The sequence below is a fragment of the Schistocerca nitens genome, chromosome 6 (genome assembly GCF_023898315.1).
Source record: "Schistocerca nitens isolate TAMUIC-IGC-003100 chromosome 6, iqSchNite1.1, whole genome shotgun sequence".
NCBI lineage: Eukaryota > Metazoa > Arthropoda > Insecta > Orthoptera > Acrididae > Schistocerca > Schistocerca nitens.
This window is the reverse complement of record NC_064619.1, coordinates 608,079,959-608,224,137: the sequence shown is the minus strand read 5'-3', so window position 1 is coordinate 608,224,137 and position 144,179 is coordinate 608,079,959.

Here is a 144,179-nt window from a genome sequence, read left to right as displayed (position 1 = left end):
AATTACTTTAACAAGACAGGAGAACTGTGTACTTGAATTATTAATGCAGTATGTGTCATATGATCTTGCATCCTATGAAAATAAAACTGTTTTGCTGTTTTTAAGTTACGTCAACGTCTATGTCTCCAAAAGTTCAAAATCCTATTATCCAATGTAGGCTTTCTCAGTTTTAATTTTTATAATGACAAGTGACTAAATATGGCACAAATATATATATATCACGCTATGTTAGTTTTATTTGGATTTCTCGCATCCGTCGGCAGTCATAATTTAATTTATTATTTACTACAGAAATTGATTGGTAATGGTGGTTGTTGATGAATTACATGGTGGGCCTTAATCAAAATGATATGTAATTCAATTCTGATTTACAATTAAAGGCTTTTGTGAAGTTATCTTTTTTAACAATATTAATAAGAATATTAAAGCTACGTGTTTACTGCAACATCAGGCAGCTGTGGAGAAAAATGTATATTATGTTTTTCTCTTCCACTAATTTTTAGAAGCTAATATCACCCCATAATGGTGTCATTGGCTGCGTTGGCTGCTGCGATTGTTGCACTGTAAATTACTCGAATGCAGGTTAATTTAAGGAAGGCAGACATGAAATAGGGATCACCTCTTACAAATTAAAAGTGAACAATAACATTAAATCAATATATTATCTGCTTAATTAGTACAAATATGCTTACATTTACCAGCAATCACAAGATGACGATCTACATGCAACCAAGACAAGAGACGAAGTCGAAGTGAAGATGACTTAAAACTTAACAAAAGAGCATATCTTGTCATCTCTTTAGATCATTTTGTTATATTTCTTTGCCCTTGAAACTTACAGAGAGAAGTTATTATAATACGGATACATGAGAAAAATGTGTGTTCGCCTCAGTGGCTGGTGTCCACTTATTATTCAATTTTTAAATGTCACTTCTTTATAAATACTGTTTTTTAAGTCTTTTCTTATTGTTTCACTGTGGACAGTATAGCTTCCACATTCATTGGTTGTGCCAACTTGTAACCAAATTGTCACTTTTCAACCTAATCTTGACCTTAAGCAATACTATGTATTAGCCCTACTACCATTACCAAATAAGTATTCAATCTTCTTATGCCAATGTTCATTTAGACAGATAATATTGTTGGTAACAAAACTTGAAAGTTCATTGGTTTTTGAAACTGTAAGGAAATTACTTTTGGAATCCATTGTTACAGAAGAATGTTGAATATTATATGGGTAGATCAGATAATTGACGGGGTGGCGGTGGGGGAACAGGGTAAAAATTGTAGAGGGAATTAAGCCTTGAATATAGTAAGCAGACTCAAATGGATGCAGATTGCAGTTGTTATGTAGAGATGGTGAGGCTTGCACGGAATAGAATAGCATGGAGAGTATTTGGAATGAAGAAGAAAGTAACATCATTTGGAAATCCTGTAGTTGTTTTCTCTGTGTGATTTGCAGACACATCTTTACTCCAATTATACATTTTACTTTCAGTTGGCACTTTTGGTTCTTTGCTCCAGTTAATTTGTAATTCATTTTATTGCTTTATGAATGTCCACAAGCAGTTTAAGACTCATCAAGCCTGCCCTATTTAGATGCAAACAACGAAAACAATCAGTTACTGACAATATAATGTAAATGGATTGATAAAGAAATCTACTCACCATGCAGCACAGGGAAACAAACATACAAAAGGGTTTAACTTTTACAAGATTTCAGAGCCAGTTGCTCCTTCTTCTGGCAGAAGAGTTGAAGGGGAAGGGAGAGGGGTGAAATAAAAGGATTGGAGAGCTGGAAAAGGATTGCAGAGGTGTAGGGATAAGGGTAGAGTTCATAAAAGTTGATTGTTGGGGACTGCAATGGACAAGATTTGAAAACCTGAGACCTTAAAGGTGGAAGACAGGGTAATACACATGACACAGATTACTACTAAAACACCGTGCAAGAATTAATAAGAGTGAAAACCTAAGTGCATTGTATCTAACAGAGGTGGGAGAGGGGACAGCAAAAAATAGACAGGTCAGAGAATGAAAGATGTACAAAACTAAAAGGGAGTGAAGAAAGAAGTAGTTATTGTGGAGAAATGCTGAGATGTAAGGAATTAACATATATTAAGGCCAGGTGGGTGGAAAGAGCCAAGGATATGTTGTAGTACTAGTTTCCAGTACTGTCTTGTTGTACATCATGCTCTGCAACAAAAAATTGTGTGCTGTCTGTATACATCCTCTGCCTATGCTCATTCATTCTGACTCATAACTGGGTGGTAGTCACGTTGATGTAAAAGGCCAAACAGTGTTTACCTAGTTGGTGGAATATGAGATGTGTCATTTCACAGGTGGCTCTCCCACTGACAGTATATGTTTTGCCAGTTACAGAACTGCAATAGTTGGTGGTAGGTGCATAGGGCAAGTCCTGCAGTGCGGATGGTCATGGGAGTAGAACCCATAGTATAGGGAGATGGTTGCAGAACGAACATAGGGTCTTACAAGGATACTGTCAAGGTTGGAAGGGCGTCAAAAAGCTATTGTAGGTGTGATGAGCAAAATCTCAGACAGAATGGATATAATTTCAGGGCATGAGTTTAGGAAGTCATGGTCTTGTTGAGGTAGCTCATTAATACATTCAAGACCAGGATAATACTGGGTGACAAGTGGATTGCTCCAAATTTGATTTTGGCCTGGCAGTAACAGGATTTATGTGATGGCTCACAAAATTTGATTTTGAATTAGGCTGTTGGGATAGTTACATCCAGTGAAGGCTGATGTGAGAGTGGTGGTGTACTACTGTAAAGAGTCTGCACCTGAATAAATATGTTTGCTTCTCTTCTATCGAGTTGTCACCCACTCATTGCCTCTTGTTAACCATTGTCTGTTCTCATGATTTTCGTGCAAATTTTTCTGATTAATGTGAATTTTTTTCTTGCTTTTCTTCCATTTTTCTGTCCTTTTCCTCCCTCTGATTCTTGTTTTAGCCACTCCCACCATTTCTAACTCTACAAACCGTCCTCTCTTGCCATGATCTATCCCATCACATATTACATCCATTATTTTTGAAAACAAACTTGAGCACTATCAAAATTAAGGTACTATATTCTGTTTCTTGAAACCTGCTTGTCCCTTGGAGTTACTCCCAAAGTCCTACCACTGAAAGCCCCTGTTTCTGGATGTAATTCACTCTACACCAGCCTCTTTCACTGTTTCAAATACAGCAATGTCTCACACTTACCTGACTAACCTAAGACCAATACTGTCTGCCTGTTATCACTCCACCAGACTTCTCTCCTTTTACAAAATCCTGCAGTTATCTGCCCCTCATGTTTCCTTGGATGGTATCATCTGCCAAGCCAACTTCAGACTGCAACATACCAGACTTCACCTGAAAAAGCTATCCTACCTTCTCCTGAACTACCTCAACAGTGGCATTTCCTTTCCTGTCCTTCTGCAGCTCCCCAAACAGCCACACCATCAAACACCACTCCTCTCCTACAAACTAACCTTTTCCAACCTCCTTAAGATACCTTCACCGCTACCTACCAGGCCAGTAACAACTCATAATCACTAGAAGCAGTCTCAACCTCTTGTCAAAGCCACTCTCACCTGCTGGATTATCTGTATTTTCTAAGATTCTCTCTTTCATCCCGAAACCTTCATTGACCCATGCTGCTTTTGGTGAAGTACATACTTGCCTTTACATGTAAGGTCAACTGGCAGTATCACTTTGCACCCCAATCCCAAACCCTTTCCAACAGCAAACCTGACCCTGAACACTGCCTTTAACAGTTATGACCATGATCCCAACTTGACCCACTATCACAACCACAGAATGATCCCTTACAAGCCTTCGAGGAATTCCTCACGTCCAGCATTGCTTCACAACCTTTCCTCATGTCCCTACAACATGACCCTAACCTGCCCTCTGCAGAACTCCAGGCTCTATATTTCCTGAAAACTGGTGACTCCATCATTATCCTCCCACGAGATAAAGGATCTACCCTGTGATACTTGACCAATGGGAGTATGTTGGTGAAGGTTGACAACAACTGTCTGACACTTCTACAGACAACATCTGCCATCAAGATCCAATCCCTGTGATTCAAACTGACCTGCAGTTCCTCCTAAAAACCTCAGGCCACTTACAAGGACTTATACTTCAATTCACTGAACTTCTTACACCACCCAAACCATACACCCTCATCTTTTATCTTCTTCCTAAGATCCATAAACCCAGTCACCCTGGCCATGCTATAGCTGCTGGCTTCAAAGCACCAACTAAATGTGTGTCTGCCTTAGTTGATCAACACCAGCAATACATAATAAGACGACTTCTCTCCTATATTAAATATACAAACTATTCCCTGGATTGTCTGAAAGCCATACTCTTCCCACTCCCACCACACACCTTGCTTGTCACCAGTGATGCTGTCTCCCTCTACACCAATATCCACCATGTACATGGTCTGTCTGCTCCTGAACACTTCCTCTGTCAATGCCCACATGATTTCACACTTATGGCATCCTTCTTGCTCAGCTTAATCCACTTTATACTTACCAATAATTACTTCACTATTGAGGGGCAGACATACAGACAGATTGGGGTATGGGCATTGGAACCAAGATGGCTCCTTCCTATGCCAACCTTTTCATGGGTCACTTGGAGGGGGCTTTCCTCGGGTCCATAAACCTTCAGCTCCTGGTTTGGTTAGATACGTTGATGACATCTTTGCTGTATGGCCTGATGGTGAGGCTGATCTGTTAAAATTCCAGGAATCTGTAAATAACTTCTCCCAGTTAAATTTCACATGGGGCTATTCTGAATCCCATGCCAGTTTCCTTGAAGTTGATCTCATCATCACTGAAGGCCAGCTACACACTTCTGTCCACATGAAACCTACTAAAAATAACAGTACTTACATTTTGAGAGATGCCATCATTTCCATGTCAAACATTCCCTCCCATAAAGTCTTGGTATTTGAGGCAAACATATTTGTTCAGATTCAGAATATTTACAGCAATACAATAATATCACTCTCACTTAAGCCTTTACTGGATGTAATTATCCCAACAGCCTAATTCAAATCAGATGTCGTGAGCCATCACATCCAATGCTAGTACTGCCGATCCCTCCAAAATCAGCTTTGGAGCACACCGCTTGTCACCCAGTACTATCCTAGTCTTGAATGCATTAATCAGATACCTCAACAAGGCCATAACTTCCTAAAATTATGCCTTGAAATAAGGTCCATTATGTGTGAGATTTTGCTCATCACATCTAGAATAGCTTTTTGTCACCTTTCTGACCTCCACAATATCCTTGTTAGACCCTTTGCTCCTTCTACATCCATCTCCCTGTCCAATGCTCTTACCCCTCTGACCACTCCCACTGCAGGACTTGCCCTATACACCTACATTTTTACATCAGCATGACTGCCACCCAGTTATGAGTCAGGATGAATGGGCATAGGCAGAGGATGTATACAGGCAGCACACAATATTGTGTTGCAGAGCATGATGTACAACAAGACACTACTGGAAACTAGCACTACAACATATCCTTGGCTCTTTCCACCCATTATATATGTTAATTCCTTCCATCTCAGCATTTCTTCACAGTAACTACTCCTTTCTTCACTCCCTTTTAGTTTTGTACATCTTTCATTTTCTGACCTGTCCATTTTTCACTGTCCCCTCTCCCACCTTTGTTACATACCATGAACTTAGCCTTTCACTCTTATTAACTCATGCATGATATTTTAGCAGTAATTTCTGAATTGCATATTACCCTGTCTTCCACATTTAAGCTCTCAGGTCTTCGAATCTCGTCCGGTGCAGTCCCCAGCAATCAGTCTTTCCTTCTCATCTTGTCCTGTAAGTCTCCCCTGACCAGGGGTTCTGGGTGAGTTTTCTGAACTCTTCACATTTCCCTAAACCTCTCCAGTGCTTTTCTTCCACCCCTCTTCCTTCCCCTTCATCTCTTCTGCCAGAAAAATGAGCCACTGGCTCCAAAAGCTTGTAAAAGTTGAACCCTTTTGTGTGTGTATTCACACGGCAGCTACTTGGGGAGTAGATTTTTTTATCTTTCTACTTTGATGTAAGCTATTCTTTCCACAATACCACTCAAAACACTCAAAAATGAGTTACGACCAGAGGATACTGCAGCCTAGTCTCTTAAAATGCATGTAATGCCAAAGTTTATGTACTGTACTTAAGTGAAACACTTTTTTGTTTGAATATACAGGTTTATCTCTTCCAGGGATTGCATCTTCCACGTTACTACTCATATAGCAGTGTGCTTTATAATAAAATGTACAAAGTTTTCTGATTTTAACTACAGCTGTTGCTTGTATGTGTGACACCCTCAGGGCTGTCTGTGTCAATAATTGTCAGTGTTGGTTCTAATGGTTATCAAATATATTTCTGGATCTTTATTATTTTCAGTTATCTACTCTCAGTTACAGTATGTACTATCAACAAACATTTTATATAATGGCTGTGTGTACATAGAGCCATTTATAATATGGTTCCAGCACATTCAAGAAAACATGAATTTCAATTTGCGCTCTGACCAAAAGAAACTAGGATGAATCTGTCTTCTACTGCTTTGTTTGTGGATTTTGTAACCTGCAGACCTCAGCATTCTTACACTAAACATTATATAGAAAAAATTATAGTCATTGTGGGTTGCTACTATTTACGTTTAATAGCAGAGTTATGTGTCTGAAATATATTTTACAATGTTGCAAAGTAACTGGTAAGGGAGCAAGAAGTACAGGTCAGTCTCTTGTGGCAAAATTGGCACCCTCTAGCAGTACTCCCAGTGTCAGTGATGTCACAGAGGCATGTTCCTATACTCTGGTCTCCTACAAATCTAGTTAAATCTGAAGAATTACACAAGGAAAAGAGCAGGGAATGCTTTAATGTTTAAAAAATTCCAGTTCAACATTTTGCTGTTTTCTACTTAGTGCACTTCTTGCCACAGCTGAGTAATAAATATGCAAAAACACAGTTGTAAAAATTGCAGTACAGTGTGTAGATCTACTGAAGACTAACAAAACTCTGCAACTGTAAAAATTGCAGTACAATGTGCATTGATTTATTTATCTACAAATTCCATAGATCCTGTTATGCGTATGATGCTAGGATGTAAAATGACTTGAGTAACATATGTTCACAGACCATGGCATCAATTAGTTTACAAGAGCAGAACTAGACATAAATTACATAAGACTTGCAAAAATAATAATGAACTAAAATAAAGTCATAGGAATAATACATTATGCAAAGTTTATCACATTGCAAAAGCCTATTTGTCACAGTAAGTATATGGTTACAAATAGGAACAAAAAGAACATAAACACACAACAGTAAATATAAATACAAACAAAGACTACTTTTCTCTGTGAAGTATTCATCAAGTGAGTAAAACGTTTTCTCGATTAAATATGTCTTTAGATTGTTTTTGAATGATGCACTGTTACTACGTAGACTTTTTATATAGCTCGGTAATAAGTTAAATAGTTTGACACTGGAGTAATGCACTCCTTTCTGTACCCAAGTTAAACTTTTTAGTTCAAAGTGGAGGTCAGCCTTCTTTCTTGTATTGTGATAATGGAAGCTTTCACAGGTTTCATAGTGGGCAGGATTGTCAACCAAGAAACCCATTAGGGAAAAAATATACTGGCAGGTTGTGGAAAGTATTCCAAGTTTTTTAAAGAGCATACGGCAGGAGGTTCTCGGGGGTACTCTGCACATTATACGGACTACTTTTTTCTGCATGAGGAAGATTTTTTTAGATGAGGGTGAATTGTCCCAGAAGATGATGCCATAACACATAATGGAGTGGAAGTATGCAAAGTATGTGCACTTCATGACATTTATGTCTCCAAATTGTGAGATTGTCCTAATGGCAAAAATTGCTGAGGACAGCCTTTTTACAGTCTCGAGGACATGGTGGTCCCAACAAGTTATCTTAGAAGAAAGATTAAGGAAAGGCAAACCTACATTTCTAGCATTTGTATACTTAGAGAAAGCTTTTGACAATGTTGACTGGAATACTCTCTTTCAAATTCTAAAGGTGGCGGGGATAAAATACCGGGAGCGAAAGGCTATTTACAATTTGTACAGAAACCAGATGGCAGTTATAAGAGTCGAGGGACATGAAAGGGAAGCATTGGTTGGGAAGGGAGTGAGACAGAGTTGTAGCCTCTCCCTGATGCTATTCTATCTGTATATTGAGCAAGCTGTAAAGGAAACAAAAGAAAAGTTCGGAGTAGGTATTAAAATCCATGGAGAAGAAATAAAAACTTTGAGGTTAGCCGATGACATTGTAATTCTGTCAGAGACAGCAAAGGACTTGGAAGAGCAGTTGAACGTAATGGACAGAGTCTTGAAAGGAGGGTATAAGATGAACGTCAACAAAAGCAAAACGAGGATAATGGAATGTAGTCAAATTAAATCAGGTGATGCTGAGGGAATTAGATTAGGAAATGAGACACTTAAAGTAGTAAAAGAGTTTTGCTATTTGGGGAGCAAAATAACATTATTGTAAAAACATTTTTTCTCTGATAATAGTCTCATGTTCTCATTTTAGTCATGGTACTTATTGGTGTTATATGTTAACAAAAATCCACTGCAAAATTTTGATGATGAACAAACACTGCATACTGTAACATCAGTATTAATAACAAAATAATTTTCAGTAACCTTTTCAATAACTGTAAAGTAAGAAAGATATGTTGAACTGTATAGCGAGTTACAGTGTTCCTTTTATAGAAAGCCAGATACAGAATAATAAGAACATAATATATTTTGTTTTGTTGAAAATTAATGATCCAAAGAAAGTCACAGCACAGTATCCCTAAAAAGTATTTCAGGGCTCTTTTCGTAGCAACATATTTTATCTCATCCATTTATCAATATATTAGTTGTTATGCGAGCAATAACAAAGAGAGTGAAAAACCTTTGGTCAATATAGCTACTCAAACTACCTCCACTAATGTGCCTTGATTTTGAGGGAATATCATTCCAAGGACATTAATTTATGTTCAGCTGATACCCTTTTTGCAATTCCACAACAACAACAGGGAGCAGAAGAACAACAGTAACATTCCCCCCTTAAATTCAATGGCTGTAGGGGGTACTAAACAGACAGGTATGGACTCTGACACTCGAATGCTCACAAACATGTCCAACAATGCCCTACTGATGTAGACTTCTAACAGCTTTATCCAAAATTTTTGAGAAAGTAATGTATTCAAGAGTAGCTTCACATATCTGTTAAAATGAGGTACTAACAAAATGTCAGTTTGGTTTTCAGAAAGGTTTTTCAACAGAAAATGCCATATATGCTTTCACCAATCAAATTTTGAATGATCTGAATAACCGAACTCCATCCATTGGGATTTTTTGTGATCTCTCAAAGGATTTTGATTGTGTAAATCATGAAATTCTGCTAGACAAGCTCAAGTATTGTGGCATGAGTGGGACAGTGCACAAATTGTTTAATTCGTACCTAACTGGAAGAGTGCAGAAACTTGAAATAAGCAGTTCTCATAATATGCAAAGATCAGCATATTCCTCAAACTGGGGAACTATCAAGAATGGGGTTCCACAAGGGTTGGTCTTGGGTCCTTTGTTGTTCTTAATATATATTAATGACTTGCCATTCTATATTCATGAAGAGGCAAAGTTAGTTCTCTTTGCTGATGACACAAGTATAGTAATCACACCTGACAAACAGGAATTAACTGATGAAATTGTCAATAATGTCTTTCAGAAAATTACTAAGTGGTTCCTTGTAAACGGACTCTCACTGAATTTTGATAAGACACAGTACATACAGTTCCGTGCAGTAAATGGTATCATGCCATTAAGTATTGAAGAAGAAATTAAAGAATTTCTGAATGACAACTCCTTCTACTCCATAGAGGAATTTTTAGATACAAATTAAGAAAAAAAACGACAAACAAAAAAATTATATATAAAAAAAAGATGTTATATTAACTTAATTATGTTGTTAAATTAACTTAATTATGTCATGTATTGGAAAATTTGACTCGTTCCACATCATTACAAAATATTGTATTCATGATCCATGGGACTAGTATTAATCTAATCTAATCTGCTGACGAGCAGCCAGCTGGAGAGACCATGGTCACAGTGGATAGCAACACTCCATGTCTTGATGAGATGGCGTGGCACATGTGGTGTTTGTTCCATGCTTGTTTTGATTACAAACATGTAACTGCTCACAACCTTGTGACTTTCTGAAATTTCAGAAGTGGCCCAAAATAGGACTCTGAATCACAACAAGCAGTATAATCAATTAATGATTGGAAGCAGCAACCAAATCAGTTTGACTGAGCCTGCAGGAGTGGATATAAAGGTTCATGTTCAGGACTACATCTCCAACATACCCTTCCTAATTGACACTGGCTCCATGGTGAGCACAATACTTGCTTGTTTATTTAATTCATCACTTGAAATTTCAGGCACACAACTACCCATCGCCAATGACATCTCTGTCAAATATTTCAGAAAAGTGAAACAGACAATAGACATAGCCCTATACGTGCTTGGCAGTTTGTTATAACCGATGAGTGTGACCCAATACTGGGAACAGACTTCCTTAAAAAATCCCACCTTACCCTCAACTTGGGTGCTTGGTTTCTTTACCAGACTATTACTGGAGGAATCTCTGCCAGGAAACATTGAATTCCCAGCAACAGACAAACAATTACTACCCTTCTCGTCATACAATGAGCTCTGGAACATGGCCTTCAGGATATGAGAAAGAGGCTCAAGGAAACTGAAAGAGAAAGAGTTTCCATGCTCATTCAAAACTCTGCCTTGAGAGAAAAATTGCTTCCATTAGGAACCAACCTCACGAACAAACAAGCTCAACTTGCACATTAACAACACCAGAGGTTACATCATCATCAGCAGCAGCACAAGGTCCACACCAGGAGAATCATCAGCTATTCAGGAATCCACAGGGAGCTCTACACATTTGCAACAAAAGCAACAACAGCAGCAGCAGCAGCAGCACCTAGTGCTAACTTTCCACAAACAGAAATGGAAAAAAGTGACACACACATCACTAGATGCACAGGTCAGTATGGTGTACAACAGTCCCAGTGTGTATGCTATCCCCCCAAGTGACACCCCTGGCACTCACAAAGAGTGCATGCAAATTAAACAGCATGGAGTAAATCATGACACTGTTCATTGTATCAGTACCACGTCAGGACCATCAGCCCATTACAAAGTGCAGCACTTGGTATCTGGTAGACTAGGTGCTGCTTAAAACATTACAGACAAAACGCTGTGTGCCAAGATTGACATATCACCTGAAAGATCATGGGTCCCACTGATCCATTTAGTACCAAAGAAAGATGATTCTTATGGAGTTTGTGGTGACTATTGGTTGCTGAATGTATGTATGATACCGTATCAGTAATCCATACTTAACATACAGGACTTTTCACATGCCTTGGCTGGTGCTATTGCCCTTAGCATCACAGACTGCAAAAGAATGTATTTACAGACTCCCATGGCAAGTGAAGATGTACCCAAAGTTGACATACTAACACTGCTCAGATTACACAAATTTCTATTCATGCATTATGGTTTAAAAATTGCTGCCTCAACTTGGCAACATTTTATTGACAAAGTAGTCTTGATTATTGACAACATTTTGGTTTTCTCGCCATCAAGTTGAGAACCCAAATAACCTCAGCTGTATTTTCAACACACGAGAAAAACACAGTGTTGTGATCAATAATGAGAAGTGTTAGTTCAAACAAAAAGAAGTTACATAACTTGGTCACTCAGACATTCATAGAGGAATTCCAGCAGAAAGGATCAAACTATTATGCTCATTGCTGCATCAAAGCAACTATCATGAATTAAGGAGGTTTCTTTGCACTATTAACTTTTACAGAAGACATCTACCACAACCTATGGCATACAAGTTCCACTTACTAACTTACTAGCATAAAAAAACAAGCATGGGAAGAAAGGTCTTATATGGATGAAGGAGATGCAAAGAACATTTGTCAGTATCAAACTCTTTCTCCCGTAGGCTCTCATCATGTCACACCCTGTCGAGAACAACCCCTTGCCAATCACAGTTCAAGCTGTGTGTCACCCAAATGTGGCCAATGGGGAGCTGACAGAGAACCATAGACTCCTTGTGAGAGGCCTGCATGGAGGACTGCCACACATTCATAGTCTCCTTAATGGCACACAGTTTTTTGTGCGTGCTGAGGTTATGCCATTTTGCTTCCAAAGCCACAAAACCTTGCAGCATAGTACTGCATGCAGGTCATTTGCAGAGAAGCCAATCTCTATAAGCGATTTCCGCATAGCCATTTGGCCAGCATGTCGGCAAGTTCATTGCCTGGGATTCTGATATGACATGGGGTCCAAACAAACATCACTGAACGACTGGATCATTCCAGGTCATAGACAGACTCCTGGATGGTCACTACCAAAGGATGACGAGAGTAGCACTGGTTGATAGCTTGTAGGCTGCTCAAGGAGACAGTACACAGAAGAAACAACTCCCCAGGGCATGAACGGATGTGCTCAACAGCACGAGATAGCCAATAGCTCGGCAGTGAAAAAATTGCAGTAATTGAGCAAGAAATGCTGTTCAGTATGCCTCAATGGACATACATGAAGCTGACATGACCATCAGCCATCTAGCCTTCAGTGTGAACCACTTCATGGCCTCGGTACACATCAAGAATCAAGATTAAGTGGCAGCGGAGAGCCACAGGTTAACTAAGCCCTTAGGGCCATGTGAAAAGTCTAGGCAAAGCCGTGGCCTTCATGTACACCATGGAGGTGGACATGAATGAAACTCAAGTATAGATGGTAAAGGCAAGGATTCCAGTTCGGAAAGAAGGGATCAGACGTGAACTGCAATTGGAAGCCCTGACCTGGGCTACCAATGTGGGAGATTAACCGCCATGGCTGGGAAAAGGTGATGGTGATTTGGATGTGCAGGAGAACTATGAATATGTGCTATGTAACTAGCCAGCAGTTGTGCAAGCCTAACCTGCAATGGAGGGACTCCAGCCTCCACAAGGATACTGGTCACCGGACTCATCCCAAAAGCTCCTGTCTCTAGGTGAACGCCACAGTGGTGGACTGGGCACTGGGTCATGTACACGCAATGCTGGGGGCACCGCTGAACCACAAACCAGACTCCCATAGTCAAGTTGGGATTGAACAAGGGCTCTATAGGGCTGCAGCAGCATAGAGCAATCTGCACCCCAGTTGGTGTTTCTCAGGCAGCTGAGGGCATTGATGTGCCGCCAGCACTTACGCTTAAGCTGACGAAGGTTAGAAAGCCAAGTCTGTCGGGTGTCGGAAACCAGTCCTAAGCATCGATATGTCTCTACTACAGTGAGTGGATCGTCATTAAGGAAAGTTCTGGTTCTGGATGAATGGTACGATGCCGACAGAAGCACATAACACACGACTTTGCGGCCGAAAACTGGAAACCATGGGCTAGAGCCCGTGATTGCACCTTGTGGATGGCTCCCTGTAGGTGCTGCTCAGCAACACCAGTACTGACAGAGAATTACGAAATTCAGAAGTCGTCTGCATGCAAGGAAGGTGAGATGGACGACCCTACAGCTGCTGCTAGACCATTAATGGTCACTAAAATAGAGATACACTCAATACAGACTCCTGTGGGACCCCATTCTCCTGAATATGGGAAGAACTATGGGAGGCACCAACTTGGACACACAAAGTATGAAAGGACAGGAAATTTTGGATAAAAATCAGGAGCGGGTCTCGGAGACACCACTCGTATAATTGGCAAGGATATGATGTCACCAGGTCGTGTCATACACTTTTCATAAATAAAAAAAGACGGTAACCAGGTGTTCGTGTCTGGAAAAGGTTGTTCAGATGGCAGACTCCAGGGACACAAGATTATCAGTGGTAGAGCGACCCCAGCGGAAGCCACCCTGACATGGGGCCAGTAGGCCACGTGACTCCATGACCCAAACCAACCGCTGACACACCATACGTTCCAGCAGCTTATAAAGAGCGTTGGTGTGGCTGATGGGCCGATATCTATCCACATCAAGCGGGGTTTTACTGGGTTTGCGCACTGGAATGATGGTGCTCTCCCACCATTATCATGGAAAGACGCAATCGCACCAGATCTGGTTGAAGATGACGAGGAGAGGTCGCTTGTAGTCAGATGAGAGATGTTTAATCATCTGACTGTTGATCCGATCTGGCCCAGGAGCTGTGTCCAGGCATTGTGCAAGGGCACTGAGGAGCTCCCACGCTGTAAATGGGGCTTTATAGGATTCGTTGAGTTGTGTAGTGAACGAGAGGTCTTTCCCTTCCAGCCACCATTTGACAGTGTGAAAGGCTGGGGGGTAATTCTCCAACACAGAAGCTCGAGCATAGAGCTCGGCAATTGCATTTGCATTGGTAGATAACATGCCACTTATGTTAACACCAGGAACACCTGTTGGGGTCTGGCACCAAAAAATACGTTTGATCTTTGTCCAGATTTGGGAAGATGTCGGATGGCACTCAGGCACTCAATGGTCGACACATATCTCTCTCAACCGTCCTGCTTCTGTGCTTTGTTAAGTTGGCAAACGCATGCATGGAGCTGTTTAATGGCTATGAGGTGCTCCAGGGAAGGGTGCCGCTTATGCCACTGTAGAGTTCGCTGACACTCCTTAATTGCTTCTGCATCTTCCGACGACCACCAAGGGACTGCCTTTCGCTGGGGGCACCCTAAACAGCGAGAGATCGTGTTTTCTGCCACAGAAACGATTGTTGTAGTCACCTGATCAACCATCACATCGATGTTACAGTGTGGGGGAGATGTGAAAGCTTCGAAGTCCGCCTTGTTTAAAGCCCATATGGGCAGGGTTGCATGGGGCTGGCTCCAGGGCAGTGACAGGAAGACGGGGAAGTGGTCACTACCACACGGGTCTTCGTGTGCTCTGAACTGAATAGATGGGAGAAGTCCTGGGCTGCAAATTGATAAATCAATGGTCGAGTAACTACCATGAGCCACACTAAAACGTGTGGCGGCCCCAATATTTAATAGCCAAAGGTCGAACTGAGACAGTAAAGATGCAATGTGTCTGCCTCGGCCAGTATGCACAGTGCCACCCCACAAGGGGTTATGGGCGTTAAAATCTCCCAAAAGTAGGAAAGGTTTAGGGAGTTGGTCAATCAGTGCATTTTATACATTCAGGGATACTGCATCATCTGGAGGAAGATGTACATTGCAGACAGTTATTTCCTGAATCGCCCTTATTCTGACAGCCACAGCTTCAAGAGGGGTTTGAAGGGGCACAGGTTCACTACAGACTGAGTTTAGGACATAAATGCAAACTCCACCTGACACTCGATTGTAGTAACTACTGTTCCTGTAGTATCCCTTATAGCTGCAGAGGGCAATGCAGAAAGCAGGTGTAAAGCTTAGCAGTTGCCGTAGTTCAGCCAGGCAGTAGAGGATGATGTCATTGTGGACTGGAAAGGCACGGAACATTCAGTGAGGCAGTATATGCCTCAGGGCACCTGCTGCCACCGACTTCTTGCCTGAGCAGTCTATATCCATTGTGTCTGAGGGTCTGGCGAGATCTAGGTCGTCAGCGGACGCCAGAATCTCCACATGTGCAGACGCAGAGCTTGTAGGTAGAGGTGTTGTGGATACCACTGCAATTCCCTTGGTCTTGGGGACCTTCTTTTTGGATTTCTCTCGCTGATCCTTGGGTTTCCCTGGCTGGGAGGACTTCACTGATGCAGTCTCCAGGACTGAGGATGAGCGTGAAGCCATACAACCAGCTGCTTTTGGGCTCTTCAGCCACTGGCGGGTATCTTCTTCGCAACTAGCAGAAACTTGGGAAGAGAGTGATCCGAGGGACTTGCTCGAAGCGAGAGGAGCTGAAGAAGACTTACGCTTCTCTGGCTCAGAAGTGGGGACTGATATCCCTGATGGCTTGGGGGGGGGGGGTCGGTGTTGTTCCCAAAGTAGGTGGTGTGGGAGGAACAGGGAGTGAAGTGCCCCCCACTCTCAAGGGGGCAGGTGTATTCTTTTGGCTCTGAGAGGCGACAGGAATGTGAAGAACTGATGGGGTGACAACTGTTCTCGTAGTGGTAGTCTGGCAAGAAAGGTGAATGATGCTCTCCACAGTTGACATAGATGGGAGACGCATCACATGGAGTATTGGGATGTGATGGACGTCCACAATCTCGACATGTGATGCCGTATGTACAGCAGGAAGACATATGGCTGATGGCCGAACTTCCAGCACTTAAAGCACTGCATCAAGGGAGGGATATATGGCTTGACGTCACAGCGGTAGATCATCGCCTTGACCTTCTCGGGCAACGTGTCACCCTCGAAGGCCAAGATAAGGCACCGGTGGCAACCGGATTATCCCTCAGACCCCGATGGATGCTTCAGATGAAATGAACACCTCGCCACTCTAAATTGGTGCACAGCTTGTCGTCAGTTTGCAAAAGAAGGTCCCTGTGGAATATAAAACCCTGGACCATATTTAAGCTCTTTTGGGGCGTATGGTAACAGAAACATCCCCCAAATTGTCAGAAGTGAGTAATGCCCATGACTGGGCAGATCATGCTGTTTTTATCAAGACTGACCCAGAGTGCATTTTGGACAAGCCCTCCACATCCCAAAACTCGTCCTCCAAATGCTCCACAAAAAACTGAGCCTCTATGGACATGAAAGTTCCCCATTAACTCTCATACGTAAGAGATACCGGGGCAAATAAGCTTTACTGCCATCCTTAGCCTGGCGTTCTTCTTATGTTGTGGACAGGGAGGGGAATGGTTTGGGGTCATATTTCTTAGCATTGTAGTTAGACTTTGCCCACTTAGAGACTGCTGGTGGCAGACCACCAGCAAGAGATGATGTACTAAGATTCATGGCATGTCATCCTCTCTGATGCCAACTACTCTGACTAGGGGCCCTCCCCGCGGGTGCCACACAGCCTCAGCAAGGGCCACCTAGCAGGATGGTCATTGCCAGGAGTCTCGAAGCCCCAGGGAGATAGGCATCTAATACATGGCCTATGTGGGGAGTTAATGGCGCAGGCATCAACAGAGCGATCCCTGTGTTGTCAGGGAGCTACAACCAAGAGGGTACATGGTGGCCCCACTACAATGGACTGGCTACCATGCTGGATATGAGGTGCTAAGAAGTCCATGGTCATTGTTGGCACAGAAAGCTACACTGAATAGTGCATGGTGGAAAATGCACCCAGGAAGGTGTCCTTGCTCAAGAGAAGGAGAATGAGCTGAGACTGTAATGTGACGACAACACAGTGGGCTCACTTTTCATGAAAATTTAGACAGATGAAGGTCAAACCCGACAGGGGACCATCACATAAAGGCTGAAATGTGTGAGGCTCCTTTTAGTCACCTATTACAGCAGGCAGGAATACCTCAGGCCTATTCTAACCTCCCTACTGCAGGAGGGAGAAAAGGTCTTGGTGCAAATTTGGATGTCACGTTTCAGTTGTTTGGCCACAATAAATGTGTACTATGGCTGCCAGTTTGAGTTGGGTCTGTTCTGAGAAATGTGCAGACTATGTGGAGTCAAATGCTACTACACAAATGCCTACCACCTCAGACCAATGGGTTGGTGGAGCAGTGGCACTGCCCTTTAAAGTTGACATAATGTGCCACAGGGCGAGTGGTTGGAATCACCACCTTGGCTACTGCTGGGGGTACATTCAGGTTTTAAGGATGACATGCAGGCAGAGATTTTGTACAGAGAGCCTCAGAAACTAAGAGCTGAGTTCCTCAAGCCTACAGAACTTCCAAACAGTGATCAGTTGCCAGCCATAAAGAAACATGTAAACAGCACATCTTATGAATTCTCCTCAACCCAACAGAACACTCAAGATCTTCATTCGCAAGGCCCTCACAGCCTAATGTGATTGTAATGATGTGTGATGAAACAGTGTGGGTGGCTATGTATGCTGACAACACAAAATCTGTTCTGTGCATCCAAATGATTACTACAGGGACATTTCTACTCTATGGTCCACCTGTTCAGCTGAGACAAATCAATGTTGGAATAATAGATGGAGTTAACTTCTTGTACTAAATTGGATCCTCCTAGCCACAAACCTTTGATAAAGTAGCTGAGTTTGTTCTCATAAAACTTTATTCAAGTAATGCTGCAAAGATACAAATTACATTTGATTGCTTTTGAAAGCCTTCAATCAAGTAATGTTGCAGAGATATATATATCTGATTGCTATTTTGCAGCTTCCATCAAACAAATGTTTGATATTTCATATAGAATTAAGGCCAATTCACACTAGTCACCAAGGCACTGTAAAATTACAGCATCGTCACATCAAGGAGTATTCACACTGTCTGTCACAGCACGTCATGTCAATTCAGATCACATGATCTCAACTTGCATGGCTGCCCTCGACTTGTTTTGCATGGGAATTGTGATCTTTGCAAGATGATTTTCAACTATTTGTATGTATAAATTGCACATGCACAATTTAATGCTGGAGTCTACTTTTGGATGAAAATAAAATTTATTGCACTCAAATGATTTGCAGCTTACAGGGATAGCTTGTATATAAAAGAAGAAAGACAGAAGACCAAAACAACTCAAAAAAGAGTGTGGGCCCTAAAAATGTCATTACATGGTGTAGAAGTCAAATTGTAACCCAAATTACTAAAAGGAACACAGTGTTATGAGCTGCCTATCACATCCCATGAAAAACTGGTTTGTTTAAGGTTAAGTTTAGTTACCAGTCTAGTGCAAATTTTTTTGCAGCAGTCTATCTCCACCAGTATCTTTCCATTCAAGATTCATAGGTTTCCTTTACAACTTTAATTTGGCAATTATAATAGCTCAAGTGTCTTATTTGTACTGAGGTTAGCTAGTGAAACTATATAAATAATGACCACTGATGCTTACACAACTGTTTCACAGACAATCCAAAGAGCTACTTAACAATAAATAAGCCTGCCATAAATGCTTATTTTAACAAACAACTCTAGTACTTTACTTTATTTATAGTTCACAAATGATGCATTTTTCCACTGTTGCAGTGTCTGAAGTTTTCAGTCCACTTCTTTATGAGACATCATAAATGCCTGACAACATACAAATAAATTTCACTGACTAATCTGCCTGATTCTACCCACAGTACTTTTTTCACTTCAAGTTGCAGCCACATTGCAATTCATTTCATTGTTAAATGTTAAATATGCTACCAGTATGTGTGAAAATCCACTTTATTAATATAGTAGAGGGCCATCTAATTTAGTATGATAATGTCATACATTTCCAACTGCTGCCTCACTGCTTCTATTAATCTTTCATAATTTATTATAAATTTTAACAAGAGAATAATGAATGAAACACTTTATAAGAAATGGTGAACAAAGAAACAACTAATATCAAGAATGATGAAATGAAATATGGAGATCTGTGCATGGCTGTGTTCTGGGAGGTCATGTGATCAATAATGGATGGATGACATCAGCTGTCAAATCTCTCTTCAAGAGAAACCTTGACAGTGTCGTGACATGACATGTCGGTACAGCCTGCGCAGATGCCACCATTTGAAATGCATTGCATTTGACATGATGTGACATGACTTTTTGGGAAGTCTTAAGGATTATTGTTTTAAAGAGGCTATGGCACAATTCTTAGCTATTCACTAGGGCAATGGACATTTGGCATTGAACCATAGACCTTACCTTTGGTGGGGAGGCTTGCATTCGTCGGCAATACAGATAGCCCTGATGTAGATTCAACTACAATGGAGGGCTATCTGTTTGGAGGCCAGACAAACGAATGGTTCCTGGAGAGGAGCAGAACCCTTTTCAGTTGTTACAGGGGCAGCAGTCTGGATGATTGTTTCCCACCTGAAGGACGAGACAGTGCCCTGAACCTCTGTCCACTCCTCCACCCTCCATATGAGTCCTAATTTCTTGTATCCTTGTATCCTTGTGGTCCTTATGTGCAATATGTGCAATATATGTTGGCGGCAGTAGAATCGTTTGGCAGTCAGCTTCATATGCTGGTTCTCTAAATTTTATTAATGGTGTTCCCTGCAAGGATTCCCATATGAATTTCCAAAGCATCTCTATAACACTTAGGTGTTGTTCAAATCTACCAGGAACAAATCTAGCAACCAGACTCTGAATTGCTTTGATGACTTCCTTCTGTCCAACCTGGTACAGATCACAAACACTCGCACAGTACTCAAGAATAGGTCTCATCAAGTGAACAACACGTTTTACCTAAAATTCTCCCACTAAACCAAAGTCAACCATTCAACTTCCCTTCCACAGTTCTTACATACTTATTCCTCCTCATATCACTTTGCAATGTTACACCCAGGTATTTAAATGACTTGACTGTGTCAAGCAGGATACTAGTAACACTGTATCTGAACATTACATGTTTGATGTTTCTACTCATCTGCATTAGCTTATATTATTCCACATTCAGGACTGGCAGCCATTTGGAAATTTTGTCAAGGTGTATCTGCCTACGGTCACTCAATTTCGGCACCTTAGTGTACACCACAGCATCATTAGCAAACAACTGCAGATTGCTTCCCACCCTGTCTGCCAAATCATTTATGTATATATAGATCAACAGCAGTCCTATCACACTTCCCCGGGGCCCTCCTGATGGTACTCTTGCCTCTGATGAACAGTAGCCCCATTGAGGACATCCTACTGGGTGCTATTATTTAAAAAGTGTTCGAGCCCCTCATGTATCTGTGAATTATTCCGTATTATGCTCGTACCTTCATTAACAGCCTGCAATGGTGCACTGTGTCATATGCTTTCCAGAAACCTAGACATATGGAATCTGTCTGTTGCCCTTCATCTATACTTCTCAGTATATCATGTGAGAAAAGGGCAAGCTGAGTTTCGCATGAGTGATGCTTTCATCCCATCGGTCCTGTCCTGAATCTCTTTCGAAGCTTTCGTTAGTCAGTTCATCTTAAAGGTTGCTATCACAGTCTAATATAACAGTCACGACATGTTGCCTACAGCATCAGCAGCCCACCAAGTGGCCATTAGTAAAACAGTTGAGTTTGATGTGGTCGTGAATGTGGAAGTGAATAATAGTTGTTTATTTTGGTTTGTATAATGGGTTTTACAAATGGGAGCGTCTGTAGCACAATAAATTGCAGCAACAACAAGGCAAAGACACCACATCATTATTTTTTTAGGTTTCCTAATGACCCTGAGAAGTATATACCGTCATGTTGGACGGACTGATTTTGAGGAGCCACTGGTTACACCATATGGCAAAAAGGTCAAGTTGATTCTGGAGAAGGTGTTGGGACTGTTGAAGGGTAGGAGCAGGGGCAAGGAAGGTGGTGTCATCAGCATACTGCAGAAGGTGGCTTAGAGGGGGGTGTTTGGGCATATCTGCTGTGTACAGGAGGTAGAGGAGAGGGGAGGGAATAGAGCACTGGGGCACACCCGTGGAGGGGTAGAAGGTGTGGGAATCAGCGTTATGGATGGTAACGTAGGAGGGGTGGTGGGAGAGGAAGGAGACAATCAGACAGACATAGTTGATAGGAAGGGTGTAGGTCTGGAGTTTAAACAGGAGACCGGGATGCCGTACGCAGTCATAGGTTTTTGAGATCTGGGGAGACAAAAACAGCAGAGCAATGGGAGTTAAGCTGGAGGAAAAGGAGATGTGTGAGGCGTAGGAGTTGGTTACTGGCAGAGAAGGAAGGTTGAAAGCCAAATCGGGTGTTGGGGAGGAGGTGGTGTCGGTGGTGATGGATGTGCTGGATAAGGATGGATTCCAAGAGCTTACTGAACACGGAGGTGAGACATGTAGGGTGATAGGAAGAGGCATCAGATGGAGGCTTGTGGTTTGGGGAACATCAGGATACAGGAAGTCTTCCACAGGTCAAGGTAGAAGCTGGTGGCAAGAATTACATTGTAGAGGGCAGCAAGGATTGCAAGGAAGGAGGGAGGGCAGTGTTTGAGATGGCAGTAGGTAACATGGCCATGGCCGGGGGCTTCTTATGTGTGAATCTGTGCATTTATATTCTTTTGATATAAACATGGTAAGATACAGTTCCATCCAAGTCACAAGTGATCCTTCACGAATGTGTTGTATCATGCCACTGGATGCACGATTTTTATCCCTACTTGCGCTCATTTTAGAATATTTTTAGAAACCTCTGTGTTTTTTGATATTGCACAAAATCTTGGAGGCAAAAGAGTAATTCAAATATTTCATAAATCACGTAGGAAAGGCATGAAAAACAAACATTATACTTACGATGCATCTGACATTCTCCTTTCTCGCCGCATGGAGCGCTAATGTCACTCCGACAAACAGTAACAGCTTTTACAGCAATGAGTGTCATGACTAGTGATGGGCTAAACTGTGATTTTACAATATCAGTGATTTCTATGAATGCTACTTTTCAGTGTCTGTTATTGTTAACAGTGATTTGTCCCAGTTAAGAATCATAGTTAACAAATCCAGGTCTTGTATCCCTCTGCATTCTACCACTGCTATTTCTGCAACTCCTGCTACCTCTGTGATTTCTGAGATTCTTGTGGCTTCCGTGAGTTCTGTGACTCTTGCAATTTCTGTGGTTTATCACCATATAAAAAAATTACACTTGTCCACAGAGGAAATTGCATCTCAACAAAACTGTCATTAGTATGTTTTACATTTGTTCTTCCATTAGCTTTAATTTGTGTTAAGAAACAATTGTGAAAATATTAATAGTGTAATTAATATGTAAGTAGCCATACAGTACCATAATAGTTCATGTTTAGAAAACGAATTCTAATGTATTGTTATGTTCACAGGTACTTGGACTAAATTTCAGTCACTCAATATAGTGATAATTCAAAATATCATTGTCAAGAGATCTGGATAAATTGCCACTGCATCTCTATACTGTCTTTGTCAGATGAGTGGTTAGTTTCTAAGTATTTCAATGAACTTAATTACTTCTTGCAAATGCGAAACATCCCCCATTGAGTGGTTTTCATTACAGGAAATAATAGCAATACTACTCTGTCAAATACATTGCTTGTAATTAGTGACAGCAAAAATGTTTAATAATACTTGTGATTTTGCAGATGCAGTTCTGACTCTGATTACTGGTTGCTGTACATATCTATCCACTTCAAGGCTCTTGAGAGAGAATCATGAAGATTCAAGACAACTCTTAGAGGATATGCATTTTAAAAGTGCCATAATTATGAAATAAGTGTGCAGAATGAGTGATTGAACTGTGTTTAATTTATTATGCAATTTTAAAGGAATGATAAATAGATGTTAAATACAGTGAGTGAATAAAGAAAATCTCATTTCCCCATGTCAAGCTGCCCTATATGCATAAATTTTCCGCCATTTAATTATTGGTAAAGATTTGTTGGAGAGTGACAATCCCCCCCTCCCCCCTTTTCCCACAATCTTGGTATGATGATGCTGACCTGTGACATAGCCTAAGGTCTAGAGTATGCATTTTGAGGCTGTTGATTTGAAAGTGGGAAGAATGGATTTTCCAGTTAAATCAGGAATAGTTTAAGTGCAGTACCTGAAGGTAATACAGGAAAAGCTTACATGTGTAGGTGGTTGTAGTGTCGGCAAAAAGTTCATGTGTGTGCAGTTGCCAAGTAGAACATCAGGTGTAAAATTTTTCTCCAGAGAGTCTTGAACTGTGTCGGAACAAAAGTGAGGCATTCATATGACTCAATAATATTGTTTTCATTTCATTACAATTATACAGATGTCTGAGTTCTGTGGTGTTAACATTGCAAAGTCCTGTAGGCATGCAGACTATTAATGACCACTGCCATATTGGAAGCAGAATCAAACACATTTTTTAGGTTACTTGTCTCTAAATGATATTTTCATGAGAAAATGGCAACGTAGCTTCTTTTGATGTTATACATTCAGAGTCACGGCTGTGTTTGACCAACCATAACTGGTGCTCAATGTCTATGTTGTCTTATAATATGCACACAAAGTACATCAATCTCGTGAGGCACAAGGTTCTTATAACAAAGTACGAACATCAGTCAACAGCTGGCATTAGGCATTTTTAGGCTTTTTTAGTTGCTACTTGCGACTTCTAGCTGTGACTTGTCACTGAAATTGCAGCTAATTCCATAGCATGAAACCAGGATTACAGAAAGCAGTATGAAATTTGGCCAACAGATGACACACGGTGTTGAATGTGAAATGCTACTTGCAACCACTAATTGTGACTGAAATTGCAATTAGAACCAGTACAGTTGTTATTGCGATATCTATGACTTCTCAATCACTGTGATTTCTAACAGATAAACAATTTCCTACCCGCCACTAGTCGTGACTGAGTGTGGTGACAAATCCTGCCAGTTAGATGGGGCCACTCCAAAAAATGGCGTCCAAAACTTCACAGAGGTAGTTTCATAGGAATGTTTTTTCTCATGTATCATCTATGATTGGCACATTTGATGTTACCATTCAGTTAAATTTATTTTATCCTAATTAGGATGTGATAAGTGCTTTGTTAACCATGTGTGGCAGCCGGGACACGTGAATTACGGGAGATTTTTAGGTGCGTGTGGTAGGTGTTCAACTATGTGATGGCTAATCACTCTCTTTTGTCTCTGAGAGATTGCAGTGTACCACACAAATTTGGTCAAATGATAGTAACCAGACAATAACGCAAATGATTGAAGAGCAAAGCTATTAATTTTAATGTCAACTGCCATTGAGGTAATGATCATACAAGATGTTAGTTGAGCATGGAGTACTCAAATTTGCAGGAACGCCTAGTATTAATGTGCCTTTATTCAAACATATGTTCTTACTTTGAATGCCACAGCACCTTTAATCAAAATTAACATGTGTTTGTTGTGTATGTTGTGGTCTTCAGTCCTGAGACTGGTTTGATGCAGCTCTCCATGCTACTCTATCCTGTGCAAGCTTCTTCATCTCCCAGCACCTACTGCAACCTACATCCTTCTGAATCTGCTTAGTGTATCCATCTCTTGGTCTCCCTCTACGATTTTTACCCTCCACACTGCCCTCCAATGCTAAATTTGTGATCCCTTGATGCCTCAAAACATGTCCTACCAACCGATCCCTTCTTCTAGTCAAGTTGTGCCACAAACTTCTCTTCTCCCCAATCCTATTCCATACCTCCTCATTAGTTACGTTATCTACCCACATTTATCTTCAGCATTCTTCTGTAGCACCACATTTCGAAAGCTTCTATTCTCTTCTCGTCCATACTAGTTATCGTCCATCTTTCACTTCCATACATGGCTACACTCCATACAAATACTTTCAGAAACGACTTCCTGATACTTAAATCTATACTCGATGTTAACAAATTTCTCTTCTTCAGAAACGAATTCCTTGCCATTGCCAGTCTACATTTAATATCCTCTCTACTTCTACCATCATCAGTTATTTTACTCCCTAAATAGCAAAACTCCTGTACTACTTTAAGTGTCTCATTTCCTAATCTAATTCCCTCAGCATCACCCGATTTAATTTGACTACATTCCATTATCCTTGTTTTGCTTTTGTTGATGTTCATCATATATCCTCCTTTCAAGACACTGTCCATTACGTTCAACTGCTCTTCCAAGTCCGTTGCAGTCTCTGACAGAATTACAATGCCATCGGCAAACCTCAAAGTTTTTATTTCTTCTCCATGGATTTTAATACCTACTCCGAATTTTTCCTTTGTTTCCTTCACTGCTTGCTCAATATACAGATTGAATAACATCGGGGAGAGGCTACAACCCTGTCTCACTCACTTCCCAACCACTGCTTCCCTTTCATGCCCCTCGACTCTTATAACTGCCATCTGGTTTCTGTACAAATTGTAAATAGCCTTTCGCTCCCGGTATTTTATCCCTGCCACCTTTAGAATGTGAAATAGAGTATTCCAGTCAACATTGTCAAAAGCTTTCTCTAAGTCTACAAATGCTAGAAACGTAGGTTTGCCTTTTCTTAATCTTTCTTCTAAGATAAGTCGTAAGGTTAGTATTGCCTCACGTGTTCCAACATTTCTACAGAATCCAAATTGATCTTCCTCGAGGTCGGCTTCTACCAGTTATTCCATTCGTCTATAAAGAATTCACGTTAGTATTTTGCAGCTGTGACTTATTAAACTGATAGTTTGGTAATTTTCACATTTGTCAACACCTGCTTTCTTTGGGATTGGAATTATTATATTCTTCTTGAAGTCTGAGGGTATTTCACCTGTCTCACACATCTTGCTCACCAGATGGTAGAGTTTTGTCAGGACTGGCTCTCCCAAGGCTGTCAGTAGTTCTAATGGAATGTTGTCTACTCCCGGGGCCTTGTTTCGACTCAGGTCTTTCAGTGCTCTGTCAAACTCTTCACGCAGTATCGTATCTCCCATTTCATCTTCATCTACATGTTCTTCCATTTCCATAATATTGTCCTCAAGTACATCGCCCTTGTATAAACCCTCTATATACTCCTTCCACCTTTCTGCCTTCCCTTCTTTGCTTAGAACTGGGTTGCCATCTGAGCTCTTGATATTCATACAAGTGGTTCTCTTCTCTCCAAAGGTCTCTTTAATTTTTCTGTAGGCAGTATCTATCTTACCCCTAGTGAGACAAGCCTCTACATCCTTACATTTGTCCTCTAGCCATCCCTGCTTAGCCATTTTGCACTTCCTGTCGATCTCATTTCTGAGACGTTTGTATTCCTTTTTGCCTGCTTCATTTACTGCATTTTTATATTTTCTCCTTTCATCAATTAAATTCAATATTTCTTCTGTTACCCAAGGATTTCTATTGGCCCTCGTCTTTTTACCTACTTGAGCGTCTGCTGCTTTCACTACCTCATCCCTCAGAGCTACCCATTATTCTTCTACTGTATTTCTTTCCCCAATTCCTGTCAATTGTTCCCTTATGCTCTCCCTGAAACTCTCTACAACCTCTCGTTCTTTCAGTTTATCCAGGTCCCATCTCCTTAAATTCCCACTTTTTTGCAGTTTCTTCAGTTTCAATCTGCAGTTCATAACCAAGAGATTGTGGTCAGAATACATATCTGCCCCTGGAAATGTCTTACAATTTAAAACCTGGTTCCTAAATCTCTGTCTTACCATTATATAATCTATCTGATATCTTTTAGTATCTCCAGGATTCTTCCAGGTATACAACCTTCTTTTATGATTCTTGAACCAAGTGTTAGCTATGATTAAGTTATGCTCTGTGCAAAATTCTACAAGGCGGCTTCCTCTTTCATTTCTTCCCCCCAATCCATATTCACCTACTATGTTTCCTTCCCTCCCTTTTCCTACTGACGAATTCCAGTCACCCATGACTATTAAATTTTTGTCTCCCTTCACTACCTGAATAATTTCTTTTATCTCGTCATACATTTCATCAATTTCTTCATCATCTGCAGAGCTAGTTGGCATATAAACTTGTACTACTGTAGTAGGCATGGGCTTTGTGTCTATCTTGGCCACAATAATGCGTTCACTATGCTGTTTGTAGTAGCTAACCCGCACTCGTATTTTTTTATTCATTATTAAACCTACTCCTGCATTACCTCTATTTGATTTTGTATTTATAACCCTGTAATCACCTGACCAAAAGTCTTGCTCCTCCTGCCACCGAACTTCACTAATTCCTACTATATCTAACTTTAACCTATCCATTTGCCTTTTTAAATTTTCTAACCGACCTGCCCGATTAAGGGATCTGACATTCCACGCTCTGATCCGTAGAACGCCAGTTTTCTTTCTCCTGAAAACGACATCCTCTTGAGTGGTCCCGCCCGGAGATCCGAATAGGGGACTATTTTACCACTGGAATATTTTACCCAAGAGGACGCCATCATCATTTAATCATACAGTAAAGCTGCATGTCCCCGGGAAAAATTACGGCTGTAGTTTGCCCTTGCTTTCAGCCGTTTGCAGTACCAGCACAGCAAGGCCGTTTTGGTTAATGTTACAAGGCCAGATCAGTCAATCATCCAGACTGTTGCCCCTGCAACTACTGAAAAGGCTGCTGCCCCTCTTCAGGAACCACATGTTTTTCTGGCCTCTCAACAGATACCCCTCCGTTGTGGATGCACCTACGGTACGGCCATCTGTATCGCTGAGGCACTCAAGCCTCCCCACCAACGGCAAGGTCCATGCTTCATGGGGGTTACATAATAAACTTTTAATTAGTAACCTGATCAACATTGAAGATACTTATCTACTATAGTGGTAAAATATTTAACACTGACATTATTAAAAAAAATTCAGGCAAGTTATGAAAAAGTTTAAGTCCTATAGCAATATGTAATCAGAAATTACATAATGGGTACTAATTACTACCTATATGTGACTTTGATTAACACAAGCTCATGTTGCATCATTTGCCACTGCTATCTATTTGCAAAGTACACAAGCTGCCACAGTGCTCTGAAGAAAAGAATTGGAAGATTGACTTTACATTGTATATCTTCCTCTCAATGTAACAGTGACACAGAGCATCTATTGCAAAATTTGGCTGGTTTACAATTTATACATCACATCTCAGTGTAAACAGTTTTGTATTCAAATACATACCAGCTTTGATCACTGTAAAAATTGTTGGTTTAAAACACTGAAACTATAAGGATGTTAATTTCTAAATACATAAATAAAGACACAAGATAACCATTTGCTTCATAAATGACCAGTATATTACTATTCAGCTTGCAGCTACAGTCATGTCATGGATTGTTACCATGGCTTCCATACTTGAAGTCCACTTTACATAGTAGCACAGACAAAATTAAGATTGTTACATGTTGTAGCACAGACGAAATAAAACTGCTGCATTTCACATGATGATGAGCTATGCCCAAGCCTCTTTAATAAATGCTACTGAAATGAAGTTGCAGCCTACTAATTGTGGCTCTAAGTGCAACAGGATCTTCTGTTGTACATATAGCCATCACTATGCCTCTTGCAGCTCACAGAGCCCCATGATCCACAACGCAACTGGCTTTTTACTCCATGATAAGTCAGAGCAAACCTCTTCTTCTGTAACACACAGTTTAACTTTTTATAAAATAGTAGCACCATTCATCAGTCATTCGAGGCTAATCTTATTATGTTTTCACCATGCAGACACCATACACATGCACAGTGCTCACACTACTTCTGACTACTTAGACAATCTTACTGATTACTTAGACAATTTTTGTTTGATAGCTATTGTTCTCAAAAGGGGTGGGATACCACACCTCAGATTCATACACAGAAATTCCCTTATCAGTCATTACTTATTTCTAAAGTCATGACTGTTTCTAATACACAAAACATCTAATCATTTAGTACTCTAAGCTTTCTAACAAAATAACAGAACATAACATGTTTAATTATTTTTAATATAGTATAGTAATTGTGTAACTTAGGTTGTTTGCCATTTCCACTATGAGGTGGCAGCATGTTACAGTGATATGTAACCTCCCCTTGGCTGGGAAATGCCCGCCGACTATATAATAACTCCCAATTGCTTCGACAAGCCTTACAACACAATAATTGGAAGTAGGGAGCAGTGGGAGAAAACAGTTCGACACCGTACAGGGGACATCATTTGGTTCACCGATGGGTCAAAAAGAGATCAAAGCGTTTGGGCAGGGTTGTACAGGGTTCAGCCAAGACTGGAGAGCAGCATCTCTCTACGGAAGCTGGCCTCTGTATTCCAAGCTGAAATTACTGCAATCAGGGCATTTGTGGAGGAGAATATGAGTATGTGCTACAATGACTGTAGCATCTACATATATTCAGACAGCCAGGCAGCCCTGAAATCATTGGCAGCTCCTGCAACAAGATCTAAGATTGTTGCAGATTGCCACAGGACTATGGTGGAGATAGGGGGAAGCAATAGGGTGTACCTAGTGTGGGTCCGTGGCCACTCAGGGATCTGTGGCAATGAACAAGTCGATAGATTGGCTAGGATGGGGGCAACAACTCCATTTGTTGGACCAGAACCTGTCTTGATGATCATCAAGGTTATGATCAAATTAGAACTATGGAACTGGCTTAGGAAACAGCACAAAGGATATTGGAGCAAGGTCGATAATCAAAAACATGCTAAGGTAATGATGCCCAAGCCATGTTTTAAAAGAAGCTCTGTAATCCTGGGATTGAACAGGAAAGAGATCAAACTCATGACTGGACTGATAACCAGCCATGGGAACTTCAAAAAACACATACACACAATGGGTATAATGGAAGAGGATCCTAAGTGTAGGATCTGTGATGAGGGTGAAGAAACTGCATCACACCTAATTTTTGAATGCATGGCATTGGAGAGTAAAAAGATACAGAATCTTCAGGACAAGTAGACCTGAAGAAATTGTGTCTAACAAAAAACTGGTAGAGGGACTCCTTGCACTATTTAAGAGCACTGGTTGGCTTTACTAGATATACAGGGAGTGATACCGCACAATAAACCTAGTTTCGGTGCGGGCAGTGGCGGGTCAGACCTAAGCTGTTTTAGCTCTCCTGTTAAAATCAGTCAATCAATCAATCAACCTCCACTTTTTTACAGCCATATTGTGTCATTGCAAATACTAGATGGCATGAGTGTCTACGTTAGATGTGTCTCATACAGCCCCTCTTTCAATGCCAGTGGACTACTGCTTCAGCAGTGTCTATTGTTACTTCTCAATTTTATGATGTATAAAGATGAACAATATATCTAATCAAACTTTAGTAATTCTGTTAATAAAGATATTGTTTAGTGTTTTAATTATACATGTAATGTCACACACTTCATCTGTTACTAATCATTTCCATGGTAACTGTCATGGTAAACAGTATTTACAGACAGTCTAATGTTTGCCTATCACTCTGATGTGTAACAATTCTACCGCCTACTCTTCCTCCACAGGAAATGATCTTGGAAAAACTACCCTCACTCCATCCCTTGTGTGGTGGTATAGATCATCTGTATCCTCACAGGAGCACACTTTGCCACCGATCGTCAGGTCTCACAGCCTGCCGTTTGGACGCCATGGGGAACTGCATGTAAGTGGTGCCAGGTACAACGGGCATCATCCAGCACTCTCATTCCCTGCCTTCCTTGCACTTGGCTGGGTCGGAGGTGCACAGCTCAGGTTTTCTAGTCCCACCTGTCACGCACCTGGATTGCCACGGGTTCTGGCCCGAGAATCACGTCACTTTCAGTCATCGTCCCACGTGTTGCTTTCCTTGCATTCATGTAGTGGCCCTGACCCTTGTGAGCTCCAAGGTTTGTTGATGCAGATGTCGGTCTAATGCCTCATAAGATATTGCTGAGGCGAGGGAGTCAAGAGTGTGCCAGTGAGCTCAGCTCTGCAGCACCACTCTGACATCCCTGTTTGGGGACAGTCTACACTCCCGTGTATCATCACGCAGTCTGCGGTCTCACAGAGCATGTTCCAGGGTTTCATCTCCTCAGCAGCCACACTCTGCATTTTCTCTCTTGCCTCACCTATCTAGGTGGGCAGTGTAAGGCTCATGTCCCACTAAAAAATTGCACCAGACCACCTGAGGACTTCAGGAACTGCAGCACCCTCATGCTGGGGAATTGGCAGTGCATGCACTGGCTGGTGTGGAGCCCATCCTGCTTCTCCTTCCACTCATCAAGGGGCCAATTCCGGACCTCAGCTACGCTTTTGGTCAGTCGGCCTAAGATGTTGGTTATTCCTTGTGGATTGCCCTTCTGGAGCCAGTACAGTGTGCTCCCTTTCTCTGACCAGAAGGTCGACTTGAGGGTTGCTGTTAGAGCATTGTCGGAAAACGCACTGTACCCACTGATGAGGCATATTGGCACAGGGATGATGCCTCAGATGTCGACATAAGAACTTGTATGTTGTCTTCTCTGCAGACAATTGCAGCTGGACTTTCTGCCACCACTGCTGCAGTGCGAAATTGCGGCTAACTTCTAGAACAACTCATGAATCACCTTCTCTCATTAGAAATATGTTGTCTGCATATGCCACTACACCACACACTTGGAGCAGTTCGCTGTTTCTTTCAGCACTGGCTCAAGGGCGGCGTCCTAGAATATGGGGCTGCAGACTGAACCCTGTGGCCAACTTCCAGAAGAATGCCACCTGTCACTGTCAGTGAAACTCCTTAAAGAGGTTCATTAGGTAAGTGTAGATCTCCATGCAGGTAGCTTGGAGAGCTTTGGCAGTGATTCCATCACGGCCCATTGCCTTTTTGTGGTGCTATTCTAGGATAGCAGTGGTAATGTAATGCTCTGTGAAAGTGGTAACAGACATCTTTTCAGTGTACACTTCGCCAAGCTGTTGCTTCAGAACGTCCAGTTCCTCAGTCTCGTCTTTGCTACTGTCATCAGGTAATAAGGTGCTCTTGAGTGGCTCAGCTGACTCTCAAGAGTCCCTAGTGTGGTTGCCATCAGTCTCCATTAGAGCTGACGGAATTGCCAGTGTCAGTATCTTCAAAACAGAAATCTTGTATGGAGTGCTCCCGGGGTCTGTGTAAAGACTGTCACTAACAAAGGCTTGCCAGTTCACAATTCATACTGCGTTCAGCTTCTGCTTAAATACTGCCTTGGCCTGCTTGTACCAGGATGGCTTCACACCTACGACTGCTGAGACTGTGCTGGTGGTCCCACTGTGATCTTCTGCATTCGTGTAAGGGATGCTGCATCTCGAGGGCCACGGTGTTTTAGACATGTTTCCCATACTGATGAACAGAACAGTGCCCACTACTGCCATCTGTATTGCCACAGGTAGATCTGCTGCTTTGTCCACATCAGCTTCGACCATCAGCCAGTCTGGTACCACAATATTTCCTCTTAGTCAGTCCCAATCACCCTTACGCCGGTTGTACTTGATGATGCGCTTCACGTGGTCTGCAGGGTGCTCCCCATCGTAGGCAACAGTGACTATGATCAGACTGTGATCACTGAGTGTCGTTCCACATCAAATCTTCCAGATCTCAACTCTAAGAAGCTTGTGTCCACTTTCGGCCACTTCTCGGCAGTCTTCGTATGTGGGAGGAAAGTTTGGAAGCTTTAGCACCTCCTGAGTTGCTTCAGTAAGATGCTCACTTTGCCGGACAGCATAGCATGCCCTGCCCAGCTCCATGATACTGTGCCATTGCGATGACATAACAGTGGCATTACCCTCAGGGTGTTCGCTGCTCATTGGCAGGTTTGTGCTTGGCTATCATGGGGCCCCAGCCTTCGCAGCGTGTTTTCCTTTCCACGCTGCATGTCTGTCCTCTTGTTGTTCTTTTCCCCCTTCTTTGGGGAACTTGTCTGGGCTGTTTTCGGGGGTGTATTCTGCATTTCTGGTAGTCAGTATCAGTATCGAAGCACATCGAATGCTGAATTCTTCCCGTGGTGTTATTTACACTACGCTACTTGATTTTCTGACCGAGGCAGAAATCCTAACGTACCTCTCTGATCAGGGTGTCATCGCAATCCATCGGGTGATGAAATAAGTAGATACTTCCTTACTACCCACATGTACTCTCTTTATCACTTTTGATAGCATGGTTCTTCCATAAGAGTTCAAAGCAGGTTATAAAGTTATCACAGTTAGGCCATGTATTCCAATGCTGATGTGCTGCTACCAATGTCACCATTACAACCACACATGAGAGTCCTTTCGACACCCAGCCAAATGAGTAAATTGTGGGAAGGATGCCCATGAAGGCGATTGTCTGATTCCTTCTCCCCACTGTATCAACTGCAACGGCGACCATGACGCCTCCTCCTGCAACTGTCTTTTGTATCTCGATGAGTGGGCTGTCCAGGAGATCCAGGTGAAGGAAAGATTGCTTTACCCAGTCGCTCGCAAGTTGTTTACTAGTCGGAAACCCTGTGTTCTAGCACCTGGCACCTACAGTACTGCTCTTGGCACATCGCGCTACACAAAGGACATGGCCACGCAGACTTGACGTGAAAAATGAGAAATATTCAAGTTGTCATGGAACGAGCTGTACTACAAACTTGAACAAAATAAGACCATAGTTAAATCCTGTTATAGCAACATGCCGTAAAAAATGTCCACTGAGCATGCTGAAACATACATAATGTTATACTTGGTAATTGAAGTGCACAAAAGTCCGCTGGAGATCATAGGCTCTACGCCCTATGTGCCACGATCACTTGGGCAGACGCTGGTCAGTATCAAGCAGCCACTGGCAAATGGCACTGAAATTGGTCTTACTGTGGTGTCACCGCCAGACACCACACTTGCTAGGTGGTAGCCTTTAAATCGGCCGCGGTCCGTTAGTATACGTCGGACCCGCGTGTCGCCACTATCAGTGATTGCAGATCGAGCGCCGCCACATGGCAGGTCTAGTCTAGAGAGACTCCCTATCACTCGCCCCAGTTGTACAGCCGACTTTGTTAGCGATGGTTCACTGTCTACATACGCTCTCATTTGCAGAGACGACAGTTTAGCATAGCCTTCAGCTACGTCATTTGCTACGACCTAGCAAGGCGCCATAATCAGTTACTATAATTACTTTCTTCTAGAATGTATTCTGATCAGATAATATTGTGAATCATGTACCGCCAAGAGCGACGTTCATCATTAATGGATTAAAGTTAAGTATCAAACTAATTATGTCCGCTTTCTGAATTCTCATTCCTTATCATGTTCCAGACCTCACGTCATTATAATTCATCCCTCCTCACGCCCGCCTGCGTGAGCTAAAACGCGTGCATTTCGGCCTCAACTCGTAACACAGTGTTGGCTCTTCTGCTAACACAAAATTTACCATGACAATTATCCATGAGCCCTTTCCACAAACATGTTTCCGCAAGGTTTTTCTATTACTGGCTGACTAGAAAATGAACGGAACAGTCTCTGCTGTTCTATCAGACTCATGCTAGTAGCAGAGAGACAGAATACGGTTTAAAAAGGAAAGCAAAGTATGGGTTTGATATCACGGCTTTGCGGTCACAGTGCATGACCTTGATTACTGGACCGCGAATAGGTCATTTCCAACAACAGCTGAAGTGGAAGTCAACACGTCTCGTACCATGTGGTGCGTACTCCATAATCACGAAAACACGATGCTAATACGTGTGAAATTCGATGGTTGTTTGTATTGAGGCTAGCTTTTAATGGCTAAGGTGGAGGTTCGATTCTCGCTTGGGGTACCACCTCCAGCAACACCAAGTAAAGAAAGCAGGACTGTGCGGTGGTTCCAAATCAACATTAAACGTAACCATTCGCTACTGACTGGAACAGAGTTGGATTAGTTTTGGCGGTCAGAAGCGGAAATTGCTGCCTACAGAAACTCTGTCTCTAGTAAGCTTTCTTTCACCAGTAATTTCATTTTAGTTCACGAACCAGTCGTCATGGAAAGTTGTAGGACCTTCATTTCTGATTTTAAGTGGCCTTGACATTTTGAAAACATTGGTACTGGACTGGTATTCTAGCACCAAATCCAAATTTTCTCTAGATTTGAACCCTTCGAGATGATACTGTCTCATCATTTCGTTGTTTCTTCACGATGCCAAGTTCCTCCAAGTCTCTACAAACGGCGCGATCCTAACTACTAGTGAAAGAGTATTTGATAGTTAACGCCTCCTCGTGTGGGGTCAACAACGACAATATGCACGGGGCTGGAGTCTCAGGCAGCACGGAACAAGTCACTGCATTACCTCTAGCTGAACAAGTGCACGTCTCGCAGCTGGAGAAGAAACAATAAATATTTCATGTCAATTCATAGCTGTAAGACAATAGCGAAAGTTGCTGTGTTCGAATCCCTGCTAAACGTATCGTTATTATTTCCAGGTTAGGACATTCGGCCTTGTAAACTGCTACTGGTGAACATTTTGTACTTTACGTCTCTTTATGCCTGGTTCAATCTCGACCAGACACGCAAGCTTTGTTTGGTTAACAGTGAGTTCAAATTCGGATCACGAAAGACAAGTCATCTTGTCATTAAATGAGTGTGATAAGACTTCTGCAGTGCTAGTTATTTGGTTAACAGTCGGCTCAAATTCGGATCGCGAATAAAAACTCATCACGTCATGTAAAGAGTATGGTATGACTTCTGCAGTGTCACTTATTATAATGAAGATTAATTTACAAGCATTAAGGACTATCTCATCTCTAACAAGTTTTCTTAAAATATTTGTTGTATGGCGGTATTAAGTATAGATCTGGACTGACTGGAATAAAGAGCTGTGTTTTCTAGTGCGTCAGACGACTCTACCCCACAGGGTTTTGGCGTATAGAGGACCTGCGACACAGCTACGTTATGTTGGTTGCAATCATCACTGGCTCACTTTCTTTGGTGTCAAGTGTGCATGTATGCGGTACATGCTGTGAAAAAGAAACATGTGACAACCACACTAATTCCAGGCGGACAATGTAGGCTAGGCAGATGTTAAGGGCAAAGTGATTTCATCAAAAGGGTAACATTGAGTTGAGGACATAGCACAGTCAGTACGAAATTTCACGGATGGTATTACCAAGGATTTGCGAAAATGTAGCCATGCAAACAGTGCACGTCGCCATACACTCACAGTTTTATAGGATGTGTCACTAAAGATGAGGTGTATCTCGCAACTATATAAGCTGTGTTATGCTGTCCAGTGGTATTAATGTGGTCACCTGTCGAGAGCCTGAATAACTGCCTTTTGCGGCACAGATCGCGGTGAAACGTGTAGTAATACACGCGCCTTCAAATGGAAACTGAAGAGTTCACTCGTGGGTCGCTTCTTCTATTCTGTTGAGCAGTTGCTTGAAAAATTAAACTTTTTTACGTTATATTAATGATTGCGTTTACTTAAACTTATGGCTTGACTTCTTTTGGGTTTATTAACATTTTATTTTTATCTGTTATTACTTTTATGTTGTAATTTTATGTTCTGGCACGTTGTATGACCTTGGAGATTAGGTCCTCGATTTGGTCCTACGGAACTAGATGTGTAAATAAATAAATGAAATAAAGAAGAGAGGAGTCAGTCAGATTCTGGAGTGCATCGACGTGGATGTGTAGCCGTGCCGACTGCACTGTCGTAGCCAGGTGCGTTAGTTTTCTCGCTTGAGGATCCGTGGCGTGTACAGCCTGATCAGTGTGGCCCCACAGATTCCCGATTGGGTTTAAATCCGGGGACTTTGGTGGCTAGGCGAGCACAGTTAACCGCTGACGCTCTACAAGCAGTGCACACACACTGCAAGCCGTGTGGCGCGTTGCACTGTGCTGCTGGTAGAGGCCGTCGTGCCGAGGAGAACAAAGCGCATGTGGGGCTGGACAGAGGCATACCTGTGTTGACCCATTGTGAGTTGCACAATGGCGAGATCACACAGACGGTGCCACGAAAACATTCCCCAGACCGTAACTGTCCCTCCTCGGACCTGGACCCTTTTAACGATTGTTGCAGTGTGTTCACTTTCGGATGTTTCACTCCGAGCACGCCACCGCCCATCTGACTCGTGGAGCATAACACATGGTTGATCTGAAAAGGCCGCCAATCGCCATTACAGTCTGGTCTCGCATGTCTGGGCGGCGTCCGTGCAGAGGCACGTCCGAGTACCGACCGTCAGTCGTAGGACGGAGTCTTCCGTTAAACTAAATGTAGGCGTCTGACACGAGCGGGCCGTGCCCGAGGAAAGAGAGCGTGCCAGCGCTATTTGTTCTGTTTAATTTTTCACGTGAAGGACGACGAGACGGTAGAATTATTTTGTTGGCTGTGCAACTCTGCAAGACTGTTTTGCATACAAAACAATAGGCGTGGAAAGACTTATCGAAGAAGTTCGTAAGTCTCCTGTGCTTTACTACCAGACAAGTGAAAAATACCAGCATGCCGAGTACACCGACAGAGTCTCGAAGAAAATAACAACAAATTTGTAAGCCAAAGGTTAGATAAAAATTTTACACATCGCAACAGCAGAAAGATATTTATATACTTTTTACTTTGCAAACACATGGGTTTTGCTTTATGTCGTCGCCATATCACCAAGGCGAAGTGTTCTTCGCATCCCACATTCCCTAGCGGATAATTTAGAAAGTTTTTTTACTTGGTCTCGTACAGCAAATGCGGCATCTGCGCATCTCCCACTAATTCGAGGTGGGTTTCGAAGATTTGATGATCTTTCAAATCTTTCAACAGTTTCTTTTCATCTATTCTCTGTTCGCACACCCTATAACTTCCCATTTTTCGAATAAAGTTGCACAATACACACGCCGCCGTCGCAATTTTCTTTGTTTCCCTTCTGTTTACACCTTTTTTGAACCTACCTTAAAAAAAAGAACAAAGCGTTCTTCGTTTGTAATTTATTTTCTAAACTTTGGTTCTAGTCTGTCTGAAAGTCGACAGACGCTGTGCTGTGTCATCTTAAAATATTCATACTACTTTGTCTTATCGTCCATGATATGAGGTAATAATGTGCGAATACCTCCTTGTACTGGTCTTTGTTTTCCAGGCACTGTGGATCGACGTACTTCTTCTTTTTTTGGGCCTGCTTCTTTTTATTCTTCTTGTAAAAGCAAGCTCTTTAAATCCTCATTCAGCGTTACGAAAATTAGCGAATACATTTACAAGTTTCACAAACACAAACACAGGCCACCACTTCCGAGCTACTACAAGGAACAACAGAAACACGGATGGAGCTCGGTTACTTGTGGTTCCTGGAGGAGTGGAGTGCAGCACAGACATTAGCCGACCGACGCTCGGCGCTAACGAGGCCCAGACCTGTGTGACCAGACCTGTAAGTGGACGTCCAGTTGTTGTTTAGGCGTGACAAGTCCGGCTTTCGTCGCCGATAAACGGCAGTAACGACGGGCTCGCGAAACGCGCGCCAGCTGCGGAGGCCCATACGCTGGAACGTTCTCTGAACGGCCGTTGAGGAGACACTGTCGGTAGCCCCTCGGCTCATCTGTGGAGTCGCTTGCTCACTGGTCGCACGTCTATTCGCCCGTAGACATCTCTGTAGCCGTCGCTCACCCCTGTACGTGATGTTATCGAAGGATTCACAAAAAACTGCACAAGGCATTACACAACAAGTGAATACCTTACAGTGGATGAGATGTTACTGTCTTTTCGGGGATGTTGTTCTTCCAGAATGTATATTCCTTCAAAACCCGTAATGTATGGGATCAAATTATTTATCTTGGCAGATGCAAAAACGTACTATGTAAAAAACTTGGAAGTGTATGTAGGGCAACAACCTCCAGGTTTCTTCCATGTGAGTAACGCAGCTGAAGATGTTGTGCTCAAACTTTTGGAGCCAGTGAAGGGAACAGGAAGGAATATTACCCTTGACAACTGGTTCACAAGCTGCACTCTTGCAAGAAAACTGCTCACAGACTGTAACCTTACACTCGCTGGGATACTGCGCAAAAATAAAAGAGAAATTCCATTGGAATTCTTGCTTCACATTCGTCCATATTCGCATTTTGCGACAATTTCACATTGGTGTCATAGGTGCCAAAGAAAAATAAATGTGTAATTTTGCTGTCTTAAATGCATACAAACAATAAAATCGATGAAGAAACCTGTAATATGAAGAAGCCAGAAATTATTACTTTCTACAATTCAACAAAGACTCGAGTGGACTTGGTTGATGCCATGTGTTCAGAATATAACGTTGGAAGGCAAACAAGACGCTGGCCATTGTGCATGTTTTATGGCATTTTGAACATTGCTGGTATAAATGCATTGGTGGTAGACAAAGCAAACACAGGATTGGATATTGCAAGAAAGATATTTCTCAAGCAACTCGGTTTTGATCTAATAAAACAACCCATGGCACAGAGAGCTAACCAGAAGAATCTCCCGAGCAACATTCAACAGCTGGCAGCACTTCTGTCTGGGATTACCATTGACAAGGAAGTTGTTACTGAAGGAAAACGAGGTCGTTGTTATAAATGCAAAGACAATAAAACAAAATATTTTTGTAAAAGTTGTGGCAACTGGCTGTGTCTCTCCCATTCTGTAAAGTTATGTGGAGATTGTGCAGAAAATACAGATCAGTAATATGTATATTGTAGCAAGAGAAACCATTTTCTATTAGATAATGCTATGCACTAAAATGTATAATATTTTCTAATAGCGTGCTTGACAATCCTAATTTCATAACTTGTGAGGACGTGAACTGTCAAAAATAAAACTGTTTTAAATGTTCAAGAACGCTGTTAAATACTGAATAATTTTACTTTCAGATTTTCGGAGAAATACAATGTTATTTTCAAAGAAATGTATGGTAAATTTAAATATTAATAAACAGTAAAAGAAGTAAACTGGTGTTGAAAATTTAAGTCTTACTTATTCTGGAAAGCTATACTACACTTCAGTTAGGAATGAAAGGCAAAGTGAAAAACATGGCATATTCAAGTCTCTCTCTCTGTCTGTGTATATGTGTGTGTGTGTGTGGGGGGGGGGGGGGGGGGAGGATTATTAGGACAGAGAGACTGTGGTATAAATTAGTGTTGTACAGAAAGCATTAAGCTAAAGAAATTTTCATGTTTATCAAATAGTGCTTGTTGCTGATTTGTGGAAACTACCTGTAGTACACTGTTTGATGTTTATCTCAGGTGTTGCAGATGTAAGCCAACAAACACATGTGGGTACATTCAAAACAGTTTTAAAAACTACTGTCCTGGATACAGGGCCCCTTATAAATTATAAATCTCCTTTGAATTTGGAAATTCATTTCCTTTTATTCAGTCCCTTCTCCATCAGTTCCTTCTAATTGTAAATGTAGGTGCTGCTTTGACAGTTAGGGGGCCAGAAGAGAAGTAAAGTGTTAATCCAAGATGGTAAATGTTGAATTTTATATGGGAGCTACTCAGAATATACAGTGAGCATAAAATGGGGAAAAAAAACAGAACTTTGACTATGCATTTTGTAGTGTCATCTTCAGACACAAACCAATATATATATTTATTTTGACAAAGTGTACTTTAAGACTTCATACCTTGTGAATGTCTATTAAAAATTACTATACAGTCAGTACTCCAAATAGTAATTTTTCCATTGTGGAAAACACTGAAATGATGTAGCAGTTCTTCCAAAAAAACTAATAGCCCTTATTCCATAAACATAATACTGCATCAACGCTGACTTCCTCAAGAGACAGGTAAGTGACAAGGTCTTGTCAAACTACAGGTGAGATTTTTCTTTTTGATAGAACTGACCGCCAAACAACTGCACACATATGTTAAAAGCTGCTTTATTCTGCACAACCTGTTTCGAAGAGACCCCTTCCTCATTATCAGGTGCTTTTTGTAATTGTAATGTATAAAATATGAAAAAAATACAGGTGAGAATTTGCTTCTGACAATTCGCTACATCAGGTTTGTTCAAATCCAAGTACGTAATAATTCCTGTCTTAAAGTATTTAATAGAAGAAATTTTATTATGCCTCGTAGAAACAACGTGGCATTTGTGCAAAACAGGAAATAATGTACATCTATTACGTTCAGGTGATCACCCTACAAGTCTTCTCAAAACTATGGCATAATGCAAAACTTCGTCGAAATAATTCTGTAGAGATGAGCATCTTCCGTAATTAAAATTTTGCTCATTACAAATGAAACACATTAGAGAAAAATCGGCGAAATATATCAGAAAAAATATCGGCTGCTGACGTTTTCTTTCGTGTGAGGAAAACACACATACTGAAAGCAAAGGTGGTCTACATACACTACTAGACGTTAAAATTGCTACACCACGCACATGACGTGCTACAGACGCGAAATTTAACTGACAGGAAGAAGATGCTGTGATTTGCAAATGATTAGCTTTTCAGAGCATTCACACAAGGTTGGCGCCAGTGGCGACACCTACAATGTGCTGACATGAGGAAAGTTTCCAACCGATTTTTCATACACAAATAGCAGTTGACCGGCGTTGCCTGGTGAAAGGGTGTTGTGATGCCTCGTGTAAGGATGAGAAATGCGTACCATCACGTTTCCGACAGGTCAGATTGAAGCCTATCGCGATTGTGGTTTGTCGTATCGCGACATTGCTGTTCGCGTTGGTCGAGATCCAATGATTGTTAGCAGAATATGGAATCGGTGGGTTCAGGAGGGTAATACGGAAACCCGTGCTGGATCCCAACGGCCTCATATCACTAACAGTCGAGATGACAGGCATCTTATCAGCATGGCTGTAACGGATCGTGCAGCCACGTCTCGATCACTGAATCAACAGATGGGGACGTTTGCAAGACAACAACCATCCGCACGAACAGTTCGACGACGTTTGCAGCAGCATGCAGCAGCTCGGAAACCATAGCTGCGGTTACCCTTGACGCTGCATCACAGAAAAGAGCGCCTGCGATAGCGTACTCAATGACGAACCTGGGTGCACGAATCGCAAAACATCATTTTTTCGGATGAATCCAGGTTCTGTTTACAGCATCATGATGGCTGCATCCGTGTTTTGCGTCATCGCGGTGAACACACATTGGAAGCGTGTATTCGTCATCGCCATACTGGTGTATCACCCGGTGTGATGGTATGGGGTGCCATTGTTAACACATCTCGGTCACCTCTCGTACACATTGACAGCACTTTGAACAGTGGACGTTACATTTCAGATGTGTTACGGCCCATGGCTCTACCCTTCATTCGATCCCTGCGAAACCCTACATTTCAGCAAGATAATGCACAGCCGCATGTTGCAGGTCCTGTTCGGGCCTTCCCGGACACAGAAATTATTCGACTGCTGCCCTGGCCAGCACATTCGCCAGATCTCTCCCCAATTTAAAACTTCTGGTCAATGGTGGCCGAGCAACTGGGTCGTCACAATACGCCAGTCGCTACTCTTGATGAACTGTGGTATAATGTTGAAGCTGCATGGGCAGCTGTACCTGTACACGCCATCCAAGCTCTGTTTGACTCAATGCCCAGGCGTATCAAGGTCGTTATTACGGCCAGAAGTGGTTGTTCTGAGTACTGATTTCTCAGGGTCTATGCTCCCAAATTGCGTGAAAATGTAATCACAGGTCAGTTCTAGTATAATATTTCTGTCCAACGAATATCCGTTTATCAACTGCATTTCTTCTTGGTGCAGCAATTTGAATGGCCAGTAGTGTATTATACGGACCTCCAGCTTCAATTAAATGTACTTGACCTGTGTTGTGTGCGACCTTAGCAGTTAGATGGCCTAAAACCAAACTGGTGAGTTTGAGTTACTGTGTAATTGACACAGGATCACTCAGGCAATGCACGAATTGGATATGTGATGTGCTAAAAAACTGGTTATGAACATGAGTGTAAAATAACGTCTGTCAGAAGCTTAAGAGATCTATTCTTGACAATAAAATATTACAAAAACTTCAGATGAACATGGGCTCAAGAAACCTTCATTATGGGGGTATGAAGGGGATTCCCTGTAGTGACTCTGAGCTGTATATTTTATCCCAAATGTGCCATTCTACGGTAACCTCTGTCATAAAAAACCACAACGATGTATTCTGAATACATGTCGAAGGTGCTCTAGGTACAGAAGATTGTCATGTAGAATTTTCAAAATCGTCATGTGACTAACTCGATCGGTTCTTGCAGTCCTCCTTGTACTACTAGAAGGACTGTTCATGTAGTGGATATACGTCGTTTCAGACACCGAACGAATCATTGTGATGGAAGTTAAGGATACAACAAATGGCAATCACATAAAAAAACGAAATGCCATGACTAAATGTAAGTGAGTAAAACTAAGCATTTGAATAAATTATGCAATGAGGAATCACTACAGCAAATCCTAACATACCTCCCAAATGAAGGGTTTTCAGACCTATTTCATATGAACTATTTGAGACGTTTTGATGTCGACTGCTCATACCTAGTTGTTATGACACATTCTTTTGTACAGCCTATATACATTTCTGGCCATTTAAATTTCACTCCATTAAGGATAACCAATTATGAAATTATACTTTTTGTGTCCACTGTATGCTACGAAAAATACATAATCAAATTTGTTGGTGATTCGATGGTATACAGTGGGAGAGGTTGAGTACACACAGCAGTCACATCTAGCAGCAAACACCAGCTCGAACCCAACCGGGTGTTGATTCGTATTGAGCTCAAGAAAGAAGATAGGGCATAGCTACATAAGAAATGTAACAGCTGCTGACCAGATCACTGACACGCTACCACCTGTTCTAACCTCGTTCACCAGTAACCAGCAAGTGGGCAGCACACCTTACCTCGGCATTTTATTTGTAGGAAACACCAGAGACAAGAAGAGACTCGCTGCCCTCTCTCTGCGTCCTGCCGTGACGTCAGCACCAGGAGGCAGACTGGGAGGTGGCTGGGGGCGGCCTGCGTGGTTCCTCTGGGCGCCGTCGGCGGTCGGGGGGGCGCCAGCGGCCCCGGCATGTAAACAAAATACATCAGGGCTAACAACGCCGTGTAGCATCTGATCCAATTGTGGCTACTGCTACTAATGACAGGAACTACACACGTGAAATCACGAGGAGCATGCAGAAAGTCGTTTCTTTCTTGCTAACTACAACAACTTGTATAGAACTGTTGTTATGAATAGCTACTACAAGAAACTAGTTTGCAGATGGTCCGGAAGAGGCGCTACCACAGACCTCGTTTGTTGCCCCAACTTAACTTCCATTCGGGCAAGTACTGAGGTTTGGGCCGCTGCCGCTCCCAGACCTCTGGAAAGGAGAATGGAAGCAACTGGAATACTGTACCGGGGGCCGCCGAAGCGGCGCCGAAGGGGGCGAGGTGTTGGGGCCGCCTACAGTTCCGTCCTCAGGGGACGGACGTATTTGGCCCGCGCGTGCGCGGCAAAGTTGTACGCGCACGGCTCGCTTGCGCGGCGAACCGCACCGTGGTGACCCGCCCCCCCACCCCCCCGCCCCAGGATCACGTCACGGTGCGACCACGCAAGCGACAACACGTCGCCCCGGACGTGGCTGACCGTCGGCCGGAAGGCGCGGTCAACCACGTCCCCTAGAACGCATCTCAAAACGTCCCAGAACATTGCAATCAGCTCTCGTGAAAAGTCACAAGAGAAATGCCGTTTCCGCGGAAACTAATGACCTACAGACACATTGTTGCGACAGCACCAACTATTGTGGCTCGCCATCGTTTTACAATTACGGTAAACGACTGCAATTCCAACGAACTTTCTCGCATAGTTTATCATTTTACATGTTCCCTTCCTTCGTAACAATGACGGTTATTTTGAACAGAATAATTGTACAAGGTTAGTCACAAAGTTTTTAAAATCACTACGAAGAAATTTTTACGTTGGCTGTTTGTTTGTAGTCCGCTATCAGGATAAAATCTCAGCACAAAAGTACCACCCACAGCACGTCGGTAGAGGCACACAAATATAATGACTGGGTCAGTCCGTGAAGTGCAGCACGCTGCAGCAATCCGTTTTCTGCATTTCAAGGGGGGACAACACTCCAATAACACGTGCTGAGTTGGCGGTAGACTATTGCATGGATGTAGTCATTAAATGGCGATTACGCTTCTGGCGAAGTCAAACAAGTCTGAATCACGAAGAATGAAGCTACAGACCAACTCCCCGTGAAGAGCCGGATATCGCAAAAGAAACGGCAGATCTGCTGCTCGAAGGCAGACAATCCAGACGACAGTGGCAAATGTGAAAATGGTCACGGATCAGTTAACAACATTATTCAGGGCGTTTAGAGCAGGTCAGTGAACGCTGCTCGCTGCTATCAGTCATTCAGAAATCCTGCCCAAACCACGGCAACTGCATTAGGATAATCCACGCGACTTCTGCAGCTGCCAGATCGCCATGGAAGAGTTCTCTGGCGAAGAAGCAAAGCGAGCAGTGCAAACATATCGATTCGACACTACCGAAAAATGGCGAAAGGCCAGCTACAATACGTAATGACTAAATCTGATGAAGACGCAGTTAAGGAGCGCACACGTGAAAACTGTTACAAACTAGTCGCCAATCGTGTAGTGACTAAGTAATACACAGGCCGATCCAAGTAACACGAATGTGACTTCATTCATAAACCTCTGAATAGAAACGAAAAGAGCCTCTCATAACTCAACAGGTAACAAGACTGAACAATCATATACGAGGTGCGACATAATTAGTATACAGAACAACTGGTGATAGCTGTACAAACTAAAAGAACGTTGTGAGAGTAAGACAGCAGTGCTTCACGCATAGGACTTCAAGAACAACGTCTCCGACTTTTGTTGCCTTGCATTTGGACATCCTTAAGGGTTTCAATGAAGTGGAAATAAGGTTCATTAGTATTTCTTCAAGTTCCTACTCAGTTTTCTGCACTCCTATGACGAGGACCTTTGTTGCTATATTTTCTCAGTTTCCTGTTCGGGTGCTAATGGTTTTGTAGCTGTCTTACTGGCGTAGTCCTCGACCAGTGCAGGGGTGTTTGAGTGCTCTTAACACACCTTACCTCTGTTTCCAGTTGCAGAATTTCCATATCGTACTTCTTTGGTATGTGTTTGTACACCGATAATTTGCTGGAGACGAATCTTTTCTGGGTGCTGTTTATTTTATTGTTTTCCTTAAACAGAAAAGCCTCCATTTCCGATGTTACGTTAACCACTGCCTAAATGTCGGTACGTGTTTTTGAACAGTCCTTGTCAGTAGAACGCATCGAATTTCGACCACGTTCATTTGCCTTCTCTACATTCTCCTTAGTAGGACTCATTCCGAAGTGATCTCGTAGGGCAGCTCAGTCACGGCTGTGACGTACAGTAGTGGTGAAAACGTGTTTAGGGACTGGAAACGATTTGCGATGACAAATATTTTCACAGTCCTTGTCGGCCTAAAAAGCACCAGGCGCTGGTTTCCACACTTACGTTCGTTACCAGGCCTTGCCACCAGCTTCGTGGCACAAACGACTTCCGAAACCAGCAAACATACAAGAAAGGTAAAGACGTGTTATAAAACGGCATAAAAGGACCTACAAGAATAATAGCCTTCAATTTTTAGGAGCTTAGATGACAGCCAGGTAACCTCAGTTTTCTGTCACTGCACATCAGTGCACATCCACCAAGTACTGTTCACTCAAGATTTCACTTTAGCAAAAAGGTTTTCTAAATAACAAACATACAGTGATAGTAAGGACACGCTATGGAAGGGTGTGAAAAGAGCTGCATGAAATAATACACTCACAATTTTTGTAAGCCTGAACAACAGCAACTACGCACACGCCCGACATCACTTTAACAATTTTATTTCTTAAACTAACAAAAAAAAAGGTACGGAAGAGACATTTTATGAAAAAGCATGAAACGACCTACAAAAAACAATCACAATTTTGACCGAGCAAACGGGCAATAGGGAACGGCTGGTATCTTCCAGCACGCACGAACTTGATGCAGATAGGCGCGACCGCCAGCCACGTTGCACACACGAATTTGCCTTAGCAAATAGATTTCCTACACTGGAGCACACACATGGTTACTGGAGAGATATTCTGAAAGGGTCTCAAACAACCTACAAACTGGGCACTCAAAAATTCTATCAAGGTAACAGAGCAGTAGCAAAGTGCTTATTTTTATAATGCTGCACAAAAGTGGTTATAATTCTGTAACTTCGAAAGGTATATCACTATTTTTTCCTGTAAATCGAGAGCAAAGAGAGACCTACACAGCAGTATAGTTACTTTTTTCCTACACTCTGGCGTTTCTTTGCTAGACGCTAAGATCTGTAACTTCGGGATGGCTTCAGACAGTGTCTGTAGAACTGAAATGTGTTTAAACTATCAGAGGAAAATATGCTTTTGTATACTTCATCTGCAAGAGGATGAAACGAACATGAAACTGGTCTTGAGGCTCTCTTAGAGACTGGAGCTAAGCTGATGGACACGGATATACTCACACAACATGGTGCCCACGGTGGATTGGCGGTGGAGAGTCGCCTGTAGGGAGAAAATGATTAACTCCTACGTTATGCAAAGAGATGGCTATTTCCTTACAGCGTCTGAAGATGGGAGAAAAAATCTATACAGTAGTGTGCTTGTATATTTTCTAGACACAGTGTTTAGCTGATCAGGGCTGAATCCCAAGTCACCATGTGGTGGTTTCAGTATCTTTTTAAACTATGAAGGGAAGGTGTGTTTCTTTGCACATGATCGAGGAGAGAAAGACACAAGAAACACCAATAATTGCTTGGAACTCCCAACGGACTGGTGTTAAAGGGGATGGAAGCGGATCTCTTAAAAGGTGCACTGTCTGTATCAATGGGCAGTCACCCTGTAAAACTTCTCCCCCTAGTAGTAGTATAAGTCCTGCCACAGGAAAAAAACAAATATAACATTACTGGGTGTTACAAAATTAACAGTTCAATGATTATGATACTACTGTCTAAGGATTTATTTGACCATGACTGTGCAGTATCATTCATGTAACTTTAATACTCTACTTGGTTTTCTATAAGAACAACAATTAAGCAAAACACTTCAGATCATCTCCTTGCCATTGGCTTTTGGTGAAGCATGAAGTAACTGTTTGTGGAACAAAACACATGTGGAGTACTTCAGAGCCAAGGTTCATCGAATAATTATGAAATTTGCTACCACACGAGAATTATTAAATCTGTTATAGAAAATATGTATTTTTCAGCTCAGTAAAATAGAATTCTTGGAAACATTGCAGCAGTTGGCAAAGGACCCTGTGTCTGTAAATTACTAGGGATTGAATATGGGTCTTTGACACGATGTTTAAACAAAATAGCCTTATTATTTGGATGAGAAACCAAATAACTGGTCCATACCATTACACATATTCAACTGATAATTTCAGAAGAAAGTGGTGGCTGTGGCTATTTCCTGTGGCTACTCAAAAGCTCAAAAGAATAGCAAAAATACCCACAGCTCTTGCCGTTTAACAAGCTCTGGAAATTCTCTTCTTAACATCAGAGTTTTGTACTACAAAACTGATCAATGTATGCCACGAATTATAAGCGAAACTGCTTCCACATCCGAGGCTATATTAAATAATCTTGCTGCTCTTGATGCACGTCCAGAGAAGGTGAAGGACAGTGTGAGCGTGTGTGTGTGTGTGTGTGTGTGTGTGTGTGACAGAGACAGTGAGAAAACACTGTTCAGAACTGGTTGGGTGGGGGGGGGGGGGAGAGTGGGTGGGGGGTGGTGGCTAGACTCAATAAACGATTTTTCGATTGTCCAATTTTAATCTGCCAACAGCGAGCATTGACGTATCTTGCAAATCGGTCGATGACTGGGCACATATGGATGATTTAGTAAATGGTAAACGGTTGATATTAGCATGGACTTCCTAATGGTTGCAAGTTTTTGTGCTTTTCTTATAAAGTGGTGACAATAAATGATTGCCAAAAGATTGGGTGCACCCAGTAATAAGTGTGAGGCAAGTAAAAACACAGTCAGTGTGTTGTATGAAGAATAATTGACATCATCCTTCAGAATTTTGGTAGTACACCAGAAGGTCTATCTACAGGATTAATACATTACTTGTAATTATTTCACCTCATATTACCTACCAGAATGCTGTTCCTGATAATATTACAAGTACTGAAAGGCTTTTACTTACCATAAGCCAAATACATTTAAGAAATGCTTAGCATCAGCAACAGATTGCAGGAATTTCATTTTTTCTTTTACTTTTCAATGGAAACGACAAAAACCACTTAAAATGTGTCTCTTCATTGACAACTTCATTGGTGTTTCTTTCCAATATTTGCAAGAGACATTCTTCATAAGAATCTTTTGCCTTGTGTTACGACTTCTGCACCACTTGTTAGCAGCAGACACAGTGGCTGCACCAAAGACTGAGACGGCGTGGAGTTTTACAATTATTTATTGAACTTTCTTTACAATTTCTCCCTCGTCGTCGCTTCCCAGTCCTGCGGATCCCTCTGCCTGGCTGCTGCTGTGTAAAATATCCGACAATGCGCGCAACACATGCCGCTGATTGCACTCGGGAGCCTCAGGCCACAAGAGCTCCGCTGAAGCCAGGATGCCCTGTGGTTGAGATGAACTTGTCGCCGCTCGGCGTCCCCAGTACAGGCACACCCACAGAGCCGTGTCACCGTGAGGTCAGCTGCAAACACCTGCTGCACCGGCAGCTGGGAAGCCATCAGTCACGATGTCTGCGAGGTCCCGTCAAGGACAGACGACGCGTCATGGGGCCGGGTTGCCGTGTAGTCCGGGCATCAGTCCCCGGCAGTGCCTGTGACCGAGACTGCGCTGCGGCCGGTCCTGCTGGAAGTTCTCGCTGTAGTTAGTCAGCCGTGGTGCCGACTGGACTCGAGCCGACCTACAGAGCTGAAGTTGACATCTGGCGGTGAACGGATGACTCCTGCGAGTTGGAACAGACTTCCGGAATCGTCACCTATGACGATTGAACATTCGGACGTGGACCACGTCCATCCTCAGAACCAAACTGCTTCCTAATGGCTTCTGTCTGTTGCTGTCTGTGCTCCACTATTTATATCAGCAGGAGGACATTTTTTACCCTCAGTGGTAGCTTTTTGTTATTATTCCTGTAATATATTGCAGCGTAACTTAGCGTGCTGACCTCACTTCCTCTTACTCAGCACTCTCCAGGCTTCACTCAGCGCTCGGTCTGTGTGCGTCCTTGTGTCAACCTGTTGGTAGACTGCTGCTGTCAGCAAGGCTATCTGTGCTTGCCTACTTTGAAATGCCTCAGTCGCTGGCGTGCCTCTGTTTTGCCATTCTCCACTGCATGAAGCAACGCTTACTACATGTGGCTGCAACACTGCCTCCTCCTAAAAATTAAAATCGGCCCCGAATTGCCCTATATGTTAACTCTTGCTCTATCCTATAGTCTACTTCTTCTCCATATAGATCCAGGTTGCCCTGACTCATGCCCTACTGGTAATCCATTCTACAGGAATCTCATGGAGCGGTCTTGCATTAACATGCTGAATCCTCCGTTTTAAGAAAACATATTTCACACCGATAAATAGCATCAACACGGTAATAGTACTGGTTGAAATACCAATAGTCACTATGCTGCATTTCTGCCTGGTATCATACTCCTCCATATGCCTTAATATTTGCTGCATTGAAATTTGACATTTCTCTGAATCTACTAGTTTACCTATCGTTTGCAATAGTGTAGCATCCAAGGTGTTGTTAATATATGTCAAATTTTCTCCTGGAGCGATGCCGAATGACGCATCTGGCCAGTACTACGTCACATGAGTATCTGTAACTTTGGTGACTCTCGTGACTGTTGCTAGTAAGCTGAAACGATCCCCTACTATTTCACAATTTGTCCCATTGATTAGCAAACCACTGTCCCGTAATTCCATCTCCGTGGTTGCTGTCTAATTCCCATTGTCATAACACTTGACTGATATCCTCTCCGTAGTGAATACTGAATACAACCAATGCCTCCCAATTTGCTGAAAATGTGGCATATGTTTCACTATTATTCTCCGACACCCTGAAGCTTTTGCTTCTGCCCTAAATAACTGAATCAAACACGACCCCTTTCCTGTGAAAACAACCCCTGATGGACAAATTGAAACTGACTCTGTTAAACATCTACTCAACTCTAAACTCGACATAGTAGCGTGAGTATCACTCTCCTTAGAAATTAATAAAACCTCCTGTGTCCTGAACGGTACACCCTTCCCCATGCACTCCCATCTGACCGGGTAAGGATGCACTGTGTATCAGTGGTACTGTCTCCCCAGACTAGTTACTGGAAATCTAATCTCTATGTACATCTTAACTAGATCCGTTGTTACCTTAATCCTAGACATATGATAAAAAAGTGACACACTCACTTCAATTATCGGCACTACGTGCTCTACCCCCTCTGGAAACTCTCCCTCTGCCTGCTTCAGACTTCGTCTGAATTTTTCTGGTGACATCAACGTCACACTCACCTGCCCATGCAATGAGTGATGTACTGCCTCTTGCAATTCATCCATCCTCACTCGTGTATCACCAATGCTGTTAACCAGTTCCTGCAGCAATTTAGCCATTTCCAGCTTCCATTCCACTACATCCAATCGCGTTTGTACCTGTTCCAGATCCGTATTCAATAATTTCTGTGTTTGTTCTACATATGCTCATAACCCTGTAGCCATCCCACGCACCAAGCGTGTCACATTCAACAACTCTGTACCTAATCCCCGTATCTCTGTTGTGTGTATATCCACTAACTTCCCTATGCTTTCCTCCCTGTCGCAAATAACTGTTAAAGAATTGTTGTTGAAACCCTCAATATCATCTCTATCAGCTGTTCCAAAAATTTTTTTCAGCAACTTCCCACCTGCATTCAACCAACCCCTCTTTACTCTCTCTCTTCCCTGGAATCATGCTCATGACTTGGCGCAGTTGTTCCCTTATTTCCTTACATGACCTATTCAAAGCCTCGTACTCTTCTTGCACGTACCGTAATATTCTCTTCTTAGAGTCAACCATTTCCACACTCGATACCGCCTACTGTAGCTGCCGCATCTCATTCCTTACCTGCAGGATGCTGAGTGCCAACCAAAGTGTCCACTCGTGACTCATGAGGACCACATCCGGTTGTTTCCCGAACAACACCCCACTTCGCCATCTCATATCCTGTACCTGGCCAGGTTGTGTCAGCTGAGAGGGGACTACGCCCCATACTATCCACTTCTACCCCATCCTGCATTATCTACAGAATGGAGAGAGAAGGAAAAAACTCCCATCATTGGCCCTTAATACCAATAAAATAACCCTAGCCTGTGCACGATAATAATACACACATGATAATTACTGCTAACTACACATCCCTCGAATGCAACTTATACTTAATTCCTGGTTTTCTGTCTGCTTCTGACGCTCCTTTTCGCTTTCTGCCAGAAGGAGAAGTACATATACATGGATCTACTACCTCTGGAGCGGCTTAACTCTACTAACGTGAACCACCATTGCCTTGGTAGGCAATTGTAATTTTACATTGACAGGTGATGTCATTTCCACTACCTGGTACAGTCCCTGGAACTTGTTTGTGAACTTCTTGATTCTCCCTTTTGGAACATACAGATTAGCTAGTAGCACCCATTGGCCTACTCTGTACTGTGGAAACTTCCTCGTTGTACCTCCCATCTGTTCTTGTCATTTCAACGCTTTTGTGTTACCTTGTCTAACTCTCTGCCATACTTCCTCTGCTCCCAGCCTTGGACGAAGCATGTCGAAAGGTGATGGCATCTTCGGCCCATACACCACTTCGTACGGCGACAATCCTGTCGACATATGTACCTTACTATTATATGCACTGGTTACAGATTGCAAGTACATATCCCAGTCAGTGTATTGCCTATTTACGTAGTGACTCAACATCTTAGCAATCATGTGATGCACTCTCTCCGTTCGTCCGTTTGCTTGCGGATGGAATGGACTAGTCCGTAGTTTCTTTACCTTCAGTAACTTACACAGTTGCTTCATCAGATCAGACGTGAAATTAGTACCTTAATCTGAGATTAAGGACTGAGGTATCCCATACCTAAGTAACCAATTATTAAATAAAGCTTGTGCCACCGTACTTGCTTTCTGATCTGGTAATGCGACCATAACTAAATACCTAGAAAAGTGGTCAATCACTGTTAACACATACTTATTCCCTGCTGCATTACTATTAAATGGGCCTAATACATCAATTCTGATTTGTTGGAAAGGTCTGTCTGCCTCTGGTAATCTTTGAAGCTGGATATTTTGATGGCTCAAGTCCGCACGCTGTGCGCATGGCACACAATTCCTGATGTACTGGTCCACGTCTTGATGTCGTGTCCTCCACCAAAACTTCTCCGCTGTCCACCTATTCGTAGCTCTTCTCCCACCATGTCCTGACAGAAAATGGTCATGCACCTGTTGCAAAACTTCAGATCTTAACGCTGCTGGTATGACGATGCGCACGCTGCATTTCGTCGACCTGCAAAGTAACCCGTCCTGTACTAGGAACTGCAGTTGCTTTCTGAACAATTGGTCTCACCTTAGCTATCGGTGCACCTTGCGACTCTGAAACATTTGCAGCAGCTGTACCCATTGAGAACAAGTTCCCATTGAGTTTCAGCGTATGTTGCGAAAGGTCAATTTTGGTGTGATGTTTAATCAGAAAGTCCAACCCAATTATAGCTGAAAATCCCTGTCCCAAAGTTGGCAACACCTCCATTTGCTCCCGGAACTACACGTTCCCTATATTAAACTTGAGCTGTACTGTCCCTAGTGCATCTAATTTTTTATCACCTATTGCGTGCAATCTGTATCTCGGAGCTTCCAATCCTTTCTTGCCCATGAGGTCCACACTGACAACTGATACATGCGCTCCAGTATCCAATAAAACTCTTCGCCACTTATCTTTCATCCAAACCTTCAAACTACAGTCCACCTCTTCGTACACTCACTGATTACCTCTTTTTACTGGGAATGCTTCCCGACGGCAGGAACACTCCCTTTTTTCCAGAATGAGATTTTCACTCTGCAGCGGAGTGTGCACTGATATGAAACTTCCTGGCAGATTAAAACTGTGTGCCCGACCGAGACTCGAACTCGGGACCTTTGCCTTTCGCGGGCAAGTGCTCTACCAACTGAGCTACCGAAGCACGACTCACGCCCGGTACCCACAGCTTTACTTCTGCCAGTATCTCGTCTCCTACCTTCCAAACTTTACAGAAGTTCTCCTGCGAACTTCTGTAAAGTTTGGAAGGTAGGAGACGAGATACTGGCAGAAGTAAAGCTGTGGGTACCAGGTGTGAGTCGTGCTTCGGTAGCTCAGTTGGTAGAGCACTTGCCCGCGAAAGGCAAAGGTCCCGAGTTCGAGTCTCGGTCGGGCACACAGTTTTAATCTGCCAGGAAGTTTCACTCCCTTTTTTGTTTAACAGTTTTTTACCTGCTGTATCATTAACCCGTTTCTTGACTTTACACTGCCATGCCTTACGTCCTGTTTTCTGACAACTGAAACACTGTGGTTCCCAACATTGTCCCTTAAAATGACCTTGCTTCCCACAATGGTAACACTCTTTGGAAGACGAAAAAATTTTCTTGCCATTGCGACTTCTAGTGGCGCTATCCACTTCCTGCAAATGTGTAGCTACGCGCAATGCTGCTGCTAAGTCACTTGGATTTTCCATCCGTATCCAGCGTGAAAAATCCAGCGAGACCCCTCACAAAAATGCGTCTAAAGTTCTATTCTCTGCTTCTTTCAATAGAAGTTCATTTGCACTCACATCTTGTGTTAACTCATATGTGTGCGCATTCCTTCTCTTAATTCTGTCTGAAAATTCTTCTACCATTTCACCCATTTTTCGCATCATCCTCCCCAATTTTTCTCTAGAAAATCTGGCACTGTTTTGTTTCCTAAACCTTTGCAATAATCCCTCAGCCAACTCTGTGAACATAGTAGCATCCTTTAACCCTTCATGGTATGCCACATAAGTCTTTGTATCGCCTACTGACCGTAACCTCGCCATTTGCAAACACATTTCATCCAACCAGCCACACAGTACTACGTACATCACCAATGAAAACATTCACATCCTCTGATGTTTTACCCAAGAAGGAAGGTATCAAATTAGCCGCTGAACAATCTGCCATACCGGAAAAGACAGTACCATTGTATTCTACACTATCGCTTCCCCAGCCTGATTGAGTATTTTGCAACAATTGTTACTCCATCCTCTGCATCTGCTGCTTTTGCAACTTATTTTCTTCAGTCAGTTTTTTAACTTGCTCTGTCAATGCGACTATGGTGGCACTTGTCCTGGTTTCACGTGTCTCTGGCATTTTCTGTGTGGTATACCTCACCTCTCAAAAATAAAATTGTATTACCCAGAAGCAAGTTAATTCCTAGCACGTCTAATGGCAGGCCATCTAGACTTACCACATTGCCCCGTTACATGACCTTAGAAGCCACACACATCACAAGTGCTTGTTACAAATTTATCGCAAGGAGCAACGTGACCTGTTAATCCACACACTACACATTTAGATGGTGCTAAGTTAATGTGGCTATCATTCCCACGAAACTGCGATAAGTCTCCAGGCCTGCTAGGCCTTTCAAATTACACTCTCACATCTTTTAACGTTATCCTCAACATGTCTAGCTACACAGAAAACATAGAGAGAAGGCAGTTGCTGGACTCACCCTATTCGGTGTTTCCTTTTTGCTCCGCACGGTGCTAGTCAAAGTCATGGCGTGGGTGTACCTGACACCACTTGTTACGGCTTCTGCACCACTTGTTAGCTGCAGACACAGTGGCTGCACCAAAGACTGAGATGGCGTAGAGTTTTACAATTATATATTGAACTTTCTTTAAAATTATTCCCTCATCATCGCTGCCCAGCCCTGTGGGTACCTCCCCCTGGCTGCTGCTGTGTAGATTATCCGACAATGCGCGCAACATGCGCCGCTGATTGCACTCTGGAGCCTCAGGCCACCAGTGCTCCGCTGAAGCCAGGATGCCCTGTGGTTGAGATGAACTCGTCGCCGCTCGGCACTCCAGTACGGGCATTCCCACACAGCTGCATCACCGTGAGGTCAGCTGCCGATGCCTGCTGCACCAGCAGCTGGGAAGCTGTCAGTCATGATGTCCACAAGGTCCCATCATGGACAGACTGGGCACCGTGGGACCAGGTTGCCATGAAGTCCGGGCGTCAGTCCCCGGTGGCGCCTGTGTTCATGACTGCACTGCGGATGGTCCTGCTGGAAGTTCTTGCTGTAGTCAGTCATCCATGGTGCCGACCGGACTTGGGCCGACCTCCAGAGCTGAAGTAGACATCTGGCAGCGAACGGATGACTCCTGCGAGCTGGAACAGACTTCCGGAATCCTCACCTAAGAAGATTGAACTTTTGGACACAGACCACGCTAGTCCTCAGATCTGAACTGCTTCCTAATGGCTTCTGTCTGTTGCTGCCTGTGCTCCACTATTTATATCTGGCAGGAGGACATTTTTTACCCTCGGTGGTAGCTCTTTGTTATTACTCCTGCAGTATATTGCAGCGTAACTTAGCGTGCTGGCCTCACTTCCCCTTACTCAGCACTCTCCAGGCTTCACTCGGTGCTCGGTCTGTTTGCATCCTTGCGTCATTCTGTTGGTAGACTGCTGCTGTCAGCAAGGCTATCTGTTCTTGCCTACTTCACAATGCCACAGTCGCCGAGGTGCCTCTGTTTTGCATTCTTCGCTGCATGAAGCAACGCTTACTACATGTGGCCACAACACTTCGTTTTTTTCCTCACCACTGGCAGCTATGTACTAGTACTTCAGCTTGCTGTGGTTCCTGCATCTATATTGCACATTTCTGAATCAACATTTGGTGTACCTAAAGGTTCCTCTCTGCCTGAAAATTGAGAAATTGTAATAGTCAGTACAGCTGATTTTAAGTTACTTGTTTCAGGTTGGAAGCAAGAGCTTCAAAGTTTTCATTCGAAGTCTTGACTAGCTAATAATCAGCTGGCTCTTCTTTCAGCAGTCTTGTAGAAGTTATAAGAGTACACAGAATTTTATGTATTTAGATAATCTGATAGAATCGGACTTAGTCAAAACATAGGTATGAAGGTTACCATATTATGCTGAGGGATTAGATATTTTCTGTACAGAAAGAAATGAATATATTCAAGAATATAATGGAGGAAATAATAACTGAGACAATAAATGATTCCCAAACAAATTTCTTAGCAAACAGAATATAAGTCTTTGCCAAATACGTAGGCTAAGTAAAACTAGAAGCACATCTGAGATTTATCAAATCACTAACATACCCTCACAAGTATTCATGCCCAAAGCAGTAGTGAATAGGGAAGACAAAATAGCACCAGTAAATCGAACAGGAACAGAGAACGCCATAATTACGACTAATTACCCTATAATAGTTATGGAAAAGAGGAACGTCCTGGAATGGGGCCAAGATCCAAGATATAATGAACAGATATTAGGCCAGTTCATAGAAGATGTACTTTCTTTTACTCATAAAATACCCGCAGAGGAATGGTTACTAGAAGAGAAAGGACATCGAGATGATATTCATCCAAAACACGTAGTAATAGCAAACATTTATCGAAAGTAGGTAGATATTTACATTGATACCGGTAGTGAAATATCATTAATTGCCCAACAACTAATACATGCTATGGAAAATAAACCTATGTTTCTGATACTAGCTGTTACAGGAACATATATAGTAGGGATTACAGGTAAGACAGTTAAGCATGGAACAAGAATACCTAAACCCTGAGGAAAGCAGGCATTGTTTAGTAGAATTTTATGTAAATTTACCAATGTTACTTGGTATGGATTGGTTACTAAAGTATGAAGTAGTTGTAAATTTTGATACCAAAACACTATTCTGTAATTTTAATGTAAATAGTAGTGTAATACCAGTTCAGCTAGTTGCCAAGGTAAATCCAGCTCTTGTAAGTATTAAAATATCTTCAGTTGCAGATGTTCAGATAGCATGTCAAGAAGTAACTTCAAATGAGAAATTAACTAGTGAAAATGTAATATATAGTAATATTATTAGAGAGACTCTCACAATTAAAGCTTTGGGCCATTAAGGCCTTTGTCAACAAAACACACACACACTCTCACACACACACACACACACACACACACACACACACACACACACACACACACTACTGCAGTCTCAGGCATCTGAAACCACCCTGCAGTGAGGTTTCAGATGCCTGAGACTGCAGTCATATGTGTCAGTTGTGTCTGTGTGAGTGGATTCCATTCCCCTTCGAACAAACCTGCAGTGACTCCATATTCTGAGAAATCTGTTGCCAATTTAAATGGATCTTTCATTACAGGATGCTTTAAAATGGGTGCATCTACTAGTGCCTGCTTAATATTTGAAAATATTTCACCTGTATCATCATCCCATGCCCACACAGACTGTTGTTTTAAAACATTTAGAAACCATGGATTGTATAAGGTGTGCCCTTGAATATTCCAACAGTAGAATCCCACTAATTCTGAAAATAAACTCAAGTGTTTTACATTCTATGGTTCTGGACACTCCTTGATAACTCTTATTCACTTTGGGTCTGTTTTTATACCATTCAACCCAACCAAATGTCCTAGAAATTTTAATTCCTTCCTTGCAAAAAGTGATTTCGACAGCTTGATTGTTGTCCCCTTTTCACAGAACGTTTTAAAGAATTTCATTAGTAAATGACAATGTTCTTCAAAAGCTTTTCATACTACAAGTATGTCATCTAAATAGATAATCAGTTCTCATAACAGATAATTACCTAATGCTTCATCGAGTGCACATATAAAAACACAGACATGTTTAACCTAGAAGGCAACACTGAAAATTAGTATGATTGAGCATCAAATAGAAACACAGTGTCTGTTTTGGAGTCTTGTGTAACTTGTCTTGGCAGTAACCAGTCTCAGATCCATTAAGCTGAAGTATTTGGCCCATTTGAATCTCGCTAGTAATTATTCAACACGAATGGGTCTGCCCCTTTCTATTTCAATATGTTCATTTTATTTATAAACATCCAACACCAAGCATGTCTCTCTTGTAGCTTTTTTCACAACAAGTAGTGGGTTGTTATATACACTCAGGGATCACTCAATAACTTGGTTGTCTACCATTTTGTTAATTTTTGCAACGACTGCTGTTCTTAAACTTATAGGCATTGGGTATGTTTTACAAAAAAATGGGTTTGGATCCTTTACCCTAAATTTGCATACATCGTCTATAATGATTCCTAGTTTGCCAGAAAATACTTCTTTATATTTAGATAGGATATTATATAAATCTTGTCATTGCTCTGAATTTAATAAGAGTGATTCACACAACTTATTATATATCAAACAATAGAAAATCCAGGATGGGATGTAACAATATTATGAGAAGGAAAGTTGCCACTCATCATATAACAGAGATACTGAGTCGCAGTTTGGAACAACAAACAGACTCTCACAGTTAAGTGGGGGAACAAGGGACAATAGCTTTCACTAGCAGAAGTACAAAAGCATTACATGGTCACAGAGAAAGGGTTCTTCATGACTGTATGGTGTATCAGAAAATTTCAAATACTGATATATGGCTCACAGATTATTATGCATACAGGCCATCAAACTATGTCATTTTTGATGGACAGTCAGTTATTACGAGTACATCAATGACTCAAGCATTGGGATGTACTCTTACAGAAATACAATATAGAAATTAATTTTGTAAAGGGACCACAGAATGTAGTGTGTAATGCATTATCACAATCAGCATGTGGTATTAGTAAAGAAAAATGAACTGAGGGTCCAGGAATGATTTTTGCAATAATTTTTTTGAGTTTCAGCTATATCAACAATGACGTAAGGCATTAAGCTTTAAGAATAAAACAAGAGGTGAAGGTAGATCAGTATTTCAGTATAATAGATGTAAATAAATACCTGAGAAAGAGCAATCTCAGTGGATGATAATAAAGGATACATTATCCACAAACTAATCTATGTGAATGCATTATAGAGGAATTACTGTTCTATGAAATATATTACATGGGCGCAACTCCTTCCAGAATTTCAGGTAATCCTAAATGAAGTACCACATAAGTCAACAGGATTAGCTCCAGTGCAGATTATGAATCCTCCTCAGGGCACACTTCCCTAATGTAGCACTATCCATGTGGGCGACTAGGTTTGTGTATTCTGGATCTGGAGTGCTATGCCGGCAGTAGCATAGTTACCAGCTGGGTCACCCATGCCGAACAGGCCAAAGGGGAACAGACATATGAAGTGTGTCCCACAATGATGTATCGTTAGCCTGTCTCCTATCCTATGCTATCCTAAACCTCTCCTTCCTCTCCTTTTTCCTTACCATTATCAACCCTTGCCAGGGATATGGCAAAGTCCTTAACGGCAGCTACGGTGGACAATATCATCCTTGGTAGGGAGCAGCTGGTGGAGGAGACACCCTCTCCCTCCTAAGGGCAAATGAGGAGTGTAACTCCTGCCTTGTGGTGAAGAGGAATCCTCAAGGCTGAGGGAGTAAACCCTGAAGGAAAATCCTCAGATCCGTTAAGCTTAGCAGGCCAGCAAATGAGAAAAATTTGTTATTGCATTCAATCAAAGAACGAGCCTCGGATTATGAATACCTAATGTAGACAGCACTTCTTGTTCCCCTGGGAAGATTGATGGCTCTTCACAGTCTGAAAAAAAAAACCAAGGAACACAAGAAATACACTAAACAAGAACAGAAAACTAGAACCCAACAAAAAGCCAAAACAAGTTGAGAGTGGGAACATTAAATGTAATAACCTTGTGAAGGTCCAAGGGATACAGTCATGATGGAGTGGTGCATCAGAATTTAATACTGCTCTCCCAGGAAAGGCTCAAAGCACAAACTCTTAGAAGAGTTACTTTTCTTGTAGTTAAGTCGGCATTGTGCCTTTTGTATTCAATCCCGATCCAATTTCTGTGTTTCATCGTCAATGTGAAGGTCCAAGGGATGCAGTGAAGATAGTGAAGGGAGTCTAAAATTTAATAGTCATGGGTGACGGGAATTCGGTAGTAGGAAAAGGAAGAGAAGGAAACGTAGTAGGTGAATATGGATTGGGGGGGGAAGAAATGAAAGAGGAAGCCGTCTGGTAGAATTTTGCACAGAGCAGAACTTAATGATAGCTAACACTTGGTTCAAGAATCATAAAAGAAGGTTGTATACATGGAAGAAGCCTGGAGATAATGACAGGTTTCAGATAGATTATATAATGGTAAGACAGAGATTTAGGAACCAGGTTTTAAATTGTAAGACGTTTCCAGGGGCAGATGTGGACTCTGACCACAATCTATTGGTTATGAACTGTAGATTAAAACTGAAGAAACTGCAATAAGGTGGGAATTTAAAGAGATGGGACCTGGATAAACTGAAAGAACCAGAGGTTGTACAGAGTTTCAGGGAGAGTGTAAGGGAACAATTGACAGGAATGGGGGAAAGAAATACAGTAGAAGAAGAATGGGTAGCTTTGAGGAATTAAATAGTGAAGGCAGCAGAGGACAAAGTAGATAAAAAGACAGGGGGCTAGTAGAAATCCTTGGGTAACAGAAGAAATATTGAACTTAATTGATCAAAGGAGAAAATATAAAAATGCAGTAAATGAAGCAGGCAAAAAGGGAATACAAACGTCTCAAAAATGAGATCGACAGGAAGTGCAAAATGGCTAAGCAGGGATGGCTAGAGGACAAATGTAAGGATGTAGAGGCTTGTCTCACTAGGGGTAAGATAGATACTGCCTACAGGAAAATTAAAGAGACCTTTCGAGAAAAGAGAACCACTTGTATGAATATCAAGAGCTCAGATGGAAACACAGTTCTAAGTAAAGAGGGGAAAGCAGAAAGGTGGAAGGAGTATATAGAGGGTCTATACAAGGGCGATGTACTTGAGGACAATATTATGGAAATGGAAGAGGATGTAGATGAAGATGATATGGGAGATACAGTGTGAAGAGTTTGACAGAGCACTGAAAGACCTAAGCTGAAACAAGGCCCCAGGAGTAGACAATATTCCATTAGAACTACTGACAGCCATGGGAGATCCAGCCCTGACAAAACTCTACCATCTGGTGAGCAAGATATATGAGACAGGCGAAATACCCTCAGACTTCAAGAAGAATATAATAATTCCAATCCCAAAGAAAGCAGGTGTTGACAGATGTGGAATTCTTTACAGACGAATGGAAAAACTAGTAGAAGCCGAACTCGGGGAAGATCAGTTTGGATTCCGTAGAAATATAGGAGCACGGGAGGCAATATTGACCCTACGACTTATCTTAGAAGCTAGATTAAGGAAAGGCAATCCTACGTTTCTAGCATTTGTTGACTCAGAGACAGCTTTTGACAATGATGGCTGGAATACTCTCTTTCAACTTCTGAAGGTGGCAGGGGTAAAATAAAGGGAGCGAAAGGCTATTTACAACTTGTATAGAAATCAGATGGCCAAGAGTCGAGGGACATGAAAGGGAAGCAGTGATTGGGAAGGGAGTGAGACAGGGTTGTAGCCTCTCCCCAATGTTATTCAATCTGTATATTGAGCAAGCAGTGAAGGAAACAAAAGAAAAAATCGGAGTAGGTATTAAAATCCATGGAGAAGAAATAAAAACTTTGAGGTTCGCCGATGACATTGTAATTCTGTCAGAGACAGCAAAGGACTTGGAAGAGCAGTTGAACGGAATGGATAGTATCTTGAAAGGAGGATATCAGATGAACATCAACAAAAGTAAAACGAGGATAATGGAATGTAGTCGAATTAAGTCGGGTGATGCTGAGGGAATTAGATTAGGAAATGATACACTTAAAGTAGTAAAGGAGTTTTGCTATTTGGGGAGCAATGTCTCTAACATATGAGCACCTCAGTTGCTAGTTACTGATTTGCATAGCAATTGTATCTATGAGTAAAATATTTAACTGCTTGACTTTTACATAGCAATAGTATCTCAACTGGTAAAATACAGGGCGATTTAATAAGATAGACATGGTTTCAGTTGGCTTTATTTCATGCACTATACACTGTACTTGAATTCTGTCAAGTATATTTAAAAGAGTATGTTGCAAAGTTTTGAATACTACTACTAGAGTGCTCCAACACCACACTACATGTAGGATATACCGTGTCAGTTGTAAGCGAAATGGGTACTATGTAAAAAAATTTTTTGCGCTCATTAGATCAATAAAAGCAAGTCTGCAACTGAGGTGCAACATATATTTTCATGTAAGTTTAACATTGAATCTCCAACAAGGTAGAGCAGTGATTGTTGTATTAAACAATTTGACAAGAATGGCTCTCAGTGGGAAGGTAAAAGTCCAGTCTGACCACATGTATTGGAGGAGAACAATCAAATGAGCTTTCAATGCTGGCCAATGAAATCAACCCACGGAGCAAGTAGGAAACTTGTTCCACCACAAAAAACTGTCTCTTGTGTACTGGAGCACTGCATAGTGTACAAACTATAGCATCTACAACTGGTACAGGCTCTTCCCACAAGAAAGAAAGTAAAGCGTGTAGAAACATAGAAGACAACGAATTTGTATCGAAACGTATAATTTTTAGTGATGAAACTACATTTCACCTAAAGGGAAAAGTCAGCAGGTACGATATTCAGAAATGTTACTACAAAATCCCCCTGTAACAACGTTAATGTGTTTTGCACCATATTGTTGACAAATGTTTATAGACCTTTCTTTTTTGATGACAGTAGGGTTACTGGAGTAATGTATCTCAGAATGCTGCAAAACTGGCTTGTTCCTCAAATGAATGAAGATTCAGGTGATTAAATTTTCCAATAAGAGAGGCTTCCACACAATTGGCACCTGAATGTTCAACATTTCCTGAATGAATCTCTACCTCAGCAATAGGTAGGTCATATGGAAAATGAAGACTTACCACTTCATTTCTGGCTACAAAGCTCTCCTGATCTCATTGCCCTGAGATTTTTTCTTTTGGTGATTTGTGAAAGATGTGTATTACGTACCACCTCTTCCCACAAATCTGAATGACCTAAGGAAACGTAACACAGCTGTGGTGAATTCAGTGACACAAAATGTTGGTCATCAAGTGTGGGATGAATCAAGCTACTGTCTAGATGTTATCTGTGCATCAGAGGATAGCATCCAGATGTAATTCATAGAATTGAAATACAACGTATAGTTCAGGAAATATAGGTAACTGAAACTGTGTCCATCTTTTTTAATCACCCTGTATTTTATTGCTGGACTCACATAGCAACAGCACCTCAAGACCACACAACCGCAGACTGCATGTGTGCATAATCTACCTTTAAAACTTTCTAGTACTCTTTAAAATTCTGAGTTAAGCATTAAAGTTTAAATTCTCAATTGGCACAGTATTTGCTGCATGTGATTTCAAGCAAATTCAAAGGCATTTCTAATGTTTCTTTAATCTACTTCACTTCTTACAATTAGACAAAACATTTTACCTTTTTCTCAAAATTTTTCTTATTCAGTAACACCAAGTGTAAAAGAAGATGGAAAAATATCACAGAACTATTGGAACTCAGACAACATGGAGAAGATAGTGACAGTGATGCAGGAGGAAAATAAAAAAAAAACAGGGTTTTTGATTGCCTCAATAGAGGATTAAATTGCAGGAAATACTCTGTTTTGCTTAGACAGCTGTCCTGAGCCCAGTGTTCAGATTGTACAGTGCACTAAATTAGGACATAAGACAGTTTTCTCTGCAGAATTAGTGGAGAAACTAGTAAGTTACCTTGTTCCAATGAAGATCATGTATTGTGGTCTCAACAGAAAAGAGGTTTTCTCCCTTGCAAATCAACTTGCAGGGCATTATAAAATATCTCATCACTTTGGAAAGGGCGAAAAAGCAGGGAAAGACTAGGTTTACTCTTCCACGAAAAGGCATCCAAAATTATCTACCTTCAAAACTGTACATACTATTTTTCAAGAGCAGATTGCGTTATAGTTTTTTTTATATTCTTGAAGGGAAAGTAGAAAAAAAAAACACAAATATCGAGCCAATCATATCTACAAAGATGCTGAGATTGGTTTGTCCGTGGTAGAAGGTAAAATCCCCCCCCCCCCCCCCCCCCCCCCCGCAACCATTAATTGGTTTGCAAGGTAGAAGGCAAGCAGGGCCTCTAACATCAGCTGAAAGAGGGTCACTTGTGACGTTCATTATCTGTATGGGTGCTGGGGAGCGCTTTGTCCTTCATCTCAAATTTCCCTATGAAAAATGGGAACAAGCAATGGTTCATAGGTGCTCCACCAAGAACTATAGTTTCATGAAATCCATCTGGACAGGTTCAGATTAATTGTTTTGCTAAATGGTTTGAGCATTTTATCGCTCCCACAAATTCAACAAAGGAATAACCAGCTCTTGTGCTTATACTTGATGTCCTTTCTATCAATAAGTACAACACAGAAGTTACACAGTTAGACAAGGACAAACATGTCACCATTGTCCTTGTTCTCATCAAAACCATACTACAGCAAAGAAGTAAGATCTTTTTTAAGACATAGTTCATGGTCTTACAGTGTGTTTCACATGATGGAACACACTGGTTGAACCTACATAAAAATTCAAAGCATCAATGTAACTGTTAATTGCTTGAGGAAGACAGGGGTTTTTCCTGTTAACAAGGGTGTTTTTGGTGATGATTTTATTGTCTCATCACTCACTGCTGATCCTGAGTACTCAGACACATCACCCTCTGAAGATCCTAGAAATTCTGAAAAATCTGGGTCATCTGCTTCAGGGAAATCAAATTGCATTTATTTTGTTCCTGCTCCTGGGAAATCAACATGCGTAGATTTTTTCTTGAGATATCAGTGGACATAGAAATTTAATCTGTTCTTGAGTCATCAATGAGAGTACAAAGTTACATTCTAGCTTTCCATTTTTCACCCCCACAAGCATGCCATTAAGCAAAATTCGACAGGGAAAGAAAACCTGGAACGTATGCCGTACTTACTTGATCACATTAGTAAATACAACTGGAACTTGAGACTGAAGCCAAATTAAAGAACAAAAAAAGCGTGCAATGGGCCATTAATAATGAAAAACAGTAAACCTTTAACAATAATGGTTCTGAAAGCACAATTAAAATCGAGATTGCCCAAAAATTGAAAAAAATTACACAAAACATATAATAAATAATTGTGATTATTTATCCAAAGATTGTAGTTCATTAGCATGATACCAAATTATGATCAGATATGCTTCAGATCAAGTTGTAACACTGTCATACCACCTGTCCAAGATGATAATAACGCAGATGAGAAAAAAACATATCTGCAGGCATCCAAGGCTATAGTACGTGAACCACAGTCACACAACAGTCTCAGCGACGATTTCCAATCTCACAACACAGTAGCTTGCAGTCAGTATCATAACAGAGTGCAAAAAGAAATAGCAGCACAGACACTTTTCAGCATTTTGAAAATGATGTTGCTGTTCTAAGGGCAATCACACAATAGCCTAAGGAGTATGACGGACTTGCGAGGTTAATCAAGAGTGTATTGCAAATGTGTAAGGTGCAACAAAAGTACTCAAGGAACTTATTCAGTTGCTAATTACGGCTAAATGGAATTGTATTTTGGCCAAAAGTTAAATAAAAGAACATTACCACTCAGGATAATTTGTTGCTGCTAAAGAAACACTGCGCTATGGAGACGGTCTTTCACAGGCTTAACAATCATTTTGTATTACAACACCAAATTAAATTAAGTTGTATTGCTATTCTGTCTTGTGGTTGTTTCTATACTTATTTTTTGCTCTTAAATAATAATAATAATAATAATAATAGGCAATTAATTACTGTTGTGCTTTGCCTTCAAGTATTCTTCAAGTCCCATTTAAATGGCGTACCAAACATCTGTAACAAATTTGCCAAAGATCCTTTAATTTTGGTATACAAAATATGTACTGTAGACATGTACTGGCCTAGAAATCCAATGTGACCAGTAATTTCAGTTCCTATTTATTGCATTATTAACTCTGTTTCAAAGCTATGTGAGCTATTCCACTGACATTCATAGATGATTGAAATAACTTTTTGGGTCCACCACAACAATGAATTTCAGCAAGATCTGTAAGCAATTAAGCTGACATCTTTTCTTTATCCATTCTTGAACCCAAACATGTCATATTTCTTTTCTTACACAGCAGTTTCTTACAGGCAATTATTAGCTCCACCACTACTCCGAAGCTTTCATTTGAAACAAGATTCTGACACTCACAAGCTGATGAAAGTGAAGTGTACACTAGTGTTGATTTGTCTACAGTTAGTCACATATGAAACCATTGTTGCTGTGTAAACTATCCGCTGCGTTAACTTACCTATATGCCCTTAAATCTCCTGCTGCCCTAGTACAAACGCAGGCAGACACGTGCCATATATTGTAAAACCTCCCTCTCAGGAGAAATCACCTCAATGTAGGACTTCTAGTACCTCCTGCTGTGTAAGTTGAACACGTGCCAGAACAAATGGACGTGGCCAGCCCATAGAGGGCTCCGCGACCACGGCGGCTCTTCCGCGCAGCGGCTCTCGCACAGCGTGGGCGCCACCGCTACACCATGTGCAGACTGCGGCCAATATCTGCTCCCTCCGGTTTCATATATAGGGACCCACTCTGCCCTAGTCCAGTCAGTCTGGTACTCACTCTGGATTGCGTCTCTATCTCGGCATACTGCGTTCTGGTCGTTGCTCGTTGTTGACATCTGCCTGGCTCTGGTTCCGAGTGGATTTACTGTTGGTGTTTGGTGTTGTGGTTTCTACAAGCCTCTGTTGTTTATCTCTTCCTTGTTGTGTCGGTCATAGTCGGTTGTTATCGGTTGTCATTGGTCTGTCATCTGACTCGTCCTTGGGTTTACCTGGTGGTGCGTGCTCCACCGCCAGTGGCTTCCCTGCCTGGCAGCTCCGACCATGTCCCAAGGCGTTCCCGTGGTTGATTTTGGTTACTGCAGGACTGTCCATGGAGGCAAGAGGGTTTGGGTGCTCCCAAGGTACAGAAGCCCATGCCAGTGGTAGTGTAGCTACTGGCATGGGCCTTAGCTGAGGTGTCAGACAAAGTGTGTCTCACAGTGTCCTTTCTTCCTATATCCTATCCTGATTCCTACCTCTTTATTTCAGAGGTAGAGACTTTTTGTATGATAGGGGAAGGACAACTCCGAAGGAAATGTCAGAATTGTCATTTCCATTAGACGATAGTATGGTGCAACTGAAAATGAGCCCACATTCATGCAGACAACCAGACTCCACACATTGCTTGTTTAAGCTTCTGTGGTACCAGTCAGCAAGGCTGAGAGGGTGGGTGGCACGAGTAGTGGGCAAGCTCACTGGCACCTAAAATGCGTCCCAGGTGCAGTAGTGAGAAGAGACTTTGTCCACCTGCAATTATGTGGAATTAACATGAGTAGCAGCAGTTTACCACTTATAAATCCTTACAAATAGATGTATGTGCAGGTCCTCAGGATCTCTATCAACAGTGTGAAGGCCCATTATAGGCTGGCCCATCCTGGTGCCAATGGTTCCACTTGAGTGTACAGAACACTAGCTTTGCTGTAAGTCGTCGCCATAATGTCAACACCTGCTTAAATAAGAAATCAGTAAAACGTACCTATCTCCATCTTGCAACATGGATTATTAGTACCATGACAAAAGGCTTCCCAGTCACCTGTGGAAGCTCACAAGATCTACGCAAAACAGCTGTCACTGACTTGAAATTAGCCAGATTTAATGTTGCTGTAATAGCTCTTCAGGAAACCAGGCTACCAGATGATGGTTCATTATGGGAGGAAAGTTACACATTTTTCTAGAAGGCAAGGACGTTGCCAGTAGCAAACAACATCTTGTTTACTTTTCGATTCACAACAATCTGTTACACACCACTGAAAGCCTGATTGGGATCTCAGAATGCATTATGACTGTCAACTAGCAGCGGTCGAGTGACATTGATAGCTGTACATACATCAACACTGATCTCAACTGCTGACTTAGAGGATTAGTTTCACAAACATCTCTGTGAAGTGGTGAAGTGAAGGCGCCATGCAAATTGACATCTATTAGATATTATTTTAAGTAAGAGGGGAAAACTCCACCATTTTCTCCACATGTGCTTCTTCCATAGTGCTGATTCTGATACTGATCATATGCTACTAGTGACAAAAGTTAGTTTGCTTAAAGAGATTCACTTTGCTACAATGCCTAGCAAGCCATGATCAATCTTTGCAAAATTATGAAACATTTAACAGTGGATATATTTGGAGATGGAGTTTGGAAAGAAGTTGACAACTGGGGCCCAAATGCAGCCACTGCTGGAGACCAGCAGAAAATCAAGTCGCTTCTTACTATCACAGCTGGCACTTAACTGTGAAAGCAAACTACCAGGATTGGTTCCTTGAGAATATTGATGTCTTGAATCTCCTCCTTGATTCTAAGCTTCAGGCAACTATCATGTGGCACTCAAAACTTTGCAATGCAACCTGCAGGGATCTAAGCAAAGCAAAGGCTATTGCTCAGTGCACAGTCCATATCTGCATTCATTTGTACTGGGAGAAACCTTGTGCAAGTGTACAGGAGGGTGTGAATGGGGGAAACATCAGTGGGGTGTATCTGGCAATCAAAAGAGCCATTAGGCCCACCCTTAAGAAGATTGCCCCACTTAAGGCGATCGATGGAACAGTTATCACAAATTGTAATCGACAGTTGCAATGATGAGTGAAAAACTATTCCAACCTCCACTCTCATCCAGTCAACTTCAGCTCAAAAGCAATAGGAGAAATTTTTCAGTTGCCATCTTGCCACAAGTTGGGTGCCCTGCATACTAAAAAGGAGCTTGAGAGAGTTGTCACCAGGCTTAAATGCGAAAAGTGCCATGGCAAAGACAACATCCACACTGAACTTATCGAACTTACTCACTGTTCCCAGTGCCGTGCAACCTTTTATCATAATGTTGGGCTGAGGATGTTTTGCCACAGGAAATGCACAATGCCATTGTCACCCTACACAAGGGTGAAAGTGATTGTGGTGATTCCAGTTGATACCAAGGAATTTAATTGTTGAGAGTCATTGAAAAAGCATTTACCCACATGGTGCTGGGCAGACTGGAGAAACTCACCAAGTGTGTGGATTTTGAGCAGTATACTACTGATATGATCTTCACACTACAAAACCCATGGTTCATTGCCTTTATCAACCTAAACAAGTTGTTTGAGACAGTTAGCATGGAGGGTCTGTATATTTTATTACTGAAGATAGGGTATCCTCCAAAACTCTTCAAGATAAACAGCACTTTTCGTAACAATACGGAGGAAACTGTGATATTTGGAGGAACCATATCAGATACTTTTCTTGTGCAAAGAGGTGTTTCTCAAGGCCATATAATGGCCTCTACCTCATTTGATATATTCTTCTTGTTATTTCTTGAAGTTGCTTTCAGTGAAAAAAACCTAGGTAATCATCTGCATACATCACTACTCAGATCCAACTGCTATCATGAGGACTTAGTTGTAAGTAACTTTTATTTTCTGAAGATGCAACATCCACTGCACATAAGAGGGCTGTCTGAAAAGTTCTTGGCCTTGGCCAGAGAGTGCAGCACTACCCATAAGATTTTTCCCCCTGTACATTGATACATGTGTTAGCAGACAGCACAAAAAATTGCAAGTCATTCCAGGCTGCAGTTCACTGTAGGAAGTCAGATGAAGAATTTGTTGTGTGCATACTGTTGTGAATGGGTTGGGGGGGGGGGGGGGAGTGGGGGGGATATCTAATACTGTGTGGTGATTAAATTCTTCATAAAATAAGGTTTACCACCAACAGAAATTCATTTGAGCATTGTAAATGTGTATGTTATTACTTTACCTTCAATTTCCACCATGAAAAAACAGGCAGCTGAGCTGAAACATAGCAATGAAAGCAGTCAAGATGATCCAGTAGTAGGATGACGAAAAAGTGCAAGCACACCCAAAAATATGCCAGTATAACATCCACGATATATATATTTTTTTATTACGAGTGGAATATGAACGTGTGGATAATATTCATTCAATTATGTAATTATTTCTTAAAAAGATAATAATTATGTAAAACAGAGACAATATTTGTCTCACATTCTTTGTTAAACTATGTCATTCTTTCCTTTTGTTTTGTACCCTTTTGTCGTCTTCTTCTGATGTACATCGCCGACGCAAAACGCGAATCGATTTGAGGTCTGTTAAATGAAAAACATTTAATGTAAAATTATTGTACTTATATGTTCATTTGCTGGTAAAAACAAATAGAGCCAAATGCATTAAAACTATTTATGATTAATTATTGAAAATTCACTTCCTCCTTTAATTATAATTATGTATTAATTGTTTTATCATAGCTGCAAGAAGCGTAGCCATTGTTAGTTGTGATTGTATAGCAACTTAGTCTGTACTTCTAGTTGAAAATAGCATGTGTTTGTGTTAAACTAATTTGAAAAACAAATTTAATAATTTTTTTTTATTTGTGGCATTAATTTAAATGATTTATTGGGAAAAAGAAAATCTTGATTAAAAAAGAAATCCTGTATCTTTTGTTGGCCGCCATCTTCACTTACTTGAAACTGCAAATTTCAATATTCCGATGTGTAAGAAATAAATGTGCACTGGTGGTACTGAACTCTATTTATAAAAGAAGAAATTAATCGAATCAGGCTGCATTTTCTAAGAACAGTGCTGATGGTATTTATTGTTGAACAAGATTTCATTGCTGATGTATGTTGCCAAAATTAAACTACGCAAGAATCACGGAGAAAAATATTTCTGGTAGCATACGTCAGTGTTGTGTGCGGGTGGTATTCTGTGGTTCCTTTTCATGATCAATTTGCTAAGAATAATTAAATCCATCAAAGACAAAAAAAAAAATTATAAAGCTCTGATGTACGATCTGCAATTTTAGTGACATGAACGCAGCTTACAGTCAACATTATTACACTGCGTCAAGTGGAATTCTTGTGCAATTTGAACAAAATAATTATCCGAGAGAAGTTGTAGTTTGAATAATGCATTATACATGTGCATAATATTGTCAGAATACCATAGAGTATCATATCATCCATATTCATTGCACTTGTCGATGTTGATGATACAAAAAAACCGCCACACCAGACAGCCATCGTGTTGATACCACATTCTGTTCCTTGTTCCTAAAGGTATTTCTTCCAATTACAGACCTAATGTTTCTTGCAGTAGTGTGATGTACTTCTTTACCATTAAGATATCCTTCAATGAAATATGGGCCTATAATTCTGTCCTCCAGAATCCCACACCATACATTGACCGACAACATTTTTTTTTGGTGTGCAACTTGCCTCAACCTACATGGATTTTAGTTGCAGAATAATGCATGTTATGCAAATTAACGTTTCCATGGTTCATGAATGTAGCCTCATCAGTAAATAAAATTAAATTAATAAATGTGTCATCCCTCTGAATCTGGAGTTGAGACCATCTGCAGAATTCAATGTGATGCATACAGTATGTACTATTTACTTCTTGGTGGAGACTGAAATGGTAAGGATGATATTTATGGCAATGCAGAACATGAACAACACTACTGCTCATGCCAGATTCCCTTGCAATTTGATGCTAACTAACACAAGGATCTCGAATCATAGTGGCAAGTGTACCGATTTCCATTTCCTCACTAGTAACTTTCCTTTGCTGATGTGTTAAATATCAAGTTGTTCTCAGTTTATCATACACATATTTAATTGTATGACATGTAGGGTGAGTCCATTGAGGATATCTTTCAGCATATAAGTCTCTAGCTCTCACTGAATTTAGTTGACATTCTCTGTAAATGAGAAGCATATCAACTTGTTCTTTGAAGAGCTACACCATTCACATTTGCTTGATTCAATGACACTCATCTTACCATTCCTATTAGTGTTGTATTGCAAAACTGTTAAATGGTGTTTACATGTCAACGACATGTTAGCCGGATACACCGTATTCGGGAATATTTATTATTTGCAGGATATACGAGAGAGAATTGTCAGAGCATGTGCTTTGATAAGTGTGAAAGTGATAAGGAATGACACTCAAATCACAATAAGGAGATTGCTGCACTGCGTTTATACCAGTGGTCATTACTTCAAACACCTTCTATAAATGGACGTTCATGCCACCTTTTTGACTTTCATTGACCTCCAAATACTTTACTGTTACACATCATTGGATTCGTATCAAAAGCCACTATCAGAAAATAAATACCAAACTATAGCACCCCTTGAAAAAAAAAAACAAACAAACAAAGTAGACCTTCATATCTCTGAAGTGACTCCACCTAGCAACTAAGAACCAACCTTATATTATGGTTCCCGTTGCCCCACGCAACATTTGTCCCACAAAATTTTCAGCTACTATCATACTTTTGGAGTTATTCTAGGTGGCAATAGTAAGTGACTCACCCTGTATATATCTTGTTACCACATTTTGCAGATTTCCTATTGATGTACTTTCACTCATGATATGCGCGTTTTCAGACGGTGAACATCCATACACTTCACAGGCACACTTATAGATGCCAACTCAGTTGGCCCCCTGGCATGCTCTGGTGAGCCACCAAGAAAACAGCATTATTTTAGTGATTGCAAACAATTGCTCAGCCTGTTATTTACACTGTATTACTGTGTTCAATTAATGTGTTCACTTCTACACAAAACTTGTATCTTATGTGTTGCTCTATAAAGTAATGTGTTCCATAAATTGTGTTTTTTAATGCTATAGCACTGGATTTTATGTTATTCAGTGCAGTTGTTTTGTTTCACTGTTTGTCATCTGCCACCATATATAACTTAATGCAGAACAGTTTTTTACTTTGAAATTTTATGACTGGGCATGTTTGGTTATGCCTACCGTTAGGTAACCAATATTACGTGAAAGTGTGTGTGTGTGTGTGTGTGTGTGTGTGTGTGTGTGTGTGTGTGTGAGAGAGAGAGAGAGAGAGAGAGAGAGAGAAAGCTAGAGGGAGAGGAAGGAAGAGTTAAGCACCCAAATTAGTTTTGTGTATAAATACTGCAATAAATCTACCTCCAAAATGATTTAGAAATATCTGCAAAAATCATATGATGTAAATTTGAAGTTGGTGTGTCCAATGCATACTATAGGGAAAGGAAAACAGGCTGCTCAAATGTTTTGTGCTTTGATGGACCTTCCTGCTCCTCCCAGCAAGGCTGTATCTAAATCATCTATTAAATGTGCGGTAAAAGAAATTGTAAATATTAGTGGGACTACAGACATCACTGTTGTACTTGATAGGACATTTTCTTTGAGTGGTTTAGTAGGTGCTACTTCTCTGGAGGATGGAAGAGTAATTGACACTGAGTGGCTATCTGAGTACTGCCACACCTGGCATTCTAACATTGAAGGACAACTGAACATCACTGTTCTAAGAATTAGAATGGTTACAGTGGAGGTATGGAGTGTGATTGAGCTCTAAAACATCTCAGAGGTCCCAGAAATTTCATAATATTAGGTATATGAACTAACTGGGCAATGGGGATTCTAAAGCTTTCAATAAAATTAACAAGTTCAAAGTTTAAGGGAATACTTTCATAACAAAACTGGAGTGTTGGGAGCATGTTCAGAAGAGGATGGGTGCCAGACTGAGGAAGCTATGGAGAGAAATGAAAGGGAAGTTGCTGTCTGATAGAAAATCTCTGACTGGCAGGGGCAGAGTGATTATTATGGACTGGTCATTACATGAATTGCATCTCTGAATGACGTTACAGCAATGAAAAAACTGTGTGGGCCACTTTCTCTCATAAGTTGTCCACAAATGACCACCCTGTCCATGTACTTTGCCGTAAAGAACAAGATTCTTGGCATGGTTATCAAAAAAATGTAGAAAGTGGTCAAACAAACCATCATAAGCCTTCCCTTCCTGATCCTGTTATGACTGAACTGAGTGACCCAGTTTTGTTTGCTAAATATCTTCATGGAGGCACTCAGAATACAAATGAAAGTATTAACCATTGCATGTGCGAAAGAGTAGCCAAGAACGTTTTTGTGTGACTGAATACATTGAAAGTTTGTGTATTGGATGCAGTGATATGTTTCGATGTTGGAGTGATAGCTAGATTGGAAGTTGTGAGAAATTTGGGCATAAAAAGTGGCTCTAGTATGAAAGCCCAATTGCTTCCCTATGTATTCATGAAGTTGAAAGATTCACTCTTCAAGTTGTCAGAGAAGCAAGAAGTGTTAAAAGGAGTGTTAAAAGGAAGCTTGAATATGAAGAAATGCAACAAAATGAAGACTATGCTTCAGAAATGTTCCGAGGCACAATTTAATATGACTAATATATTCATTTGCAATTCCCCAACATTTTTATTTTTCAGAATGCAGGTACAAATATGTCCTTCAGTTCATAACAACTTAAACTAATTTTTTTCCTATTGGAACTAGTGTTTTTGGAATTTGATGATGTTAATGAAGTAGCTGTACTTTCTTGATGGTCCTCATTTATTTCGTTTTTATTATTCTCAAGGAATATATAATCTCTACTAGTCAGTATTTTCTATTTGTAAGATTCATGAGGCAGTAACCCTTCAAGTCTTTGCAGTGGCCTACAAAAATATATTTCTTAGACTTTGGGACCCATTTTCACCTCAATTGTTTTGGTCTCTGTACCATAGCCTCACATACAAAAACTTACTTAGATTTGGCTTATTCCTTGTCCATAATTCATAGGGAGTTCTATTTTTTATCACTTTGGTAGGCGATTGAGTGATCAAATACAGAGCTTTTGACATCACCTCTGCTGCCCCAAAACATTTAGGTAACTGAGCATCAGTTGACATATTTCTTGCTTTTCAACAATAGTCCTATTTGCTCTCTCTGCAACTCTATTCTGGGCTGGGTTGTGTCTGATGGTGATTTGGTGTCTAATTCGTATGTCCTTCAAATGTTTCTTGAATTTTTGATTGGTATAATCTGTGCCATTATCAGATCTTCTTTCCTGTTTCTCTTTTTACCATATTATGAAAGTTCTCAAAAATATTACTCATGTGATCTTTAGCATTTAAAAAATAAACACGTTTATATTTTGAATAGTCATCAGTAAAGGTAATAAAATAATGGCTCCCTCCTACAGATTCACTCTGCATTGGTCCACAAACATCCACTAGTATTAAGTGCAAGAAGTCTGTACTTATGCTTTTGCTAGGCTTAAAGGGTAGTCTAGCCTGTTTCCCTTGTATGCATATTACACAGATTTCTTCACATTTACTGCAATCTTCCATTGCTATCACTGTGGCCCTTAACAATGACATGCCTTTTCTGTTTAGGTGCCCAAGTCTTCTATGCCATAAGAAACCTTTTACAAGGTATATAGAATGATTTTACAACTTCAACTATGTCTTTAGGAGTATCTAACTTGAAAATTTCCATTTAATTTGTCATCTTAGGTATAGCTTTCCTGTATTGGTTAACTATTTTTGCTCCATTTATATCATAGGTTACTCTGCTTCCCTTCTTGACTATCTCACTAACAAATAACAAGTGCATGTGTGTGTGTGCATGTTACTTCAAGTTGCAACACGTTTTACATCGTAATCATCACATTCCGTATTATTTTATTGTTCCCTATCTACAGTTATCTTAAGGTCAACTTTCCCACAGGCTTACATTGTAACTTGGAACCATCCACTGTAGGTATACACATATGTGTTTTATTGGTAACATCATAAAGAGCGGTTTTGTCTCTAATAATATGCACTGGTGCTCCCTGACTCTAATATGCATTCTGGTTTCTATTACTCATTACTACAAAAGAGTAATAAATAGAGTCCGCAGCTCGTGGTCGTGCGGTAGTGTTCTCGCATCCAACGCCCGGGTTCCCGGGTTCGATTCCCAGCGGGGTCAGGGATTTTCTCTGCCTCGTGATGACTGGATGTTTTGTGATGTCCTTGGGTTAGTTAGGTTTAAGTAGTTCTAAGTTCTTGGGGACTGATGACCATAGCTGTTAAGTCCCATAGTGCTCAGAGCCATTTGAACCATTTTTTTGAAGTAATAAATAGAGAGTGCCTTATCTTGGTCAGCATATCTCCTCTCTGGACTATTTGCATCATACCTTTTTTTATTTGATGAGGTCGTTGGTGGCATTTGGACATTATGTAACCCATCTTCTGTCCATCGTAGCACTTGACTGCTTTGTTCTTATACTGAAATACTGCGAAGCTGTATTGATGACCTTCAAAATATTCTCAGTACTGAATGTGTGAGGTCAAGTATTGACAGTTTGAAAGGGTTCTCTATTCTGATGTTCAAAGAGCTTCATTACCCAGCCACATGGCATTAGCACACTTTAGTTTTCAATTTGCCTTTATGCATATCAGACTTGATTGAATTTTTCAAGTAGTCTTTCAATGCAAAATCATTTTAATAGACCTACGGGAGGGTAATCATTGTATCTACCTCCATAAGTTGATCATCAGAGGATTCTCAATGAGATTGCTTTCTTTATTAGTTTCAAAATATGGCATAAGTTGGTGAATGACATAGTAGTTTGGAAAAATGCTTTCACTTAAAAAAATACATTTATAACCGATGATACAAAGATTATAACACTTTTTACAAGTTTTGTACAAACAGAGTAGATGCATTTTATATATGCATAAGTGATGACATATAGATCTACGTGATACATATACACTGATGTTCAGAAAAAACAGAACATCTTGAATGACTAGAGATAGGATGTTCATATTCACAGGACATGTACATTAGTATGTTCTGCAGAAATGATTAGCATTTGAACCATGTCAACTTGCTGACTGAAGGCCAATATTGATATCATGGTGCAACACCACCTGTTGGTAAAATGTTCATGCAGCTCTAGTTGTCACTATAAATGGAAGGTAAAGCTTCAGTGTGAATTTAGTGGATGTCCAGACTGCAGGATGCCTCATAGATGTATATGTGAATTGTACCATAAAATCAGTGAGTTTGAAAGAGGGAACATTATTGGCATGAGAAATCATGATGCATCCATCCAGGAAGTTGCTGCTTGTGTGGGACGAACTGTTTTGATAGTGAAATGGGCATGTGCATAATGATTCACAGAAGGCCATAGAAAATGACTAGATGAGTCAGGTTGCACCACCCAGACTACCTCCCAAGAAGAATGACACGTCATCCGAATGCCCCTGTGGGACAATTCTGCATCCTCCTTGGCTCTGGCATTACAGTGGAACTGTGTAACACATCATACACTATCAGGAGTAACAGTCCATTGCTGTTTATTACAGCACAGGTTATGTGCACATCATCCTCTTCTTGATGAATGTACAGAAACATATTAGATGGAAATGGTGTGTAGAATGATTTCACTGAGGACAGGAATGGAATCAGATTTTGTTTTTGGACAAATCCAGGATCTGTTTGTTTGAAAGTGATGACTGCTATTTGGTTTGCCGTAGGCAGGGAACTGGCATCACAGTGACTGCATTCACACAAGACATGCAGTATCAACTCAAGACTGTAAGGTGTAAGTTGCTATTGAGTACAACCACAAATCATAGCTGGTGTGTCCACAACACTGTTACCAATCTAACATACATGAATGACATCCTGCAACCCATAGCCAAACTTTGTCTGCACAAAATCCTAGACACCATTTTTCAGCAAGGAAATGAATGACAACATGTTGCTGGATGAACATGTGCCTTCTTGGTGTAACAGGATGTTAGCATTTTGCCCAGGTTCACCAGATCACCAGCCTTGTCGCCAATTGAAGCTGTGTTGGATACGATCAAATGACAGGTGCAGCACTGTGACCAAATACCAACCACTACAGATGAACTTTGGAACCAAGTGAATGCAGTGAGGATGGCTGTATCACAGGACACCATTTACACCTTACACACATTGATGACAACACACATGGAATATGTTATCATGACCCATAGTGTACCCTGCAGATGACAAAGAAATTGAAGAAATGCATGATGAAATAAAAGAAATTATTCAGGTAGTGAAGGGAGACGAAAATTTAATAGTCATGGGTGACTGGAATTCGAGAGTAGGAAAAGGGAGACAAGGAAACATAGCAGGTGAATATGGATTGGGGGTAAGAAATCAACGAGGAAGCTGCCTGGTAGTTTTGCACAGAGCATAACTTAATCATAGCTAACACTTGGTTCAAGAATCATAAAAGAAGGCTGTACACATGGAAGAAGCCTGGAGATACTGATAAGTTTCAGATAGATTATATAATGGTAAGACAGAGATTTAGGAACCAGGTTTTAAATTGTAAGACATTTTCAGTGGCAGATGTGAACTCTGACCACAATCTATTGGTTATGAACTGTAGCAGGCAAAAATGAATACAAACATCTCAAAAATGAGATCAACAGGAAGTGCAAAATGGCTAAACAGGGATGGCTAGAGGACAAATGTAAGGATGTAGAGGCTTATCTTGCTAGGGGTAAGATAGATACTGCCTACAACAAAATTAGAGAGACCTTTGGAGAAAAGAGAACCACTTGTATGGATATCAAGGGCTCAGAAGGAAAACCAGTTCTAAGCAAAGAAGGAAAATCAGAAAGGTGGAAGGAGTATATAGAGGGTCTATATAAGGGTGATGTACTTGAGGACAATATTATGGAAATGGAAGAGGATATAGAAGGAGATGAAATGGGAGATAAGATACTGCGTGAAGAGTTTGACAGAGCACTGAAAGACCTGAGTCGAAACAAGGCCCCAGGAGTAGACAACATTCTGTTAGAACTACTGACAGCCTTGGGAGAGCCAGTCCTGACGTAACTCTACCATCTGGTGAGTAAAATGTATGAGACAAGTGAAATAACCTCAGACTTCAAGAAGAATATAATAATTCTAATCCCAAAGAAAGCAGGGGTTGACAGATGTGAAAATTACCGAACCATCAGTTTAATAAGTCACGGCTGCAAAATACTAACATGAATTCTTTACAGACAAATGGAAAAACTAGTAGAAGCCGAACTCGGGGAAGATCAGTTTGGGTTCGGTAGAAATGTTATAACATGTGAGGCAATACTGACCCTACAACTTATCTTAGAAGCTAGATTAAGGAAAGGCAAACCTACATTTCTGGCATTTGTAGACTTAGAGAAGGCTTTTGACAACATTAACTGGAATACTCTCTTTCAAATTCTAAAGGTGGCAGGGATAAAATACAGGGAGCGAAGGGCTATTTACAATTTGTTCAGAAAGCAGATGGCAGTTATAAGAGTCGAGGGACATGAAAGGGATGCAGTGGTTGGGAAGGGAGTGAGACAGGGTTGTAACCTCTCCCCAATGTTATTCGATCTGTATACTGAGCAAGCAGTAAAGGAAACAAAAGAAAAATTTGGAGTAGGTATTAAAATCCATGGAGAAGAAATAAAAACTTCGAGGTTCACCGATGACATTGTAATTCTGTCAGAGACACCAAAGGACTTGGAAGAGCAGTTGAACGGAATGGATAGTGTCTTGAAAGGAGGATATATGATGAACATCAACAAAAGCAAAATGAGGATAATAGAATGTAGTGGAATTAAGGTGGGTGATGCTGAGGGAATTAGATTAAGAAATGAGACACTTAAAGTAGTAAAGGAGTTTTGCTATTTGGAGAGCAAATTAACTGATAATGGTCAAAGTAGAGAGGATATAAAATGTAGACTGGCAATGACAAGGAAAGCGTTTCTGTAGAAGGGAAATTTGTTAACATCGAGTATAGATTTAAGTGTCAGGAAGTCGTTTCTGAAAGTATTTGTATGGAGTGTAGCCATGTATGGAAGTGAAACATGGACAATAAATAGTTTGGACAGAAGAGAATAGAAGCTTTCAAAATTTAGTTCTACAGAAGAATACTGAATATTAGATGGGTAGATCACATAACTAATGAGCAGGTACTGAGGAGGATTGGGGAGAAGAGAAGTTTGTGGCACAACTTGACTGGAAGAAGGGATCGGTTGGTAGGACATGTTCTGAGGCATCAAGGGATCACCAATTTAGTATTGGAGGGCAGTGTGGTGAGTAAAAATTGTAGAGGGAGACCAAGAGATGAATACACTAAGCAGATTCAGAAGGATGTAAGTTGCAGTAGGTACTGGGAGATGAAGAAGCTTGCACAGGATAGAGTAGCATAGAAAGCTGCATCAAACCAGTCTCAGGAATGAAGACCACAACAAGAACAACAATGTACCCTGTGCCTACTAGGCAACAGGACACATGCTGAACTGAGGTGATTGAAATGCTGATCATTTCTGCAGAACCTACTAATGTACATCTCCTGTGATTATGAACATCCTGTCTCTAGTCGTTCAAGGTGTTCTGTATTTTTTGAACAGGAGTGTATATGCATACTTAGTAAGACAACAGAGTATACAAGTTTTGTACAAATAGAGGGCAGATACATTCTACACTCCTGGAAATGGAAAAAAGAACACATTGACACCGGTGTGTCAGACCCACCATACTTGCTCCGGACACTGCGAGAGGGCTGTACAAGCAATGATCACACGCACGGCACAGCGGACACACCAGGAACCGCGGTGTTGGCCGTCGAATGGCGCTAGCTGCGCAGCATTTGTGCACCGCCGCCGTCAGTGTCAGCCAGTTTGCCGTGGCATACGGAGCTCCATCGCAGTCTTTAACACTGGTAGCATGCCGTGACAGCGTGGACGTGAACCGTATGTGCAGTTGACGGACTTTGAGCGAGGGTGTATAGTGGGCATGCGGGAGGCAGGGTGGACGTACCGCCGAATTGCTCAACACGTGGGGCGTGAGGTCTCCACAGTACATCGATGTTGTCACCAGTGGTGGGCGGAAGGTGCACGTGCCCGTCGACCTGGGACCGGACCGCAGTGACGCACGGATGCACGCCAAGACCGTAGGATCCTACGCAGTGCCGTAGGGGACCGCACCGCCACTTCCCAGCAAATTAGGGACACTGTTGCTCCTGGGGTATTGGCGAGGACCATTCGCAACCGTCTCCATGAAGCTGGGCTACGGTCCCGCACACCGTTAGGCCGTCTTCCGCTCACGCCCCAACATCGTGCAGCCCGCCTCCAGTGGTGTCGCGACAGGCGTGAATGGAGGGACGAATGGAGACGTGTCGTCTTCAGCGATGAGAGTCGCTTCTGCCTTGGTGCCAATGATGGTCGTATGCGTGTTTGGCGCCGTGCAGGTGAGCGCCACAATCAGGACTGCATACGACCGAGGCACACAGGGCCAACACCCGGCATCATGGTGTGGGGAGCGATCTCCTACACTGGCCGTACACCACTGGTGATCGTCGAGGGGACACTGAATAGTGCACGGTACAACCAAACCGTCATCGAACCCATCATTCTACCATTCCTAGACCGGCAAGGGAACTTGTTGTTCCAACAGGACAATGCACGTCCGCATGTATCCCGTGCCACCCAACGTGCTCTAGAAGGTGTAAGTCAACTACCCTGGCCAGCAAGATCTCCGGATCTGTCCCCCATTGAGCATGTTTGGGACTGGATGAAGCGTCGTCTCACGCGGTCTGCACGTCCAGCACGAACGCTGGTCCAACTGAGGCGCCAGGTGGAAATGGCATGGCAAGCCGTTCCACAGGACTACATCCAGCATCTCTACGATCGTCTCCATGGGAGAATAGCAGCCTGCATTGCTGCGAAAGGTGGATATACACTGTACTAGTGCCGACATTGTGCATGCTCTGTTGCCTGTGTCTATGTGCCTGTGGTTCTGTCAGTGTGATCATGTGATGTATCTGACCCCAGGAATGTGCCAATAAAGTTTCCCCTTCCTGGGACAATGAATTCACGGTGTTCTTATTTCAATTTCCAGGAGTGTATATATACATAAGGTGCAAATACCAGTATACTTAATAAAGACAACAGATTGTAGATATTACAATTAATATTACAAATGATCAGATTTTACATAACAAAATATACACAGATTACAATTTAGATTAATATTAATATTCAGTCAAACAGTTTAAGCACTTCAGTCAGAAATTATTTCAAAGTAAACTTTGAATAAGCTGTTTGTTGTATGAGCTCTTATTTCCCAAGCAACAAATTCTTTCTGAGTAAAGATTCTCACTGTTTTTATCAGCAAAAGAGAAGTGATGCTCAATCATGGAAGGCTTGCGGTACCCACCACTATTAAATCTCGACACCGAGCAGTGGTGCGCTCCATTATGTGTGGCAGAGAAATGCAATGTTGGTTGTACTTCTCCATGTGTGGGCTGCTGCTAACATTACAGGCTGTCTTGACACGTTCATGCTTAAAAACACAGTTGTTGACAACCCATAACACTCAGTGATTGGTGACCTAGAATATACAGCGACCCCAGCCCCAAGCTCTATTAACTATGGAGCCTTATTTAATGCCACTACTGATGTCTAAAAGCCAGCTCTAATCATGCTGTGCTTCTACTCCACAACAAAGAAGTGCTACGCTATGATGGACCTGCTATTCCACAATGATTTAGCTGTGCTCTGGACCTGGAAACCGAATGCTGTGCCGGAACTGGAACTTCAACATTTAGTAGCCTTAGTATGTCAACAGACTTGTGATTTCTTCTGGAATTCTGCAATTCACTTGCACTTCCTGAACGTTAATATAATCAGCATCAGTTTATATAATTTTCCATAAAGTGTTCATTTACAACTAGGTGCTTGGTAACAGAGTTATTTGTATCAATTTTTTGCCCATACACTGTTCAATGTTGATATATTTATAGTGTAATTCCTAATTATAACACAATAAAAATGGTGATGAGTCAGCAACCATCTAACTGGATGCTCTACACATGCAACTTATCCATCAGCAAAATGGGAACCAGAAGCTGCTTCTGAACAGCCTCCAACCACTTTTTCAAAGCTTACTGCAGATTCAAGCAACACAGAAAGCACCTGCTTTTCCTTCCTTTTCTGAGGCTTTAGAGGATTGGGAAGCCTATGAATCAACATTACTGGTGCATTTCCATGCATTCAAGGTAACTGACATAAGCCTCATGAAATCTTTGTCATGGTCAAAAACTGAGATTTAGTGACTACTGTGCAAACTGACCCCCTTATCTAAGCCTTCAGAGTTCACCTTTTCAGTTATTTGTTCTTTACTGACTAAGTATTACCAGTGGCATACCCATGTTATTTCCTTTCGGGAAGCATTTTACCAATGCAAGAAATAGTGAAAGCAGACTCATAGAGAGAATGGGCTGCAGAGTTGCAAGGTTCAGGGTGAAACTGTCATTTTGTTACCCCTAAAAGTAAGGAGTCATATACAGAAAAAATGATAAGGGACATGATCATCCAGGGTACTCCAGACGGGGATTTTAAGTATGACGCACTTCAACATGCATATCCATCATTATCCAAAGTTTTGGATTTAGTACAAAGCTTCAAAGTGATCTAAGCATCAGGCAAGAAACTGGAGTAATGGATCAAAGTAACAGCTGTTAATTTAAACACATAGGAGCCAGCATCCAATGGTCACAATAGTCGTAATTTGGATGTTGCAGCTGTACAGGGGGGATGCCGTACCATTAACAAACAATGTCCTTCACGCCACTTGAGCTGATCAAACCAGTCTTGGGTACCAAAACAATCGCTGTCATGTCCAGACTGTTTTAAGAAACATCAACATGAAGACTCTCCTGACAGATGGGCCTATTGCAAAACTGTTCTGCCAACAGCCATCTAGCTTTCATATGTCGTAAGTCACATCAGGCAAGTCAGCCCTCCGGCCAATAGATCTGGTAGCCACTATAGACCATCAAGAGAGCTCCTGTAAGCTTTTTGTAGAAGTGCAAATTGCAGAGGAACTAGTTCAATTACAAATAGATACCAGCACAGCCATGAGAATTCAGAATTACAGTACCTATTTGAAACTTGGAGCTCCTCCCTTGCAAGAAACAAAGAGACGTCTAATGGCATATAATAAACATACCACCCCAGCACATGGTCTGGTCACACTGCCAATGACATATCATAACGTCACTCATATCATTACTTTTGTTGTTGTTAACAGTGATACCACATGGAACTTGTTTGGAATTGACTCTTTGCAGAAATTTTGGTTTTCAATAGATGATTCTGTGCATTTGGTATCCAAAGATGTTCTATACTCAGACTTAGAGACACTTTGCCAAGATTATGAGGACCTGTTCACCACAGGAATCTGTATCACAAATGATTTTGAGGGACACATCACACTGAAACATACTGTTCTGTTAGCTCCCAGATACCAAGTAAAGTAAGAATTAGATCGGCTAACTGCAACTGGAGTTATAGAACCTATTCCTTCTAGTCAATGGGCTACTCCACTAGTCATAGTAAAAAAGCTATTGGCAAAGATCCATCTGTTAATTCCCAGCAGAGATTGAGACACATCATATTCTGAAGCCAGAAGAATTGCTGTCAGAATTAAATGGTGGAATCTTCTTCTCTAAAATAGACCTAACAGATGCATACCTCCAACTTCCCCTTCATGCAGAATCTCAGCAGTTTCTTATACTTAACACACCACATGGACTTTATTGTTTGAAATGCTTAATCTTTGGTATAGTAAGTGTCCCCACCATTTTTCAATGGCTTATGGCACAATTTGTACTCAGAGTGGACAGATGTATTAACTATTCAGATGATATCACTGTAACAGGGAGGGCTGTGATCTGACTAAAGCTTTTGATTCAGTGAACCATTCATTACTCCTACACAAATTACAGATGTATGGAATCAGAGACACTGCTTTAAAATGGTTTAGCTCTTACCTGTCAGGTAGGAAACAAAGAGTAACTTTAACTTCAAATGGAACCAATTATTCATCAGACTGGAAAACAGTTCCCCAAGGAGTCCCACAAGGTTCGATATTGGGTCCCTATCTGTTTCTTTTTTACGTAAATGACCTACCACTTGCTATTGATGTTCATTCAGTCTTATTTGCTGATGATACATCAGTTCTAATTGAAAATGAGGTATCTGAAAATATTCCAGAAAAAGCCAAAAATACTTTAGAAAAACTTGAATCTTGGTTCTATCAAAATGGACTAAAACTAAATGTAACTAAAACCAAAATGATGCAATTTGAAGCTAAATCAGTAGAAAGGAGTGAAATAAAGATAACTTGCAATGATCAGGATATCACAGAAGCAAACCACGTGAAGTTCTTAGGCCTAAATCTTGACAAAAATTTAAATTGGAAGGTACACATAGATTACTTAGCAAATAAACTGAACAACTTAGCATTTGCAATGTGTATTTTGTCAGGTGCCACAAACATGGATACCAGAAAGATAGTTTATCACTGCTACTTTGAGTCAGTTATTCGTTATGGCATAATCTTCTGGGGAAATTCAGCAAATGTCACTAGGCTCCTAGTATTACAAAAGAAAGTAATTAGAAACATGTGTGTTGCAAAAAAACGGGAATCCTGTCGACCACTGTTAAAAAATTTAAAAGTACTATCTATCCCCTCACTTTACATATATGAGATGGTGGTGTTCCTGTATAGAAATCAACATACACTAGACAATTTCCGTTTTGACCACAACTACAGCACTCGCCACAGAGATAACTTCAAACTTCCAACACATCATTTAAAACTTTATGCCCAAACGCCAGAGTATATGGGGTTAAAAATTTTCAATAAAATAAAAGGCAGTAATATATTTAAAATGGAGATTGGTTCACTGAAAAGATTGCTCTTTACTCTCCTGGTGGAAAAGTGTTATTATTCTGTCGATGAATTCATTGAGGACAGCTTCACAATCTGAACACAGGGATTGTAATACATTTATTATATTATGTACATGTGTAGCTGTAACTTAGAAATGTAAAATATAATGTAAACTTTTGTATTTCTCTTAAAAAAAGTGAAAAAAGTTTCTTTTGTAAACCTTGACATGTCTCCTGTACGTCAAATCAAATGATTTGAAAATTGTATGTAATGAGATGAATAAACCACATAACATAACATAACATATGGTGGAACACCTTCACAATCTGAAATGTTTATTCAGCATCTTAAAGATGGTTGGCCCAAAACGCAGAAAAGAAAAATGTTGTTATTTCCAGGCTGAGATTCACTACCTCGACCACATCATTTCCAGTTCAGACATTTGCCCTCTGGATAAATATATTAAAGCTATAATCAAACTTCCCAGATCAACAACACTTAAGTAACTTCATTTCTTTCTGGGGAATATATCATATTACTGGAATTCTTATCTGCAGCAGAAACAGAAACTGCCCCCTTGTCCCAGTTATGCAAAAGAGGGGTGCCTTTCCAGTGGACACCAGTTTGCAAGCGCACCCTCCACATGTTGACATCCCAGTTGTTGACAGCCTCGTGCCTCACACATTTTGATCCAACAAAGCAGATAGTTATTGGAACAGACACATCTGATACAGGTGTTGGAGCAGTCCTGGCACACAGGCAGACAGATGGCTCTGAACACCTCATGGCCTACACATCGAAAACATTGACTGACACCCAACGCAGGTACTCCCAAATAGAAAAAGAAGTGCTGGCTACCATCTTCTCATTAAAGAATATTCACGTTCTTGTTTAAGACCCAACGTTTCACCTCTTCACAGAACTTAAGCCGCTGATCTCCTTATTCAATCCAGCAGCAAAGACGACTGCTCACCGCCTGCAGTGCAAGGCTTTGTTTTTGGCATGCTACCAGTATGAGATTCATTTCCACAACACGACTGAGCATACTAATGCTGATGCCCTCTCCTGCCTTCCATGCACACCTGATCCACAGTTCAAAAAAGAAGAAATTCTGTGTTTTCACATCAATGAAGAAGCATAAGCCCCTGTAGATTCTTTTTCCGTTACCAGCTCCCGGGTCACAGACACAACTGATAGCGATGAGGTACTCCAACAAGTCTGGAGTCACATACTTTGTGGATGGTCCAGACAACAGTCTTCCAAGGCTTCCACAGCATTCTGTCAGTTCTTTAATGCCCACCATCAGTTGATGTTGATCGGTGGAGTAATTCTACTCATTTCCAACATGGCACACCCATGAGCAGTCTTTACATTGGCACATCCTGCAACTATTGCACCAAGGTCACTGCAAAGCGAGCAAGTACCCCCATGACATTCATTTGCACCTTGGCCACTATGTTTTCGCCCTTGAGAGTGGATACACATTAATTTTGCCAGGCCAGTGTTTAACATCATGTTCATGATAGTGGTTGAGGCTAACTGCCAATTTCTGTACATGGTCTGATGCAATGCCATGTCAACCACCAACACCATTACAGTCTTAGAAAAGAGGTTTAAGATTGAAGGTCTGCCGGAGGTGCTCATAACTGACAAGGGTCCACAGTTCTGTAGCAAGGAGTTTCGTGGTGTCTATGCCCAGCACACCATTTGAACCTGCGACCGTGGTGGTCGTGCGGTTCCAGACTGTAGTGCCTAGAACTGCTCGGCCACCCTGGGTGGCCATCTTCATCCCTGACCAGTTTTTGTCCCCGTCTCTGCACCACCATTACATGTCACCTAATTCTGATCCTATCCCAAGCCATCCAGTCAGTGTAATAACAGGCTTATACATGCCTTTTGCCCACAGCCAGCTGACCAACACCACGCCTCAACAAGAGCAGCTTACCACAGATGTCGCCCAGACCCAGAGGTCGCCCTTCATTCACTATGAGATGTCACCCAGTCATCAGTCACGAGTAATTCTGGCTGAAGATGAAGACATACTGCTGGCTTCTCCTACTCCACTGAGTCTGCTGCCGAGGTCCGCATCATAAAACTTTCTCCCCCAGCCAGGACGCTTTTGTCTGTATGCTCCTGTGCCCTGAATCACCAATGCCACTGATGACTCAGATGAGGACCCCACCGATGTGACGTTTATTCACAGCAGATGCTCCCCCAAGGGAAGCAATGTGTGGTGGCCACCACTATTAAATCCCTGCACTGAACAGTGGCATGTGGCATGACTTCATGACTTGTTATGCGTGGCTGAGAAATGCATCATTGGCTGCACTCTGTGCGCGACCCGATGCTAACATTGCAGGCCACCTTAGCACATGTGCGCGTTTCAAAACACAGTGATTGGCCACTTGTAACACTTAGCGATTGGCTGCCCAGAACGTACAGCAATGCCAGCCACTGGCTCTGTTAACTACAGAGCCTTATTTAGCGTTGCTACTGACATTTACAAGCCAGTTCTCATCATGCTATGTTTCTACTCCACAACTCGGAAGTGCTACGCTGCAGTGAAATTGCTGTTTGATGTTGATTTGGCTGCACTCTGAACTTAGAATCGAAATGCTATACTGGAACTTGGCCTTCAATGTTCACTAGAGTTAGGGTGTCACCAGACATGTGATTTTCTCTGGAATCCTGCATTTCAGTCGCACTTTCTCGATGCTGGTATAATCACCATCAATTATATAATTTTCCATAATGTGTTCATCTACAACTTGACACTTGATAACAGAATTGTTTGTATCAGTGTTGTGTCAATAAGTCATAGGAAGGGTATAGACTTATTGTGTTATTCCTAGTTACAACAAGAATGTACATCAATATCACAAGTGTGCAGATTTGCAAATGTTCAAGATGTCATAAAGAAATCATTCACAATTTTGATGCAAGCAATGTCACTCACCTATTGGCCAAAGCCTTGTAATCTATAATGTAATCTTGAGTGCATAAATATTCTATAGAGCACTCCATGGAACTTCAGGCATGTATAGCTGAAATGTGTTAAGAAACAAATCTTAAGTTTCATAAAACTCAAATACAGTGACAGACTGAGCTATAGTGTAGTTACAAATTGGGTTTGAACATAACAGTCTGAAGTCACTGAATGTGACTATGAGTTATTAGTTGACAGGCTGATTCATAACATGTATTGTGGTGCAGGTAATCAGTGCAACCAGTAAACTAATGGGTATGCTGTCATTGTCTCTAATTCCTTTCTGCCCAAAGTCACTTATGAATAATTTATTTTCAGGAAACATGTAATTATGAGCTTACCACTGTATTATGATGCTTTAATTATACATGATCTACACCTTTAAGAATATAAATGTAATTTAATACAGCTTCCAACACTCACAATAAACTAACAGTATCACTTTTTGGCCTAATGTGGGCCCTGGCGGTATGCTACAGATCAGTATGCCATCACATTTAAGAAATTGTATAAACATTTACTAGCTTCACTAATTCAAATGTCACCTTGCAACCAGATTTCTACCTTGGGCTATGATAGAGATCAGCCACCACAACCGACAGTCTAAAAATAATAAAGAAACTGATAGTAATAAGTACTCTCCATGTTCTCACATGCATTGCATCATATGTCACAACATTATGTCACAGGACAAAGCCAGCATCTGGTATCAGGAAGATCAGTTGAGCCTCATATTGTGTGCTTACTCCCAGGTATGTGAAAATAATGTATATATTTAAGACAATCTCATGGAAAGGATAGAGTGCTACTCACCATACAGTGGAGATGTCAAATCACAGACAGGCACAACAAAAAGACTGCTAAGCAAGTAAGCTGCTGGCCAAAAGGTCTGCGATAGACACACACACACACACACACACACACACACACACACACACACACACCACCTATCATATCCTCACACATACATTGGAGATGAGAAGACCCCCCACTGCAGGTATACATTGCTGACATGCTGTGAGTGAAATATCGTTGATTTGACCAGAGACTTCAGTTCGATCTTAGTGTACATGTTGATAGTTGTATGTCTTTACCTGTGTAGGCATTTGTTCAATAAAGTGCAAGTCTATTGTACCTCACTTTATCGTCCTCACACAATACCCGACTTCCACATTGGTTACCCCAACAATTTGTGATGACAACTCTGACTGCCACTATCCTCTTGTAGCCCAAAGTTGATTCTTTAATTTTAAAGTAAGTTAATGATTTGTGTGGCTGGTCATATTTACACATCACTTGTCATGCGGAGACAAAGACACACTCCAGAGAGAGGTAGCACTGGTAGAATCTGAATAACAGTTTTCATAATGCTCATTTTTTATTCTTCTTCTTTGTTGTAAGTTGTAGGCTCATAGTCCACTCTGAAATGCAACTTTGTATACAGGTCTAGAAGATGCTGGGCTTCATTTTGTCAAATAATATGAATCCTGGTGGAATTTCTGTTGTTGAATAGATTTATTATCAGTCATTTCACTGCACAATACAAATCAACATCAACAACAATGCTATCACAACAAATACAACTTGTTCTTCATCCTCGCACTTCAAGCTTGTGCGTCTAACTGCCCAAAGAGAAGGATTTCCTCGAACAACATGCAGCAAAGAAAAAACTATCATTTATCAATCTGTTTGTGCAAAATCATCTTTGGAACATACATTTCAAAAAGAAAGTACAAATAATTGTTGATCACTGCTTATCTTTTTAATAAATCCAACAACATCATTGTAATTACTTTAGGTGCTTACAATTACGACAACGTTTTGTTGAGTGCTACTTAAGTAAATAAATTAGTGAAATCAAAGTGAACTAGAAATTAGAATATAAATGAAAAACTTGGTTTAGTTTAGAGAGTTACATACTCGCAAACAGCGGGCCGAATGGCGGAACAGAGGACACAATGACCGTGAAGTCAGCAACTTCCACATAAGCGGGCACTGTTGATTCAGCCGTCAGGGCATCGCCCGACCGGCTCACGTGTTTCTCAGTTGTCGTATGTGAGCAAAGGCCCTCGCCTACATCCCAAGAGCCAATGACCGACGTAAAGAAGATTCTTCGAGATGCTATTCAACGTGACAGAAGAGGCAATGACCGGCTCACGTTTTTCTCAGTCGTCACATGGGATCAAAAGCCCTCACCTACATTCCAAGAGCCAACGACCGACGTTAAGAAGATTCTTCGATAAGCTTTTCAACGTGACAGACGAGGCAATGACCGTGAAGTCGTTCACCTCCAGTAAACTGAAGTGAATAAATACGCGAGACGCAGTGGGCCAGACAGATGAAGTCAGAGGAAATCAGATGAAGACGGAGACGGAGACGGAGACGGAGACGAAGACGGAGACGGAGAGAAGAGACGAAGAAGACGAAGAAGTTTTCAGTCAGTTTCGGTGCTGAAGACCGTCATGCAAGAAGAGACTGCATCATGCACAGACGCACCAAGTCCGCCGCTGTAATGGAATAGCAAGCAGCCGCCGTAGCGCCAGAAGACAGAAGTTAAAAGGTATTTGAAGTCTGGTTTTTACATACCTGGGTGGTTCGTGAGGACGGGAAGGAGACGGCCTCACGTCAGTAGTCACCTGTGAGCTGGGATGAAGACCTGACAGCCGAAGACTGGCAAGCAGGAGTCCGTGGTTCGAGTCCGCCACACTGGCCTTCCCCCGCCGCGCCGCTCCGCTGGCCGACGCAGAACACACGCGGTCGCTTAGAGAAGAGAAACACTGGGACGCGACACCCAAGGTATCATCCGATGCACGATTTCGCTCGCAATAATTAAACGGGGCACCTCGCGCTGCGCTTCTCCAGTCAACTGAGCGAGACAGCGACACGAGATACACACCGCTACGCGTAATCAGACGCCGCCACCGCCGCCGCCGCCGCCGCTGCCGCAGCAGAAGACTTCACAAACGACACAGCTGCCGCTCTCCGAACCAGAACATCCCGTAAGATAAAGTTGTAAAAATCTTCAATAAAAGCTATCTTATGTAAAAATGATGTTTCATTCGACCTCATACCCGAGCCAAGGAAGAACCCACCCTGCCCACATGTTGTTAAGAGAGAAAAGTTAATTTATTTAATATTTTCACCCTGACAGAATGCCTAGAATGCTCATCCTGACAAGTGACCGAAAAGAGAAAACCCAGTTACATTTAGTGTCAGAAGTGTCACATTTAGTATCACAACTGTTACATTTGATGTCAGAAGCCGTTATAGCAGTTACAGTTTATACATTTTTGTATAGCCGTATGGTAGTGGATTTCTGGGTTTTGAGTCTTCAACTTGGGAATTAGTCGCTTCATATGATCCAAAATCGACTAGTACAATTATCTCATCATAATAAGATTTATTACACCACTTAAGAGGTAATTTTTGCACCGATGCAGTTACTAGGTTCGAACAATGTAACACCCACATAATGGATGTGTACCAATGTCTACTGTTCTGGACAGTGCAGTGCTTCTCAGTCATTTCTTCCATTGTGTACAACATCAATCGTCCAAGTGAAGTGCATACATAGTGTGACTCAACTCACAATGCTAGTCCCGCAAAACTAAAAGCAAAAAAGATCTACTGTGGGGCTTCTATGCCATACCTTACTTGCAGAAATACTATGCAAAGACTGAACTTCAACATTCTGGCTGCAGGGATTCGCATTTGTTCACCATGCTCACTGGTCTTTCACATAAATTTGTTTGATCCACCCCTGCTGCTGCTGGTTGCACACATGCCCATGGATGATACTCAGCTTCGTGCAGACCAACCTCAAACCCGGCCTATGATTGTAGACCATTTATTGTGAAGTAGTAGTGTTGCACATCAACATTTATGTCAAGTACATTCCATGGACCACTGCTATCTATGGTATTCACGTTGGTGAGGAAAATGTTGGCTGTCACAACAACAGTAGTATGCTGCCTTCCACATAACAGCTGAGCCTGACAGACTTCCCGCAATTCCTTCTGAATCTGCTGCCTCACTACAACCACACCTGCACAGCACATCACGATCTGTGCCTTACCTGTGCAGTACGTCCCCATTTGTGCCACACCCAGAGCCGAGCAGAATTCCACCAGGCATGTTGCGCCTGCACAGACAATCACCATCCAATTCGTGCCCAGGCCTGCACAAATCGCTGCTGAGCACACACCATTCTCATCTGTGCAAGCACTGTCATCTGCGCTGCACCTGTGTGGCAACTCCACATGTTCAATTGCACTGCACCTGGACAGAACTGCTTCGGCCAGAAGCTTGTGTCATACATCCTTGCCATGGCTTGGCGCAGTGACTTGCAACCACTCAAAAGAAACAACTTTGTGTTGTGCAACTATGCCCCTTGTACTGCCACATCTGCACTAGAGCAGTTCACTGACACTGCACGCAACTGTTGTCTGTCTTGTGACTACTCGATAGTGCTCGCAACAAGTTCACACAAGTGTTCCACAGGATTTCCATCTGAAATCGTCACAATTCTGACAAACCACTTTCCTGCAGACTTTAGCTCAGTAATCAACTCGATGGCTTACTGACAACAGATGAACCTGTGACACTGCAACTGCACAAAGCTGTCAGTTTGTCAAACAAAGTGCACGGGTCCATGACAATGAATCTATTACTTTCACCTTCTCGCCATATTGAATGAATATTCTCTTTTAAGAACATAATGAAACCAGACCTAGTGATGGACTGTTTTAGCAAATTCTGCGTCTCTTACATATGATTCACTGGAACATGGCTTGGTCACATGTGCTGCCAATCTACATAAAATGACATTGATCCCACTATGTTCACTAGGCTCCACATTCGGTTACCACATACCTACCACAGGTTGACAATACTCTACAATGCCTTTCTCAGGACACTTCAGAGGAATCAAACACATTATGATGCTGTTATGACCACTGAAAGTTGCATTATTCACATCCAACTGTCACCAATGACTTCGACACCCAAGTTCGGCACAACAAAGCTGGACTCTGTGACTCCATCTCCATCTACATCAGTTTCAGCCTCAACCCAAAACAGATCAGTACTCAGCATTCCTGCTTCCTCTTGACCTCCAGTCCATCATGGACTGTAACACAGGCCACATTCATCAAACTTCACACCGGCTAAAAATTAATGGCTCACATCAATCGTACTGTCCTCTCAGTGTATGTCATCACTTTGATCAGATCAAAGTCCCTTTCATACGTGCCAACATACTCACTACCAACACCCTGCCGCCACCGCTTTGATTGCACCACCGTCGGCCCGTGTGGACACAATTCACGCTTCCTACATCAGCCACAGTTATACCATGTGTTCAATGCTCATACCGTGTCCACCGGGACTTTATCAAATGGCTCAGTCATGTCTCACAAAAGCGACAGCCACAGCACAACTGTTCACATGGATCAGTGTCATGTCAAATCGAAAAAATGGTCCAGCCGTGCCTTATGAAAGGGCCAGCAACAGTATGCTGTTCACGTGCATCCACGCAGCATCACCTTCAAGAAATGGTCCATCTGTGCCCAGTTCCTACCCCAGCCTCAGCACAATTGGTCAAGCACATGTGTGTGAAGATGACAAATTACCAGCATCCTCTCTCCCACCCATGTTCTGCACTACTGGTGGAAATGGGGGGGGGGGGGGGGGGGGAAATGTGGGAGACACACACTACAATATAAATTGCTGACATGCTGTGAGTGCAATATCTGTTACTTGACTTGAGACTTCAGTTTGACATTATCATCCATGATGTGCAGTTGTGTGTCTGTACATATGTATATTTTCATTCAGTAAAGTATAAGTCTACTGTACCATGTCATACCTCACTTATATCATACCTGCACAGCACCCAATTTCCATAGAGTTATTTATTTTCTTTGTACAATGTCAACAAATCACCCTATAACAGGACTCCACATTTCAACTCATAGTAGAGAAGAGGCATAGTAGATATTAAGCACCAGCAACATTTTCACTAAAACAGGACCTGAGTGTACTTAATAAATACATAACATGCTAACTTTGTAGACAGATATTCCACATGACTTTTCAAAGTTCATTTTGAAGCAAAATGAATGCTGAGAAGTTCAACAGAAACACAATCACTGTGATATTTACTATATAAATTGAAGAAAATATTTACAGTTTTCTTATTATTAACATATGAATCATTGTTTCTAAACCATGTACTGACTGCTCTCAGTTGAGTTTTAATTTGATGCCTTAATTCTGGTAAATCTTTTGCAGCTGTAAGAAACATGGTGGTATCAGAACACAGTGTGGACTTACGTCACAAAATACATGACAAATCATTTACATGAATTGTGAATAGCAGAGTTCCAAACACAGTACTTTTTTGGCACACGCCACATGATGTCCAGAACATTAGTTCTATCATTGTACGGTAGTATTTATTTCCTATCACTCAGGTAGGAGCTGAGCAAATGGAGTTTTTTCTTTTGGCTAACACATTAAGATGCCTTGCTGAAATCTGTGTTATCTGCAGTTCTTTCTTTCTTTCGTCTTGACAACATAAGAAATACAATGGAAGTGAGCAGAGCACCATAATTACATTGGAATGTGAGAACATTAACAGAAGACTATTAGTCCAGGTAGAGCCCAATAATATGTAATGCTTGTCAACAAAGTCATGGAACTGTCCTAATCTGGAAGTGGAACCTTCACCAAGCACACCTGAAGAAAGAGATGTCGTGGCCATGCCAGTGGCATGCCTCCAGGCCCACTTGTCTGTTGGTGGCGCTGTCAGTAAGTGAAGCAGGTGCTCTCATTTCGCCTTCTCACCACCAGCCCTGAACATGAATTCTGCAGTTGTGCTGGCAGCATACAGTAGTGCATTGCCACAAGATCCATTAGAACACCATTAACAGATATTTGTGATTCAAATGAGTATAGCGCAAATGAAAAAATGTCTTCAACTCCTTTCTCCATTGACAAACCAACCCTGAAACCATCGTTCGAGTCACTGAAAATGTTATTTGTTGATAGATGTTCAGAGATTTGGAGCTGTAAGCAGGACTCTAGTGCTTTTGAAAGGATGGTTACAGGTAAGATTTACAATAATTATTATAATGTGACTCATCACATTTGTAGGAGAGGTTTACCAACCATAAGGATGGAAGGTAACAGACATTTCTAAATGTCCAATGAATCTGTTAACATAGTGGGTGTGCTATAATACCCATATTTTTTATTGCAAAATTAGGGGGGCAATGAAGGTCCCCTGAATTTTAGTCACTAAACTTTGCTACTTCTGTGCTAGTTTAATATAACATCTTAGCATTTAAAGGCAAGAAAAATGAGATCAAAATGTTTCAGTATGTTGTTAACATTATTTGAGTTCTGGACATTGTTCATTTGCAATAACATTATTTGAAACACAAGCTTTAATGAAAAAAATGCAACTTTTTAAATTTTCTAGAGTGATACCATCCCCAGAGAAAGTTTTTTCGTATTCTTACTTCTACCCCAGATCGATCTTAATAATACTTCATGCATCTTTGCATTGTTTTGAGAGATACAGATGTACAAATCATTATCACTTAGTTTGCATTTGCCAATTTGATTTCCCCTGTACTTATACTTTAACCTTATTTAGTTGACTTTCTATGCGTCACTATTTTTTGACTTTTCATGAGAAATTATGAACGGAATTCTAAGACTTTGCAGGTCAGGTGTGAACCTTTATGCACAGGTGTGAGATCATGTATCCAATAAGAATCTTTATTTATTTTTTACTATCTTTGGACACCAGGTTTTTAAGTGTATTGATAAATAATGGGAATGCATCCCCAAGATTAGAATTTTCAAGGATGTGATTCTTTTTTCGCATCCTTAACTGTATACTACAATTTTCCATGTTCTCATCAGTCAGAAGTCTAATATATACATTTTTGCAATGTTATGCAGGCATTTTAACTTTTAATTGGTGAAAGTTATATAATGGAGCCTCCTTGCACTCACAAGCAAACTGTTGTCTTCCAACCAAACCTAGACTTTCCAAATGCACTGCAGATCAATCTGTCACTAAAACCTAGATATCAGGGAGAGGGGACGGACCACCAAAACCCTTATGGAACAATTCAAGTTCCTACTGATTTTTCTGAATATTTGTAACTACTTTAACAAGACAGGAGAACAGACTACTTGAATTATTAATGCAGTATGTGTCATATGATCTTGGCATCCTATGAAAATAAAACTGTTTTGCTGTTTTTAAGTTACATCAACATCTATGTCTCCAAAAGTTCAAAATCCTATTATCCAATTTAGGCTTTCTCAGTTTTAATTTTTATAATGACAAGTGACTAAATATGGCACAAATGTATATATCATGCTATGATAGTTTTATTTTGATTTCTCGTGTCCGTCGGCAGTCGTAATTTAATTTATTATTTACTACAGAAATTGATTGGTAATGGTGGTTGTTGACGAATTACATGGTGGGCCTTAATCAAAATGATATGTCATTCAATTCTGATTTACAATTAAAGGCTTTTGTGAAGTTCTCTTTTTTAACAATATTAATAAGAATATTAAAGCTACGTATTTACCGCAACATCAGGTGGCTGTGGAGAAAGATGTATATTATATTTTTCTCTTCCACTAATTTTTAGAAGCTAATATCACCCCATAATGGTGTCATTGGCTGCATTGGCTGCTGTGATTGTTGCACTGTAAATTACTCGAATGCAGGTTAATTTAAGGAAGGCAGACATGAAATAGGGATCACCTCTTACAAATTAAAAGTGAACAATAACATTAAATCAATATATTATGTGCTTAATTAGTACAAATATGCTTACATTTGCCAGCAATCGCAAGATGTCCATCTACATGCAACCAAGACAAGAGAAGAAGTCGAAGTGAAGATGACTAAAAATGTAACAAAAGAGCATATCTTGTCATCTCTTTAGATCATATTGTTATATTTCTTTGCCCTTGAAACTTAGAGAGAAATTATTATAATACGGATACATGAGAAAAATGTGTGTTCGCCTGAGTGGCTGGTGTCCACTTATTATTCAATTTTTAAATGTCTCTTCTTCATAAATACTGTTTTTAAATTTTTCGTAGTGTTTCACTGGGGATGGTATAGCTTCCACATTCATTGGTTGTGCCAACTTGTAACCAAATTGTCACTTTTCAACCTAATCTTGACCTTAAGCAATACTATGTATTAGCCCTACCACCATTACCAAATAAGTATTCAATCTTCTTACGCCAATGTTCATTTAGACAGATAATATTGTTGGTAACAAAACTTGAAAGTTCATTGGTTTTTGAAACTGTAAGGAAATTACTTTTGGAATCCAGTGTTACAGAAGAATGTTGAATATTATGTGGGTAGATCAGATAGTTGACGGGGGTGGCGGTGGGTGAACAGGGTTAAAATTGTAGAGGGAATTAAGCCTTGGATATAGTAAGCAGACTCAAATGGATGCAGATTGCAGTTGTTATGCAGAGATGGTGAGGCTTGCACAGAATAGAATAGCATGGAGAGTATTTGCAATGAAGTAGAAAGTAACATCATTTGGAAATCCAGTAGTTGTTTTCTCTGTGTGATTTGCAGACACATCTTTACTCCAATTATACATTTTACTTTCAGTTGGCACTTTTGGTTCTTTGCTCCAGTTAATTTGTAATTCATTTTATTGCTTTATGAATGTCCACAAGCAGTTTAAGACTCATCAAGCCTGCCCTATTTAGATGCAAACAACGAAAACAATCAGTTACTGACAATATAATGTGAATTGGTAGATAAAAAAATCTACTCACCAAGCAGCACAGGGAAACAAACATACAAAAGGGTTTAACTTTTACAAGATTTCAGAGCCAGTTGCTCCTTCTTCTGCAGAAGAGTTGAAGGGGAAGGGAGAGGGGTGAAAGAAACAATTGGAGAGCTGGAAAAGGATTGCAGAGGTGTAGGGAAAAGGGTAGAGTTCAGAATTGTTGATTGTTGGGGACTACAATGGACAAGATTTGAAAACCTGAGACCTTAAAGGTGGAAGAAAGGGTAATACACATGACAGAGATTACTACTAAAACATCGTGCATGAGTTAATAAGAGTGAAGAAAGAAGTAGTTATTGTGGAGAAATGCTGAAATGGAAGGAATTAACATATATTAAGGCCAGGTGGGTGGAAAGAGCCAAGGATATGTTGTAGTACTAGTTTCCAGTACTGTCTTGCTGTACATCATGTTCTGCAACAAAAAATTGTGTGCTGTCTGTATACATCCTCTGCCTATGCTCATTCATTCTGAATCATAACTGGCTGGTAGTCATGTTGATGTAAAAGGCCAACCAGTGTTTACCTAGTTAGTGGAATATGAGATGTGTCATTTCACAGGTGGCTCTCCCACTGACAGTATATGTTTTGCCAGTTACAGAACTGGAATAGTTGGTGGTAGGTGCATGGGGCAAGTCCTGCAGTGGGGATGGTCACAGGAGTAGAAGCCATAGGATAGGGAGATGGTTGCAGAACGAACATAGGGTCTAACAAGGATACTGTCAAGGTTGGAAGGGCATCAAAAAGCTATTCTAGCTGTGATGAGCAAAATCTCAGACAGAATGGATATAATTTCAGGGCATGATTTTAGGAAGTCATGGTCTTGTTGAGGTAGCTCATTAATACATTCAAGACCAGGATAATACTGGGTGACAAGTGGATTGCTCCAAATTTGATTTTGGCCTGACAGTAACAGGATTTATGTAATGGCTCACAAAATCTGATTCTGAATTAGGCTGTTGGGATAGTTACATCCAGTGAAGGCTGAAGTGAGAGTGGTGGTGTACTACTGTAAAGAGTCTGCACCTGAACAAATATGTTTGCTTCTCCTGTATCGAGTTGTCACCCACTCATTGCCTCTTGTTAACCATTGTCTGTTCTCATGATTTTCGTGCAAATTTTTCTGATTAATGTGAATTTTTTTCTTGATTTTCTTCCATTTTTCTGTCATTTTCCTCCCTCTGATTCTTGTTTTAGCCACTCCCACCATTTCTAACTCTACAAACCGTCCTCTCTCGCCATGATCTATCCCATCACATATTACATCCATTATTTTTGAAAACAAGCTTGAGCACTATCAAAATATTCTGTTTCTTGAAACCTGCTTGTCCCTTGGAGTTACTCCCAAAGTCCTACCACTGAAAGCCCCTGTTTCTGGATGTAATTCACTCTACACCAGCCTCTTTCACAGTTTCAAATACAGCAATGTCTCACACTTACCTGACTAGCCTAAGACCAATACTGTCTGCCTGTTTTCACTCCACCAGACTTCTCTCCTTTTACAAAATCCTGCAGTTATCTGCCCCTCATGTTTCCTTGGATGGTATCATCTGCCAAGCCAACTTCAGACTGCAACATACCAGACGTCACCCAAAAAAGCTATCCCACCTTCTCCTGAACTACCTCAACTGTGGCATTTCCTTTCCTGTCCTTCTGCAGCTCCCCAAACAACCACACCATCAAACACCACTTCTCTCCTACAAACTAACCTTTTCCAACCTCCTTAAGATACCTTCACCACTACCTCCCAGGCCAGTAATAACTCATAATCACTAGAAGCAGTCTCAATCTCTTGTCAAAGGCACTCTCTCCTGCTGGATTATCTGTATTTTCTAAGGTTCTCTCTTTCAGCCCGAAACCTTCATTGACCCATGCTGCTTTGGTGAAGTACATACTTGCCTTTACATGTAAGGTCAACTGGCAGTATCACTTTGCACCCCAATCCCAAAACCTTTCCAACAGCAAACCTGACACTGAACACTGCCTTTAACAGTTCTGACCATGATCCCAACTTGACCCACTATCACTACCACAGAATGATCCCTTACAAGCCTTCGAGAAATTCCTCACGTCCAGCATTGCTTCACAACCTTTCCTCATGTCCCTACAACATGACCCTAACCTGCCCTCTGCAGAACTCCAGGTCCTATATTTACTGAAAACTGGTGACTCCATCATTATCCTCCCATGAGATAAAGGATCTACCCTGTGATACTTGACCAATGGGAGTGTGTTGGTGAAGGTTGACATCAACTGTCTGACACTTCTACAGACAACATCTGCCATCAAGATCCAATCCCTGTGATTCAAACTGACCTGCAGTCCCTCCTAAAAACCTCAGGCCACTTACAAGGACTTATACTTCAATTCACTGAACTTCTTACACCACCCAAACCACACACCCTCATCTTTTATCTTCTTCCTAAGATCCATAAACCCAGACACCCAGGCCATTCTATAGCTGCTGGCTTCAAAGCACCAACCAAATGTATGTCTGCCTTAGTTGATGAACACCAGCAACACATAATAAGAAGACTTCTCTCCTATATTAAATATACAAACTATTCCCTAGATTGTCTGAAAGCCATACTCTTCCCACTCCCACCACACACCTTGCTTGTCACCAGTGACACTGTATCCCTCTACACCAATATCCATCACGTACATGGTCTGTCTGCTCCTGAACACTTCCTCTGTCAATGCCCACATGATTTCACATTTATGGCATCCTTCTTGCTCATCTTAATCCACTTTATACTTACCAATAATTACTTCACTATTGAGGGGCAGACATACAGACAGATTGGGGTATGGGCATTGGAACCAAGATGGCTCCTTTCTATGCCAACCTTTTCGTGGCTCACTTGGGGGGGGCTTTCCTCGGGTCCATAAACCTTCAGCTCCCGGTTTGGTTAGATACGTTGATGACATCTTTGCTGTATGGCCTGATGGTGAGGCTGATCTGTTAAAATTCCAGGAATCTGTAAATAACTTCTCCCAGTTAAATTTCACATGGGGCTATTCTGAATCCCATGCCACTTTCCTTGAAGTTGATCTCATCATCACTGAAGCCCAGCTACACACTTCTGTCCACATGAAACCTACTGAAAATAACAGTACTTACATTTTGAGAGATGCCATCATTTCCATGTCAAACGTTCCCTCCCATAAAGTCTTGGCATTTGAGGCAAACATATTTGTTCAGATGCAGAATCTTTACAGCAATACAATATCACTCTCACTTAAGCCTTTACTGGATGTAATTATCCCAACAGCCTAGTTCAAATCAGATGTCGTGAGCCATCACATCCAATGCTGGTACTGCCGATCCCTCCAAAATCAGCTTTGGAGCACACCGCTTGTCACCCAGTACTATCCTAGTCTTGAATGCATTAATCAGATACCTCAACAAGGCCATAACTTCCTCAAATTATGCCATGAAATAAGGCCCATTATGTGTGAGATTTTGCTCATCACACCTAGAATAGCTTTTTGTCACCTTTCTGACCTCCACAATATCCTTGTCAGACCCTTTGCTCCTTCTGCATCCATCCTGTCCAATGATCTTACCCCTCTGACCACTCCCACTGCAGGACTTGCCCTATAAACCTTCATTTTTACACCAGCATGACTGCCACCCAGTTATGAGTCAGGATGAATGGGCATAGGCAGAGGATGTATACAGGCAGCACACAATATTGTGTTGCAGAGCATGATGTAAACAAGACACTACTGGAAACTAGCACTACAACATATCCTTGGCTCTTTCCACCCACCTGGCCTTAATATATGTTAATTCCTTCCATCTCAGCATTTCTCCACAATAACTACTTCTTTCTTCACTCCCTTTTAGTTTTCTACACCTTTCATTCTCTGACCTGTCTATTTTTTGATGTCCCCTCTCACACCTCTGTTAGATACAATGCACTTAGCTTTCCACTCTTATTAACTCGTGCATGATATTTTAGCAGTAATTTCTGAATTGCATATTACCCTGTCTTCCATATTTAAGCTCTCAGGTCTTCGAATCTCGTCCGGTGCAGTTCCCAGCAATCAGTCTTTCCTTCTCATCTTGTCCTGTAAGTCTCCCTTGACCAGGGGTTCTGGGTGAGTTTTCTGAACTCTTCACATTTCCCTAAACCTCTCCAGTGCTTTTCTTCCACCCCTCTTCCTTCCCCTTCATCTCTTCTTCCAGAAAAATGAGCCACTGGCTCCAAAAGCTTGTAAAAGTTGAACCCTTGTAAAAGTTGAACCCTTTTGTGTGTGTATTCACACGGCAGCTACTTGGGGAGTAGATTTTTTTATCTTTCTACTTTGATGTAAGCTATTCTTTCCACAATACCACTCAAAACACTCAAAAATGAGTTACGACCAGAGGATACTGCAGCCTAGTCTCTTAAAATGCATGTAATGCCAAAGTTTATGTACTGTACTTAAGTGAAACACTTATCTCTTCCAGGGATTGCATCTCCCACGTTACTATTCATATAGCAGTGTGCTTTATAATAAAATGTACAAAGTTTTCTGATTTTAACTACAGTTGTTGCATGTATGTGTGACACCCTCAGGGCTGTCTGTGTCAATAATTGTCTGTGTTGGTTCTAATGGTTATTAAATATATTTCTGGATCTTTATTATTTTCAGTTATCTACTCTCAGTTACAGTATGTACTATCCACAAACATTTTATATAATGGCTGGGTGTACATAGAGCCATTTATAATATGGTTCCAACACATTCAAGAAAACATGAATTTCAATTTGCGCTCTGACCAAAAGAAACTAGGATGAATCTGTCTTCTACTGCTTTGTTTGTGGATTTTGTAACTTGCAGACCTCATCATTCTTACACTAAACATTATATACAAAAAATTATAGTCATTGTGGGTTGCTACTATTTACGTTTAATAACAGAGTTATGTGTCTGAAATATATTTTACAATGTTGCAAAGTAACTGGTAAGGGAGCAAGAAGTACAGGTCAGTCTCTTGTGGCAAAATTAGCACTCTCTAGCAGTACTCCCAGTGTCAGTGGTGTCACAGAGGCATGTTCCTATACTCTGGTCTCCAACAAATCTAGTTAAATCTGAAGAATTACACAAGGAAAATAGCAGGGAATGCTTTAATGTTTAAAAAATTCCAGTTCAACATTTTGCTGTTTTTTACTCAGTGCACTTCTTGCCACAGCTGAGTAATAAATATGCAAAAACACAATTGTAAAAATTGCAGTACAGTGTGTAGATCTACTGAAGACTATCAAAACTCTGCAACTGTAAAAATTGCAGTACAATGTGTATTTATTTATTTATTTATCTACAACTTCCATAGATCCTGTTATGCGTATGATGCTAGGATGTAAAATGACTTGAGTAACATATGTTCACAGACCATGGTATCAATTAGTTTACAAGAGCAGAACTAGACATATATTACATAAGACTTGCAAAAATAATAATGAACTAAAATAAAGTCATAGGAATAATACATTATGCAAAGTTTATCACATTGCAAAAGCCTATTTGTCACAGTAAGTGTATGGTTACAAATAGGAACAAAAAGAACATAAACAAACAACAGTAAATATAAATACATACAAAGACTAATTTTCTCTGTTGAAGTATTCATCAAGTGAGTAAAACGTTTTCTCGATTAAATATGTCTTTAGATTGTTTTTGAATGATGCACTGTTACTACGTAGACTTTTTATATAGCTCGGTAATAAGTTAAATAGTTTGACACTGGAGTAATGCACTCCTTTCTGTACCCGAGTTAAATGTTTTAGTTCAAAGTGGAGCTCAGCCTTCTTTCTTGTATTGTGATAATGGAAGCTTTTACTGGTTTCATTGTGGGCAGGATTGTCAACCAAGAAACTCATTAGGGAAAAAATATACTGGCAGGTTGTGGAAAGTATTCCAAGGTTTTTGAAGTGTGTATGGCAGGAGGTTCTCGGGGGTACTCTGCACATTATACGGACTACTTTTTTCTGCATGAGGAAGATTTTTTTAGATGAGGGTGAATTGTCCCAGAAGATGATGCCATAACTCATAATGGAGTGGAAGTATGCAAAGTATGTGGACTTCGTGACATTTATGTCTTCAAATTGTGAGATTGTCCTAATGGCAAAAATTGCTGAGGACAGCCTTTTTACAGTCTCGAGGACATGGTGGTCCCAGTTGAGCCTACTGTCTATGTAGAGGCCTAAGAATTTGGTGCAGTGTACCCTTTCTATCTGATTATTGTTATTTAAAACAGTAATCTCCTGGGGGAGTTTGTGGTCAAGGCTGAAATGGATATAATTTGTTTTGCTCAGGTTTACTGTGACCGAGATCACTTGGAACCAGGTTAATAGTACTGTAAGTAATTTGTTGGCATCAACCTCTATATCAGTGAGCTGTTTGTTACTAATCAAAATGCTGGTGTCGTCAGCAAACATGGTGAACTTGCATGTATTGCATGAAAAAGGTAGGTCATTTACGTATATCAGAAACAGCAACGGACCAAGGATGGATCCCTGGGGTACTCCATGGAGTACAGTGCTCCAGTCTGACTCTACTACCTCTCCCTCTTTATTGCTCCCATTGTTTTAGAGGTAGGCTAACAATACTGTACAACAATGTTTACAAATTCTTTTTTTATACACAACTTCAGTGGACACTGCTACTTTTCCATAAGTAAAGTACCGGTAACAAAACTACTGAAATGTTCATAGACCAATTAATATTAAAATAATCAACTGGATATTTCGGTTAAAGCTTGTTAGTTTCATATACTAGGACAAAGGTATGGACAGAAATAGGCACTTAAATTGTTTATCTTTTTTATTAAAAACACTAATTTACATATCACCACAAATGCACCAAGTTAATTTTTGTAGTACCTGTGATCAGAACCAACACACACAGTCAACACTTCACTGTCAGGAGCTGATTATCACTGATGCTCAAATCTCTCATGATGTAGAGGTCCCCTGTAATAAGGTGCATTATCTTGACTTATTCAGTACGGATGGAGTCTCTCAAATCATCCAAATTCCTCAGTAAGGTTACATCTTCTGCAATTTTACCTGTAATGTATCAATAGTTAGCCCAGTTATAAACACACCACTAAATAAATATGACTATGCATGGCATTCTACATTTTATATCATTCTGTCAGGCTGAATCCTGTGTGACAGCAAAACAATGGCCTGAACTTAACAGTTAACACAATGCATAATTGATGCAAGGCATATTAACCTTTCTGCAGTTCAGCAAGGACGACACAAACACATTTTAATTTAAGTAGGATACGCAGAAATTATGTTTAAAAACTAAATGGTACACATATTTTTACTTTTAATCTGTGTTAGACACACAGAAAGCACTTATATGTTTGAGGGTATATAATGCACCACATGAATTTGGAGGATATTCATTGGCAAAATAGTGTCTATTGAGGTACTATACTAAGAACAAACCCCTAGAGTAATGTTCTTAGTCTCCTTCAGGGGAATACTACATGAAAAAAAGAGTGACACTAGTTGGGGGCAAGACAATTACTACGGGCAGCATAAATAAAACTGTCCTGAGACAGGCAGTTTGTGGTAAGAGTTTGACAACATTTCACATCAACAATGGTGATTTATGATCTGTTCTGTTCACTAACTTCATCAGTGTATTTTGTATCCACCTCAAGTATTTTGCAGTGCAGTTTTTTATGACAATGCATTTCACTTCACATTTTATGGGAACAATAGAACTTGACAAAAACATTACTAGATTACTAGTCATTTATTAGGCAGCACTGAAGAGGAAGGGCACCCTGTAACAAAATGTTAACAGCTTTATTTGCAAATCATGTGTTGGTCAAACTTAAACTTTCTTGTGTGAATCTTACAAGTCACTAAAGGCCAATCTGAAGTTATATTTTTGAACATTCAAAAGTATTAGTGTGCACATTCAAGCGTTCCTGGAAGTTAATATTCAAGCCATACTAAATTTAGAATACAGTGAGTATAGTTTGTGATCAACAAGAACAAACAATGTACTATTTCATGGATTAGGGTGTTAGTAACTGCAATGAAGATCCAATGCAAATTCTCCAAAGAAAAGTCCATTAATACAAAGCAATGTTTTTATAAGTCCATTGAAGTAAACTCTCCATTTAAAATTGCATTAAATTAATGGGTACAAAGGATGAAAATCCATGAATGTACCAAAAACCTAATTTCTGTTCTTAACCAGTTGAAGTGAAAAATATAATTGCAACAAAAATGTGTGCATCATGAACTAATATGATGTTACTGCCTCATGACTGGAAAAAAATCTACTCTTTGAATATTGCACAACATGCTCTTCCTGCAGATGTAATCCCAACTTGTCCTAAAAGCAGCCAACATCCTTGTGGCCTTAACTTCACCTTTCACATTTCACTATACTTTAGGCACACTGCTGAAGCATGCATACAAACTTTGACACTGCACAGTGTACATACACGATCAAATCTGCCATTACAATTTACCACTTTAAATGGCTGCTACAGAAGCTCTATGGCTGTGAAGCCACTCATTGACTAAATGCATAGAGAATTTTGTTGGGGTAAAGAATTTTATGCCCATGATATATTCTATACTGTATATGCTATACCACATCTGGCCATTAATGCATGGACAGCTTAGTTATTTGTATGTAGTAGCAGTCTTTCTTTCTTGTATCAAAAATGTTGGAAAAGACAAATTGCTACTTACCATAAAGAAGACATGTTAAGTTGCAGACAGGCACAATTAAAAGACACTGACATAAAGCTTTCAGCCACAACCTTCTACATCTACATCTACATCTACATTTACATCTACATTTATACTCCACAAGCCACCCAACGGTGTGTGGCGGAGGGCACTTTACGTGCCACGGTCATTACCTCCCTTTTCTGTTCCAGTCGTGTATGGTTCGCAGGAAGAATGACTGTCTGAAAGCCTCCGTACGCGCTCGAATCTCTCTAATTTTACATTCGTGATCTCCTTGGGACCTGGCGAGCAAGCTACACCGTGATGCAGAGCGCCTCTCTTGCAGAGTCTGCCACTTGAGTTTGCTAAACATCTCCATAATGGTATCATGGTTACCAAATAACCCTATGACGAAACGTGCCACTCTTCTTTGGATCTTCTCTAACTCCTCCGTCGACCTGATCTGGTACGGATCCCACACTGATGAGCAATACTCAAGTATAGGTCGAACGAGTGTTTTGTAAGCCACCTACTTTGTTGATGGACTACATTTTCTAAGGACTCTCCCAATGAATCTCAACCTGGCACCCGCCTTACCAACAATTAATTTTATATGATCATTCCACAGAGTCATCAGTAAAGAGAGCCACCCACCTTTCATACACAGGAGCAAGCACAGCTCACGCGTACATAACTACCAACTCCAGCATCTTCGACTATATTATATACATGTGTATCAGAGCACTTGGCTGGTTTGTTTTTATGTGTCATAAAAAAATGTCATTAATTTGTAAAGATACAGTGAATAGATGGTGAGGTTTTTATGACGGACAGAGATCTCCCTACAGGAGTCTCTGCACCCTAATCTATAAATAATCATGATTGCTCTTTTCTGCAGAGTTAATTTCCTGTTCACGTGTATCTTAGCAGAAAAAATTGTCCCATAACTGTTTCTTATGTCTGATTGGAAACTACTTCTGATTGCTGACTAATTAGATGTAGAGAACTACTTATTTTATTACATATAAAACTGATACAGTTTACCCTTTGTAGATTTTCACGTAGATAAATACCGAGAAATTTGCAGTCTTCTGTATCTACTGCTTCCGTTACAATTATATTACTGACATAGGTTTGGAGCAAGTTTGCAACTTTAATAGCAACTAACCTTCAAATCTTGAACCTAGAAATAAGTGCATCAGTTGCAGCTAGTGTTAACACTTCATTTTGTTTGCCGACAAATAAGTGTGGTCTCATCTGCACTGGCTACCAGTTGGGAGTTGGAAGTTGGCTCTGTATCATTTATGTACACAAGGAAGTGGAAAGGACCCAAACACTGAGCTCTAGGGTGTACTTTATACAACTGGTTCCTACCTGGACTGGAAACTTACAACCTGATTATTGCTTTTAAAAGTCAGCTTTGTACACTGCTTATAGTTAACTAGGTATGTACTCAGACTTTGCAGGGATGCAGCATTTATATTATAGGCCTCAAGTTCACTTAAGACTAACTCATGGATTACAGAGTCAAAAGCTTTCCTGAGGTCTGGCAATATGACTGGTGTTGGCATACCTTGATTGAGGACATCATACAGTTTATGAAGAAACCCTGTAATTGCTGTGATAATATGGTGATCCTTTCAGAAGCCATGCTGCATCTCTGTTAGCAACTTACTTTTGAGAAATGATCACTGGAATCGCTGAATTGTGTCAGTACTACAACTTCAAATACTTTACCGAGTATGGATATTAATTATATAGTCCTGAAGTTTGAAATCTCTTCCTTGGTTCCTTTTTTATGCACTGGTCCTCCATTGCAATATGTTTCTAAAGTTGTGTTCTCTTACATTATAGTTAATTGAATGAGTAATTATTTTAAGTAATTCTTTATCACAGTTTTGAATCATGACACTACACAAGCCATCCCAAATTGATGAGTACTCTTGTTCTTTAGGTTATTTATTATCCTGTCTATTTCCTGTTCACTCGCTCCATTGAATGTGAAGGGATGGAGCTTTACCTTACCACTAAGTCACATTTGTAGGATTAACTAGGTTGACATCAGTAGATATTAAATATTTATTAAAAACATTGCAGTATTCATTGAGATCTTTAACTATATTTCCTTCCTATCTGATGTTTACAATTTCAGTTGCTGACTTTGGAGTGACTTGGGGAAATTTATTTATTAGTTTCCCTGAAGTCTTGGCTATATGGGATGATGGAGTTATTTCACTGCTGTATATATGTATTCCGAGATTTGACAGCTCTCTCTGAAAGATTTTCTTGGCTTCATTATACCTATCACTGAAAATCTGCAGCTTTGATGACTTGCATAGCACATCCAGCGCCATCTATTACAAAGCAAAAAAAGTGGTCCAACTAAAACATCCATATTTCTTTACGTACTACACGAATATGTAATAAAAAATGGGGGTTCCTATTTAAAAAAACACAGTTGATATCCGTTTGACCTATGGCAGCACCATCTAGTGGGCCAACCATAGCGCCATCTGGTTTCCCCTTTCAAGGTAGACAAGTTTCATTCTTTGTAGTTTTTTTGTTTGATGCTTATTTCGTGACATATTTGGCCTTGTCATGATCAATGGACCACCCTGTATAGTGATAAATGTATGTACGTGTCTCGTGATTAATGTCATGTATTAATGAATGTAAAAATATTCCTTCATGAAAAAATGCACCCCTGCAAGTGAGTCAGATGAAAAGATCCTGATACTATGGAGAAACTGTAACAGCTACATAATCTGGGGGCAGCCGAACCACGAAATCAGGTAAACTAAAGGTAAGACTACAGTGTAGCTGTCTTGTTAGTAGAAGCTTAACTCCAGTGAAGTGATCTCATATTGCTATTGGTGTGCATAATTTGAAGTTACTATTTATGACAGGGCAAAATTGAGTGTAGATAGTAATTTTTAGTGTGCAGTATATTGTAAATAAATTACCATATTTTGTGTGCAAGTGGCAAAACTGATAGATCCTGTGTTTGAGTGGGTAATTTATGAATATGATTAAATTGCGTAATCAATGTCTGAGCAATATGGATACTGAAGGACAGCTATTAGTTAGTGCAAGAAATGTAGAAACAGGTGCATTAAGCAGTACAAGTTCTCTTTTTGAGGTTATACCATGTGAAAATGTGGGGGTTGGGGCACAGGAAGTGGTTCCACCACCCACCGGTGCTCAAGGAGATGTAGATAAAGAAATTGTACCACCCCAGAAAAGCAGGAACCAGAGAGTGGTAATCTGCCTGGTGGGTAATATTAGAGGCAGGCAATATTAGAGCACGTGCTGGATTACCAGTCAAAATTTGCTGAAAAGGACGAAAGAATTGAGAGCTTTCTCACACAGCAAGCTGAGTGAGATCACCAGCTAGCTGAGCAAGATTGCCAGCTAGTGGAAAATTTCCTTGCTCAACAAGCTGAGCGAGATCGCCAGCAAGAGGAAACGTTTCTTGCCCAGTATGCTGGGTGGAACTGCCAGCAAGCTCAGCTTGATTAGCAACTTGTGCTATCATTAGAAATTATGAAAAGAGAGATTGCCTGTATGAAACAGAATTATGAGTCGATACCTAAGGCCATGCAGGAGTTGACTGTACAGGTCAACACCTGGAAGTAGCAAACTCTAACATTGTAGATGAGATGGGTGTTTTGGCCAACCGATTAGAAAAGCTAGAAATAGATACCACACAGCTTGTAGAGCAGAAGTTGAATGAACAAGCAACTGAAATTGAAACCAAATTCATCTCATGGCTAGAAGAGAAGGAAGGAGAGCAAGATCAACAAAAGTATTGATTCTAAGGTACAAGCAGCCATGGCAGATAGAGATTCTGAATCGTGCAGTACCACAATAAATAGTCAAGTACAGAACAACATGCAAACCATCAAACAAATACTCAATGAGGACATTCCACAGTGGCAAGTGAGTACCACCGAATGGATATCCGACTTGGAAAAGGGTTTAGCACGGAGCAGCAAACATCTTGAACATGAAACTATGTTGCCAACAGCCAATGTTTTTGGCAATGCACAAACGTATGTGCGACGTAACAATGGTGAATCTGTAGGCAATAATGCGAGGAGCTGTAGCTTCAGTTCAGAGCACACAGCGTATGTCCCAGAAGCAAACCAGTATAGTCCAAAGATATTGGTTGAAGAAATTTTGATAAAAAATAGGGAGTTTCAAACATTTAGTACTGAACAGAAGTCAGTACATCCAACAGTATTCATAAAAAGTTTTAAAAATATATTGCCTAGTGTGTGGAATGAAGCACAGAAAATTTAATACGTAATGTCATACATTCAGGATGATGCAGCGTTGGGGGCTACGGAAGTAGCAGACAGCTGCATGACATATGAACAGTTCAAAAAGGCGTTTTTGTTGAAGTACTGGTCGCCTTGTATACAAGAGTGTTTAAGAAAAGAAGTATACAATCCCGAACCGTAATCAGCCCATCTTGGGAATCTGAGATGGTATTTCAAGAAGTATATAAACAAGACATGATACTGGGATGAGCCTATCTCACCAGGAGACATAATAAGACTCCTAAAATCACATTTACCCATTCATATCAAAGAGAAACTAATACATGTACCAGAGAATGACATGGAACATTTCCTGTCTGTTCTAGATTCAATAGACTTAATCCAGGAAGATGCAAAAGCGGTGTGTGATCACTCACAGAACAATGGATCAGGGTGTAAATATGACAGGAATAATAGTGCACCAAACCACAGTCATGGAAATGGTGGGGGCAGTAACAAACAGCAAGAGCACTCGCAAAATGGTAATAATGGTAGAAGTCAGAATGGTTATGGGCAGCCATTCCATAATAAAAAGTGTCGATTTGATGACCGGTACACTTCTGGACCGCCTGGGCCCAACCGCGGGAAAAATGCGTGAGGTCAGTGGCATAGCAATTACAGCAACAGCAATCGTAATTGGAATCAGAATCAATGACCAAGCCCAGAACAGCAAGGCAATGACTGGTACAATAACAACAGACCACCGCTCCAAAATGCGCCTATTGCACAGTCGTGGCATCCTACAAATCAAAACATACACATAGTAGAGCTCATGGACAATAGCCATCCAAGTACCTCACAAACAAGCCATCCAACAAACTAGAATCAGCCATGATATGCTCTCCGTCATTGGCTGAGGGGTGGAGTGAGAGCAACACGAATGATAATAGTATGCCTGGAATACAAATGCTGCAATACAATGACGGTATCAGTATGGAGCAAGATCTACTGACTGAACCACATGAATGTAATAAAGATAGCAACGAAAATGTGCAAGCCATAATATAAGTGAAAATCAATGATGTTGCAGTGGATATAATCATCGACACAGGTGCCTCAGTGAGTGTAATGTGTACAGGATTGTTTAAAGCACTGGAAAAGGGACATAGCATACTGACTTTCACGGTTAATAATTGCAGGGTGCCTGGAGATATAAGTGCACAGTGCCAATTAGTTAAGCACTAAGTGCAGGTGGAGATTTGTAAGGAGAGCAAAGCCACAGTGAGTTTGTTCCTGATTGTTAAAGGGTTAAAGGTGGTCTTGCATTTTGGGAGTATATTTTCTCTGTGAGAGGGACGCAGTGATCAACCTCCCCTTGGAAAAACTAAGTATAGTTAATAAAGGTAGGAAGATTGAGTTGTCTATGATGAAATCGAAGGAGGTACTTGTGCCATGTTGCAACCGAATTAATATCAAATGTAGTCACCCCAGGGTACTATACGTAGATGATTATTCACATGTGACAGATCTTTATTATCCTAGTATAGAAGATAGAAATTTTGAAACAAATGTTGATGCATTTCAAACCAAAGAACAGGAATCTGACAGTTTAAGCAATGTACAAAAGCAACAGTTAATGCAGCTGCTATCAGAATATACCATGGTGTTTACTGACCGACCAGGAATAATCAAGGGATACCACTATCACATGGAGATGATGCCCCACAAAAAGGACTGTTGCACATCTTACTCCATCCCTTGGTCGAGGAGGGAAGTAGTGGCTAAAGAGATTCAGAAGATGTTAGAGTGAGATATCATTGAACCCTCTCTCTCCCCATACAGTACTCCTCTTGTAGCAGTGGTGAAAGCCAAAGGAAAAATCTGGCTAGTATTAGATGCACGGGACTTCAATGAAATTATTATACCTGTCAGAACTCATCCAGAAAATTTAGATGTGCAGATACAAAAATTCCACAGAGTACAGTACTTGACCTTGGTCAATCTTAAAAGTTCGTACTGGCAAACCCCGCTAACCAGAATGAAGGAAGTACACAGCTCTCATATTCGGAGGGTGAAGTTACTAATTCAGGTTACTTCCCTTCGAGTTGAATGTAAGTGCTGGAGTATTTATTACTGATCTCGACATGGTACTGGGTCCAGACTTGTTAGAAAAAATCACAGTATATGTTGATGACCTGGTAATCAATACTGATACTTCGGATGAACATATGGAATTGCTGCATAGAGTATTACAGAAATTTAAACAGGTGGGCGTGACAGCAAATTTAGAAAAATCAGAATTTGGATGCAATAAAATTAAATTTCTAGGACACCTTACCACACCATTTGGTATCAGCCCAGACAACAAAAAACTAGAGATGATCCGAGAATTTCCAAGCCCATGAACTAAGAGACAATTAAAAGCGTTCATTGCATTTACATCTTTTTTCAGTAGGTTTGTACCTAATCAGTTGTTAAATGACAAGTCATTGTTAAATCTACTGTGAAAAAATGTGCAGTGGATTTGGACTGACAAGTGTCAGCAAGCTTTTGAAGCAATTAAAACCCCCCTGGTGAATCCAAATATTTTGCAGCACCCAGACCTGTCAAAAAATTTTTGTCTTGTGACAGACTCATGTTCCTAGGGCTTGGGAGCATCCCTGTTCCAGTGGGAGGAAGGCAACGACCCGGCAACAATAAAGATTATTGGCTTTGCCAGCAGGACTCTAACTAGCTGCGAGAGAGCCTACTCGTCAGCCAAATTGGAAGTGCTTGCTGTAGTCTGGGCTGTAAAAAAGATTAATTAGTATTTGTATGGGAAAGAGATTAAATTGTATAGTGACCACCAGGCATTAAGTTTTTTGATGTCACGCAAACGATTCCATACCCGAGTAAAGAGATGGATGCTTACCTTACACGAATACCGAATAAAGATTATGTGTATAAAAGGACAAGATATCATAGTAGTGGATGCTTTGTCAAGACTGGCAGTGGAATTACCAGAGGTAGCAGAAATGCTAGAACAATCCCCCAGTGTAAAGTGCTTTTAGTACAAGACAATGCATACAGGAAGGATTTTCTATATATGTGTAAAAATATGTCTGAATTACAGAGATCAGATCCGATGTGCGCAAAAATCATTAGTAATATTGAAAATGATGCCAACAATATAGATCAGCAAGGTTTTAAAATTGTGAACAACCTTTTGTACCATAAACTTAGCTCAAAAGAAGACTGCTGGGCAGTGTGCATACCTAACCCGTCAGTCAAAGTTGTAATATGGCACACGCACTTAGCATGGGGCCATGCAAGGATTGGGAAATGCCAGAACTCATTGTGAGATACCGCTACTTCCCCCAAATGAAACACCAAATTCTAGTAACAGTTAAGACTTGCGCTATATGCCAGAGAGCAAAACACTATAATAGGTCCACAAAATTTGAACTTCATCTCATAGTTCCACTCCAGCCGCTTCAATCAGTATCTTTGGACGTAGCAGGTCCCTATCCCATGGCCAGGGGAGGTATGAAATACGTACTGACAGTGTATGATATTTTTTCCAAATACTTGATGATTTATTGTATAAAATCAGCTACTGCCAAAAGCATAGTCAGACGGATCAATCAAGAATACTTGCCTCAAGTGGGGAAACCTGAAGCCATAACAACTGACAATGCCACTTATTTCACAGGACACATTTGGAAAAATTAACTACAGGAACAGGGTATACAGCATATTCTTGTATCCCGGTTTCATCCAGAAACAAGTTTAGTCAAAAGAACATTAAGAGAATTGAATAAGTTCCTTAGAATTTACATTGCAAACCGACACACAAAATGGCCTGAGTTGGTACCTAAATTTGTCAAAACACACGATTTAACACCCCACTCAATACAGGATACCCACCGGTAGAGATATTGAAAGGGGTTGATAAGACACATAATGAATGGCTCATGCCTCTCCCAAGACTACCAGCCAGGGTAGAAACAAGAGAGGAAAAGATAAAAAGGTGTGGGACAACTTAACCAGTTGTGCCACCAAGAGAAAAATGATGTATGATTGAGGTGTAACCAACAATCATAAATACAATGTAGGGGACATGGTGCTTATTCATAATCACCCCAAATCCTCAGCCACCCTAAAGCAAAATAGTAAGTGGCAATTAATATATTCAGGACCCTTTGAAGAAATAAAGGTGCCGCACAAATGTAGCTATTTGTTAGCACATTCCCAGATGGGGAAAATAAAAGGATTGTATCCATGTAAAGATGTGAAATTATTTATTCAATGACCTGTCAGATGTAAATAGTAGCAGTAAGAAGATTTCAATTGTGTTTTAGAGTATAAGTATGTTAGTTTTAAGAAAGAATTTGTGTGTATTTAAAATTTTGAGAAAGCAAGACATTTAATAGGTAAGCATAGCATGAAAGTAGAATCAATAAACAGGGCAATAGTATGCAAATTGAAGATTTTGTTCACAGACAATTAGAGTCAGTAAAATACTATATGCTCATCAAGCAATGAACAATCTTTTTGCTGACAAAGTAATGAATAATTTCTTGAATCAAAAAAATATTCAAATGTGTGTGAAATCTTATGGGACTTAACTGCTAAGGTCATCAGTTCCTAAGCTTACACACTACTTAACCTAAATTATCCTAAGGACAGACACACACACCCATGCCCAAGGGATGACTCAAATCTCCACCGGGGCCAGCCGCACAGTCCATGACTGCAGCGCCCCTGACCGCTCGGCTAATCCCGCACGTTCTTGAATCATTTTTCATTTGTAGTAAGTATGTACAATCAATGATGAGATTTCACATAGTAATGTAATAGGTGTAATTGTGTTAGGATTAAGGAACCCTGAGAGAGTCTCTACTGGACAGAAAATGACTTTGTAGTTCAAAATAATTATGTGGAGTAATATTATTGCCAATAGTGATCTACGAATAACACTGGAGCACAATTCAGTCAAAGACCAACCTGTTTCGTGTAACCTACACTTTGTGTGTAATGATGCTTCAATTGAAGCCCGTGTACTTGGTACACATCCTTGAGTATTAATTACGTGGTATGCAAATCAAGTCAGTCTATGTGGAAACTGCACTGTCATCCCGTAGGACAGTTCATTAAAAAAAAAAAAAAAAAAAAATCTAATACCAAATGAAGTATTTATTGAGCAATATGCCCAAGTTCAACTGTCATGCAAATGGTAAAATCTGTCTGCTAGATGGGTGATAACCTGGCAAGCTACACCGAAAAAGGAAAAGAAAACTATGTACCAAAAATCACACACCTTCAAATAGTTACAAAATAGCCACATATGCCTAGTAACAGTGCTAAAAGTGTGTAATGAGCATGGTAAACACAATGGACTCAATATACACTCCTGGAAATTGAAATAAGAACACCGTGAATTCATTGTCCCAGGAAGGGGAAACTTTATTGACACATTCCTGGGGTCAGATACATCACATGATCACACTGACAGAACCACAGGCACATAGACACAGGCAACAGAGCATGCACAATGTCGGCACTAGTACAGCGTATATCCACCTTTCGCAGCAATGCAGGCTGCTATTCTCCCATGGAGACGATCATAGAGATGCTGGATGTAGTCCTGTGGAAGGGCTTGCCATGCCATTTCCACCTGGCGCCTCAGTTGGACCAGTGTTCGTGCTGGACGTGCAGACCGCGTGAGACGACGCTTCATCCAGTCCCAAACATGCTCAATGGGGGACAGATCCGGAGATCTTGCTGGCCAGGATAGTTGACTTACACCTTCTAGAGCACGTTGGGTGGCACGGGATACATGCGGACGTGCATTGTCCTGTTGGAACAGCACGTTCCCTTGCCGGTCTAGGAATGGTAGAACGATGGGTTCGATGACGGTTTGGATGTACCGTGCACTATTCAGTGTCCCCTCGACGATCACCAGTGGTGTACGGCCAGTGTAGGAGATCGCTCCCCACACCATGATGCCGGGTGTTGGCCCTGTGTGCCTCGGTCGTATGCAGTCCTGATTGTGGCGCTCACCTGCACGGCGCCAAACACGCATACGACCATCATTGGCACCAAGGCAGAAGCGACTCTCATCGCTGAAGACGACACGTCTCCATCCATTCGTCCCTCCATTCACGCCTGTCGCGACACCACTGGAGGCGGGCTGCACGATGTTGGGGCGTGAGCGGAAGATGGCCTAACGGTGAGCGGGACCGTAGCCCAGCTTCATGGAGGTGGTTGTGAATGGTCCTCACCGATACCCCAGGAGCAACAGTGTCCCTAATTTGCTGGGAAGTGGCGGTGCGGTCCCCTACGGCACTGCGTAGGATCCTACGGTCTTGTCGTGCATCCGTGCGTCGCTGTGGTCCGGTCCCAGGTCGACGGGCATGTGCACCTTCCGCCGACCACTGGCGACAACATCGATGTACTGTGGAGACCTCACGCCCCACGTGTTGAGCAATTCAGCGGTACGTCCACCCGGCCTCCAGCATGCCCACTATACGCCCTCGTTCAAAGTCCGTCAACTACACATACGGTTCACGTCCACGCTGTCGCGACATGCTACCAGTGTTAAAGACTGCGATGGAGCTTCGTATGCCACGGCAAACTGGCTGACACTGTCGGCGGCGGTGCACAAATGCTGCGCAGCTAGCGCCATTCGACGGCCAACACCGCGGTTCCTGGTGTGTCCGCTGTGCCGTGCGTGTGATCATTGCTTGTACAGCCCTCTCGCAGTGTCCAGAGCAAGTATGGTGGGTCTGACACACCGGTGGCAATGTGTTCTTTTTTCCATTTCCAGGAGTGTAGATGAGAGTGATTATGTAAAGAACAGTTGATATGCATTAAAAATATACTGTGTGCATAAACGATCTAGGAAAGGACAGAATATTGTGTATAGCAGGGACAGAAAGTGACTGTTGGATCTGCACCAATATATACATCGGGATAAGTCAAGTGTTGAGTGACTAACTGTCATAGTGCAGTGCTCAACAAACAATAAATTCTCTGTGTATAAAAATGGTAGATAGTGATTCATTTGGAGTCAATTAAAACAACAATCACTCGATGGAAATATTTAGTGTGTGTGATCCGAAACATTTGCACGTGTTGAGAGACGCTCAGGCAGCGCTTCGACCATGAGAACAAATGAAAGTGTGTAGTACAACATGCATGTGATAAAAGCTAAATATCGGTGTCACTGTGCGATTCAGTTGTGAAGACACAAGAAACACATTATCACACCAAAACATTATGTGCAGACCAGTGAAATGACAGCTGACTGAACAATAAATGCTTTTAACCAAGTTGCATTTTCTTCCACAGCTAATAACCTGTACCCCTAAGGACAGTACACCATTGTGGAATATTTGTTTCATGCGCTTTGATGGGGAGCCATGTGGAGAAGCAGAGATGGATGCCGTGCCACCCACCAGCTGGTCGCGGGAAACAACTGCAACACGCTGACATTGGTAAATGGTTTGGTTCAGTTTGGACTGTGCAGGCGCCACACCCAACATGCCATCGCTATTTACGGTGGACAGGATGTTGACCCCAGCGGTCGTTGACATGCCGCATTCCAGACGACGCTACACAACAATTGCTTCGCACCACTCACTCCGTACGACATTGTCGACATTTAGCTGAACAATACTAACTATCCTGTTAATGAACTAACATGAAAATGATTGATAGGACACAAATTACATGACAAACAATTTTTCTTTAGTTTACTGTGTATAAAATCAAAATATTAATTTGTTAGATGATATATGTTATATGTTTTTGTCACATTAGTGAAGCAAACTGACATAAATGCCATACCATGGTGGCACATTTGTAGTGAATAATTGTAGAGACAAGTCATTATACGACTTTAAAACTATTTAGTGATTGACTTTCTATGTTACATGGGACATAAACTCAAACATTACCACAGATGTGGAAGAGTGTCGAAGGTACATTTTCCACAAGGGGATTAAAAGTTTAACATTTTGTCATAAATAACTTTCGTTGAACAATCAGACTGTATTTTACTGCAAACCATGCGAGATTGCCTTGGCTCCGGTGCAGTTTTCTCAGGTTTCCTGACCACACATTGCCCGAATGGGGGAGTCAAAAAACTGTAATGACCTTGGGACTAGTTTTATAGTCACCTTGCAAAGTGTGAGAAAATCATAAATAGTGTGAATAAAACTATAGTGCAAAAGAGCAAACAAAGTGAATAGCGAATATCCCAAATAAAGTGAGAAACAATGGCAAAATGAATGTTAGTGGCAGCATATTGCCAAACATTCTCAATGTTTATCAGTTGCTGCCAGGGGACAGATATTATATGTGGTAAAAAAAAAAAAGAATAAATAATTGAACTGGATGATTGTAATTTTATTTCTGCATGGACAACGATTGTGTGAACCTCATGTAATAAAGAGAAACCATTGTGTGTCATGTTTTATACTTGTATAAAATCATGTATCGATTTTTAAAGATAATATTTGTGTCAGCAAGTACTGGAACCACCAAAGACTATACTTATTAAATATCAAACACAGATGTAAATGTATTAAACCAAGTATAAATAGTAGTGACCAATCATTAATTTCTCTGTCGTCCTTTTGGAGTTACATGAGTAGGAAGAGTCTGTGATGCTATATTGTACACTTGTGTAGCATTTTTTGTCAAGATTGAGAGAAGGACATCATTAGGCATTGATTTGTAAAGGTGTGTAAGAATTTAATCTGTCTAAATGTTTTGAATAGAGTTACTTAGTGAAAACTTACATTATGATTAGTAATAAGCTTGAATGGTATTTTATCCCATCCTTTTAAGACATTTTCAGCTATTTAAATATTATTCTTGGTGTAGAGCTGTGCTACGAATGAACAAGCCGCTGCCACAGCACATTCAAATTGCATTAAATGAAACCAATCATACTGCGAAGAAGCTGACAGCTAATAGTGGACTAAAATTATTTCTTTCAGCTTTTGGGATTGCAGGGCAGAGCAGCAGATTTTATAATGTGTTTTACAGGTGGATGCGGGCTGCAGATGATGTTATATTATTAACAGTGCAAAAAGATAATTTACCTTCATGACATAAAAGAAATCTTGCTGTGTGTAGTTCTGGTCTGGGAAACATTATTGTAAAAACATTTTTTTCTCTGATAATAGTCTCATGTTCTCATGTTAGTCATGGTACTTATTGGTGTTTTAATGTTAACAAAAATCCACTGCAAAATTTTGATGATGAACAAACACAGCATACTGTAACATCAGTATTAATAACAAAATAATTTTCAGTAACCTTTTCAATAACTGTAAAGTAAGAAAGATATGTTGAACTTTATAGCAAGTTACAGTAATGAAACAGTGTTCCTTTTATAGAAAGCCAGATACAGAATAATAAGAACATAATATACTTTGTTTTGTTGAAAATTAATGATCCAAAGAAAGTCACAGCACAGCATCCCTAAAAAGTATTTCAGGGCTCTTTTGGTAGCAACTTATTTTATCTCATCCATTTATCAATGTATTAGTTGTTACGCGAGCAATAACAAAGAGAGTGAAAAACCTTTGGTCAATATAGCTACTCAAACTACCTCCACTAATGTGCCTTGATTTTGAGGGAATATCATTCAAAGGACATTAATTTATGTTCAGCTGTTACCCTTTTTGCAATTCCATAACAACAACAGGGAGCAGAAGAACAACAGTAACATTCCCCACTTAAATTCAATGTCTATAAGGGGTACTAAACTGACAAGCATGGACTCTGACACTCGAGTGCTCACAAACATGTCCGACAATGCCCTACCGATGTAGACTTTTTTTGAGAAAGTAATGTATTCAAGAGTAGCTTCACATATCTGTAAAAATGAAGTACTAACAAAATGTCAGTTTGGTTTTCAGAAAGGTTTTCAACAGAAAATGCCATATATGCTTTCACCAATCAAATTTTGAATGATCTGAATAACTGAACACTACCCATTGGGATTTTTTGTGATCTCACAAAGGCTTTTGATTGTGTAAATCATGAAATTCTGCTAGGCAAGCTCAAGTATTGTGGCATGAGTGGGACAGTGCACAAATGGTTTAATTCGTACCTAACTGGTAGAGTGCTGAAAGTAGAAATAAGCAGTTCTCATAATATGCAAAGATCAGCATATTCCTCAAACTGGGGAACTATCAAGAATGGGGTTCCACAAGGGTCGGTCTTGGGTCCTTTGTTGTTCTTAATATATATTAATGACTTGCCATTCTATATTCATGAAGAGGCAAAGTTAGTTCTCTTTGCTGATGATACAAGTATAGTAATCACACCTGACAAACAAGAATTAACTGATGAAATTGTCAATAATGTCTTTCAGAAAATTACTAAGTGGTTCCTTGTAAATGGACTCTCACTGAATTTTGATAAGACACAGTACATACAATTCCGTGCAGTAAATGGTATGATGCCATTAATAAATATAGACCTTAATCAGAAGCATATAGCTAAGGTAGAATATTCATAATTTTTAGGTGTGTCCATTGATGAGAGATTAAATTGGAAGAAACACATTGATGATATACTGAAACGTTTGAGTTCAGCTACCGATGCAATAAGGGTCATTGCAAATTTTGGTGATAAACATCTTAGTAAATTAGCTTACTACGCCTATTTTCACTCATTGCTTGCATATGGCATCATATTTTGGGGTAATTCATCACTGAGGAATAAAGTATTTATTGCACAAAAGCATGTAATCAGAATAATAGCTGGAGTCCACGCAAGATCATCCTGCAGACATTTATTTAAGGATCTAGGGATATTCACAGTAGCTTCTCAGTATATATACTCTCTTATGAAATTTGTTATTAACAACCAAACCGAATTCAAAAGTAATAGCAGTGTGCATAACTACACTCCTGGAAATGGAAAAAAGAACACATTGACACCGGTGTGTCAGACCCACCATACTTGCTCCGGACACTGCGAGAGGGCTGTACAAGCAATGATCACACGCACGGCACAGCAGACACACCAGGAACCGCGGTGTTGGCCGTCGAATGGCGCTAGCTGCGCAGCATTTGTGCACCGCTGCCGTCAGTGTCAGCCAGTTTGCCGTGGAATACGGAGCTCCATCGCAGTCTTTAACACTGGTAGCATGCCGCGACAGCGTGGACGTGAACCGTATGTGCAGTTGACGGACTTTGAGCGAGGGCGTATAGTGGGCATGCGGGAGGCCGGGTGGACGTACCGCCGAATTGCTCAACACGTGGGGCGTGAGGTCTCCACAGTACATCGATGTTGTCGCCAGTGGTCGGCGGAAGGTGCACGTACCCATCGACCTGGCACCGGACCGCAGCGATGCACGGATGCACGACAAGACCGTAGGATCCTACGCAGTGCCGTAGGGCACCGCACCGCCACTTCCCAGCAAATTAGGGACACTGTTGCTCCTGGGGTATCGGCGAAGACCATTCGCAACCGTCTCCATGAAGCTGGGCTACGGTCCTGCACACCGTTAGGCTGTCTTCTGCTCACGCCCCAACATCGTGCAGCCCGCCTCCAGTGGTGTCGCGACAGGCGTGAATGGAGGGACGAATGGAGACGTGTCGTCTTCAGCGATGAAAGTCGCTTCTGCCTTGGTGCCAATGATGGTCGTATGCGTGTTTGGCGCCGTGCAGGTGAGCGCCACAGTCAGGACTGCATACGACCGAGGCACACAGGGCCAACACACGGCATCATGGTGTGGGGAGCGATCTCCTACACTGTCCGTACACCACTGGTGATCGTCGAGGGGACACTGAATAGTGCACGGTACATCCAAACCGTCATCGAACCCATCGTTCTACCATTCCTAGACCGGCAAGGGAACGTGCTGTTCCAACAGGACAATGCACGTCCGCATGTATCCCGTGCAACCCAATGTGCTCTAGAAGGTGTAAGTCAACTACCCTGGCCAGCAAGATCTCCGGAGCATGTTTGGGACTGGATGAAGCATCGTCTCATGCGGTCTGCACGTCCAGCACGAACGCTGGTCTAACTGAGGCACCAGGTGGAAATGGCATGGCAAGCCCTTCCACAGGACTACATCCAGCATCTCTATGATCCTCTCCATGGGAGAATAGCAGCCTGCATTGCTGCGAAAGGTGGATATACGCTGTACTAGTGCCGACATTGTGCATGCTCTGTTGCCTGTGTCTATGTGCCTGTGGTTCTGTCAGTGTGATCATGTGATGTATCTGACCCCAGGAATGTGTCAATAAAGTTTCCCCTTCCTGGGACAATGAATTCACGGTGTTCTTATTTCAATTTCCAGGAGTGTACATTACTAGGAGGAAGGATGATCTTCACTACTCAAGATTAAATCTGACTTTGGCACAGAAAGGGGTGAATTATACTGCCGCTAAAGTTTTTGGTCACTTACCAAATAGTATCAAAAGTCTGACAGATAATCAACAAGTATTTAAGAAGAAATTAAAGAATTTCTGAATGACAACTCCTTCTACTCCATAGAGGAATTTTTAGATATAAATTAAGACAAAAAAAACAAAGAATTATATATAAAAAAAAGGTGTTATATTAACTCAATTATGTTGTTAAATTAACTTAATTATGTCATGTATTGGAAAATTTGACTCGTTCCACATCATTACGACATATCGTATTCATGATCCATGGAACTAGTATTAATCTAATCTAATCTGCTGACGAGAAGCCAGCTGGAGAGATCATGGTCACAGTGGATAGCAACACTCCATGTCTTGACGAGATGGCGTGGCACACTTGGTGCTTGTTCCATTCTTGTTTTAATTACAAAGCATGTAACTGCTCACAACTTTGTGACTTTCTGAAATTTCAGAAGTGGCCCAAAATAGGACTCTGAAGCACAAAAAGCAGTATAATCAATTAATGATTGGAAGCAGCAACCAAATCAGTTTGACTGAGCCTGCAGGAGTGGATACAAAGGTTCATGTTCAGGACTACACCTCCAACATACACTTCCTAATTGACACTGGCTCCATGGTGAGCACAATACTTGCTTGTTTATTTAATTCATCACGTGAAATTTCAGGCACACAACTACCCATCGCCAATGACAGCTCTGTCAAATATTTCAGAAAAGTGAAACAGACAATAGACATAGCCCTATACATGCTTGGCAGTTTGTTATAACCGATGAGTGTGACCCAATACTGGGAACAGACTTCCTTAAAAAATCCCACCTTACCCTCAACTTGGGTGCATGGTTCCTTTATCAGACTATTACTGGAGGAATCTCTGCCAGGAAACATTGAATTCCCAGCAACAGACAAACAATTACTACCCTTCTCATCATACAATAAGCTCTGGAACATGGCCTTCAGGATATGAGAAAGAGGCTCAAGGAAACTGAAAGAGAAAGAGTTTCCATGCTCATTCAAAACTCTGCCTTGAGAGAAAAATTGCTTCCATTAGGAACCAACCTCACGAACAAACAAGCTCAACTTGCACATTAACAACACCAGAGGTTACATCATCATCAGCAGCAACACAAGGTCCACACCAGGAGAATCATCAGCTATTCAGGAATCCACAGGGACCTCTACACATTTGCAACAAAAGCAACAACAGCAGCAGCAGCAGCAGCAGCAGCAGCACCTAGTGCTGACTTTCCACAAACAGAAATGGAAAAGAGTGACACACACAAATTAAACAGCATGGAGTAAATCATGACACTGTTCATTGTATCAGTACCACGTCAGGACCATCAGCCCATTACAAAGTGCAGCACTTGGTATCTGATAGACTAGGTGCTGCTTAAAACATTACAGACAAAATACTGTGTGCCAAGATTGACATATCACCTGAAAGATCATGGGTCCCACTGATCCATTTAGTACCAAAGAAAGATGATTCTTATGGAGTTTGTGGTGACTATTGGTTGCTGAATGTATGTATGATACCGTATCAGTAATCCATACTTAACATACAGGACTTTTCACATGCCTTGGCTGGTGCTATTGCCCTTAGCATCACAGACTGCAAAAGAATGTATTTACAGATTCCCATGGCAAGTGAAGATGTACCCAAAGTTGACATACCAACACTGCTCAGATTACACACATTTCTATTCATGCATTATGGTTTAAAAATTGCTGCCTCGACTTGGCAACATTTTATTGACAAAGTAGTGTTGCAATTGATTTTATCTTTCTTGTTTATTGACAACATTTTGGTTTTCTCGCCATCAAGTTGAGAACGCAAAAAAACCTCAGCTGTATTTTCAACGCACAAGAAAAACACAGTGTTGTGATCAATAATGAGAAGTGTTAGCTCAAACAAAAAGAAGTTACATTACTTGGTCACTCAGACATTCATAGAGGAATTCCAGCAGAAAGGATCAAACTATTATGCTCATTGCTGCATCAAAGCAACTATCATGAATTAAGGAGGTTTCTTTGCACTATTAACTTTTACAGAAGACATCTACCACAACCTATGGCATACAAGTTCCACTTACTAACTTACTAGCATAAAAAAACAAGCATGGGAAGAACGGTCTTATATGGATGAAGGAGATGCAAAGAACATTTGTCAGTATCAAACTATTTCTCCCGTAGGCTCTCATCATGTCACACTCTGTCGAGAACAACCCCTTGCCAATCACAGTTCATGCCGTGTGTCACCCAAATGTGGCCAATGGGGAGCTGACAGAGAACCAGAGACTCCTTGTGAGGGGCCTGCATGGACGACTGCCACACATTCATAGTCTCCTTAATGGCACACAGTTTTTTGTGCGTGCTGAGGTTATGCCATTTTGCTTCCAAAGCCACAAAACCTTTCAGCATAGTACTGCACGCAGGTCATTTGCAGACAACCCTATCTCTATAAGTGATTTCCGCGTAGCCATTTGGCCAGCGTGTCGGCAAGTTCATTGCCTGGGATTCTGATATGACATGGGGTCCAACCAAACATCACTGAACGACTGGATCATTCCAGGTCATAGACAGACTCCTGGATGGTCGCTACCAAAGGATGACGGGAGTAGCACTGGTCGATAGCTTGTAGGCTGCTCAAGGAGTCAGTACACAGAAGAAACAACCCCCAGGGCATGAATGGATGTGTTCAACAGCACGAGATAGCCAATAGCTTGGCAGTGAAAAAATTGCAGTAATTGAGCAAGAAATGCTGTTCAGTATGCCTCAATGGACTTACATGAAGCTGACATGACCATCAGCAATTTAGCCTTTAGTGTGAACCACTTCATGGCCTCAGTACACATCAAGAATCGAGATTAAGTGGCAGCGGAGAGCCACAGGTTAACTGAGCCCTTAGGGCCATGTGAAAGGTCTAGGCAAAGCCGTGGCCTTCGTGTACACCATGGAGGTTTACATGAATGAAACTCAAGTATAGGTGGTAAAGGCAAGGATTCCAGTTCGGAAAGAAGGGATCAGACATGAACTGCAATTGTAAGCCCTGACCTGGGCTGCCAATGTGGGAGATTAACCGCCATGGCTGGGAAAATGTGATGGTGATTTGGATGTGCAGGAGAACTACGAATATGTGCAATGTAACTAGCCAGCAGTTGTGCAAGCCTAACCTGCAATGGAGGGACTCCAGCCTCCACAAGGATACTGGTCACTGGACTCATCCCAAAAGCTCGTGTCTCTAGGTGAACGCCACAGTGGTGGACTGGGCACTGGGTCATGTACACGCAATGCTCGGGGCACCGCCGAACCACAAACCAGACTCCCATAGTCAAGTTGGGATTGAACAAGGGCTCTATACGGCTGCAGCAGCATAGAGCAATCTGCACCCCAGTTGGTGTTTCTCAGGCAGCTGAGGGCATTGAGGTGCCGCCAGCACTTATGCTTAAGCTGACGAAGAATAGGAAGCCAAGTCTGTCGGGTTTTGAAAACCAGTCCTAAGAATCGATATGTCTCTACTACAGTGAGTGGATCGTCATTAAGGAAAGTTCTGGTTCTGGATGAATGGTACGATGCCGACAGAAGCACATAACACACGACTTTGCGGCCGAAAACTGGAAACCATGGGCTAGAGCCCATGATTGCACCTTGTGGATGGCTCCCTGTAGGTGCTGCTCAGCAGCACCAGTACTGACAGAGCATTACGAAATTCAGAAGTCGTCTGCATGCAAAGAAGGTGAGATGGACGACCCTACAGCTGCTGCTAGACCATTAATGGCCACTAAAATAGAGATACACTCAATACAGACTGCTGTGGGACCCCATTCTCCTGAATATGGGAAGAACTATGGGAGGCACCAACTTGGACACATGAAGTGTGAAGGGACAGGAAATTTTGGATAAAAATCAGGAGCGGGTCTCGGAGACACCACTCGTATAATTGGCAAGGATATGATGTCACCAGGTCGTGTCATACACTTTTCATAAATAAAAAAAGACGGTAACCAGGTGTTGGCGTCTGGAAAAGGTTGTTCAGATGGCAGACTCCAGGGACACAAGATTATCAGTGGTAGAGCGACCCTGGCGGAAGCCACCCTGACATGGGGCCAGTAGGCCACGTGACTCCATGACCCAAACCAACCGCTGACACACCATACATTCCAGCAGCTTATAAAGAGCGTTGGTGAGGCTGACGGGCCGATATCTATCCACATCAAGCGGGGTTTTACTGGGTTTGCGCACTGGAATGATGGTGCTCTCCCACCATTATGACGGAAAGACGCAATCACACCAGATCTGGTTGAAGATGACGAGGAGATGTCGCTTGTAGTCAGATGAGAGATGTTTAATCATCTGACTGTTGATCCGATCTGGCCCAGGAGCTGTGTCCAGGCAATGTGCAAGGGCACTGAGGAGCTCCCACGCTGTAAATGGGGCGTTATAGGATTCGATGAGTTGTGTAGTGAACGAGAGGTCTTTCCCTTCGAGCCACCATTTGACAGTGTGAAAGGCTGGGGGGTAATTCTCCAACACAGAAGCTCGAGCATAGTGCTCGGCAATTGCATTTGCATTGGTAGATAACATGACACTTATGTTAACACCAGGAACACCTGTTGGGGTCTGGCACCGAAAAATACATTTGATCTTTGTCCAGATTTGGGAAGGTGGCATATGGCACTCAGGCACTCAATGTTCGACACATATCTCTCTCAACCGTCCTGCTTCTGTGCTTTGATAAGTTGGCAAACGCAAGCATGGAGCTGTTTAAAGGCTATGAGGTGCTCCAGGGAAGGGTGCCGCTTATGCCACTGTAGAGTTCGCTGACACTCCTTAATTGCTTCAGCATCTTCCGACGACCACCAAGGGACTGCCTTTCGCTGGGGGCACCCTAAACAGCGAGAGATCGTGTTTTCTGCCACAGAAACGATTGTTGTAGTCACCTGCTCGACCATCACATCGATGTTACAGTGTGGGGGAGATGTGAAAGTTTCGAAGTCCGCTTTGTTTAAAGCCCATATGAGCAGGGTTGCATGGGCCTGGCACCAGGGCAGTGACAGGAAGATGGGGAAGTGGTCACTACCACACAGGTCTTCGTGTGCTCTCAACTGAATAGATGGGAGAAGTCCTGGGCTGCAAATTGATAAATCAATGGTCGAGTAATTAGCATGAGCCACACTAAAACGTGTGGCGGCCCCAATATTTAAGAGCCAAAGGTCGAACTGAGACAGTAAAGTTGCAACGTCTCTGCCTCGGCCTGTATGCACAGTGCCACCCCACAAGGTGTTATGGGCGTTAAAATCTCCCAAAATTAGGAAAGGTTTAGGGAGTTGGTCAATCAGTGCATTTAATACATTCAGGGATACTGCATCATCTGGAGGAAGATATACGAGGGCAGTTCAATAAGTAATGCAACACTTTTTTTTTCTCGGCCAATTTTGGTTGAAAAAACCGGAAATTTCTTTTGGAATATTTTCAAACATTCCCGCTTCGTCTCGTATAGTTTCATTGACTTCCGACAGGTGGCAGCGCTGTACGGAGCTGTTAAAATGGTGTCTGTAACGGATGTGCATTGCAAACAACGGGCAGTGATCGAGTTTCTTTTGGCGGAAAACCAGGGCATCTCAGATATTCATAGGCACTTGCAGAATGTCTACGGTGATCTGGCAGTGGATAAAAGCACGGTGAGTCGTTGGGCAAAGCGTGTGTCATCATCGCCACAAGGTCAAGCAAGACTGTCTGATCTCCCGCGTGCGGGCCGGCCGTGCACAGCTGTGACTCCTGCAATGGCGGAGCGTGCAAACACACTCGTTCGAGATGATCGACGGATCACCATCAAACAACTTAGTGCTCAACTTGACATCTCCGTTAGTAGTGCTGTCACAAGTGTTCACCAGTTGGGATATTCAAAGGTTTGTTCCCGCTGGGTCCCTCGTTGTCTAACCGAACACCATAAAGAGCAAAGGAGAACCATCTGTGCGGAATTGCTTGCTCGTCATGTGGCTGAGGGTGACAATTTCTTGTCAAAGATTGTTACAGGTGATGAAACATGGGTTCATCACTTCGAACCTGAAACAAAACGGCAATCAATGGAGTGGCGCCACACCCACTCCCCTACCAAGAAAAAGTTTAAAGCCATACCCTCAGCCGGTAAAGTCATGGTTACAGTCTTCTGGGACGCTGAAGGGGTTATTCTGTTCGATGTCCTTCCCCATGGTCAAACGATCAACTCTGAAGTGTATTGTGCTACTCTTCAGAAATTGAAGAAACGACTTCAGCGTGTTCGTAGGCACAAAAATCAGAACGAACTTCTCCTTCTTCATGACAACGCAAGACCTCACACAAGTCTTCGCACCCGAGAGGAGCTCACAAAACTTCAGTGGACTGTTCTTCCTCATGCACCCTACAGCCCCAATCTCGCACCGTCGGATTTCCATATGTTTGGCCCAATGAAGGACGCAATCCGTGGGACGCACTACGCGGATGATGAAGAAGTTATTGATGCAGTACGACGTTGGCTCCAACATCGACCAGTGGAATGGTACCGTGCAGGCATACAGGCCCTCATTTCAAGGTGGCGTAAGGCCATAGCATTGAATGGAGATTACGTTGCAAAATAGTGTTGTGTAGCTAAAAGATTGGGGAATAACCTGGTGTATTTCAATGCTGAATAAAACAACCCCTGTTTCAGAAAAAGAAATGTCTTGCATTACTTATTGAACTGCCCTCGTACATTGCAGACAGTTATTTCCTGAATCACCCTTATTCTGACAGCCACAGCTTCAAGAGGGGTTTGAAGGGGCACAGGTTCACTACAGACTGAGTTTAGGACATAAATGCAAACTCCACCTGACACTCGATTATAGTAACTACTGTTCCTGTAGTACCCCTTATAGCTGCAGAGGGCAATGCAGAAAGCAGGTGTAAAGCTTAGCAGTTGCCGTAGCTCAGCCAGGCAGTGGAGGATGGTGTCATTGTGGACTGGAAAGGCATGGAACATTCAGTGAGGCAGTTTACGCCTCAGGGCACCTGCTGCCACCGACTTCTTGCCTGAGCAGTCTATATCCATTGTGTCTGAGGGTCTGGCGAGATCTAGGTCGTCAGCGGGCGTCAGAATCTCCACATGTGCAGACGCAGAGCTTGTAGGTAGAGGTGTTGTGGATACCATTGCAATTCCCTTGGTCTTGGGGACCTTCTTTTTGGATTTCTCTCGTTGCTCCTTGGGTTTCCCTGGCTGGGAGGACTTCACTGATGCAGTCTCCAGGACTGAGGATGAGCATCAAGCCATACGACCAGCTGCTTTTGGGCTCTTCAGCCACTGGCAGGTATCTTCTTTGCAAATAGCAGAAACTTGGGAAGAGAGTGATCCAAGGGACTTGCTCCAAGCGAGAGGAGCTGAAGAAGACTTACGCTTCTCTGGCTCAGAAGTGGGGACTGATATCCCTGATGGCTTGGGGGGGTGGGATTGTTCCCGAAGTAGGTGGTGTGGGAGGAACAGGGAGTGAAGTGACCCCCACTCTCAAGGGGGCAGGTGTATTCTTTTGGCTCTGAGAGGTGACAGGAATGCGAAGAACTGATGGGGTGACAACTGTTCTCGTAGTGGCAGTCTGGCAAGAAAGGTGAATGATGCTCTCCACAGTTGACATAGATGGGAGGCGCATCACATGGAGTATTGGGATGTGATGGACGTCCACAATCTCAACATGTGATGCTGTATGTACAGCAGGGAGACATATGGCTGATGGCTGAACTTCCAGCACTTAAAGCACTGCATCAAGGGAGGCATATACGACTTGACGTCACAGTGGTAGATCATCGCCTTGACCTTCTCGGGCAACGTGTCACCCTCGAAGGCCAAGATAAGGTACCGGTGGCAACCTGATTATCCCTCAGACCCCGATGGATGCTCCAGATGAAATGAACACCTCGCCACTCTAAATTGGTGCACAGCTTGTCGTCAGTTTCCAAAAGAAGGTCCCTGTGGAATATAAAACCCTGGTCCATATTTAAGCTCTTTTGGGGCGTATGGTAACAGAAACATCCCCCAACTTGTCAGAAGTGAGTAATGCCCATGACTGGGCAGATCATGCTGTTTTTATCAAGACTGACCCAGAGTGCATGTTGGACAAGCCCTCCACCTCCCAAAACTCGTCCTCCAAATGCTCCACAAAAAACTGAGGCTCCATGGACATGAAAGTTCCCCATCAACTCTCATACGTACGAGATACCAGGGCAAATAAGCTTTACTACCATCCATAGCCTGGCGTTCTTCTTATGTTGTGGACAGGGAGGGGAATGGTTTGGGGTCATATTTCTTAGCACTGTAGTTAGACTTTGCCCACTTAGAGACTGCTGGTGGCAGACCACCAGCAAGAGATGACGTACTAAGATTCATGGCATGTCATCCGCTCTGATGCCAACTACTCTGACTAGGGGCCCTCCCCGCGGTAGCACAGAAAGCTACACTGAGTAGTGCATGGTGGAAAATGCACCCAGGAAGGTGTCCTTGCTCAAGAGATGGAGAATGAGCTGGGACTGCAATGTGACGACAACACCGTGGGCTCACTTTTCATGAAAATTTAGAAAGATGAAGATCAAACCCAACAGGGGACCATCACATAAAGGCTGAAATGTGTGAGGCTCCTTTTAGTCACCTATTACAGCAGGCAGGAATACCTCAGGCCTATTCTAACCCCCCTACTGCAGGAGGGAGAAAAGGCCTTGGTGCAGCTTTGGATGTCATGTTTCAGTTGTTTGGCCACAATAAATGTGGACTATGGCTGCCAGTTTGAGTTGGCTCTGTTCTGAGAAATGTGCAGACTATGTGGAGTCAAATGCTACTACACAAATGCCTACCACCTCAGACCAATGGGTTGGTGGAGCAGTGGCACTGCCCTTTAAAGTTGACATAATGTGCCACAGGGTGAGTGGATGGAATCACCACCTTGGCTACTGCTGGGGGTACATTCAGGTTTTAAGGATGACATGCAGGCAGAGATTTTGTACAGACGGACTCTGAAACTAAGAGCTGAGTTCCTCAAGCCTACAGAACTTCCAACATGTAAACAGCACATCTTATGAATTCTCCTCAACCCAACAGAACACTCAAGATCTTCATTCGCAAGGCCCTCACAGCCTAATGTGATTGTAATGATGTGTGATGAAACAGTGTGGGTGGCTATGTGTGCTGACAACACAAAATCTGTTCTGTGCATCCGAATGCTTACTACAGGGATATTTCTACTCTATGGTCCACCTGTTCAGCTGACACAAATCAATGTTCGAATAATAGATGGAGTTAACCTCTTGTACTAAATTGGATCCTCCTAGCCACAAACCGTTGATAAAGTAGCTGAGTTTGTTCTCATAAAACTTTATTCAAGTCATGCTGCAAAGATACATATTACATTTGATTGCTTTTTAAAGCCTTCAATCAAGTAATGTTGCAGAGATACATATATCTGATTGCTATTTTGCAGCTTCCATCAAACAAAGGTTTGATATTTCTTATAGAATTAAGGCCAATTCACACTAGCCACCAAGGCACTGTAACATTACAGCATCATCACATCAAGGCGTATTCACACTGTCTGTCACAGCACGTCATGTCAATTCAGATCACATGATCTCAACTTGCATGGCTGCCCTCAACTTGTTTTGCATGGGAATTGTGATCTTTGCAAGATGATTTTCAACTATTTGTATATGAAAATTGCACATACACAATTTAATGCTGGAGTCTACTTTTGGATGAAAATAAAATTTATTGCACTCAAATGATTTGCAGCTTACACGGATAGCTTGTATATAAAAGAAGAAAGACAGAAGTCCAAAACAACTCAAAAAAGAGTGTGGGCCCTAAAAATGTCATTAAATGGTGTAGAAGTCAAATTGTAACCCAAATTACTAAAAGGAACACAGTGTTATGAGCTGCCTATCACATCCCATGAAAAACTGGTTCGTTTAAGGTTAAGTTTAGTTACCAGTCTAGTGAAAATTTTTGTGCAACAGTCATATCTCCACCAATATCTTTCCATTCAAGATTCATAGGTTTTCTTTACAACTTTAATTTGGCAATTATAATAGCTCAAGTGTCTTATTTGTACTGAGGTTAGCTAGTGAAACTATATAAATTATGACCACTGATGCTTACACAACTGTTTCACTGACAATCCAAAGAGCTACTTAACAATAAATAAACCTGCCATAAATGCTTATTTTAACAAACAACTCTAGTACTTTATTTATAGTTCACAAATGATGCATTTTTCCACTGTTGCAGTGTCTGAAGTTTTCAGTCCACTTCTTTATGAGACATCACAAATGCCTGACAACATACAAATAAATTTCACTGACTAATCTGCCTGATTCTACCCACAGTACTTTTTTCACTTCAAGTTGCAGCCACATTGCAATCCATTTCATTGTTAAATGTTAAATATGCTACCAGTATGTGTGAAAATCCACTTTATTAATGTAGTAGAGGGCCATCTAATTTAGTATGATAATGTCATACAATTCCAACTGCTGCCTCACTGCTTCTATTAATATTTCACCATTTATTATAAATTTTAACAAGAGAATAATGAATGAAACACTTTATAATAAATGGTGAACTAAGAAACAACTTATATCAAGAATGATGAAACGAAATATGGAGATCTGCACATGGCTGTGTTCTGGGAGGTCATGTGATCAATAATGGATGGATGACATCAGCTGTCAAATCTCTCTTCAAGAGAAACCTTGACAGTGTCGTGACATGACGTGTTGGTACAGCCTGCACAGATGCCACCATTTCAAATGCATTGCATTTGACATGATGTGACATGACTTTTTGGGAAGTCTTAAGAATTATTGTTTTAAAGAGGCTATGGCACAGTTCTTAGCTATTCATTAGGGCAATGGACATTTGGCACTGAACCATGGACCTTACCTTTGGTGGGGAGGCTTGCATTCCTTGGCAATACAGATAGCCCTGATGTAGATTCAACCACAATGGAGGGCTATCTGTTTAGAGGCCAGACAAACGAATGGTTCCTGGAGAGGAGCAGAACCCTTTTCAGTCGTTACAGGGGCAGCAGTCTGGATGATTGTTTCCCACCTGAAGGATGAGACAGTGCCCTGAACCTCTGTCCACTCCGCCACCCTCCATATGAGTCCTAATTTCTTGTATCTTATCCTTGTGGCCCTTTATGTGCAATATGTGCAATATATGTTGGCGGCAGTAGAATCATTTGGCAGTCAGCTTCATATGCTGGTTCTCTAAATTTTATTAATGGTGTTCCCTGCAAGGATTCCCATATGAATTTCCAAAGCATCTCTATAACACTTAGGTGTTGTTCAAATCTACCAGGAACAAATCTAACAACCAGACTCTGAATTGCTTTGATGACTTCCTTCTGTCCAACCTGGTACAGATCCCAAACACTCACACAGTACTCAAGAATAGGTCTCATCAAGTGAACAACACTTTTTACCTAAAATTCTCCCACTAAACCAAAGTCAACCATTCACCTTCCCTTCCACAGTTCTTACATGCTTATTCCTCCTCATATCACTTTGCAATGTTACACCCAGGTATTTAAATGACTTGACTGTGTCAAGCAGGATACTAGTAACACTGTATCTGAACATTACATGTTTGATGTTTCTACTCATCTGCATTAGCTTATATTATTCCACATTCAGGACTAGCAGCCATTCATCAGACCAATTTGAAATTTTGTCACGGTGTATCTGCCTACGGTCACTCAATTTCGGCACCTTAGTGTACACCACAGCATCATTAGCAAACAACTGCAGATTGCTTCCCACCCTGTCTGCCAAATCATTTATGTATATATAGATCAACAGCAGTCCTATCACACTTCCCTGGGGCCCTCCTGATGGTACTCTTGCCTCTGATGAACAGTAGCCCCATTGAGGACAACTTACTGGGTGCTATTATTTAAGAAGTGTTTGAGCCACTCATGTATCTGTGAACTTATTCCGTATTATGCTCATACCTTCATTAACAGTCTGCAACGGTGCACTGTGTCATATGCTTTCCAGAAACCTAGACATATGGAATCTGTCTGTTGCCCTTCATCTATACTTCTCAGTATATCATGTGAGAAAAGTGCAAGCTGAGTTTCGCATGAGCGATGCTTTCACCCCATTGGTCCTGTCCTGAATCTCTTTCGAAGCTTTCTTTAGTCAGTTCATCTTAAAGGTCGCTATCACAGTCTAATATAACAGTCACGACATGTTGCCTACAGCATCAGCAGCCCACCAAGCGGCCATTAGTAAAACAGTTCAGTTTGATGTGGTTGTGAAAGTGGAAGTGAATAATAGTTGTTTATTTTGGTTTGTATAATGGTTTTTACAAATGGGAGCGTCTGTAGCACAATAAATTGCAGCAACAACAAGGCAAAGACACCACATCTTTATTTTTTTAGGTTTCCTAATGACCCTTAGAAGTATATACCGTCATGTTGGAAGGACTGATTTTGAGGAGCCACTGGTTACACCATATGGCAAAAAGGCCAAGTTGATTCTGGAGAAGGCGTTGGGACCACTGAAGGGTAGGAGCAGGGGCAAGGAAGGTGGTGTCATCAGCATACTGCAGAAGGTGGCTTAGAGGGGGGTGTTTGGGCATATCTGCTGTGTACAGGAGGTAGAGGAGAGGGGAGAGAACAGAGCACTGAGGCACACCCGTGGAGGGGTAGTGCGGGAATCAGCGTTATGGATGGTAACGTAGGAGAGGTGGTGGGAGAGGAAGGAGACAATCAGACAGACATAGTTGATAGGAAGGGCGTAGGTCTGGAGTTTAAACAGGTGACCGGGATGCCGTATGCAGTCATAGGCTTTTTGAGATCTAGGGAGACAACAACAGCAGAACAACGGGAGTTAAACTGGAGGAATGGAGATGTGTGAGGCGTAGGAGTTGGTCATTGGCCGAGAAGGAAGGTTGAAAGCCAAATCGGGTGTTGGGGAAGAGGTGGTGTCGGTGGTGATGGATGTGCTGGATAAGGATGGATTCAAAGAGCTTACTGAACACTGAGGTGAGACATATAGGGTGATAGGAAGAGGCATCAGATGGAGGCTTGTGGTTTGGGGAACATCAGGATACGGGAAGTTTTCCAGAGGTCAGGGTAGAAGCTGGTGGCAAGGATTACATTGTAGAGGGCAACCTAGATTGCAAGGAAGGAGGGAGGGCAGTGTTTGAGATGGCAGTAGGTAACATGGTCATGGCCGGGGGCTTCTTATGTGTGAATCTGTGCATTTATGTTCTTTTGATATAAACATGGTAAAGATACAGTTCCGTCCAATGTCACAAGTGATCCTTCACGAATATGTTGTATCATGCCACTGGATGCATGATTTTTATCCCTACTTGCGCTCATTTTAGAATCTTTTTAGAAACCTCTGTGTTTTCTGATATTGCACAAAATCTTGGAGGCAAAAGAATAATTCAAATATTTCATAAATCACATAGGAAAGGCATGAAAAACAAACATTATACTTACGATGCATCTGACATTCTCCTTTCTCACCGCTTGGAGCGCTAATGTCACTCCGACAAACAGTAACAGCTTTTACAGCAATGAGTGTCATGACTAGTGATGGGCTAAACTGTGATTTTACAATATCAGTGATTTCTATGAATGCTACTTTTCAGTGTCTGTTATTGTTAACAGTGATTTGTCCCAGTTAAGAATCATAGTTAACAGATCCAGGTCTTGTATCCCTCTGCATTCTACCACTGCTATTTCTGCAACTCCTGCTACCTCTGTGATTTCTGAGATTCTTGTGGCTTCTGTGAATTCTGTGACTCTTGCAATTTCTGTGGTTTATCACCATACAAAAAAATTATATTTGTCCACAGAGGAAATTGCATCTCAACAAAACTGTCATTAGTATGTTTTACATTTGTTCTTCCATTAGCTTTAATTTGTGTTAAGAAACAATTGTGAAAATATTAATAGTGTAATTAATATGTAAGTAGCCATAGTTCATGTTTAGAAAACGAATTCTAATGTATTGTTATGTTCACAGGTACTTGAACTAAATTTCAGTCACTCAATATAGCGATAATTCAAAATATCATTGTCAAGAGATCTGTATAAATTGCCACTGCATCTCTATACTGTCTTTGTCAGATGAGTGGTTAGTTTCTAAGTATTCCAATGAACTTAATTACTTCTTGCAAATGCGAAACATCCCTCATTGAGTGGTTTTCATTACAGGAAATAATAGCAATACTACTCTGTCAAATACATTGCTTGTAATTAGTGACAGCAAAAATGTTTAATAATCCTTGTGATTTTGCAGGTGCAGTTCTGACTCTGATTACTGGTTGCTGTACATATCTATCCACTTCAAGGCTCTTGAGAGAGAATCATGAAGATTCAAGACAACTCTTAGAGGATATCCATTTTAAAAGTGCCATAATTATGAAATAAGTGTGCAGAATGAATGATTGAACTGTGTTTAATTGAAGTTATTATGTGATTTTAAAGGAATGATAAATATATGTTGAATACAGTGAGTGAATAAAGAAAATCTCATTTCCCCATATCAAGCTGCCCTATATGCATAAATTTTCCGCCATTTAATTATTGGTAAAGATTTGTTGGAGAGTAACAATCTCCCCTCCCCCCTTTCTCCACAATCTTGGTGTGATGATGCTGACCTGTGACATAGCCCGAGGTCTAGAGTATGCATTTTGAGGCTGTTGATTTGAAAGTGGGAAGTATGGATTTTCCAGTTAAATCAGGAATAGTTTAAGTGCAGTACTTGAAGGTAATACAGGAAAAGCTTACATGTGTAGGTGGTTGTAGTGTCGGCAAAAGGTCATGTGTGTGCAGTTGCCAAGTAGAACATCAGGTGTAAAATTTTGCTCCAGAGTCTTGAACTGTGTCGGAACAAAAGTGAGGCATTCATATGACTCAATAATATTGTTTTCATTTCATTACACTTATACAGATGTCTGAGTTCTGTGGTGTTAACATTGCAAAGTCCTATAGGCATGTGGACTATTAACGACCACTGCCATATTGGAAGCAGAATCAAACACATTTTTTAGGTTACTTGTCTCTAAATGATATTTTCATGAGAAAATGGCAACATAGCTTCTTTTGATGTTATACATTCAGAGTCACAGCTGTGTTTGACCAACCATAACTGGTGCTCAATGTCTATGTCGTCATATAATATGCACACAAAGTACATCAATCTCGTGAGGCACAAGGTTCTTATAACAAAGTACGAACATCAGTCAACATATGGCATTAGGCATTTTTAGGCTTTTTTAGTTGCTACTTGCGACTTCTAGCTGTGACTTGTCACTGAAATTGCAGCTAATTCCATAGAATGAAACCAGGATTACAGAAAGCAGTATGAAATTTGGCCAACAGATGACACACAGTGTTGAATGTGAAATGCTACTTGCAACCACTAATTGTGACTGAAATTGCAATTAGATCCTGTACAGTTGTTATTGTGATATCTATGACTTCTCAATCACTGTGATTTCTACCAGATACACGATTTCCTACTCGCCACTAGTCGCGACTGTGTGTGGTGACAAATCCTGCCGTTTAGATGGGGCCACTCCAAAAAATGGCGTCCAAAACTTCACAGAGGTAGTTTCATAGGAATGTTTTTTTGCATGTATCATCTATGATTGGCACGTTTGATGTTACCATTCAGTTAAATTTATTTTATCCTAATTAGGATTTAATAAGTGCTTTGTTAACCATGTGTGGCAGCCGGGACTCGTGAATTATGGGAGATTTTTTGGTGTGTGTGGTAGGTGTTCAACTATGCGATGGCTAATCACTCTCTTTTGTCTCTGAGAGATTGCAGTGTACCACACAAATTTGGTCAAATGATAGTAACCAGACAATAACACAAATGATTGAAGAGCAAAGCTATTAATTTTAATGTCAACTGCCTTTGAGGTGATGATCATACGAGATGTTAATTGAGCATGGAGTACTCAAATTTGCAGGAACGCCTAGTATTAATGTGCCTTCATTCAAACATATGTTCTTACTTTGAATGCCACAGCACCTTTAATCAAAATTAACATAATAAACTTTTAATTAGTAACCTGATCAACATTGAAGATACTTGTCTACTGTAGTGGTAAAATATTTAACACTGACATTATTAAAAAAAAATTCAGGCAAGTTATGAAAAAGTTTAAGTCCTATAGCAATATGTAATCAGAAATTACATAATAGGTCCTAATTACTACGTATATGTGACTTTGATTAACACAAGCTCACATTGCATCATTTGCCACTGCTTTCTATTTGCAAATTACACAAGCCGCCACAGTGCTCTGAAGAAAAGAAGTGGAAGATTGACTTTACATTGTATATCTTCCTCTCAATGTAACAGCGACACAGAGCATCTATTGCAAAATTTGGCTGGTTTACAATTTATATATCACATCTCAGTGTAAACAGTTTTGTATTCAATTACATACCAGCTTTGATCACTGTAAAAATTGTTGGTTTAAAACACTGAAACTATAAGGATGTTAATTTCTAAATACATAAATAAAGACACAAGATAACCATTTGCTTCGTAAATGACCAGTATATTACTATTCAGCTTGCAGCTACAGTCATGTCATGGATTGTTACCATGGCTTCCATTCTTGAAGTCCACTTTACATAGTAGCACAGACAAAATAAATATTGTTACATGTTGTAGCACAGACGAAATAAAACTGCTGCATTTCACATGATGATGAGCTATGCCCAAGCCTCTTTAATAAATGCTTCTGAAATGAAGTTGCAGCCTACTAATTGTGGCTCTAAGTGCAACAGGAACTTCCGTTGTACATATAGCCATCACTATGCCTCTTGCAGCTCACAGAGCCCCATGATCCACAACGCAACTGGCTTTTTACTCCATGATAAGTCAGAGCAAACCTCTTCTTCTGTAACACACAGTGTAACTTTTTATAAAATAGTGGCACCATTCATCAGTCATTCGAGGGTAATCTTATTATGTTTTCACCATGCAGACACCATACACATGCACAGTGCTCACACTACTTTGACTACTTAGACAATCTTACTGATTACTTAGACAATTTTTGTTTGAGAGCTATTGTTCTCAAAAGGGGTGGGATACCACACCTCAGATTCATACACAGAAATTCCCGTATCAGTCAGTACTTATTTCTAAAGTCATGACTGTTTCTAATACACAAAACATCTAATCATTTAGCACTCTAAGCTTTCTAACAAAATAACAGAACATAACATGTTTAATTATTTTTAATATAGTATAGTAAATGTGTAACTTAGGTTGTTTGCCATTTCCACTATGAGGTGGCAGCATGTTACAGTGATATGTAACTTCCACTTGGCTGGGGAAATGCCTGCCGACTATATAATAACTCCCAATTGCTTCGACAAGCCTTACAACACAATAATTGGAAGTAGGGAGCAGTGGGAGAAAACAGTTCGACACCGTACGGGGGACATCATTTGGTTCACCGATGGGTCAAAAAGAGATCAAAGCGTTTGGGCAGGGTTGTACAGGGTTCAGCCAAGACTGGAGAGCAGCATCTCTCTAGGGAAGCTGGCCTCTATATTCCAAGCTGAAATTACTGCAATCAGGGCATTTGCGGAGGAGAATATGAGTATGTGCTACAATGACTGTAGCATCTACATCTATTCAGACAGCCAGGCAGCCCTGAAATCATTGGCAGCTCCTGCAACAAAATATAAGATTGTTGCAGATTGACACAGGACTCTGGTGGAGATAGGGGGAAGCAATATGGTGTACCTAGTGTGGGTCCCAGGCCACTCAGGGATCTGTGGCAATGAACAAGTCGATAGATTGGCTAGGATGGGGGCAACAACTCCATTTGTTGGACCAGAACCTGTCTTGGCGATCACCAAGGTTATGATCAAATTAGAACAATGGAACTGGCTTAGGAAACAGCACATAGGATATTGGAGCAAGGTCCATAAACAAAAACATGGTAAGGTAATGATGCCCAAGCCATGTTTTAAAAGAAGCTCTGTAATCCTGGGATTGAACAGGAAAGAGATCAAACTCATGACTGGACTGATAACCAGCCATGGGAACTTCAAAAAACACCTACACACAATGGGTATAATGGAAGAGGATCCTAAGTGTAGGATCTGTGATGAGGGTGAAGAAACTGCATCACACCTAATCTTTGAATGCATGGCATTGGAGAGTAAAAAGATACAGAATCTTCAGGACAAGTAGACCTGAAGAAATTGTGTCTAACAAAAAACTGGTAGAGGGACTCCTTGCACTATTTAAGAGCACTGGTTGGCTTTACTAGATATACAGGGAGTGATACCGCACAATAAACCTATTTTCGGTGCGGGCAGTGGCGGGTCAGACCTAAGCTGTTTTAGCTCTCCTGTTAAAATCAGTCAATCAATCAATCAACCTCCACATTTTTACAGCCGTATTGTGTCATTGCAACTACTAGATGGCATGAGCGTCTACATTAGATGTGTCTCATACAGCCCCTCTTTCAATGCCAGTGGACTACTGCTTCAGCAGTGTCTATTGTTACTTCTCAATTGTATGATGTATAAAGATGAACAGTATATCTAATCAAACTTTAGTAATTCTGTTAATAAAGATATTGTTTAGTGTTTTAATTATACATGTAATGTCACACACTTCATCTGTTACTAATCATTGCCATGGTAACTATCATGGTAAACAGTATTTACAGACAGTCTAATGTTTGCCTATCACTCTGATGTGTAACAATTCTACCACCTACTCTTCCTCCACAGGAAATGATCTTGGAAAACTACCCTCACTCCATTCCTTGTGTGGTGGTACGGATCATCTGTAGCCTCACAGGAGCACACTTTGCCACCAATCGTCAGGTCTCAC